General features: G+C 50.2%; 3 protein-coding genes across 4 annotated transcripts in view; 2 read left to right on the top strand and 1 right to left on the bottom strand.

Annotated features, from left to right (window-relative positions):
* SNAPC2 (small nuclear RNA activating complex polypeptide 2) overlaps positions 1–9,315 on the top strand; it is an 18,971-nt gene extending 9,656 nt beyond the window's left edge. Inside the window, 3 exon segments of the mRNA XM_069767390.1 lie at positions 1–96; positions 99–119; positions 8,885–9,315. The exon segment at positions 1–96 is cut by the window's left edge and continues 148 nt beyond it. Coding sequence (XP_069623491.1) covers positions 1–96; positions 99–119; positions 8,885–9,144 — 377 coding nt within the window. The 3' untranslated portion in view covers positions 9,145–9,315.
* Positions 9,316–69,719: 60,404 nt separating this feature from the next.
* Positions 69,720–134,493, top strand: LOC138677337 (uncharacterized). Of its 2 annotated transcripts, none has more exons than XM_069767389.1 (6): positions 69,720–69,817; positions 125,385–125,601; positions 126,947–127,085; positions 127,452–127,576; positions 128,975–129,027; positions 130,088–134,493. In XM_069767389.1, the coding sequence occupies exons 2-6, from the start codon at positions 125,399–125,401 to the stop codon at positions 130,909–130,911; spliced, it is 1,344 nt and encodes a 447-aa protein (XP_069623490.1). In that variant the 5' UTR covers positions 69,720–69,817; positions 125,385–125,398; the 3' UTR covers positions 130,912–134,493. The 2 variants fall into 2 exon arrangements, with proteins under 2 accessions (XP_069623490.1, XP_069623489.1); XM_069767388.1 differs by having other exon boundaries at positions 69,731–70,047.
* A 7,292-nt stretch (positions 134,494–141,785) lies between these two features.
* On the bottom strand, positions 141,786–143,834 carry LOC138674694 (homeobox protein siamois-like). Its single transcript, XM_069762509.1, has 3 exons — positions 143,510–143,834; positions 142,597–142,811; positions 141,786–141,947 (listed from the first exon to the last, which is right to left on the bottom strand). The coding sequence occupies exons 1-3, from the start codon at positions 143,832–143,834 to the stop codon at positions 141,786–141,788; spliced, it is 702 nt and encodes a 233-aa protein (XP_069618610.1).
* Positions 143,835–144,179: the final 345 nt, after the last annotated feature.

The following is a 144,179-nucleotide window of genomic DNA, read 5'->3' as shown; positions in this document are numbered from 1 at the left end:
GGGAGGAGCCAACTAAATATGGTCTTCATGATGGCTGGAGCAGTTTAGACTTTGAGAATATTTATATCTATCTATCAAAAGCTGTGAGGGGAGAGACGCTCCGAAGCTGTCTGAGTTTGGTATGTAGTCTCCGAGGGGTGTGGGGATTTATGCAACATTTTGTCCAATGTTTATTTTTGTTTCCTCCCATAATTCCCTGCAGGGTGAGTGCATGTATATAACGATGATGTTTATGCTGCCATAGCCAGGCTGCAGATAACACCGATTCATTCCGTTTAAACTCCTCAGAAGCTGGTAAGGCCCTCTATGCCCCCACAAAGTGACCCCAAGGGTGCTGATAGCTTGTCATGGCAGCTGGAGGGCTACCAGTGATGTTCCTCGGTGTAGGCAGCTGTTTTTTGGATCATTCGCCCCCTCCCCCCCCCCCCCCCCCCCCCCCACCCCCCACACCTCCAAACCAAAAGGAGGAAAAAGCGATCAGAAAGACAGATGTACCCCGAAGATATCTCCATGTGTTGCTTTGTACTCTACTGACACCCGAAGCTGCGTTTTAAAGAGTAAAATGTCGTTTTAATTTTTATTTTGTAAATCAGTAGTACACATGAAAGTAAGCAACTTTATAATCTATCTCATCAGGGAGATCTGCTTCTTATACTCTGTCATGTGAAAATGGGGGGAGAGGAGCTGGAGGCGGACACTGTGGGGGGGAGAGGAGCTGGAGGCGGACACTGTGGGGGGAGAGGAGCTGGAGGAGGACACTGTGGGGGGAGAGGAGCTGGAGGAGGACACTGTGGGGGGGAGAGGAGCTGGAGGCGGACACTATGGGGGAGAGGAGCTGGAGGCGGACACTGTGGGGGGAGAGGAGCTGGAGGAGGACACTGGGTGGAGAGGAGCTGGAGGAGGACACTGTGGGGGGAGAGGAGCTGGAGGCGGACACTGTGGGGGGAGAGGAGCTGGAGGCGGACACTGTGGGGGGAGAGGAGCTGGAGGAGGGACACTGTGGGTGGAGAGGAGCTGGAGGAGGACACTGGGGGAGAGGGAGCTGGAGGCGGACACTGTGGGGGGAGAGGAGCTGGAGGCGGACACTGTGGGGGGGAGAGGAGCTGGAGGCGGACACTGTGGGGGGAGAAGAGCTGGAGGAGGACACTGGGGGGAGAGGAGGCTGGAGGAGGACACTGGGGGGGAGAGGAGCTGGGAGGAGGACACTGGGGGGAGAGGAGCTGGAGGAGGACACTGTGGGGGGAGAGGAGCTGGAGGCGGACACTGTGGGGGGAGAGGAGCTGGAGGCGGACACTGTGGGGGGAGAGGAGCTGGAGGCGGACACTGTGGGGGGAGAAGAGCTGGAGGAGGACACTGGGGGGAGAGGAGCTGGAGGAGGACACTGGGGGGAGAGGAGCTGGAGGCGGACACGGTGGGGGGGAGAAGAGCTGGAGGCGGACACTGGGGGGGGGAGAAGAGCTGGAGGCGGACACTGTGGGGGGAGAGGAGCTGGATGCGGACACTGTGGGGGGAGAGGAGCTGGAGGCGACACTGTGGGGGGAGAGAGCTGGAGGCGGACACTGTGGGGGGAGAGGAGCTGGAGGCGGACACTGTGGGGGAGAGGAGCTGGTGGAGGCGGACACTGGGGGAGAGGAGCTGGAGGCGGACACTGGGGGGAGAGGAGCTGGAGGAGGACACTGTTAGGGGGAGAGGAGCTGGAGGCGGACACTGGGGGGAGAGGAGCTGGAGGCGGACACGGGAGAGGAGCTGGAGGCGGACACTGTTGGGGGGAGAGGAGCTGGAGGCGGACACTGTGGGGGAGAGGAGCTGGAGGCAGGCGAAGAATCAGCCGCAAGTTCTCCTGAAACGTCCGTTAAAGTTTATAATAGTTTCCACCTATTAGCAGCTTTGCTGAGGACTACGTCGATCCGTCCCTCCTGTTGGGCCCTGAGCACTAAGTCCGTCCGTCCCTCCCGTTGGGCCCTGAGCACTAAGTCCGTCCGTCCCCTCCCGTTGGGCCCTGAGCACTAAGTCCGTCCGTCCCTCCCGTTGGGCCCTGAGCACTAAGTCCGTCCGTCCCTCCCGTTGGGCCCTGAGCACTAAGTCCGTCCGTCCCTCCCGTTGGGGCCCTGAGGCACTAAGTCCGTCCGTCCCTCCCGTTGGCCCTGAGCACTAAGTCCGTCCGTCCCTCCCGTTGGGCCCTGAGCACTAAGTCCGTCCGTCCCTCCCGTTGGGCCCTGAGCACTAAGTCCGTCCGTCCCTCCCGTTGGGCCCTGAGCACTAAGTCCGTCCGTCCCTCCCGTTGGGCCCTGAGCACTAAGTCCGTCAGTCCCTCCCGTTGGGCCCTGAGCACTAAGTCCGTCCGTCCCTCCCCCCGTTGGGCCCTGAGCACTAAGTCCGTCCGTCCCTCCCTCCCGTTGGGCCCTGAGCACTAAGTCCGTCCGGCCCTCCCCTCCCGTTGGGCCCTGAGCACTAAGTCCGTCCGTCCCTCCCTCCCGTTGGGCCCTGAGCACTAAGTCCGTCCGTCCCTCCCTCCCGTTGGGCCCTGAGCACTAAGTCCGTCCGTCCCTCCCTCCCGTTAAGCCCTTAGCACTAAGTCCGTCCGTCCCTCCCTCCCGTTGGGCCCTGAGCACTAAGTCCGTCCGTCCGTCCCTCCCTCCCGTTGGGCCCTGAGCACTAAGTCCGTCCGTCCCTCCCTCCCTCCCGTTGGGCCCTGAGCACTAAGTCCGTCCGTCCCTCCCTCCCGTTGGGCCCTGAGCACTAAGTCCGTCCGTCCCTCCCTCCCGTTGGGCCCTGAGCACTAAGTCCGTCCGTCCCTCCCTCCCGTTGGGCCCTGAGCACTAAGTCCGTCCGTCCCTCCCTCCCGTTAAGCCCTTAGCACTAAGTCCGTCCGTCCCTCCCTCCCGTTGGGCCCTGAGCACTAAGTCCGTCCGTCCGTCCCTCCCTCCCGTTGGGCCCTGAGCACTAAGTCCGTCCGTCCCTCCCTCCCTCCCGTTGGGCCCTGAGCACTAAGTCCGTCCGTCCCTCCCTCCCGTTGGGCCCTGAGCACTAAGTCCGTCCGTCCGTCCCTCCCTCCCGTTGGGCCCTGAGCACTAAGTCCGTCCGTCCGTCCCTCCCTCCCGTTGGGCCCTGAGCACTAAGTCCGTCCGTCCTCCCTCCCTCCCGTTGGGCCCTGAGCACTAAGTCCGTCCGTCCCTCCCTCCCTCCCGTTGGGCCCTGAGCACTAAGTCCGTCCGTCCCTCCCTCCCTCCCGTTGGGCCCTGAGCACTAAGTCCGTCCGTCCCTCCCTCCCTCCCGTTGGGCCCTGAGCACTAAGTCCGTCCGTCCCTCCCTCCCTCCCGTTGGGCCCTGAGCACTAAGTCCGTCCGTCCCTCCCTCCCGTTGGGCCCTGAGCACTAAGTCCGTCCGTCCCTCCCTCCCGTTGGGCCCTGAGCACTAAGTCCGTCCGTCCCTCCCTCCCGTTGGGCCCTGAGCACTAAGTCCGTCCGTCCCTCCCTCCCGTTGGGCCCTGAGCACTAAGTCCGTCCGTCCCTCCCTCCCGTTGGGCCCTGAGCACTAAGTCCGTCCGTCCCTCCCTCCCGTTGGGCCCTGAGCACTAAGTCCGTCCGTCCCTCCCTCCCGTTGGGCCCTGAGCACTAAGTCCGTCCGTCCCTCCCTCCCGTTGGGCCCTGAGCACTAAGTCCGTCCGTCCGTCCGTCCCTCCCTCCCGTTGGGCCCTGAGCACTAAGTCCGTCCGTCCCTCCCTCCCGTTGGGCCCTGAGCACTAAGTCCGTCCGTCCCTCCCTCCCGTTGGGCCCTGAGCACTAAGTCCGTCCGTCCGTCCGTCCCTCCCTCACCTTGGGCCCTGAGCACTAAGTCCGTCCGTCCGTCCCTCCCTCCCGTTGGGCCCTGAGCACTAAGTCCGTCCGTCCCTCCCTCCCGTTGGGCCCTGAGCACTAAGTCCGTCCGTCCCTCCCGTTGGGCCCTGAGCACTAAGTCCGTCCGTCCGTCCCTCCCTCCCGTTGGGCCCTGAGCACTAAGTCCGTCCGTCCCTCCCTCCCGTTGGGCCCTGAGCACTAAGTCCGTCCGTCCGTCCCTCCCTCCCGTTGGGCCCTGAGCACTAAGTCCGTCCGTCCGTCCCTCCCTCCCGTTGGGCCCTGAGCACTAAGTCCGTCCGTCCGTCCCTCCCTCCCGTTGGGCCCTGAGCACTAAGTCCGTCCGTCCCTCCCTCCCGTTGGGCCCTGAGCACTAAGTCCGTCCGTCCGTCCCTCCCTCCCGTTGGGCCCTGAGCACTAAGTCCGTCCGTCCCTCCCTCCCGTTGGGCCCTGAGCACTAAGTCCGTCCGTCCGTCCCTCCCTCCCGTTGGGCCCTGAGCACTAAGTCCGTCCGTCCCTCCCTCCCGTTGGGCCCTGAGCACTAAGTCCGTCCGTCCCTCCCTCCCGTTGGGCCCTGAGCACTAAGTCCGTCCGTCCGTCCCTCCCTCCCGTTGGGCCCTGAGCACTAAGTCCGTCCGTCCGTCCCTCCCTCCCGTTGGGCCCTGAGCACTAAGTCCGTCCGTCCGTCCCTCCCTCCCGTTGGGCCCTGAGCACTAAGTCCGTCCGTCCGTCCCTCCCTCCCGTTGGGCCCTGAGCACTAAGTCCGTCCGTCCCTCCCTCCCTCCCGTTGGGCCCTGAGCACTAAGTCCGTCCGTCCCTCCCTCCCTCCCGTTGGGCCCTGAGCACTAAGTCCGTCCGTCCCTCCCTCCCTCCCGTTGGGCCCTGAGCACTAAGTCCGTCCGTCCGTCCCTCCCTCCCGTTTGGCCCTGAGCACTAAGTCCGTCCGTCCCTCCCGTTGGGCCCTGAGCACTAAGTCCGTCCGTCCGTCCGTCCCTCCCTCCCGTTGGGCCCTGAGCACTAAGTCCGTCCGTCCCTCCCTCCCGTTGGGCCCTGAGCACTAAGTCCGTCCGTCCGTCCCTCCCTCCCGTTGGGCCCTGAGCACTAAGTCCGTCCGTCCGTCCCTCCCTCCCGTTGGGCCCTGAGCACTAAGTCCGTCCGTCCGTCCCTCCCTCCCGTTGGGCCCTGAGCACTAAGTCCGTCCGTCCGTCCCTCCCTCCCGTTGGGCCCTGAGCACTAAGTCCGTCCGTCCCTCCCTCCCTCCCGTTGGGCCCTGAGCACTAAGTCCGTCCGTCCGTCCCTCCCTCCCTCCCGTTGGGCCCTGAGCACTAAGTCCGTCCGTCCGTCCCTCCCTCCCTCCCGTTGGGCCCTGAGCACTAAGTCCGTCCGTCCGTCCCTCCCTCCCTCCCGTTGGGCCCTGAGCACTAAGTCCGTCCGTCCGTCCCTCCCTCCCTCCCGTTGGGCCCTGAGCACTAAGTCCGTCCGTCCCTCCCTCCCTCCCGTTGGGCCCTGAGCACTAAGTCCGTCCGTCCGTCCCTCCCTCCCTCCCGTTGGGCCCTGAGCACTAAGTCCGTCCGTCCGTCCCTCCCTCCCTCCCGTTGGGCCCTGAGCACTAAGTCCGTCCGTCCGTCCCTCCCTCCCTCCCGTTGGGCCCTGAGCACTAAGTCCGTCCGTCCGTCCCTCCCTCCCTCCCGTTGGGCCCTGAGCACTAAGTCCGTCCGTCCGTCCCTCCCTCCCTCCCGTTGGGCCCTGAGCACTAAGTCCGTCCGTCCGTCCCTCCCTCCCTCCCGTTGGGCCCTGAGCACTAAGTCCGTCCGTCCGTCCCTCCCTCCCTCCCGTTGGGCCCTGAGCACTAAGTCCGTCCGTCCCTCCCTCCCTCCCTCCCGTTGGGCCCTGAGCACTAAGTCCGTCCGTCCCTCCCTCCCTCCCTCCCGTTGGGCCCTGAGCACTAAGTCCGTCCGTCCCTCCCTCCCTCCCTCCCGTTGGGCCCTGAGCACTAAGTCCGTCCGTCCGTCCCTCCCTCCCTCCCGTTGGGCCCTGAGCACTAAGTCCGTCCGTCCCTCCCTCCCTCCCGTTGGGCCCTGAGCACTAAGTCCGTCCGTCCCTCCCTCCCGTTGGGCCCTGAGCACTAAGTCCGTCCGTCCGTCCCTCCCTCCCGTTGGGCCCTGAGCACTAAGTCCGTCCGTCCGTCCCTCCCTCCCGTTGGGCCCTGAGCACTAAGTCCGTCCGTCCCTCCCTCCCTCCCGTTGGGCCCTGAGCACTAAGTCCGTCCGTCCCTCCCTCCCTCCCGTTGGGCCCTGAGCACTAAGTCCGTCCGTCCCTCCCTCCCGTTGGGCCCTGAGCACTAAGTCCGTCCGTCCCTCCCTCCCTCCCGTTGGGCCCTGAGCACTAAGTCCGTCCGTCCGTCCCTCCCTCCCGTTGGGCCCTGAGCACTAAGTCCGTCCGTCCGTCCCTCCCTCCCGTTGGGCCCTGAGCACTAAGTCCGTCCGTCCCTCCCTCCCTCCCGTTGGGCCCTGAGCACTAAGTCCGTCCGTCCCTCCCTCCCTCCCGTTGGGCCCTGAGCACTATGTTCCTCCCTCCCGTTGGGCCCTGAGCACTATGTTCCTCCCTCCCGTTGGGCCCTGAGCACTATGTTCCTCCCTCCCGTTGGGCCCTGAGCACTATGTTCCTCCCTCCCGTTGGGCCCTGAGCACTATGTTCCTCCCTCCCGTTGGGCCCTGAGCACTATGTTCCTCCCTCCCGTTGGGCCCTGAGCACTATGTTCCTCCCTCCCGTTGGGCCCTGAGCACTATGTTCCTCCCTCCCGTTGGGCCCTGAGCACTATGTTCCTCCCTCCCGTTGGGCCCTGAGCACTATGTTCCTCCCTCCCGTTGGGCCCTGAGCACTATGTTCCTCCCTCCCGTTGGGCCCTGAGCACTATGTTCGTCCCTCCCGTTGGGCCTTGAGCACTAAGTCCCTCCCTCCCGTTGGGACCTGAGCACTACGCCCGTCCGTCCCTCCAGTTGGGCCCTGAGCACTAAGTCCGTCCGTCCCTCCCTCCCTCCCGTTGGGCCCTGAGCACTAAGTCCGTCCGTCCCTCCCTCCCTCCCTCCCGTTGGGCCCTGAGCACTAAGTCCGTCCCTCCCTCCCTCCCGTTGGGCCCTGAGCACTAAGTCCGTCCGTCCCTCCCTCCCTCCCGTTGGGCCCTGAGCACTAAGTCCGTCCGTCCCTCCCTCCCTCCCGTTGGGCCCTGAGCACTAAGTCCGTCCGTCCCTCCCTCCCTCCCGTTGGGCCCTGAGCACTAAGTCCGTCCGTCCCTCCCTCCCTCCCGTTGGGCCCTGAGCACTAAGTCCGTCCGTCCCTCCCTCCCTCCCGTTGGGCCCTGAGCACTAAGTCCGTCCGTCCCTCCCTCCCTCCCGTTGGGCCCTGAGCACTAAGTCCGTCCGTCCCTCCCTCCCTCCCGTTGGGCCCTGAGCACTAAGTCCGTCCGTCCCTCCCTCCCTCCCGTTGGGCCCTGAGCACTAAGTCCGTCCGTCCCTCCCTCCCTCCCGTTGGGCCCTGAGCACTAAGTCCGTCCGTCCCTCCCTCCCTCCCGTTGGGCCCTGAGCACTAAGTCCGTCCGTCCCTCCCTCCCGTTGGGCCCTGAGCACTATGTTCCTCCCTCCCGTTGGGCCCTGAGCACTATGTTCCTCCCTCCCGTTGGGCCCTGAGCACTATGTTCCTCCCTCCCGTTGGGCCCTGAGCACTATGTTCCTCCCTCCCGTTGGGCCCTGAGCACTAAGTCCCTCCCTCCTGTTGGGACCTGAGCACTACGCCCGTCCGTCCCTCCAGTTGGGCCCTGAGCACTAAGTCCGTCCGTCCCTCCCTCCCTCCCGTTGGGCCCTGAGCACTAAGTCCGTCTGTCCCTCCCTCCCTCCCTCCCGTTGGGCCCTGAGCACTAAGTCCGTCCGTCCCTCCCTCCCGTTGGGCCCTGAGCACTATGTTCCTCCCTCCCGTTGGGCCTTGAGCACTAAGTCCATCCGTCCCTCCCGTTGGGCCCTGAGCACTATGTTCGTCCCTCCCGTTGGGCCTTGAGCACTATGTCCCTCCCTCCCGTTGGGACCTGAGCACTACGCCCGTCCGTCCCTCCAGTTGGGACCTGAGCACTAAGTCCATCCGTCCCTCCCGTTGGGCCCTGAGCACTAAGTCCATCCGTCCCTCCCGTTGGGACCTGAGCACTATGTTCCTCCCTCCCGTTGGGCCCTGAGCACTAAGTCCATCCGTCCCTCCCGTTGGGCCCTGAGCACTAAGTCCATCCGTCCCTCCCGTTGGGCCCTGAGCACTAAGTCCATCCGTCCCTCCCGTTGGGCCCTGAGCACTAAGTCCATCCGTCCCTCCCGTTGGGCCCTGAGCACTAAGTCCATCCGTCCCTCCCGTTGGGCCCTGAGCACTAAGTCCATCCGTCCCTCCCGTTGGGCCCTGAGCACTAAGTCCATCCGTCCCTCCCGTTGGGCCCTGAGCACTAAGTCCATCCGTCCCTCCCGTTGGGACCTGAGCACTATGTTCGTCCCTCCCGTTGGGCCTTGAGCACTATGTCCCTCCCTCCCGTTGGGACCTGAGCACTACGCCCGTCCGTCCCTCCAGTTGGGACCTGAGCACTAAGTCCATCCGTCCCTCCCGTTGGGCCCTGAGCACTAAGTCCATCCGTCCCTCCCGTTGGGCCCTGAGCACTAAGTCCATCCGTCCCTCCCGTTGGGACCTGAGCACTATGTTCGTCCCTCCCGTTGGGCCTTGAGCACTATGTCCCTCCCTCCCGTTGGGACCTGAGCACTACGCCCGTCCGTCCCTCCAGTTGGGACCTGAGCACTACGTCCGTCCATCCCTCTCGTTGGGACCTGAGCACTATGTCCGTCCCTCCCGTTGGAACCTGAGCACTACGCCCATCCGTCCCTACCTTTGGGACCTGAGCACTATGTCCGTCCCTCCCATCGGGGTCCTGATCTAGCATCACACTAACTGCAGCGCTGGCTGTGATTGGAGGGTTCTGTGGGTGGGGCCTCTGTAGCGCTCAGTGATTGGTGTCTGTGCCGTTTCAGAGTCGGCCGTCGTCCTCCGCCTCCTCCGCTGTATCCCGGATGAGTTCCAGCACCTGGATGCTCCGCGGATCGGCTCCTACCTCTACGACACTTACAATTTCCTGACCACACCGCTGAAAACCGAGGACACAGGCGAAGAGGAGACACCGAGCGAAGCTCAGGAGCCAAACTGGAGGGAGCTGGGGTTCTGCCCCCTAAACCCCCTCATGATGCCTCTGGAGCTGTTAAAGCAGAGAGAGGAGCCCGCTGCGCCCCCCTGATGGCTGTATAGGGGCTCAGTGCTGCCCCCTATGTATCGCAGGCATGCAGGGCACCTCGTAATTTTGAGGTTTCTTTATGGCGCCTGTCCGGTCGGTTGTGGAATTAAACATTATTTATTTTGTACTTGTTTTCTATGGATGAAATTAAAATATTGTGAAAATTGCAAATAATTTATGAGTGTTATTCCCAACAAAGATGGTGGGATCTCCTGGATTAGTGAGACTCGCCACCGAGGGCGCTGTTCAGTTACTCTGTAGATAAGTTTGTATTCATGCCCCCAACAGCTGAGATCGGCCCGTGTTTGTGGTGGTGATGGGCCGAGCGTCCCACAGGCCAGGGTCAGGGTGCGAGGCCACGGGGCTTATATACTAGTTACCAACAGGCCTGAATATTCCGGGGTATCATTGTTAATAATCCAACCTCTGCAAAGGAAGCAGCCAAGAGGGAGGAGCCGGGAGTGAGACTTCATACATATCACAACTTGGAAATAAATGTGACCTGGAAGATTATATTGAGGTTAAAATCAGATTTTTATGCTGAATGTGTTTTGTATTTTATTTTCAATATACTATATTACTAATCTTGATATTATCGCTCTGGCCACGAGGCCGTATACTAGACTCGTGCCTCCTGTTCTGTATAGATGACTTATTATCTACACAGACGGGGTTACAAAGACTGATAACACCTCAATATACAGTAGATAACAGAGCATCCACCATTCACAATAGGTGATGTCACAGTTCACCTCCTCCTCCTCCTGTACAATGACTGATAGCACCTCTATATACAGTAGATAATACAGGATCCATCATCATTCACAATAGGTGATATCACAGCCCACCTCCTCCTCCTGTACAATGACTGATAACACCTCTCTATACGGTAGATATCACAGGATTCACCATTCACTATAGGTGATGTCACAGCTCACCTCCTCCTCCTCCTCTACAATTGCCTTTGGTTCGGTGACATGTGCAAAAGAAATTGAAGCTGATTAGAGCCCGTGTCTCCTTTTTTTGCCATTATCTATGTGAAGAGTACATGAAGCAGGAGTCTAATATTAGGCCACAGGACATATTGAAAATTGCAAGACAATATATGTTTAAAAAACAAAAAGAATTTTAAAAACTAGGAGATTTTCTAACCCCACATTCCCATTAATCACAAGAAGTGACAGTGAGCACCACTGCAGACGATCTCTTCTATTCTGCGCTTATCTGTATGTTACTGTAATGTAGAAAATATAAAGGAAATAATATAAAAAAAAATGTCATTCAGAAAAGCAAAACCCCACAAACACTCCCCCGGGATGGAGACCATCCCACAGACACTCCCCCGAGACAGGGATCGCCACAACAAACACTCCCCCGGGACAGGGACTGACCCCCCCCAGAAACTCCCCCGGGACAGGGACCACCCCACAAACACTCCCCCGGACAGGGATCGCCACCACAAACACTCCTCCGGGACAGGGACCGCCCCCGACAAACACTCCTCCGGGACAGGGACCGCCCCCGACAAACACTCCTCCGGGACAGGGACCGCCCCCGACAAACACTCCTCCGGGACAGGGACCGCCCCCGACAAACACTCCTCCGGGACAGGGACCGCCCCCGACAAACACTCCTCCGGGACAGGGACCGCCCCCGACAAACACTCCTCCGGGACAGGGACCGCCCCCGACAAACACTCCTCCGGGACAGGGACCGCCCCCGACAAACACTCCTCCGGGACAGGGACCTCCCCCGACAAACACTCCTCCGGGACAGGGACCGCCCCCACAAACACTCAACAGAGACCGCCCCCACAAACATCCCCCCGGGACAGGGACTGTCCCCCCCAGACACTCCCCCAGGATAGGGACCACCCCATAAACACTCCCCCGGACAGGACCCGCCCCCACAAACACTCAACAGAGACCGCCCCCACAAACACTCCCCTGGGACAGGGACTGACCACCACACAAACACTCCCCCGGACAGGGATCGCCACCACAAACACTCCTCCGGGACAGGGACCGCCCCCGACAAACACTCCTCCGTGACAGGGACCGCTGTTATGACCTGGTGGTCAGGACAATAATGGACCTGGTGGTTAAGAGCACACGGAATGACCTGATAGTTACTGATAATAAGGACGAGCTCTGGGACGTGGGAACTCTGCTGACCGCAATCCCTAAACCTATCAAACACACTAGAAATAGCCGTGGATTACGCCTAACGCTCCCTATGCAACTCGGCACAGCCTAAGAAATTAGCTAGCCCTGAAGATAGAAAAATAAAGCCTACCTTGCCTCAGAGAAATTCCCCAAAGGAAAAGGCAGCCCCCCACATATAATGACTGTGAGTAAAGATGAAAATACAAACACAGAGATGAAATAGATTTAGCAAAGTGAGGCCCGACTTACTGAACAGACCGAGGATAGGAAAGGTTACTTTGCGGTCAGCACAAAAACCTACAAAAAGACCACGCAGAGGGCGCAAAAAGACCCTCCGCACCAACTCACGGTGCGGAGGCGCTCCCTCTGCGTCCCAGAGCTTCCAGCAAGCAAGACAACAAATTAAATAGCAAGCTGGACAGAAAAATAGCAAACCAAAGAAATACAAGCTGGAACTTAGCTTCTGATGGGAAGACAGGTCCCAAGAACGATCCAGGAGTGAACAAACCAATACTGGAACATTGACAGGTGGCATGGAGCAAAGATCTAAGTGGAGTTAAATAGAGCAGCAGCTAACGAATTAACCTCGTCACCTGTGAAACTCAGAAACGCCCACCAGAGGAAGTCCATGGACAGAACCAGCCGAAGTACCATTCATGACCACAGGAGGGAGCCCGACAACAGAATTCACAACAGACCGCCACCGACAAACACTGCTCTGGGACAGGGACCGCCCCCGACAAACACTCCTCCGGGACAGCGACCGTCCCCGATAAACACTCCTCCGGGACAGGGACCGCCCCCGACAAACACTCCTCCGGGACAGGGACTGCCCCCGACAAACACTCCTCCAGGACAGGGACCGCCCCTGACAAACACTCGCCTGGGACAGGGACCGCCCCCGACAAACACTCGCCTGGGAAGGGACCGCCCCCAAAAACACTCCCTCTGGACAGGGACTGTCCCCCCAGACACTCCCCTGGGACAGGGACCGCCCCCACTAACACTCAACAGAGACCGCCCCCACAAATACTCCCCCGGGACAGGGCCCGCCCCCACAGACACTCCCCCGGGACAGAGACCACCCCACAAACACTCCCCCGGGACAAAGACCACCCAACAAACACTCCCCCGGGACAGGGACCGCCCCGACAAACACTTCCCCGAGACAGACCACCCGACAAACACTCCCCCGGGACAGGGACCATCCCACAGACACTCCCCTGGGACAGGGATCGCCACAACAAACACTCTCCTGGGACAGGGACCGCCCCCACAAACACTTCCCCGAGACAGACCACCCGACAAACACTCCCCCGGGACACGGACCATCCCACAGACACTCCCCTGGGACAGGGATCGCCCCCACAGACACTCCCATGGGACAGGGACCGCCCCCACAAACACTTCCCCGAGACAGACCACCCGACAAACGCTTGCCCAGGACAGGGATCGCCACCACAAACACACCCCTGGGACAGGGACCGCCCCACAAACACTCGCCCGGGACAGGGACCGCCCCCACAGACTCTTCCCCGAGACAGGGACCGCCCCACAAACACTCCCCCGGGACAGACTCCATTCCACAAACACTCCCCCGGGACAGACTCCTGTTATGTTTGCTAATGACAGGTGTTATGAAGGCAATCCAGAAACACAGTGTGCTTAGCGATCAGAGCGCACACAGTGATCTGACAAATACCCAAAAATACAAGAACGAGCTCTGAGACGTGGAAACTCTGTAGACTGCACACCTGATCCTATCCTAAACACAACTAAAAGCGGCTGTGGATTGCGCCTAACAACTACCTAGGCAACTCGGCACAGCCTAAGAAACTAGCTAGCCTGAAGATAGAAAAATAGGCCTGACTTGCCCCAGAGAAATTCCCCAAAGGAAAAGGTAGCCCCCCACATATAATGACTGTGAGTAAGATGAAAAGACAAAACGTAGGGATGAAATAGATTCAGCAAAGTGGGGCCCGATATTCTAGGACAGAGCGAGGACAGTAAAGCGAACTTTGCAGTCTACAAAAAACCCTAAAGCAAAACCACGCAAAGGGGGCAAAAAAAAAACCACCGTGCCGAACTAACGGCACGGCGGTACACCCTTTGCGTCTCAGAGCTTCCAGCAAAACAAAAGACAAGCTGGACAGAAAAAAAGCAACAAAAAAGCAAAAAGCACTTAGCTATACAGAGCAGCAGGTCACAGGAACAATCAGGAGAAGCTCAGATCCAACACTGAAACATTGACAAGGAGCAAGGATAGCAGCATCAGGCGGAGTTAAGTAATGAAGCAGTTAACGAGCTCACCAGAACACCTCAGGGAGGAAGCTCAGAAGCTGCAGTACCACTTGTGACCACAGGAGTGAATTCAGCCACAGAATTCACAACAGTACCCCCCCTTGAGGAGGGGTCACCGAACCTTCACCAGAGCCCCCAGGCCGACCAGGATGAGCCGCATGAAAGGCACGAACAAGATCGGAAGCATGAACATCAGAGGCAAAAACCCAGGAATTATCTTCCTGAGCATAACCCTTCCATTTAACCAGATACTGGAGTTTCCGTCTAGAAACACGAGAATCCAAAATCTTCTCCACAATGTACTCCAATTCCCCCTCCACCAAAACCGGGGCAGGAGGCTCAACAGATGGAACCATAGGTGCCACGTATCTCCGCAACAACGACCTATGGAATACATTATGTATGGAAAAGGAGTCTGGGAGGGTCAAACGAAAAGACACAGGATTGAGAACCTCAGAAATCCTATACGGACCAATAAAACGAGGTTTAAATTTAGGAGAGGAAACCTTCATAGGAATATGACGAGAAGATAACCAAACCAGATCCCCAACACGAAGTCGGGGACCCACACGGCGTCTGCGATTAGCGAAAAGTTGAGCTTTCTCCTGGGACAAGATCAAATTGTCCACTACCTGAGTCCAGATCTGCTGCAACCTATCCACCACAGAATCCACACCAGGACAGTCCGAAGACTCAACCTGTCCTGAAGAGAAACGAGGATGGAACCCAGAATTGCAAAAAAATGGAGAAACCAAGGTAGCCGAGCTGGCCCGATTATTAAGGGCGAACTCAGCCAACGGCAAAAAGGACACCCAATCATCCTGGTCTGCAGAAACAAAACATCTCAGATATGTTTCCAAGGTCTGATTGGTTCGTTCGGTCTGGCCATTAGTCTGAGGATGGAAAGCCGAGGAAAAGGATAGGTCAATGCCCATCCTACCACAAAAGGCTCGCCAAAATCTTGAAAGAAACTGGGAACCTCTGTCAGAAACAATATTCTCAGGAATGCCATGCAACCGAACCACATGCTGAAAGAACAAAGGTACCAAATCAGAGGAGGAAGGCAATTTAGCCAAGGGCACCAGATGGACCATTTTAGAAAAGCGATCACAGACCACCCAAATGACTGACATCTTTTGAGAAACGGGAAGGTCAGAAATGAAATCCATCGAAATATGTGTCCAAGGCCTCTTTGGGACCGGCAAGGGCAAAAGCAACCCACTGGCACGAGAACAGCAGGGCTTAGCCCTAGCACAAATCCCACAGGACTGCACAAAAGTACGTACATCCCGTGACAGAGATGGCCACCAGAAGGATCTAGCCACTAACTCTCTGGTACCAAAGATTCCAGGATGACCAGCCAACACCGAACAATGAAGTTCAGAGATAAGTTTATTAGTCCACCTATCAGGGACGAACAGTTTCTCTGCTGGACAACGATCAGGTTTATTCGCCTGAAATTTTTGCAGCACCCGCCGCAAATCAGGGGAGATGGCAGACACAATGACTCCTTCCTTGAGGATACCCGCTGGCTCAGATAAACCCGGAGAGTCGGGCACAAAACTCCTAGACAGAGCATCCGCCTTCACATTTTTAGAGCCCGGAAGGTACGAAATCACAAAGTCGAAGCGGGCAAAAAATAACGACCAACGGGCCTGTCTAGGATTCAAGCGCTTGGCAGACTCGAGATAAGTCAAGTTCTTATGATCAGTCAATACCACCACGCGATGCTTAGCTCCTTCAAGCCAATGACGCCACTCCTCGAATGCCCACTTCATGGCCAGCAACTCTCGATTGCCCACATCATAATTACGCTCAGCGGGCGAAAACTTCCTGGAAAAGAAAGCACATGGTTTCATCATTGAGCAATCAGAACCTCTCTGTGACAAAACCGCCCCTGCTCCAATCTCAGAAGCATCAACCTCGACCTGGAACGGAAGAGAAACATCTGGCTGACACAACACAGGGGCAGAACAAAAACGACGCTTCAACTCCTGAAAAGCTTCCACAGCAGCAGAAGACCAATTAACCAAATCAGCACCCTTCTTGGTCAAATCGGTCAATGGTTTGGCAATGCTAGAAAAATTACAGATGAAGCGACGATAAAAATTAGCAAAGCCCAGGAACTTTTGCAGACTTTTCAGAGATGTCGGCTGAATCCACTCCTGGATGGCTTGGACCTTAACTGGATCCATCTCGATAGTAGAAGGGGTAAAGATGAACCCCAAAAATGAAACTTTCTGCACACCGAAGAGACACTTTGATCCCTTCACAAACAAAGAGTTAGCACGCAGGACCTGAAAAACCATTCTGACCTGCTTCACATGAGACTCCCAATCATCTGAGAAGATCAAAATGTCATCCAAGTAAACAATCAGGAATTTATCCAGATACTCACGGAAGATGTCATGCATAAAAGACTGAAACACAGATGGAGCATTGGCAAGTCCGAACGGCATCACTAGATACTCAAAATGACCCTCGGGCGTATTGAATGCAGTTTTCCATTCATCTCCTTGCCTGATTCTCACCAGATTATACGCACCACGAAGATCTATCTTAGTGAACCAACTAGCCCCCTTAATCCGAGCAAACAAGTCAGATAACAATGGCAAGGGATACTGAAATTTAACAGTGATCTTATTAAGAAGGCGGTAATCAATACACGGTCTCAGCGAACCATCCTTCTTGGCTACAAAGAAGAACCCTGCTCCCAGTGGTGATGACGATGGGCGAATATGTCCCTTCTCCAGGGATTCCTTCACATAACTGCGCATAGCGGCGTGTTCGGGCACGGATAAATTAAATAATCGACCTTTAGGGAATTTACTACCAGGAATCGAATTGATAGCACAATCACCATCCCTATGCGGAGGTAGAGCATCGGACTTGGGCTCTTCAAATACATCCTGATAATCAGACAAGAACTCTGGGACCTCAGAAGGGGTGGATGACGAAATCGACAAAAATGGAACATCACCATGTACCCCCTGACAACCCCAGCTGGATACCGACATGGAATTCCAATCCAATACTGGATTATGGGTTTGTAGCCATGGCAACCCCAACACGACCACATCATGCAGATTATGCAACACCAGAAAGCGAATAACTTCCTGATGTGCAGGAGCCATGCACATGGTCAGCTGGGCCCAGTACTGAGGTTTATTCTTGGCCAAAGGTGTAGCATCAATTCCTCTCAATGGAATAGGACACCGCAAAGGCTCCAAGAAAAACCCACAACGTTTAGCATAATCCAAATCCATCAGATTCAGGGCAGCGCCCGAATCCACAAACGCCATGACAGAAAACGACGACAAAGAGCATATCAAGGTAATGGACAGAAGGAATTTGGACTGTACAGTACCAATGACGGCAGACCTAGCGGACCGCTTAGTGCGCTTAGGACAATCAGAAATAGCATGAGTGGAATCACCACAGTAGAAACACAGACCATTCAGACGTCTGTATTCCTGCCGTTCAACTCTAGTCATAGTCCTATCGCACTGCATAGGCTCAGGTTTAACCTCAGGCAGTACCGCCAAATGGTGCACAGATTTACGCTCGCGCAAGCGTCGACCGATCTGAATGGCCAAAGACAAAGACTCATTCAAACCAGCAGGCATAGGAAATCCCACCATGACATCCTTAAGAGCCTCAGAGAGACCCTTTCTGAACAAAGCTGCCAGCGCAGATTCATTCCACTGAGTGAGTACTGACCATTTCCTAAATTTCTGACCGTTGGGCCCTGAGCACTAAGTCCGTCCGTCCGTCCCTCCCTCCCGTTGGGCCCTGAGCACTAAGTCCGTCCGTCCGTCCCTCCCTCCCGTTGGGCCCTGAGCACTAAGTCCGTCCGTCTGTCCCTCCCTCCCGTTGGGCCCTGAGCACTAAGTCCGTCCGTCCGTCCCTCCCTCCCGTTGGGCCCTGAGCACTAAGTCCGTCCGTCCGTCCCTCCCTCCCGTTGGGCCCTGAGCACTAAGTCCGTCCGTCCGTCCCTCCCTCCCGTTGGGCCCTGAGCACTAAGTCCGTCCGTCCGTCCCTCCCTCCCGTTGGGCCCTGAGCACTAAGTCCGTCCGTCCGTCCCTCCCTCCCGTTGGGCCCTGAGCACTAAGTCCGTCCGTCCGTCCCTCCCTCCCGTTGGGCCCTGAGCACTAAGTCCGTCCGTCCCTCCCTCCCGTTGGGCCCTGAGCACTAAGTCCGTCCGTCCGTCCCTCCCTCCCGTTGGGCCCTGAGCACTAAGTCCGTCCGTCCGTCCCTCCCTCCCGTTGGGCCCTGAGCACTAAGTCCGTCCGTCCGTCCCTCCCTCCCGTTGGGCCCTGAGCACTAAGTCCGTCCGTCCCTCCCTCCCGTTGGGCCCTGAGCACTAAGTCCGTCCGTCCGTCCCTCCCTCCCGTTGGGCCCTGAGCACTAAGTCCGTCCGTCCGTCCCTCCCTCCCGTTGGGCCCTGAGCACTAAGTCCGTCCGTCCGTCCCTCCCTCCCGTTGGGCCCTGAGCACTAAGTCCGTCCGTCCGTCCCTCCCTCCCGTTGGGCCCTGAGCACTAAGTCCGTCCGTCCGTCCCTCCCTCCCATTGGGCCCTGAGCACTAAGTCCGTCCGTCCGTCCCTCCCTCCCGTTGGGCCCTGAGCACTAAGTCCGTCCGTCCGTCCCTCCCTCCCATTGGGCCCTGAGCACTAAGTCCGTCCGTCCGTCCCTCCCTCCCGTTGGGCCCTGAGCACTAAGTCCGTCCGTCCGTCCCTCCCTCCCGTTGGGCCCTGAGCACTAAGTCCGTCCGTCCGTCCCTCCCTCCCGTTGGGCCCTGAGCACTAAGTCCGTCCGTCCGTCCCTCCCTCCCGTTGGGCCCTGAGCACTAAGTCCGTCCGTCCGTCCCTCCCTCCTGTTGGGCCCTGAGCACTAAGTCCGTCCGTCCGTCCCTCCCTCCCGTTGGGCCCTGAGCACTAAGTCCGTCCGTCCGTCCCTCCCTCCCGTTGGGCCCTGAGCACTAAATCCGTCCGTCCGTCCCTCCCTCCCGTTGGGCCCTGAGCACTAAGTCCGTCCGTCCGTCCCTCCCTCCCGTTGGGCCCTGAGCACTAAGTCCGTCCGTCCGTCCCTCCCTCCCGTTGGGCCCTGAGCACTAAGTCCGTCCGTCCGTCCCTCCCTCCAGTTGGGCCCTGAGCACTAAGTCCGTCCGTCCGTCCCTCCCTCCCGTTGGGCCCTGAGCACTAAGTCCGTCCGTCCGTCCCTCCCTCCCTCCCGTTGGGCCCTGAGCACTAAGTCCGTCCGTCCGTCCCTCCCTCCCGTTGGGCCCTGAGCACTAAGTCCGTCCGTCCGTCCCTCCCTCCCGTTGGGCCCTGAGCACTAAGTCCGTCCGTCCGTCCCTCCCTCCCGTTGGGCCCTGAGCACTAAGTCCGTCCGTCCGTCCCTCCCTCCCGTTGGGCCCTGAGCACTAAGTCCGTCCGTCCGTCCCTCCCTCCCATTGGGCCCTGAGCACGAAGTCCGTCCGTCCGTCCCTCCCTCCCGTTGGGCCCTGAGCACTAAGTCCGTCCGTCCGTCCCTCCCTCCCGTTGGGCCCTGAGCACTAAGTCCGTCTGTCCGTCCCTCCCTCCCGTTGGGCCCTGAGCACTAAGTCCGTCCGTCCGTCCCTCCCTCCCGTTGGGCCCTGAGCACTAAGTCCGTCCGTCCGTCCCTCCCTCCCGTTGGGCCCTGAGCACTAAGTCCGTCCGTCCGTCCCTCCCTCCCGTTGGGCCCTGAGCACTAAGTCCGTCCGTCCGTCCCTCCCTCCCGTTGGGCCCTGAGCACTAAGTCCGTCCGTCCGTCCCTCCCTCCCTCCCGTTGGGCCCTGAGCACTAAGTCCGTCCATCCGTCCCTCCCTCCCGTTGGGCCCTGAGCACTAAGTCCGTCCGTCCCTCCCTCCCGTTGGGTCCTGAGCACTAAGTCCGTCCGTCCCTCCCTCCCTCCCGTTGGGCCCTGAGCACTAAGTCCGTCCGTCCGTCCCTCCCTCCCGTTGGGCCCTGAGCACTAAGTCCGTCCGTCCGTCCCTCCCTCCCGTTGGGCCCTGAGCACTAAGTCCGTCCGTCCGTCCCTCCCTCCCGTTGGGCCCTGAGCACTAAGTCCGTCCGTCCGTCCCTCCCTCCCGTTGGGCCCTGAGCACTAAGTCCGTCCGTCCGTCCCTCCCTCCCATTGGGCCCTGAGCACGAAGTCCGTCCGTCCGTCCCTCCCTCCCGTTGGGCCCTGAGCACTAAGTCCGTCCGTCCGTCCCTCCCTCCCGTTGGGCCCTGAGCACTAAGTCCGTCTGTCCGTCCCTCCCTCCCGTTGGGCCCTGAGCACTAAGTCCGTCCGTCCCTCCCTCCCGTTGGGCCCTGAGCACTAAGTCCGTCCGTCCGTCCCTCCCTCCCGTTGGGCCCTGAGCACTAAGTCCGTCCGTCCGTCCCTCCCTCCCGTTGGGCCCTGAGCACTAAGTCCGTCCGTCCGTCCCTCCCTCCCGTTGGGCCCTGAGCACTAAGTCCGTCCGTCCGTCCCTCCCTCCCTCCCGTTGGGCCCTGAGCACTAAGTCCGTCCATCCGTCCCTCCCTCCCGTTGGGCCCTGAGCACTAAGTCCGTCCGTCCCTCCCTCCCGTTGGGTCCTGAGCACTAAGTCCGTCCGTCCGTCCCTCCCTCCCGTTGGGCCCTGAGCACTAAGTCCGTCCGTCCGTCCCTCCCTCCCGTTGGGCCCTGAGCACTAAGTCCGTCCGTCCGTCCCTCCCTCCCGTTGGGCCCTGAGCACTAAGTCCGTCCGTCCGTCCCTCCCTCCCGTTGGGCCCTGAGCACTAAGTCCGTCCGTCCGTCCCTCCCTCCCGTTGGGCCCTGAGCACTAAGTCCGTCCGTCCGTCCCTCCCTCCCGTTGGGCCCTGAGCACTAAGTCCGTCCGTCCGTCCCTCCCTCCCGTTGGGCCCTGAGCACTAAGTCCATCCGTCCGTCCCTCCCTCCCGTTGGGCCCTGAGCACTAAGTCCGTCCGTCCGTCCCTCCCTCCCGTTGGGCCCTGAGCACTAAGTCCGTCCGTCCGTCCCTCCCTCCCGTTGGGCCCTGAGCACTAAGTCCGTCCGTCCGTCCCTCCCTCCCGTTGGGCCCTGAGCACTAAGTCCGTCCGTCCGTCCCTCCCTCCCGTTGGGCCCTGAGCACTAAATCCGTCCGTCCATCCCTCCCTCCCATTGGGCCCTGAGCACTAAGTCCGTCCGTCCGTCCCTCCCTCCCGTTGGGCCCTGAGCACTAAGTCCGTCCGTCCGTCCCTCCCTCCCGTTGGGCCCTGAGCACTAAGTCCGTCCGTCCGTCCCTCCCTCCAGTTGGGCCCTGAGCACTAAGTCCGTCCGTCCGTCCCTCCCTCCCGTTGGGCCCTGAGCACTAAGTCCGTCCGTCCGTCCCTCCCTCCCTCCCGTTGGGCCCTGAGCACTAAGTCCGTCCGTCCGTCCCTCCCTCCCGTTGGGCCCTGAGCACTAAGTCCGTCCGTCCGTCCCTCCCTCCCGTTGGGCCCTGAGCACTAAATCCGTCCGTCCGTCCCTCCCTCCCGTTGGGCCCTGAGCACTAAGTCCGTCCGTCCGTCCCTCCCTCCCGTTGGGCCCTGAGCACTAAGTCCGTCCGTCCGTCCCTCCCTCCCGTTGGGCCCTGAGCACTAAGTCCGTCCGTCCGTCCCTCCCTCCAGTTGGGCCCTGAGCACTAAGTCCGTCCGTCCGTCCCTCCCTCCCGTTGGGCCCTGAGCACTAAGTCCGTCCGTCCGTCCCTCCCTCCCTCCCGTTGGGCCCTGAGCACTAAGTCCGTCCGTCCGTCCCTCCCTCCCGTTGGGCCCTGAGCACTAAGTCCGTCCGTCCGTCCCTCCCTCCCGTTGGGCCCTGAGCACTAAGTCCGTCCGTCCGTCCCTCCCTCCCGTTGGGCCCTGAGCACTAAGTCCGTCCGTCCGTCCCTCCCTCCCGTTGGGCCCTGAGCACTAAGTCCGTCCGTCCGTCCCTCCCTCCAGTTGGGCCCTGAGCACTAAGTCCGTCCGTCCGTCCCTCCCTCCCGTTGGGCCCTGAGCACTAAGTCCGTCCGTCCGTCCCTCCCTCCCTCCCGTTGGGCCCTGAGCACTAAGTCCGTCCGTCCGTCCCTCCCTCCCGTTGGGCCCTGAGCACTAAGTCCGTCCGTCCGTCCCTCCCTCCCGTTGGGCCCTGAGCACTAAATCCGTCCGTCCGTCCCTCCCTCCCGTTGGGCCCTGAGCACTAAGTCCGTCCGTCCGTCCCTCCCTCCCGTTGGGCCCTGAGCACTAAGTCCGTCCGTCCGTCCCTCCCTCCCGTTGGGCCCTGAGCACTAAGTCCGTCCGTCCGTCCCTCCCTCCAGTTGGGCCCTGAGCACTAAGTCCGTCCGTCCGTCCCTCCCTCCCGTTGGGCCCTGAGCACTAAGTCCGTCCGTCCGTCCCTCCCTCCCTCCCGTTGGGCCCTGAGCACTAAGTCCGTCCGTCCGTCCCTCCCTCCCGTTGGGCCCTGAGCACTAAGTCCGTCCGTCCGTCCCTCCCTCCCGTTGGGCCCTGAGCACTAAGTCCGTCCGTCCGTCCCTCCCTCCCGTTGGGCCCTGAGCACTAAGTCCGTCCGTCCGTCCCTCCCTCCCGTTGGGCCCTGAGCACTAAGTCCGTCCGTCCGTCCCTCCCTCCCATTGGGCCCTGAGCACGAAGTCCGTCCGTCCGTCCCTCCCTCCCGTTGGGCCCTGAGCACTAAGTCCGTCCGTCCGTCCCTCCCTCCCGTTGGGCCCTGAGCACTAAGTCCGTCTGTCCGTCCCTCCCTCCCGTTGGGCCCTGAGCACTAAGTCCGTCCGTCCGTCCCTCCCTCCCGTTGGGCCCTGAGCACTAAGTCCGTCCGTCCGTCCCTCCCTCCCGTTGGGCCCTGAGCACTAAGTCCGTCCGTCCGTCCCTCCCTCCCGTTGGGCCCTGAGCACTAAGTCCGTCCGTCCGTCCCTCCCTCCCGTTGGGCCCTGAGCACTAAGTCCGTCCGTCCGTCCCTCCCTCCCTCCCGTTGGGCCCTGAGCACTAAGTCCGTCCATCCGTCCCTCCCTCCCGTTGGGCCCTGAGCACTAAGTCCGTCCGTCCCTCCCTCCCGTTGGGTCCTGAGCACTAAGTCCGTCCGTCCCTCCCTCCCTCCCGTTGGGCCCTGAGCACTAAGTCCGTCCGTCCGTCCCTCCCTCCCATTGGGCCCTGAGCACTAAGTCCGTCCGTCCGTCCCTCCCTCCCGTTGGGCCCTGAGCACTAAGTCCGTCCGTCCGTCCCTCCCTCCCGTTGGGCCCTGAGCACTAAGTCCGTCCGTCCGTCCCTCCCTCCCGTTGGGCCCTGAGCACTAAGTCCGTCCGTCCGTCCCTCCCTCCCATTGGGCCCTGAGCACGAAGTCCGTCCGTCCGTCCCTCCCTCCCGTTGGGCCCTGAGCACTAAGTCCGTCCGTCCGTCCCTCCCTCCCGTTGGGCCCTGAGCACTAAGTCCGTCTGTCCGTCCCTCCCTCCCGTTGGGCCCTGAGCACTAAGTCCGTCCGTCCGTCCCTCCCTCCCGTTGGGCCCTGAGCACTAAGTCCGTCCGTCCGTCCCTCCCTCCCGTTGGGCCCTGAGCACTAAGTCCGTCCGTCCGTCCCTCCCTCCCGTTGGGCCCTGAGCACTAAGTTCGTCCGTCCGTCCCTCCCTCCCGTTGGGCCCTGAGCACTAAGTCCGTCCGTCCGTCCCTCCCTCCCTCCCGTTGGGCCCTGAGCACTAAGTCCGTCCATCCGTCCCTCCCTCCCGTTGGGCCCTGAGCACTAAGTCCGTCCGTCCCTCCCTCCCGTTGGGTCCTGAGCACTAAGTCCGTCCGTCCGTCCCTCCCTCCCGTTGGGCCCTGAGCACTAAGTCCGTCCGTCCGTCCCTCCCTCCCGTTGGGCCCTGAGCACTAAGTCCGTCCGTCCGTCCCTCCCTCCCGTTGGGCCCTGAGCACTAAGTCCGTCCGTCCGTCCCTCCCTCCCGTTGGGCCCTGAGCACTAAGTCCGTCCGTCCGTCCCTCCCTCCCGTTGGGCCCTGAGCACTAAGTCCGTCCGTCCGTCCCTCCCTCCCGTTGGGCCCTGAGCACTAAGTCCGTCCGTCCGTCCCTCCCTCCCGTTGGGCCCTGAGCACTAAGTCCATCCGTCCGTCCCTCCCTCCCGTTGGGCCCTGAGCACTAAGTCCGTCCGTCCGTCCCTCCCTCCCGTTGGGCCCTGAGCACTAAGTCCGTCCGTCCGTCCCTCCCTCCCGTTGGGCCCTGAGCACTAAGTCCGTCCGTCCGTCCCTCCCTCCCGTTGGGCCCTGAGCACTAAGTCCGTCCATCCGTCCCTCCCTCCCGTTGGGCTCTGAGCACTAAGTCCGTCCGTCCGTCCCTCCCTCCCGTTGGGCCCTGAGCACTAAGTCCGTCCGTCCCTCCCTCCCTCCCGTTGGGCCCTGAGCACTAAGTCCGTCCGTCCCTCCCTCCCTCCCGTTGGGCCCTGAGCACTAAGTCCGTCCGTCCCTCCCTCCCTCCCGTTGGGCCCTGAGCACTAAGTCCGTCCGTCCCTCCCTCCCTCCCGTTGGGCCCTGAGCACTAAGTCCGTCCGTCCCTCCCTCCCTCCCGTTGGGCCCTGAGCACTAAGTCCGTCCGTCCCTCCCTCCCTCCCGTTGGGCCCTGAGCACTAAGTCCGTCCGTCCCTCCCTCCCGTTGGGCCCTGAGCACTAAGTCCGTCCGTCCCTCCCTCCCTCCCGTTGGGCCCTGAGCACTAAGTCCGTCCGTCCGTCCCTCCCTCCCGTTGGGCCCTGAGCACTAAGTCCGTCCGTCCCTCCCTCCCTCCCGTTGGGCCCTGAGCACTAAATCCGTCCGTCCGTCCCTCCCGTTGGGCCCTGAGCACTAAGTCCGTCCGTCCCTCCCTCCCGTTGGGCCCTGAGCACTAAGTCCGTCCGTCCCTCCCTCCCGTTGGGCCCTGAGCACTAAGTCCGTCCGTCCCTCCCTCCCGTTGGGCCCTGAGCACTAAGTCCGTCCATCCCTCCCTCCCGTTGGGCCCTGAGCACTAAGTCCGTCCGTCCCTCCCTCCCGTTGGGCCCTGAGCACTAAGTCCGTCCGTCCCTCCCTCCCGTTGGGCCCTGAGCACTAAGTCCGTCCGTCCCTCCCTCCCTTTGGGCCCTGAGCACTAAGTCCGTCCGTCCCTCCCTCCCGTTGGGCCCTGAGCACTAAGTCCGTCCGTCCCTCCCTCCCGTTGGGCCCTGAGCACTAAGTCCGTCCGTCCCTCCCTCCCGTTGGGCCCTGAGCACTAAGTCCGTCCGTCCCTCCCTCCCGTTGGGCCCTGAGCACTAAGTCCGTCCATCCCTCCCTCCCGTTGGGCCCTGAGCACTAAGTCCGTCCGTCCCTCCCTCCCGTTGGGCCCTGAGCACTATGTTCCTCCCTCCCGTTGGGCCTTGAGCACTAAGTCCATCCGTCCCTCCCGTTGGGCCCTGAGCACTAAGTCCATCCGTCCCTCCCGTTGGGCCCTGAGCACTAAGTCCATCCGTCCCTCCCGTTGGGACCTGAGCACTATGTTCGTCCCTCCCGTTGGGCCTTGAGCACTATGTCCCTCCCTCCCGTTGGGACCTGAGCACTACGCCCGTCCGTCCCTCCAGTTGGGACCTGAGCACTAAGTCCATCCGTCCCTCCCGTTGGGCCCTGAGCACTAAGTCCATCCGTCCCTCCCGTTGGGCCCTGAGCACTAAGTCCATCCGTCCCTCCCGTTGGGACCTGAGCACTATGTTCCTCCCTCCCGTTGGGCCCTGAGCACTAAGTCCATCCGTCCCTCCCGTTGGGCCCTGAGCACTAAGTCCATCCGTCCCTCCCGTTGGGCCCTGAGCACTAAGTCCATCCGTCCCTCCCGTTGGGACCTGAGCACTATGTTCGTCCCTCCCGTTGGGCCTTGAGCACTATGTCCCTCCCTCCCGTTGGGACCTGAGCACTACGCCCGTCCGTCCCTCCAGTTGGGACCTGAGCACTAAGTCCATCCGTCCCTCCCGTTGGGCCCTGAGCACTAAGTCCATCCGTCCCTCCCGTTGGGACCTGAGCACTATGTTCGTCCCTCCCGTTGGGCCTTGAGCACTATGTCCCTCCCTCCCGTTGGGACCTGAGCACTACGCCCGTCCGTCCCTCCAGTTGGGACCTGAGCACTACGTCCGTCCATCCCTCTCGTTGGGACCTGAGCACTATGTCCGTCCCTCCCGTTGGAACCTGAGCACTACGCCCGTCCGTCCCTCCCGTTGGAACCTGAGCACTACGCCCATCCGTCCCTACCGTTGGGACCTGAGCACTATGTCCGTCCCTCCCATCGGGGTCCTGATCTAGCATCACACTAACTGCAGCGCTGGCTGTGATTGGAGGGTTCTGTGGGTGGGGCCTCTGTAGCGCTCAGTGATTGGTGTCTGTGCCGTTTCAGAGTCGGCCGTCGTCCTCCGCCTCCTCCGCTGTATCCCGGACGAGTTCCAGCACCTGGATGCTCCGCGGATCGGCTCCTACCTCTACGACACTTACAATTTCCTGACCACACCGCTGAAAACCGAGGACACAGGCGAAGAGGAGACACCGAGCGAAGCTCAGGAGCCAAACTGGAGGGAGCTGGGGTTCTGCCCCCTAAACCCCCTCATGATGCCTCTGGAGCTGTTAAAGCAGAGAGAGGAGCCCGCTGCGCCCCCCTGATGGCTGTATAGGGGCTCAGTGCTGCCCCCTATGTATCGCAGGCATGCAGGGCACCTCGTAATTTTGAGGTTTCTTTATGGCGCCTGTCCGGTCGGTTGTGGAATTAAACATTATTTATTTTGTACTTGTTTTCTATGGATGAAATTAAAATATTGTGAAAATTGCAAATAATTTAGGAGTGTTATTCCCAACAAAGATGGTGGGATCTCCTGGATTAGTGAGACTCGCCACCGAGGGCGCTGTTCAGTTACTCTGTAGATAAGTTTGTATTCATGCCCCCAACAGCTGAGATCGGCCCGTGTTTGTGGTGGTGATGGGCCGAGCGTCCCACAGGCCAGGGTCAGGGTGCGAGGCCACGGGGCTTATATACTAGTTACCAACAGGCCTGAATATTCCGGGGTATCATTGTTAATAATCCAACCTCTGCAAAGGAAGCAGCCAAGAGGGAGGAGCCGGGAGTGAGACTTCATACATATCACAACTTGGAAATAAATGTGACCTGGAAGATTATATTGAGGTTAAAATCAGATTTTTATGCTGAATGTGTTTTGTATTTTATTTTCAATATACTATATTACTAATCTTGATATTATCGCTCTGGCCACGAGGCCGTATACTAGACTCGTGCCTCCTGTTCTGTATAGATGACTTATTATCTACACAGACGGGGTTACAAAGACTGATAACACCTCAATATACAGTAGATAACAGAGCATCCACCATTCACAATAGGTGATGTCACAGCTCACCTCCTCCTCCTCCTGTACAATGACTGATAGCACCTCTATATACAGTAGATAATACAGGATCCATCATCATTCACAATAGGTGATATCACAGCCCACCTCCTCCTCCTGTACAATGACTGATAACACCTCTCTATACGGTAGATATCACAGGATTCACCATTCACTATAGGTGATGTCACAGCTCACCTCCTCCTCCTCCTCTACAATTGCCTTTGGTTCGGTGACATGTGCAAAAGAAATTGAAGCTGATTAGAGCCCGTGTCTCCTTTTTTTGCCATTATCTATGTGAAGAGTACATGAAGCAGGAGTCTAATATTAGGCCACAGGACATATTGAAAATTGCAAGACAATATATGTTTAAAAAACAAAAAGAATTTTAAAAACTAGGAGATTTTCTAACCCCACATTCCCATTAATCACAAGAAGTGACAGTGAGCACCACTGCAGACGATCTCTTCTATTCTGTGCTTATCTGTATGTTACTATAATGTAGAAAATATAAAGGAAATAATATAAAAAAAAATGTCATTCAGAAAAGCAAAACCCCACAAACACTCCCCCGGGACGGAGACCATCCCACAGACACTCCCCCGAGACAGGGATCGCCACAACAAACACTCCCCCGGGACAGGGACTGCCCCCCCCCCAGAAACTCCCCCGGGACAGGGACCACCCCACAAACACTCCCCCGGACAGGGATCGCCACCACAAACACTCCTCCGGGACAGGGACCGCCCCCGACAAACACTCCTCCGGGACAGGGACCGCCCCCGACAAACACTCCTCCGGGACAGGGACCGCCCCCGACAAACACTCCTCCGGGACAGGGACCGCCCCCGACAAACACTCCTCCGGAACAGGGACCGCCCCCGACAAACACTCCTCCGGGACAGGGACCGCCCCCGACAAACACTCCTCCGGGACAGGGACCGCCCCCGACAAACACTCCTCCGGGACAGGGACCGCCCCCGACAAACACTCCTCCGGGACAGGGACCGCCCCCGACAAACACTCCTCCGGGACAGGGACCGCCCCCGACAAACACTCCTCCGGGCAGGGACCGCCCCCGACAAACACTCCTCCGGGACAGGGACCGCCCCCGACAAACACTCCTCCGGGACAGGGACCGCCCCCGACAAACACTCCTCCGGGACAGGGACCGCCCCCGACAAACACTCCTCCGGGACAGGGACCGCCCCCGACAAACACTCCTCCGGGACAGGGACCGCCCCCGACAAACACTCCTCCGGGACAGGGACCGCCCCCGACAAACACTCCTCCGGGACAGGGACCGCCCCCACAAACACTCAACAGAGACCGCCCCCACAAACATCCCCCCGGGACAGGGACTGTCCCCCCCAGACACTCCCCCAGGATAGGGACCACCCCACAAACACTCCCCCGGACAGGACCCGCCCCCACAAACACTCAACAGAGACCGCCCCCACAAACACTCCCCTGGGACAGGGACTGACCACCCCACAAACACTCCCCCGGACAGGGATCGCCACCACAAACACTCCTCCGGGACAGGGACCGCCCCCGACAAACACTCCTCCGTGACAGGGACCGCTGTTATGACCTGGTGGTCAGGACAATAATGGACCTGGTGGTTAAGAGCACACGGAATGACCTGATAGTTACTGATAATAAGGACGAGCTCTGGGACGTGGGAACTCTGCTGACCGCAATCCCTAAACCTATCAAACACACTAGAAATAGCCGTGGATTACGCCTAACGCTCCCTATGCAACTCAGCACAGCCTAAGAAACTAGCTAGCCCTGAAGATAGAAAAATAAAGCCTACCTTGCCTCAGAGAAATTCCCCAAAGGAAAAGGCAGCCCCCCACATATAATGACTGTGAGTAAAGATGAAAATACAAACACAGAGATGAAATAGATTTAGCAAAGTGAGGCCCGACTTACTGAACAGACCGAGGATAGGAAAGGTTACTTTGCGGTCAGCACAAAAACCTACAAAAAGACCACGCAGAGGGCGCAAAAAGACCCTCCGCACCAACTCACGGTGCGGAGGCGCTCCCTCTGCGTCCCAGAGCTTCCAGCAAGCAAGACAACAAATTAAATAGCAAGCTGGACAGAAAAATAGCAAACCAAAGAAATACAAGCTGGAACTTAGCTTCTGATAGGAAGACAGGTCACAAGAACGATCCAGGAGTGAACAAACCAATACTGGAACATTGACAGGTGGCATGGAGCAAAGATCTAAGTGGAGTTAAATAGAGCAGCAGCTAACGAATTAACCTCGTCACCTGTGAAACTCAGAAACGCCCACCAGAGGAAGTCCATGGACAGAACCAGCCGAAGTACCATTCATGACCACAGGAGGGAGCCCGACAACAGAATTCACAACAGACCGCCCCCGACAAACACTGCTCTGGGACAGGGACCGCCCCCGACAAACACTCCTCCGGGACAGCGACCGTCCCCGATAAACACTCCTCCGGGACAGGGACCGCCCCCGACAAACACTCCTCCGGGACAGGGACTGCCCCCGACAAACACTCCTCCAGGACAGGGACCGCCCCCGACAAACACTCCTCCGGGACAGGGACCGCCCCTGACAAACACTCGCCTGGGACAGGGACCGCCCCCCAAAACACTCCCTCTGGTCAGGGACTGCCCCCCCAGACACTCCCCTGGGACAGGGACTGCCCCCACAGACACTCAACAGAGACCGCCCCCACAAACACTGCCCCGGGACAGGGACTGTCCCCCCCAGACACTCCCCCGGGACAGGGACCACCCCACAAACACTCCCCCGGACAGGGCCCGCCCCCACAAACACTCAACAGAGACTGCCCCCACAAACACTCCCCCGGGACAGGGACTGCCCCCCCCCAGAAACTCCCCCGGGACAGGGAGCACCCCACAAACACTCCCCCGGACAGGGATCGCCACCACAAACACTCCTCCGTGACAGGGACCGCCCCCGACAAACACTCCTCCGGGACAAGGACCGCCCCCGACAAACATTCCTCCGGGACAAGGACCGCCCCCGAAAACACTCCTCCGGGACAGGGACCGCCCCCGACAAACACTCCACCGGGACAGGGACCGCCCCCGACAAACACTCGCCTGGGAAGGGACCGCCCCCAAAAACACTCCCTCTGGACAGGGACTGCCCCCCCAGACACTCCCCTGGGACAGGGACCGCCCCCACTAACACTCAACAGAGACCGCCCCCACAAATACTCCCCCGGGACAGAGACCACCCCACAAACACTCCCCCGGGACAAAGACCACCCAACAAACACTCCCCCGGGACAGGGACCGCCCCGACAAACACTTCCCCGAGACAGACCACCCGACAAACACTCCCCCGGGACAAGGACCATCCCACAGACACTCCCCTGTTATGGCTGGCAATCAGGCAACACAGCGTGCAGTAATCAGTGCACATACAGAGATCTGGCAATAACCAAAAACAATAGGACGAGCTCTGAGACGTGGAATCTCTGTAGACTGCAGTACCTGATCTATCCTCACACAACTATAAGCAGCAGTGGATTGCGCCTATCACTACCTATGCAACTCGGCACTGCCTGAGGAGCTGACTAGCCTGAAGATAGAAATACAAGCCTGACTTACCTCAGAGAAATACCCCAAAGGAATAGGCAGCCCCCCACATATAATGACTGTTAGCAAGATGAAAAGACAAACGTAGGAATGAAATAGATTCAGCAAAGTGAGGCCCGATATTCTAGACAGAGCGAGGATAGCAAAGAGAACTATGCAGTCTACAAAAAACCCTAAAACGAAAACCACGCAAAGGGGCAAAAATACCCACCGTGCCGAACTAACAGCACGGCGGTGCACCCCTTTGCTTCTCAGAGCTTCCAGCAAAAGTTAATAGCAAGCTGGACAGAAAAAACAGAAAACAAACTAGAAGCACTTATCTAGCAGAGCAGCAGGCCCAAGGAAAGATGAGTAGCTCAGATCCAACACTGGAACATTGACAAGGAGCAAGGAAGACAGACTCAGGTGGAGCTAAATAGCAAGGCAGCCAACGAGCTCACCAAAACACCTGAGGGAGGAAGCCCAGAGACTGCAATACCACTTGTGACCACAGAAGTGAACTCAGCCACAGAATTCACAACAGTACCCCCCCCTTGAGGAGGGGTCACCGAACCCTCACCAGAACCCCCAGGCCGACCAGGATGAGCCACATGAAAGGCACGAACAAGATCTGGGGCATGGACATCAGAGGCAAAAACCCAGGAATTATCTTCCTGAGCATAACCCTTCCATTTGACCAGATACTGGAGTTTCCGTCTAGAGACACGAGAATCCAAAATCTTCTCCACAATATACTCCAATTCCCCCTCCACCAAAACAGGGGCAGGAGGCTCCACAGATGGAACCATAGGTGCCACGTATCTCCTCAACAACGACCTATGGAATACATTATGTATGGAAAAGGAGTCTGGGAGGGTCAGACGAAAAGACACCGGATTGAGAATCTCAGAAATCCTATACGGACCAATAAAACGAGGTTTAAATTTAGGAGAGGAAACCTTCATAGGAATATGACGAGAAGATAACCAAACCAGATCCCCAACACGAAGTCGGGGTCCCACACGGCGTCTGCGATTAGCGAAAAGCTGAGCCTTCTCCTGGGACAAGGTCAAATTGTCCACTACCTGAGTCCAGATCTGCTGCAACCTGTCCACCACAGAATCCACACCAGGACAGTCCGAAGACTCAACCTGTCCTGAAGAGAAACGAGGATGGAACCCAGAATTGCAGAAAAATGGAGAGACCAAGGTAGCCGAGCTGGCCCGATTATTAAGGGCGAACTCAGCCAACGGCAAAAATGACACCCAATCATCCTGGTCAGCGGAAACAAAACATCTCAGATATGTTTCCAAGGTCTGATTGGTTCGTTCGGTCTGGCCATTAGTCTGAGGATGGAAGGCCGAGGAGAAAGATAGGTCAATGCCCATCCTACCACAAAAGGCTCGCCAGAACCTCGAGACAAACTGGGAACCTCTGTCAGAAACAATATTCTCAGGAATGCCATGTAAACGAACCACATGCTGGAAGAACAAAGGCACCAAATCAGAGGAGGAAGGCAATTTAACCAAGGGCACCAGATGGACCATTTTAGAAAAGCGATCACAGACCACCCAAATGACCGACATTTTTTGAGAAACGGGAAGGTCAGAAATGAAATCCATCGAAATATGTGTCCAAGGCCTCTTCGGGACCGGCAAGGGCAAAAGCAACCCACTGGCACGTGAACAGCAGGGCTTAGCCCTAGCACAAATTCCACAGGACTGCACAAAAGCACGCACATCCCGTGACAGAGATGGCCACCAGAAGGATCTAGCAACCAACTCCCTGGTACCAAAGATTCCTGGATGACCGGCCAGCACCGAACAATGAAGTTCAGAGATAACTTTACTAGTCCACCTATCAGGGACGAACAGTTTCTCGGCCGGACAACGATCAGGTTTATTAGCCTGAAATTTCTGCAACACTCTCCGCAAATCAGGGGAGATGGCAGACACAATGACTCCTTCCTTGAGGATACTCGCCGGCTCAGATAACCCCGGAGAGTCGGGCACAAAACTCCTAGACAGAGCATCCGCCTTCACATTTTTAGAGCCCGGAAGGTATGAAATCACAAAATCAAAACGAGCAAAAAATAACGACCAACGGGCCTGTCTAGGATTCAAGCGCTTGGCAGACTCAAGATAAGTAAGGTTCTCATGATCAGTCAATACCACCACGCGATGCTTAGCACCCTCAAGCCAATGACGCCACTCCTCGAATGCCCACTTCATGGCCAGCAACTCTCGGTTGCCCACATCATAATTACGCTCAGCAGCAGAAAATTTCCTGGAAAAGAAAGCACATGGTTTGAACACTGAGCAACCAGAACCTCTCTGTGACAAAACCGCCCCTGCACCAATCTCAGAAGCATCAACCTCGACCTGGAACGGAAGAGAAACATCAGGTTGACACAACACAGGGGCACAGCAAAAACGACGCTTCAACTCCTGAAAAGCTTCCACGGCAGCAGAAGACCAATTAACCAAATCAGCACCCTTCTTGGTCAAATCGGTCAATGGTCTGGCAATGCTAGAAAAATTACAGATGAAGCGACGATAAAAATTAGCAAAGCCCAGGAATTTCTGCAGACTTTTTAGAGATGTCGGCTGAGTCCAATCCTGGATGGCCTGAACCTTAACCGGATCCATCTCGATAGTAGAAGGGGAAAAGATGAACCCCAAAAATGAAACTTTCTGCACACCGAAGAGACACTTTGATTCCTTCACGAACAAGGAATTAGCACGCAGTACCTGGAAAACCATTCTGACTTGCTTCACATGAGACTCCCAATCATCTGAGAAGATCAAAATGTCATCCAAGTAAACAATCAAGAATTTATCCAGATACTCACGGAAAATGTCATGCATAAAAGACTGAAAAACAGATGGAGCATTGGCAAGTCCGAACGGCATCACCAGATACTCAAAATGACCCTCGGGCGTATTAAATGCCGTTTTCCATTCATCTCCCTGCCTGATTCTCACCAGATTATACGCACCACGAAGATCAATCTTAGTAAACCAACTAGCCCCCTTAATCCGAGCAAACAAGTCAGAAATCAATGGCAAGGGATACTGAAACTTAACAGTGATCTTATTAAGAAGGCGGTAATCAATACACGGTCTTAGCGAACCATCCTTCTTGGCTACAAAAAAGAACCCTGCTCCCAATGGTGACGACGATGGGCGAATATGTCCCTTCTCCAGGGACTCCTTCACATAACTGCGCATAGCGGTGTGTTCAGGTACGGACAAATTAAATAAACGACCCTTAGGGAATTTACTACCAGGAATCAAATCGATAGCACAATCACAATTCCTATGCGGAGGTAGGGCATCAGACTTGAACTCTTCAAATACATCCTGAAAGTCAGACAAGAACTCTGGGATGTCAGAAGGAATGGATGACGAAATAGACAAAAATGGAACATCACCATGTACTCCCTGACAACCCCAGCTGGTTACCGACATAGAGTTCCAATCCAATACTGGATTATGGGTTTGTAGCCATGGCAACCCCAACACAACCACATCATGCAAATTATGCAGTACCAGAAAGCGAATAACTTCCTGATGTGCAGGAGCCATGCACATGGTCAGCTGGGCCCAGTACTGAGGCTTATTCTTGGCCAAAGGTGTAGCATCAATTCCTCTCAACGGAATAGGACACTGCAAAGGCTCCAAGAAAAATCCACAACGTTTAGCATAATCCAAATCCATCAGATTCAGGGCAGCGCCTGAATCCACAAACGCCATGACAGAATACGATGACAAAGAGCACATTAAGGTAATGGACAAAAGGAATTTGGACTGTACAGTACCAATAACGGCAGAGCTATCGAACCGCCTAGTGCGTTTAGGACAATTAGAAATAGCATGAGTAGAATCACCACAATAGAAACACAGTCTGTTCAGACGTCTGTGTTCTTGCCGTTCTACTTTAGTCATAGTCCTGTCGCACTACATAGGCTCAGGTTTACTCTCAGACAATACCGCCAGATGGTGCACAGATTTACCCTCGCGCAAGCGACGACCGATCTGAATGGCCAAGGACATAGACTCATTCAAACCAGCAGGCATAGGAAATCCCACCATTACATCCTTAAGAGCTTCAGAGAGACCCTTTCTGAACAAAGCCGCTAGTGCAGATTCATTCCACAGAGTGAGTACTGACCACTTCCTAAATTTCTGACAATATACTTCTACATCATCCTGACCCTGGCATAAAGCCAGCAGATTTTTCTCAGCCAGATCCACTGAATTAGGCTCATTGTAAAGCAATCCCAGCGCCTGGAAAAATGCATCAACATTACTCAATGCAGAATCTCCTGGTGCAAGAGAAAACGCCCAGTCCTGTGGGTCGCCGTGCAAAAAAGAAATAATAATCAAAACCTGTTGAATAGGATTACCAGAAGAATGAGGTTTCAAGGCCAAAAATAGCTTACAATTATTTCTGAAGCTCAGGAACTTAGTTCTGTCACCAAAAAACAAATCAGGAATCGGAATTCTTGGTTCTAGCATCGATTTCTGATCAATAGTATCTTGAATCTTTTGTACATTTACAACGAGATTATCCATTGAGGAGCACAGAGCCTGAATATCCATGTCCACAGCTGTGTCCTGAAGCACTCTAATGTCTAGGGGAAAAAAAAGACTGAAGACAGAGCTAAGAAAAAAAAATGATGTCAGGATTTCTTTTTTCCCTCTATTGGGAATCATTAGTGTGGCTCCTTGTACTGTTATGGCTGGCAATCAGGCAACACAGCGTGCAGTAATCAGTGCACATACAGAGATCTGGCAATAACCAAAAACAATAGGACGAGCTCTGAGACGTGGAATCTCTGTAGACTGCAGTACCTGATCTATCCTCACACAACTATAAGCAGCAGTGGATTGCGCCTATCACTACCTATGCAACTCGGCACTGCCTGAGGAGCTGACTAGCCTGAAGATAGAAATACAAGCCTGACTTACCTCAGAGAAATACCCCAAAGGAATAGGCAGCCCCCCACATATAATGACTGTTAGCAAGATGAAAAGACAAACGTAGGAATGAAATAGATTCAGCAAAGTGAGGCCCGATATTCTAGACAGAGCGAGGATAGCAAAGAGAACTATGCAGTCTACAAAAAACCCTAAAACGAAAACCACGCAAAGGGGCAAAAATACCCACCGTGCCGAACTAACAGCACGGCGGTGCACCCCTTTGCTTCTCAGAGCTTCCAGCAAAAGTTAATAGCAAGCTGGACAGAAAAAACAGAAAACAAACTAGAAGCACTTATCTAGCAGAGCAGCAGGCCCAAGGAAAGATGAGTAGCTCAGATCCAACACTGGAACATTGACAAGGAGCAAGGAAGACAGACTCAGGTGGAGCTAAATAGCAAGGCAGCCAACGAGCTCACCAAAACACCTGAGGGAGGAAGCCCAGAGACTGCAATACCACTTGTGACCACAGAAGTGAACTCAGCCACAGAATTCACAACACTCCCCTGGGACAGGGATCGCCACAACAAACACTCTCCTGGGACAGGGACCGCCCCCACAAACACTTCCCCGAGACAGACCACCCGACAAACACTCCCCCGGGACAGGGACCATCCCACAGACACTCCCCTGGGACAGGGATCGCCCCCACAGACACTCCCATGGGACAGGGACCGCCCCCACAAACACTTCCCCGAGACAGACCACCCGACAAACGCTTGCCCAGGACAGGGATCGCCACCACAAACACTCCCCTGGGACAGGGACCGCCCCACAAACACTCGCCCGGGACAGGGACCGCCCCCCACAGACTCTTCCCCGAGACAGGGACCGCCCCACAAACACTCCCCCGGGACAGACTCCATTCCACAAACACTCCCCCGGGACAGACTCCTGTTATGTTTGCTAATGACAGGTGTTATGAAGGCAATCCAGAAACACAGTGTGCTTAGCGATCAGAGCGCACACAGTGATCTGACAAATACCCAAAAATACAAGAACGAGCTCTGAGACGTGGAAACTCTGTAGACTGCACACCTGATCCTATCCTAAACACAACTAAAAGCGGCTGTGGATTGCGCCTAACAACTACCTAGGCAACTCGGCACAGCCTAAGAAACTAGCTAGCCTGAAGATAGAAAAATAGGCCTGACTTGCCCCAGAGAAATTCCCCAAAGGAAAAGGCAGCCCCCCACATATAATGACTGTGAGTAAGATGAAAAGACAAAACGTAGGGATGAAATAGATTCAGCAAAGTGGGGCCCGATATTCTAGGACAGAGCGAGGACAGTAAAGCGAACTTTGCAGTCTACAAAAAACCCTAAAGCAAAACCACGCAAAGGGGGCAAAAAAAAAACCACCGTGCCGAACTAACGGCACGGCGGTACACCCTTTGCGTCTCAGAGCTTCCAGCAAAACAAAAGACAAGCTGGACAGAAAAAAAGCAACAAAAAAGCAAAAAGCACTTAGCTATACAGAGCAGCAGGTCACAGGAACAATCAGGAGAAGCTCAGATCCAACACTGAAACATTGACAAGGAGCAAGGATAGCAGCATCAGGCGGAGTTAAGTAATGAAGCAGTTAACGAGCTCACCAGAACACCTGAGGGAGGAAGCTCAGAAGCTGCAGTACCACTTGTGACCACAGGAGTGAATTCAGCCACAGAATTCACAACAGTACCCCCCCTTGAGGAGGGGTCACCGAACCCTCACCAGAGCCCCCAGGCCGACCAGGATGAGCCGCATGAAAGGCACGAACAAGATCGGAAGCATGAACATCAGAGGCAAAAACCCAGGAATTATCTTCCTGAGCATAACCCTTCCATTTAACCAGATACTGGAGTTTCCGTCTAGAAACACGAGAATCCAAAATCTTCTCCACAATGTACTCCAATTCCCCCTCCACCAAAACCGGGGCAGGAGGCTCAACAGATGGAACCATAGGTGCCACGTATCTCCGCAACAACGACCTATGGAATACATTATGTATGGAAAAGGAGTCTGGGAGGGTCAAACGAAAAGACACAGGATTGAGAACCTCAGAAATCCTATACGGACCAATAAAACGAGGTTTAAATTTAGGAGAGGAAACCTTCATAGGAATATGACGAGAAGATAACCAAACCAGATCCCCAACACGAAGTCGGGGACCCACACGGCGTCTGCGATTAGCGAAAAGTTGAGCTTTCTCCTGGGACAAGATCAAATTGTCCACTACCTGAGTCCAGATCTGCTGCAACCTATCCACCACAGAATCCACACCAGGACAGTCCGAAGACTCAACCTGTCCTGAAGAGAAACGAGGATGGAACCCAGAATTGCAAAAAAATGGAGAAACCAAGGTAGCCGAGCTGGCCCGATTATTAAGGGCGAACTCAGCCAACGGCAAAAAGGACACCCAATCATCCTGGTCTGCAGAAACAAAACATCTCAGATATGTTTCCAAGGTCTGATTGGTTCGTTCGGTCTGGCCATTAGTCTGAGGATGGAAAGCCGAGGAAAAGGATAGGTCAATGCCCATCCTACCACAAAAGGCTCGCCAAAACCTTGAAACAAACTGGGAACCTCTGTCAGAAACAATATTCTCAGGAATGCCATGCAACCGAACCACATGCTGAAAGAACAGAGGTACCAAATCAGAGGAGGAAGGCAATTTAGCCAAGGGCACCAGATGGACCATTTTAGAAAAGCGATCACAGACCACCCAAATGACTGACATCTTTTGAGAAACGGGAAGGTCAGAAATGAAATCCATCGAAATATGTGTCCAAGGCCTCTTTGGGACCGGCAAGGGCAAAAGCAACCCACTGGCACGAGAACAGCAGGGCTTAGCCCTAGCACAAATCCCACAGGACTGCACAAAAGTACGTACATCCCGTGACAGAGATGGCCACCAGAAGGATCTAGCCACTAACTCTCTGGTACCAAAGATTCCAGGATGACCAGCCAACACCGAACAATGAAGTTCAGAGATAAGTTTATTAGTCCACCTATCAGGGACGAACAGTTTCTCTGCTGGACAACGATCAGGTTTATTCGCCTGAAATTTTTGCAGCACCCGCCGCAAATCAGGGGAGATGGCAGACACAATGACTCCTTCCTTGAGGATACCCGCTGGCTCAGATAAACCCGGAGAGTCGGGCACAAAACTCCTAGACAGAGCATCCGCCTTCACATTTTTAGAGCCCGGAAGGTACGAAATCACAAAGTCGAAGCGGGCAAAAAATAACGACCAACGGGCCTGTCTAGGATTCAAGCGCTTGGCAGACTCGAGATAAGTCAAGTTCTTATGATCAGTCAATACCACCACGCGATGCTTAGCTCCTTCAAGCCAATGACGCCACTCCTCGAATGCCCACTTCATGGCCAGCAACTCTCGATTGCCCACATCATAATTACGCTCAGCGGGCGAAAACTTCCTGGAAAAGAAAGCACATGGTTTCATCATTGAGCAATCAGAACCTCTCTGTGACAAAACCGCCCCTGCTCCAATCTCAGAAGCATCAACCTCGACCTGGAACGGAAGAGAAACATCTGGCTGACACGACACAGGGGCAGAACAAAAACGACGCTTCAACTCCTGAAAAGCTTCCACAGCAGCAGAAGACCAATTAACCAAATCAGCACCCTTCTTGGTCAAATCGGTCAATGGTTTGGCAATGCTAGAAAAATTACAGATGAAGCGACGATAAAAATTAGCAAAGCCCAGGAACTTTTGCAGACTTTTCAGAGATGTCGGCTGAATCCAATCCTGGATGGCTTGGACCTTAACTGGATCCATCTCGATAGTAGAAGGGGTAAAGATGAACCCCAAAAATGAAACTTTCTGCACACCGAAGAGACACTTTGATCCCTTCACAAACAAAGAGTTAGCACGCAGGACCTGAAAAACCATTCTGACCTGCTTCACATGAGACTCCCAATCATCTGAGAAGATCAAAATGTCATCCAAGTAAACAATCAGGAATTTATCCAGATACTCACGGAAGATGTCATGCATAAAAGACTGAAACACAGATGGAGCATTGGCAAGTCCGAACGGCATCACTAGATACTCAAAATGACCCTCGGGCGTATTGAATGCAGTTTTCCATTCATCTCCTTGCCTGATTCTCACCAGATTATACGCACCACGAAGATCTATCTTAGTGAACCAACTAGCCCCCTTAATCCGAGCAAACAAGTCAGATAACAATGGCAAGGGATACTGAAATTTAACAGTGATCTTATTAAGAAGGCGGTAATCAATACACGGTCTCAGCGAACCATCCTTCTTGGCTACAAAGAAGAACCCTGCTCCCAGTGGTGATGACGATGGGCGAATATGTCCCTTCTCCAGGGATTCCTTCACATAACTGCGCATAGCGGCGTGTTCGGGCACGGATAAATTAAATAATCGACCTTTAGGGAATTTACTACCAGGAATCGAACTGATAGCACAATCACAATCCCTATGCGGAGGTAGAGCATCGGACTTGGGCTCTTCAAATACATCCTGATAATCAGACAAGAACTCTGGGACCTCAGAAGGGGTGGATGACGAAATCGACAAAAATGGAACATCACCATGTACCCCCTGACAACCCCAGCTGGATACCGACATGGAATTCCAATCCAATACTGGATTATGGGTTTGTAGCCATGGCAACCCCAACATGACCACATCATGCAGATTATGCAACACCAGAAAGCGAATAACTTCCTGATGTGCAGGAGCCATGCACATGGTCAGCTGGGCCCAGTATTGAGGTTTATTCTTGGCCAAAGGTGTAGCATCAATTCCTCTCAATGGAATAGGACACCGCAAAGGCTCCAAGAAAAACCCACAACGTTTAGCATAATCCAAATCCATCAGATTCAGGGCAGCGCCCGAATCCACAAACGCCATGACAGAAAACGACGACAAAGAGCATATCAAGGTAATGGACAGAAGGAATTTGGACTGTACAGTACCAATGACGGCAGACCTAGCGGACCGCTTAGTGCGCTTAGGACAATCAGAAATAGCATGAGTGGAATCACCACAGTAGAAACACAGACCATTCAGACGTCTGTATTCCTGCCGTTCAACTCTAGTCATAGTCCTATCGCACTGCATAGGCTCAGGTTTAACCTCAGGCAGTACCGCCAAATGGTGCACAGATTTACGCTCGCGCAAGCGTCGACCGATCTGAATGGCCAAAGACAAAGACTCATTCAAACCAGCAGGCATAGGAAATCCCACCATGACATCCTTAAGAGCCTCAGAGAGACCCTTTCTGAACAAAGCTGCCAGCGCAGATTCATTCCACTGAGTGAGTACTGACCATTTCCTAAATTTCTGACAATATACTTCTATATCATCCTGACCCTGGCACAAAGCCAGCAAATTTTTCTCAGCCTGATCCACTGAATTAGGCTCATCGTACAGCAATCCGAGCGCCAGGAAAAACGCATCGACACTACTCAATGCAGGGTCTCCTGGCGCAAGAGAAAATGCCCAGTCTTGAGGGTCGCCGCGCAAAAAAGAAATAATAATCAAAACCTGTTGAATAGGATTACCAGAAGAATGAGGTTTCAAGGCCAGAAATAGCTTACAATTACTTTTGAAACTTAGAAACTTAGTTCTGTCTCCAAAAAACAAATCAGGAATAGGAATTCTTGGTTCTAACATAGATTTCTGATCAATAGTATCTTGAATTTTTTGTACATTTATAACGAGATTATCCATTGAAGAGCACAGACCCTGAATATCCATGTCCACACCTGTGTCCAGAATCACCCAAATGTCTAGGGGAAAAAAAAAAGTGAACACAGAGCAGAAAAAAAAAAAAAATGATGTCAGAACTTTTTCTTTCCCTCTATTGAGAATCATTAGTTAGGCTCCTTGTACTGTTATGTTTGCTAATGACAGGTGTTATGAAGGCAATCCAGAAACACAGTGTGCTTAGCGATCAGAGCGCACACAGTGATCTGACAAATACCCAAAAATACAAGTACGAGCTCTGAGACGTGGAAACTCTGTAGACTGCACACCTGATCCTATCCTAAACACAACTAAAAGCGGCTGTGGATTGCGCCTAACAACTACCTAAGCAACTCGGCACAGCCTAAGAAACTAGCTAGCCTGAAGATAGAAAAATAGGCCTGACTTGCCCCAGAGAAATTCCCCAAAGGAAAAGGCAGCCCCCCACATATAATGACTGTGAGTAAGATGAAAAGACAAAACGTAGGGATGAAATAGATTCAGCAAAGTGGGGCCCGATATTCTAGGACAGAGCGAGGACAGTAAAGCGAACTTTGCAGTCTACAAAAAACCCTAAAGCAAAACCACGCAAAGGGGGCAAAAAAAAACCCACCGTGCCGAACTAACGGCACGGCGGTACACCCTTTGCATCTCAGAGCTTCCAGCAAAACAAAAGACAAGCTGGACAGAAAAAAAGCAACAAAAAAGCAAAAAGCACTTAGCTATACAGAGCAGCAGGTCACAGGAACAATCAGGAGAAGCTCAGATCCAACACTGAAACATTGACAAGGAGCAAGGATAGCAGCATCAGGCGGAGTTAAGTAATGAAGCAGTTAACGAGCTCACCAGAACACCTGAGGGAGGAAGCTCAGAAGCTGCAGTACCACTTGTGACCACAGGAGTGAATTCAGCCACAGAATTCACAACAGACTCCATCCCACAAACACTCCCCCGCGACAGGGATCGCCACCACAAACACTCTCCTGGGACAGGGATCGCCACCACAAACACTCCCCCGGGACAGGGACTGCCCCCCCCAGAAACTCCCCCGGGACAGGGACCACCCCACAAACACTACCCCGGACAGGGATCGCCACCACAAACACTCCTCCGGGACAGGGACCGCCCCCGACAAACACTCCTCCGGGACAGGGACCGCCCCCGACAAACACTACTCCGGGACAGGGACCGCCCCCAACAAACACTCCTACGGGACAGGGACCGCCCCCGACAAACACTCGCCTGGGAAGGGACCGCCCCCACAAACACTCCCTCTGGACAGGGACTGCCCCCCCAGACACTCCCCTGGGACAGGGACCGCCCCCACAAACACTCCCCCGGGACAGGGACTGTCCCCCCCAGACACTCCCCCGGGACAAGGATCGCCACCACAAACACTCCCCCGGGACAGGGCCCGCCCCCACAGACACTCCCCCAGGACAGAGACCACCCCACAAACACTCCCCCGGGACAGAGACCATCCCACAAACACTCCCCTGGGACAGGGACCGCCCCGACAAACACTTCCCCGAGACAGACCACCCGACAAACACTCCCCCGGGACAGGGACCATCCCACAGACACTCCCCTGGGACAGGGATCGCCACAACAAACACTCTCCTGGGACAGGGACCGCCCCCACAAACACTCCCCTGTGACAGGGACTGCCCTCCACAGACACTCCCCCGGGACAGAGACCACCCCACAAACGCTTGCCCGGGACTGCCCCACAAACACTCTCCCGGGACAGGGATCGCCACCACAAACACTCCCCTGGGACAGGGACCGCCCCACAAACACTCGCCCGGGACAGGGACCGCCCCCCACAGACTCTTCCCCGGGACAGACTCCATCCCACAAACACTCCCCCCGGGACAGACTCCATCCCACAAACACTCCCCCGCGACAGGGATCGCCATCACAAACACTCTCCTGGGACAGGGATCGCCACCACAAACACTTCCCCGGGACAGGGACAATCACAGAAACACTCCCCCGGGACAGAGACCATCCCACAGACACTTCCCCCAGGACAGGGACCCCCCAGAAACACTCCCCCGGGACAGGGACCCCCCCACAAACACTCCCCCGGGACAAGGACTGCCCCCACAAACACTCTCCCGGGACAAGGACTACCCCCACAAACACTCCCCCGGGATAAGGACTGCCCCCACAAACACTCTCCCGGGACAAGGACTACCCCCACAAACACTCCCCCGGGACAAGGACTGCCCCCACAAACACTCCCCCGGGACAGAAACCACCCCCACAAACACTCCCCCGGGACAGGGACTGCCCCCCCTTCCCACAGACATTCCCCCGGGACAGGGACTGCCCCCCACAGACACTCAACATGAAGAGCAGACTCATCAAAACCTTGTCAAATGACAAATGCACTCGCAGGGTGCAGCGGGCCCCCGATAATAAATGCTAAAGCAGCACAGGTGCCAGCTACTGATGAGAGCAACCTCCCACTCGCCCAAACATTAGAGGTGTTGGCTGCCTAGTAGCAAAAATGCACACAGGTAAGGCTTGCATAAGACACTATTCACACAGATAAATGTGATGCACAGTGTCTGGACAACCTATTGATCACGCCCATAGTATTAGCAGGCGGGCCGTCCAGCACTATATATATACATGCAACACACAAGGAACAACATAAAGGGGCCCTGCCGCACCCTGCAAAAAGATGATAAAAAGTGCAAAAAAGATGAAAAATTAAATAATGTATATAATACATTAGATGAGGTATTAGTTACAATTTGGGCCAAAATGGATAAGCTCGCAACCCAACGTCAAGGGTCCTCATCAACTTGCAAGTCCTACTCTAAAAAACAGCTAACATAGAAAAACTCAAAAAAACACAACATGAGGAGCAGACTCACCAAAACTTGTCAGATGACAAATGCACTCGCAGGGTGCAGCAGGCCCCCGATAATAAATGCTGTGTGAAAAGTGTCTTATGCAAGCCTTACCTGTGTGCAATTTTGCTACTAGGCAGCCAACCCCGCTAATGTTTGGGCAAGTGGGTGGTCGCTCTCATCAGTAGCTTGCACCTGTGCTGCTTTAGCATTTATTATCGGGGGCCCGCTGCACCCTGCAAGTGCATTTGTCATTTGAGAAGGTTTTGGTGAGTCTCCCCCACAGACACTCCCTGAGACAGGCTCTGCCCCACATACCTCCAACCAGGAAAAACCAAACCCCTCTTCAGGACCATGAACCCCACAGATGCCCCCTCCCCAGCACAGGCTGAACCCTTTTTGGACATGTGCACTCCCACACCCATCAGCCACAGGTGATTATAAGCAGATTAGCTGGTCCATTCCTGACCCATAGATTGTAGGCTTTTTGCCCAGGAGAGGTGACAAAACAGGACAGGGACCCAATTTCTGAGTGGCAGTTGGACTCGCATATATTGGCCAATCTATGAGCTAAGTACCTTCTTTTTTGCTGTATTTTTCATAGCAATTTTGTAGATAAATATTTCATATATACATTATATTGTGCTTTTTTCCCCATTTTATATGGCAGTAATGCAGTTTCAATGTTCTAGAGTAATCATTCTTGGTAAATCATGGGGTAACCTTTATTATTTTTCAAGTAATGTTTATTTTTATCCGTTGCCATCTGTTCACACTAGCTTGGATAAGCTAGTCTTTTTCTCTCAAGCTAGTCTTTTTCTTTGTATCACCCCCCTCCCCAAGTCAGGCCGAACCTCACAGACTCCCCCTCCCCAGGACAGGCCGAACCTCTTGGACACCATCTCCCCATGTCAGGCCGAACCTCTCAGACACCCTGTCAGGAATCCCCGACCGCTGCCACCAATTTGTCACGATTCACACCGTGACCGTCACCTCTACGTCACGGGTCGGGGTGACTTTAAAAAAACACCATAAGAGGAAAGACCTCCACTATTCTAAACAAAAAAACACCAGTATATAGGCAAAGATGCTTACCTGTTCAAGGCCTCCAACAATTGCACTAACCAGGGTGCAGCGGACCCAAGTTAAGATGGCAAATACACAGGTGCAATAATACCGATAATGCAGCCACCCTACAATGAGGAATTGGCCACTTGGTGCATGTAAGGACCCTTGACGTGGGTTGGCAGCTTAAATATTGTGGCCATAATATCGACCAATACCTTGCATACATTGTTATGTTTTTGGTGCACTGTATATTTTTTCCAGGGTGCGGCTGGGCCCTAGATGGCTCTGTACACTGTGGCCTCTGTTCGCATGGGATGCATTATGGTAAGCCCGCTATATGGCGTCATTAATAGGCTTTGAGCCATATACTTTGCAATCCTGTGTGAACACGCCACATACAGACTATTTGTTTGCACAGGTGCACCAAGTGGCCAATTCCTCATTGTAGGGTGGCTGCATTATCGGTATTATTGCACCTGTGTATTTGCCATCTTAACTTGGGTCCGCTGCACCCTGGTTAGTGCAATTGTTGGAGGCCTTGAACAGGTAAGCATCTTTGCCTGTATACTGGTGTTTTTCGGGGTGACTTTAGGCCGACAGACGGCTATCACATGTGCAGGGGGGCTTATCTTAGTTATCCCTCTACTGCTAACAGTGTGATGAAAAACACACACCAGGCTATTGACCTCTTAGTTTCCAGCAGGGGCTTATTTTAGGTATCCCACTGCTTTTCCATATACCACGAACTGCAGGGATTTATGTATATCCCGCTTACAGTTCCACTTAACACTTGCAGCTCTCTGGCACCCCCTTACTCTCAGGTCAGATTAGGTACTGCACCCTGGGTAATTAGCCGCCAGAAGACTGCCTGCTATGTACTGGCTATTGGGCACGCTGTAGCGACGCGATGAACTACTCCCACACAGGCAGGAACAATAATTATCAACGCCGCAGTCGCTTCAGCATAACCCAAAAGTCGGCACGGTATCACTGCCACCAGCTTCGATTAAACGGGTCCGAAGCTAACCCAAAACAGTAGCGTATTTCCCTTCAAAAGGCTTAGGGTACGTTTAGAGCATGGAGAATGAACTAACATATAATATTATATCCCATAAAAAATTAGGCAGTGCTTTATCAAAAATATTTTATAAAGATGATACAAATGAAACAATTATGAAATAAACAGGGATTAAATGAGAAAAGGTAACACTCACATGTTCAAAGCATGGCAGGCAACCATACGTCCCAGCTCATTGGACGTGCTGCTGGCTTCAGGAGGAGACAAGAAATCAAGCAGAAGTGACTCCTCAGAGCCTGCCAGACACTTAAAACCTTAAGGCTGTGACATCACAGAAAGGCTGGTTTATCCAGACCCTCCTCTCTCTACATTCTGAGTAAACTTTAAACTATTTTCTCTAATCTCTATAACTTCGCTACCAAACATGTCATAGTCATAACGAACCCAGCATTCATCTCGGATTAACGTGGGCATTCTAATGAGATCAAATATGTCCTATCTGGGATACATATTTACAGAGAAATCCCTACTTCTTTACCAGATGGAGTTAGAAACCCGTGCTTAGAGTGATAGATAGATCCTCCGATGGACTCTAAGAATATATATTTTCGTATTCTTAACTTAAAATGTTTGCCTAATATCTTACAAAAACCAAAGGACTTTCATGAATTTCTAGAAGTTTCTAGTTCACTTATAGCTGGACAAGAGCTTACACGGCAGGAAATGCCGGTCGTAAATACTTCTGCTCTCTGAGCTAGAGGTAATAAACTCTTCTTCCCCCATCTACATTAGCAAAGCAGCTCTTGGCTGAGTGAAAGGGAAGGGGGGCTTGTTAGCCCACAGCCTTGAGCAAGAGAAGCTACTTATATGATATTTAATACCATATCGTGACACCTCCCCCTTTTGGTGTGCGCTAGGGAGGTAGAACCCCACGGTATGCCTCCATGAGCACCTCAGTAGGTTCACCCTGGCGGGACAGTCCATCTGCATTCCCATGCTCTGTGCCTGTTTTGTGTTCAATGGTGAAGTCAAACTGCTGAAGGGCAAGGCTCCAGCGTAGGAACCTGCCGTTGGTTCCACACATGGTGTTTAGCCAGCGCAGAGGGTCGTGGTCGGTCACCACAGTGAAGGTGCGACCATACAAGTAGGGCTGCAAGCGCTGCAGGGCCCAGACTATGGCCAGGCACTCCTTCTCGATGGTGCAGTAGGCCACTTCCCTCGGCAAAAGTTTCCGGCTCAGGTATAACACGGGGTGCTCTTGGTCCTCCGAGTCAACCTGGCTGAGTACAGCACCAAGGCCAAACTCGCTGGCGTCGGTCTGCACCAAGAACGGTCGACTGAAGTCGACTGCTTTCAACACAGGGGCGTTGCACAGTGCGGTTTTCAACGCCTGGAAGGCCCCCTCACAGCCATCTGTCCAGTTGACAATGTGGGGTAGCTTCTTCCTGGTGAGGTCCGTCAAAGGTTTTGCCAGGCTACTATAGTGCTGTACGAAGCGCCTATAGTACCCTGCAGTGCCCAGGAAGGACATCACCTGTTTCTTGGTCACGGGAGTGGGCCAGTTCACGATCGCGCCCACTTTCTCCGGCTCTGGCTTCAGGGTGTTCCCGCCTACCCGATGCCCCAGGTAGTGAACCTCCCTCATGCCCATCTGGCACTTTCCTGGCTTGATAGTCAATCCTGCTTGGTGAATTCGCCTGAGCACTTCCTCGAGATGCTGCAGGTGTTCCTCCCAGGAGGAACTGAAGATGGCAATGTCATCCAAGTACGCCACTGCGTACTTCTCCAGTCCCTGAAGCAGGAGGTTGACCATCCGCTGGAAAGTGGCAGGGGCATTCTTCATGCCGAAGGGCATGACCGTGGACTCGTACAGTCCGAAGGGCGTGATAAAGGCGGACTTCTCCTGCGCCTCGGGGCTCAGGGGAATCTGCCAGTATCCTCGACTCAGATCCATTATTGTTAGGTAATCTACGCCAGCTAACTTATCCAGCAGCTCCTCGATGCACGGCATTGGGTGCACGTCAGAGGCTGTGATGGCGTTAAGCCCCCTGTAGTCCACGCAGAACCGGGTGGTCCGGTCCTTCTTTGGCACGAGAACTACAGGTGATGCCCACGCGCTCTTTGACCGTCGAATCACCCCCAGCTTTAACATCTCATCGATCTCTTGGCGCATAATCTGCTGCACCTGGTCAGAGATTCGATAGGGTGTTTGCCGTAGTGGGGCGTGATTCCCGGTGTCCACCTCGTGGACTGCTAACTGAGTCCTCCCAGGTCGGTTGGAGAACACAACCCGGAAGGGTTTCAGTGTGGTTTGCAACTGCAGCCGCTGGGGTTCAGTTAACGAGGCGCTTACCTCCATGTCCTCGATGGACCCATTGGCCTTGGCTTGGGCCAGCATGTCCAGGAGGGTGTCTTCCTCCCTGTCTTCGGGCAAGCTGCAGACCGGTAGGACGAAAGGTTCACGTTCGTGATGAGCCTTCATCATAATGACGTGAAAGGCCTTTCGCCTACCCCGAGCGTGGTCAAGCATGACCACGTAAGTGACCGGGTTGAGCTGTTGGTGGATGACGTACGGGCCCTCCCAGACTGCCTGAAGCTTATCCGTTGGTACGGGGACCAGCACCCACACCCTTTGACCCACGTGGTAGGTCCGCTCCCGGGCGTTCTGGTCGTACCAGTGCTTCTGGTCAGCCTGAGCCTGCGTCATGTTGTCATGCACCAACTGCGTCAAGGTCTGCATCTTGTCACGGAAGCGCATGACATACTCCACTATGGACACTTCAGAAGGGTTCGGCTCCTCTTCCCAGGATTCTCTTACCAACCCAAGGGGTCCCCGGACTCGCTTGCCGTACAGGAGTTCGAAGGGGGAGAACCCCGTCGAGGCCTGCGGAACCTCTCGGTAAGCGAACAGCAGGTGTGGGAGGTACCGCTCCCAGTCGCGCCCTTGAGTTTCAACCAGCATGCGTAGCATCTGTTTGAGGGTACCATTGAAGCGTTCACACAAGCCATTGGTCTGTGGGTGATACGCACTCAATACCAGGTGCTTCACCTGCATTCTCTTACAGAGAGCCTCCATTAGGCGAGATATAAATTGGGTCCCTTGATCAGTAAGCATTTCCCTGGGAAATCCTACACGTGAAAAGATGGCCAACAGGGCATCCGCCACCTTATCTGCCCTAGTTGACGACAGAGCTACTGCCTCTGGGTACCGGGTAGCGTAGTCTACCACAGTAAGGATGTATTGCTTTCCAGAGCTGCTGGGGACGGCCAGCGGGCCCACAATGTCCACCGCGATCCTCTGGAAAGGCTCCTCTATCACTGGCAAAGGGATCAGGGGAGCCTTAAGAGCAGGCCCCGCCTTCCCCACTCTTTGACAAGTGATACAGGAGCGGTAGTAGTTTGACACATCTGTCCCCATCTTAGGCCAATAGAAGTGTTGAGACAGCTGGGCCTTAGTTTTGCTGATCCCCAAGTGTCCAGCTAGTGGGATCTCATGGGCAATCCGCAACAACTCACCCCGGAATTGCTGCGGGACGACCAGCTGTCTTTCCCTCAACCACTCCTTTTGTGATTCTCCGGGTACGGTCTCCCGGTATAACCTTCCTCGTTCCCAGAACACCTTCTCCTTATCAGCCTCGGAGAAGTGCGTCCCGGCAAGTTGTCTCAAACTCTAGGCTCGCATCTGTGTGCAGAGCGGCCTGAAACTCCTGGCTAGGGGAAGCCATTAGCGACGTCAGGGTCCCTTCCCCACGGGAACCCTCTTGGACCTGCTCTGGGTCCACCTCTGGTTCAGTCACAGTGATGACTGAGGAGGGTCCGGAAGGCTGACAGTGATCTGCGTTCCGGGCACTCTGACTGCGGGTGACAGCAGCTACGTGGGCTGTCTCCCCGGGGGTTTCTACAGACCCATCAGCCGGCGCTGCTATGGGCTCTACCTCCCCATCCACCCCTAACACTCCAGGGGCAGTGCTACTTATGGGCCAGTTACCTTCCTCTGTGGCACTGGTCACTTTCATGGCATCACCTTCCTCACGGTTCCCATGCATCTCCCCATTTCCTGTAGCACCGACACTTGCCCCTGTTAGGGGTTCCTCAGCCGTCTCACTCCGCAGAGCGACGTGGCTGGGCACGCCTGTACCTATGGACACATTAACCTTCACAGAAAAATCATTATCAGGTTCAGTTGGCACAGGTAGAACATTTTCACCATCAATCCTAGGAAAAAAATGGTTATTAGATGCATCATTACAAGATAAAGCATGGTCAGGTAACACATGCGATTTCCCATCATCATCATCATCATCATCATCAGGGTTAACATTGCCCTTATTAGTAGATTGGGGAGGGGTGTCAGGGACGTAGTATGCAACCAACCTCCCCAAATCAGTCCCCAACAAAACATCAGTGGGCAAATTATCAGACAGCCCCACTTCTTTCACCCAGCTCCCGGCACCCCAATCAATAAAAACCCGGGCCATCGGTAAGGGACAGCTGATGCCCCCAATCCCAATGACAGTTAGGGTTTTCCCCGGAATGATTTCTTCAGGGGCCGCCAGTTCGGGTCGGATGAGGGTTCGTTCAGCCCCGGTGTCCTTGAGACCTGTAGCAACATGGCCTCCCACAGTGACGTGCTGTACGTTGTCACACACCCTCCCAACCACACCACCCACCAAAAGAACTGCTGCATTAGGCCCAGGGGCCTTGGCTGGGGTGTTCTTCTGCTTGGTTGGGCAGGAGGGACTGATATGACCAGTCTGATTGCAGGTGTAACACTTGCGAGGTTCGGTGGTAGGTCTGGTGCTGTTGGCCACGGGGCCAGGACCTCTGATGTGTTGGCTGGCAGGGATACTGGCGTTAGGTGCAGGCTTACCCCCTCTCCAGCTGCTGGTGACTGGCTTCCGCACTTCCGATCTACGGTTGGCCTCATAGGTGTCGGCAATCTGTGCTGCTTTCGTCACGTCTTTGGGTTCTCTGTCCATCACGAACTGTCGCACCTCAGCTGGGCAAAGATGAAAGAACTGGTCTTTGATCATCAGGTCTCGCAGCTGTGCAAAGGTGGTCACTGACATTCCTTGGGTCCACTGGTCAAAGTGGGTCCCAGTCCATGTACCACATCACTGTAACTGTCGTGTGGGCCACGTTGGAGGGTCCGGAACTTTCTACGGTACCCCTCGGGTGTAAGCTGGTACTTGGCTATCAGAGCCTGCTTGATGGCCTCATAGTCACCATCTTGTTCTTGAGGGAGGGCAGCAAACGCCTCCAGAGCTTTGCCTCTCAGCCCTGGTGTCAGGTATCGTGCCCATTCATCTGTAGGCAGCCGGTACTGTTTGCAGGCTTTCTCAAAGGCCTGCAGAAACGTGTCCAAGTCCCCGTCCTTCTCCATAACAGGAAAGTGATCGGGTCGGGGCTTAGGTATCTGAGCGCTGCTGGGCTCACGTCTCTGGGCGGTGAAGGTCATCCACCCCTGCCGGAGCATCTCCAGTTCATGTGCTCGCTGGGCTTGGCGCTCGGCTCTCTCAGCCTCTCGCTGGGCCTCTCGCTCGGCTCGGGCCTCCTGCCAATACTGCTGAATCAGCTGTAGGCGTCCCTCATGGTCATCAGTGGGGAGTTCTTCCAAGGCCGCCAGCAGGTGGGGGTCCACTTCGCCCTCATTGCTAATAGGGCCGGCATTTAGGGGTTGGACCTCTGCTGCAGCATCACGTTCGCTGGTGCTGGCCTCTGGGCTCTGGGAGTGGTCTAGAGAGGCTTCCCATTGCACCAGTTCAGCGACCATTTGAGTCTTGGTCTTGCCCTGGGAGTTCAGGCCATGGTACGTGCATATCCCAGCCAGAGTGTCCCTCTTCTGCTGTGCGTACCAGGCTTCTCCTTTTGCAGCCATGGTTGCCAAATAAAAGATAGGATAGAAAAACGAAGAGAAAGGGAGGGGATAATTACCAGTACGCAATTGTCTCAAGACTAAAAAACACTGAGTTCATTCTCCAAACTTATTTCCGCAGAGTCCTCGCAAGAACTTTCTGCAAGCTTTTAGTGAGAGGAATGATTGCTCAAACCAAATCACTAATGCTCTAATATCCCACCGCTGCCACCAATTGTCAGGAATCCCCGACCGCTGCCACCAATTTGTCACGATTCACACCGTGACCGTCACCCCTACATCACGGGTCGGGGTGACTTTAGGCCGACAGACGGCTATCACATGTGCAGGGGGGTTTATCTTAGTTATCCCTCCACTGCTAACAGTGTGATGAAAAACACACACCAGGCTATTGACCTCTTAGTTTCCAGCAGGGGCTTATTTTAGGTATCCCACTGCTTTTCCATATACCACGAACTGCAGGGATTTATGTATATCCCGCTTACAGTTCCACTTAACACTTGCAGCTCTCTGGCGCCCCCTTACTCTCAGGTCAGATTAGGTACTGCACCCTGGGTAATTAGCCGCCAGAAAGGCTGCCTGCTATGTACTGGCTATTGGGCACGCTGCAGGGACGCGATTAACTACTCCCATGCAGGCAGGAACAATAATTATCAACGCCGCAGTCGCTTCAGCATAACCCAAAAGTCGGCACGGTATCACTGCCACCAGCTTCGATTAAACGGGTCCGAAGCTAACCCAACACAGTAGCGTATTTCCCTTCAGAAGGCTTAGGGTACGTTTAGAGCATGGAGAATGAACTAACATATAATATTATATCCCTTAAAAAATTAGGCAGTGCTTTATCAAAAATATTTTATAAAGATGTTACAAATGAGACAATTGCAAATATGTACAAGGGTAATTATGAAATAAACAGGGATTAAATGAGAAAAGGTAACACTCACATGTTCAAAGCATGGCAGGCAACCATACGTCCCAGCTCATTGGACGTGCTGCTGGCTTCAGGACGAGACAAGAAATCAAGCAGAAGTGACTCCTCAGAGCCTGCCAGACACTTAAAACCTTAAGGCTGTGACATCACAGAAAGGCTGGTTTATCCAGACCCTCCTCTCTCTACATTCTGAGTAAACTTTAAACTATTTTCTCTAATCTCTATAACTTCGCTACCAAACATGTCATAGTCATAACGAACCCAGCATTCATCTCGGATTAACGTGGGCATTCTAATGAGATCAAATATGTCCTATCTGGGATACATATTTACAGAGAAATCCCTACTTCTTTACCAGATGGAGTTAGAAACCCGTGCTTAGAGTGATAGATAGATCCTCCGATGGACTCTAAGAATATATATTTTCGTATTCTTAACTTAAAATGTTTGCCTAATATCTTACAAAAACCAAACAAAGGACTTTCATGAATTTCTAGAAGTTTCTAGTTCACTTATAGCTGGACAAGAGCTTACACGGCAGGAAATGCCGGTCGTAAATACTTCTGCTCTCCAAGCTAGAGGTAATAAACTCTTCTTCCCCCATCTACATTGGCAAAGCAGCTCTTGGCTGAATGAAAGGGAAGGGGGGCTTGTTAGCCCACAGCCTTGAGCAAGAGAAGCTACTTATATGATATTTCATACCATATCGTGACACACCCCCTCCCCAGGACAGGCCGAACCTCACAGACACCCCCTCCCCAAGTCAGGCCGAACCTCTCAGACACCCCCCCTCCCCATGACAGGCCGAACCTCACAGACACCCCCTCCCCAGGACAGGCCGAACCTCACAAACACCCCCTCCCCAAGTCAGGCCGAACCTCTCAGACACCCCCCTCCCCAGGACAGGCCAAACCTCACAGATACCCCCTCCCCAGGACGGGCCGAACCTCACAGACACCCCCTCCCCAGGACAGGCCAAACCTCACAGACACCCCCTCCCCAGGACAGGCAGATCCTCACAGACACCCCCTCCCCAAGTCAGGCCGAACCTCACAGACACCCCCTTTCCAGAACAGACTGAACCTCACAGGCACCCCCTCTCCAAGTCAGGCCGTACCTCACAGATACTCCTCCCCAGAACAGGATGAACCCCCACAGGCAGCCTCCCATGAAAGGTCGCATCCCACAGCCACCTCTCCAGGACAGGCCTCACACCTCAGACTCCCCCCCCCCCCCCCCCCCCACAGAACAGACTGCTCCCCAGACACTCTTCAAGGACTGGCTTCACCCCACAGCCTCACCTTCCAGGACAGACTGTACCCCACAGCCCTACCCCCTAGGACAGATTGCATCCTCAGATTTCTCCCCCCTCGGGACAGGTCGCCCCCCACAGGCACCGACCTAGAATAAGCGATACCACACAACAAATGTGAAAAAAATAAATTAAGCTTTTTCTTTCCATTCGTACAAAAGAGATGATATGTGCCCGATGGGAGACAAGTCTGGGGACGCTGCAGCCGCGGGAGCAGGTTTAGGATAAGCTCCAGCAACATGCGGCCTCCTCCTGACCTGTCCTCATTTTATAAGCTCATATGTAGAGGACGCCTTTGTGACCCCAAGCTGTTAGTGCACTGAGTATAAAGGGTCCAGCTACCAGAAATTATGGCCCACGCACCATAACCCCAGGAGGCCTTCACAAGGGAACGTCACATCTATCCCCAACCCACACCATCTCCTCATCCTCATGATACCCCGATACTGAGCCTCTGCCTTATGTGTCCTATTACTGCACCTGCTGTGCGGTACACAGACCGCGCTCCTCTTACCGCCCCACATAATAATGGCCACCACTGCGCCTCTTACATAGGAATGATGTCTCCTTTGTGCCCTCTAGATGGTAAAATTGCCCCCAAGAAAATATTATTGCCCTATGCAAATGCCCTAGAAAACAGTGCCCACCTTTTGCCCCTAGAAATTAATAATGCCCCATGTTCACCTTTTGACAGTTGCAATTCTCTGAGTGCCCCTATAATATTAATACTTACGTGTCCTCTTAACTTTTAATAATGTCCCCTGAGTCCTCCCATGTTCAGCTGCCCTATACACAGTATGATGGACCCACAGCTCCCCTATACACAGTATAATGCACCCACTGCTCTCCTATACACAGTATGATGGACCCCAGCTCCCCTATAAACAGTATGATGGGCCCACAGCTCTCCTATACACAGTATAATGCATCCACCGTCCCCTATACACACTATAATGGGCCCACAGCTTCCTTATTCCCAGTATTATGGGTCTACAGCTCCCCTATACATAGTATGATGCCCCCACCGCTCCCCTATACACACTATGCACACTATGATGGGCCCTCAGCTCCCCTATAAACAGTATGATGGGCCCACAGTTCCCCTATACACAATATGATGGGCCCCCAGCTCCTCTATACCTAATATTATGGGCCTACAGCTCCCATATACACAGTATGACGGGCCCCCAGCTTCTCTATACCCATTATTATGGGCTTACAGCTCCCCTATACACAGTATGATGCCCCCACCGCTCCCCTATACACACTATGATGGGCCCACAGCACCCTTATGCCCAGTATTATGGGCCTACAGCTCCCCTATACATAGTATGATGGGGTCCTAACATCCCTATAAATAATATGAGGGGCCCACAGCTCCGCTAGGCACAGTATAATGTCCCCAAGTATGATGGACCCCAGCTTCCCTACACACAGTGTAATATCCTCCTTGCTCCCCGAAAGCACAATATAAGGGCCCCCACAGTAGTCCACACACTGCATAATGACCCCAACAGTATGCCCCACACTGTATGATCAACACCTCAGTCCCTACACTTTATGAGGGCCCCCTCACTAAAAAATGGCCCTCCCATACTGTATTATGGTGCCCCAAACTATGATGAACACGTCAATAGTCCCCACAACGTATGATGGCCCTTACATTAGCTCCTACCCTAGATAATGTCCCTCAAACTGTATGATGGCCGCACATTTGCACCCATGCTGTATAATGGCCCCCACATGCAAAATGGCCCTCCATGCTGTATCATCTCCCCCAGACTTTGAAAGACCACCTTCCACAGTAGCCCCCACACTGTATGAGGGCCCCAACATTAGCCCAGACCATGTATGAAGGCCTCCCACACTAGCCCTTACAATGTATGAGAGTCCCCCATACTTTATCATGCCCCCACAGTCACATCACACGTTTTAAATAAAATAAAACTATCATACACTAACCCAACCCAGGATCCAGAGGAGTTCTCCTGCACCGCCCGGGACCCTGACCTACTGGGCGCGCGTCGGTGCTTCTGACAATGCAGCCCCTGCTGCTCTTTAGACCCCAGGAACAAGCGACCTGCATGTAACATAAATGGATGGATCATATATGGAATGACGGCAGAGAATGGGCCGCATATGGGGGTCTCCATGAAATCAGGGCACATATGGGGTCTCCATGTAATCAGGACACATTGGGGGTGTCCATGTCATTAGGGCACATATGGGGTCTCCATGTAATCAGGGCACATATGGGGTCTCCATGTAATCATGACACATAGGGGGTCTCCATGTCATCAGGGCACATATGGGGTCTCCATGTAATCAGGACACATAGGGGGTCTCCATGTAATCAGGACACATAGGGGGTCTCCATGTCATCAGGGCACATATGGGGTCTCCATGTAATCAGGACACATAGGGGGTCTCCATGTCATCAGGGCACATATGGGGTCTCCATGTAATCAGGGCACATATGGGGTCTCCATGTAATCAGGACACATAGGGGGTCTCCATGTCATTAGGGCACATATGGGGTATCCATGTAATCAGGACACATATGGGGTCTCCATATAATCAGGACACATATGGGGTCTCCATATAATCAGGACACATATGGGGTCTCCCTGTAGTCAGGACACATATGGGGTCTCCATGTAATCAGGACACATATGGGGTCTCCCTGTAATCAGGACACATATGGGGTCTCCCTGTAATCAGGACACATATGGGGTCTCCATGTAATCATGACACATATGGGGTCTCCATGTCATCTGGGCACATATGGGGTCTCCATGTAATCAGGACACATATGGGGTCTCCATGTAATCAGGACACATATGGGGTCTCCATGTAATCAGGACACATATGGGGTCTCCATGTAATCAGGACACATATGGGGTCTCCATGTAATCAGGGCACATATGGGGTCTCCATATAATCAGGGCACATATGGGGTCTCCATGTAATCAGGACACATATGGGGTCTCCATGTAATCAGGACACATATGGGGTCTCCATGTAATCAGGACACATATGGGGTCTCCATGTAATCAGGGCACATATGGGGTCTCCATGTAATCAGGACACATATGGGGTCTCCATGTCATCAGGGCACATATGGGGTCTCCATGTAATCAGGACACATATGGGGTCTCCATGTAATCAGGACACATATGGGGTCTCCATGTAATCAGGACACATAGGGGGTCTCCATGTCATCAGGGCACATATGGGGTCTCCATATAATCAGGACACATATGGGGTCTCCATATAATCAGGACACATATGGGGTCTCCATATAATCAGGGCACATATGGGGTCTCCATGTAATCAGGACACATATGGGGTCTCCATATAATCAGGGCACATATGGGGGCTCCATGTAATCAGGACACATATGGGGTCTCCATATAATCAGGGCACATATGGGGTCTCCATGTAATCAGGGCACATATGGGGTCTCCCTGTAATCAGGACACATATGGGGTCTCCCTGTAATCAGGGCACATATGGGGTATCCATGAAATCAGGACACATATGGGGTCTCCATGTAATCAGGACACATATGGGGTCTCCGTGTAATCAGGACACATATGGGGTCTCCGTGTAATCAGGGCACATATGGGGTCTCCATATAATCAGGACACATATGGGGTCTCCATGTAATCAGGACACATATGGGGTCTCTATGTAATCAGGACACATATGGGGTCTCCATATAATCAGGACACATATGGGGTCTCCCTGTAATCAGGGCACATATGGGGTCTCCGTGTAATCAGGGCACATATGGGGTCTCCATGTAATCAGGACACATATGGGGTCTCCATGTAATCAGGACACATATGGGGTCTCCATATAATCAGGACACATATGGGGTCTCCGTGTAATCAGGGCACATATGGGGTCTCCGTGTAATCAGGGCACATATGGGGTCTCCATATAATCAGGACACATATGGGGTCTCCATGTAATCAGGGCACATATGGGGTCTCCATATAATCAGGGCACATATGGGGTCTCCATATAATCAGGGCACATATGGGGTCTCCATATAATCAGGGCACATATGGGGTCTCCATGTAATCAGGGCACATATCGGGTCTCCGTGTAATCAGGGCACATATGGGGTCTCCATGAAATCAGGACACATATGGGGTCTCCATGTAATCAGGACACATATGGGGTCTCCGTGTAATCAGGACACATATGGGGTCTCCGTGTAATCAGGGCACATATGGGGTCTCCATATAATCAGGACACATATGGGGTCTCCATGTAATCAGGACACATATGGGGTCTCCCTGTAATCAGGGCACATATGGGGTCTCCGTGTAATCAGGGCACATATGGGGTCTCCCTGTAATCAGGGCACATATGGGGTCTCCATGTAATCAGGGCACATATGGGGTCTCCATGTAATCAGGACACATATGGGGTCTCCATGTAATCAGGGCACATATGGGGTCTCCATATAATCAGGACACATATGGGGTCTCCATATAATCAGGACACATATGGGGTCTCCATGTAATCAGGGCACATATGGGGTCTCCATATAATCAGGGCACATATGGGGTCTCCATATAATCAGGGCACATATGGGGTCTCCGTGTAATCAGGACACATATGGGGTCTCCATGTAATCAGGACACATATGGGGTCTCCATATAATCAGGGCACATATGGGGTCTCCATGTAATCAGGACACATATGGGGTCTCCATGTAATCAGGACACATATGGGGTCTCCATATAATCAGGGCACATATGGGGTCTCCATATAATCAGGGCACATATGGGGTCTCCGTGTAATCAGGGCACATATGGGGTCTCCATGTAATCAGGACACATATGGGGTCTCCATGTCATCAGGGCACATATGGGGTCTCCGTGTAATCAGGACACATATGGGGTCTCCATGTAATCAGGACACATATGGGGTCTCCATGTAATCAGGACACATATGGGGTCTCCATGTAATCAGGACACATAGGGGGTCTCCATGTAATCAGGGCACATATGGGGTCTCCATATAATCAGGGCACATATGGGGTCTCCATGTAATCAGGACACATATGGGGTCTCCATATAATCAGGACACATATGGGGTCTCCATATAATCAGGGCACATATGGGGTGTCCATATAATCAGGACACATATGGGGTCTCCATATAATCAGGGCACATATGGGGTCTCCATGTAATCAGGGCACATATGGGGTCTCCCTGTAATCAGGACACATATGGGGTCTCCCTGTAATCAGGGCACATATGGGGTCTCCATGAAATCAGGACACATATGGGGTCTCCATGTAATCAGGACACATATGGGGTCTCCATATAATCAGGACACATATGGGGACTCCGTGTAATCAGGGCACATATGGGGTCTCTATGTAATCAGGACACATATGGGGTCTCCATATAATCAGGACACATATGTGGTCTCCATGTAATCAGGGCACATATGGGGTCTCCATATAATCAGGACACATATGGGGTCTCCATGTAATCAGGACACATATGGGGTCTCTATGTAATCAGGACACATATGGGGTCTCCATATAATCAGGACACATATGGGGTCTCCATGTAATCAGGACACATATGGGGTCTCTATGTAATCAGGACACATATGGGGTCTCCATATAATCAGGACACATATGGGGTCTCCCTGTAATCAGGGCACATATGGGGTCTCCGTGTAATCAGGGCACATATGGGGTCTCCATGTAATCAGGACACATATGGGGTCTCCATGTAATCAGGACACATATGGGGTCTCCATATAATCAGGACACATATGGGGTCTCCGTGTAATCAGGGCACATATGGGGTCTCCATATAATCAGGGCACATATGGGGTCTCCATATAATCAGGGCACATATCGGGTCTCCGTGTAATCAGGGCACATATGGGGTCTCCATGTAATCAGGACACATATGGGGTCTCCATGTAATCAGGGCACATATGGGGTCTCCATATAATCAGGGCACATATGGGGTCTCCATATAATCAGGGCACATATGGGGTCTCCGTGTAATCAGGACACATATGGGGTCTCCATGTAATCAGGACACATATGGGGTCTCCATATAATCAGGGCACATATGGGGTCTCCATGTAATCAGGACACATATGGGGTCTCCATGTAATCAGGACACATATGGGGTCTCCATATAATCAGGGCACATATGGGGTCTCCATATAATCAGGGCACATATGGGGTCTCCGTGTAATCAGGACACATATGGGGTCTCCATGTAATCAGGACACATATGGGGTCTCCATATAATCAGGACACATATGGGGTCTCTATGTAATCAGGACACATATGGGGTCTCCGTGTAATCAGGGCACATATGGGGTCTCCATGTAATCAGGACACATATGGGGTCTCCATATAATCAGGGCACATAGGGGGTCTCTATGTAATCAGGGCACATACGGGGTCTCCGTGTAATCAGGGCACATATGGGGTCTCCATATAATCAGGACACATATGGGGTCTCCGTGTAATCAGTACACATATGGGGTCTCCATATAATCAGGGCACATTTGGGGTCTCCATGTAATCAGGACACATATGGGGTCTCCATATAATCAGGACACATATGGGGTCTCCGTGTAATCAGGGCACATATGGGGTCTCCATATAATCAGGACACATATGGGGTCTCCATGTAATCAGGACACATATGGGGTCTATATATAATCAGGACACATATGGGGTCTCCATATAATCAGGACACATATGGGGTCTCCATATAATCAGGACACATATGGGGTCTCCATGTAATCAGGGCACATATGGGGTCTCCATATAATCAGGGCACATATGGGGTCTCCATGTAATCAGGACACATATGGGGTCTCCATATAATCAGGACACATATGGGGTCTCCATGTAATCAGGACACATATGGGGTCTCCATATAATCAGGACACATATGGGGTCTCCATGTAATCAGGACACATACGGGGTCTCCATATAATCAGGACACATATGGGGTCTCCATGTAATCAGGGCACATACGGGGTCTCCATATAATCAGGACACATATGGGGTCTCCATGTAATCAGGGCACATACGGGGTCTCCCTGTAATCAGGACACATATGGGGTCTCCATGTAATCAGGACACATATGGGGTCTCCATATAATCAGGACACATATGGGGTCTCCCTGTAATCAGGACACATATGGGGTCTCCATATAATCAGGGCACATATGGGGTCTCCATGTAATCAGGACACATATGGGGTCTCCATATAATCAGGACACATATGGGGTCTCCATGTAATCAGGACACATATGGGGTCTCCATATAATCAGGACACATATGGGGTCTCCATGTAATCAGGACACATACGGGGTCTCCATATAATCAGGACACATATGGGGTCTCCATGTAATCAGGGCACATACGGGGTCTCCATATAATCAGGACACATATGGGGTCTCCATGTAATCAGGGCACATACGGGGTCTCCCTGTAATCAGGACACATATGGGGTCTCCATGTAATCAGGACACATATGGGGTCTCCATATAATCAGGACACATATGGGGTCTGCATGTAATCAGGACACATATGGGGTCTCCATATAATCAGGACACATATGGGGTCTCCATGTAATCAGGACACATACGGGGTCTCCATATAATCAGGACACATATGGGGTCTCCATGTAATCAGGGCACATACGGGGTCTCCCTGTAATCAGGACACATATGGGGTCTCCATGTAATCAGGACACATATGGGGTCTCCATATAATCAGGACACATATGGGGTCTCCATGTAATCAGGGCACATACGGGGTCTCCATATAATCAGGACACATATGGGGTCTCCATGTAATCAGGGCACATACGGGGTCTCCCTGTAATCAGGACACATATGGGGTCTCCATGTAATCAGGACACATATGGGGTCTCCGTGTAATCAGGACACATATGGGGTCTCCCTGTAATCAGGGCACATATGGGGTCTCCATGAAATCAGGACACATATGGGGTCTCCATGTAATCAGGACACATATGGGGTCTCCGTGTAATCAGGACACATATGGGGTCTCCGTGTAATCAGGGCACATATGGGGTGTCCATATAATCAGGACACATATGGGGTCTCCATGTAATCAGGACACATATGGGGTCTCTATGTAATCAGGACACATATGGGGTCTCCATATAATCAGGACACATATGGGGTCTCCCTGTAATGAGGGCACATATGGGGTCTCCGTGTAATCAGGGCACATATGGGGTCTCCATGTAATCAGGACACATATGGGGTCTCCATGTAATCAGGACACATATGGGGTCTCCATATAATCAGGACACATATGGGGTCTCCGTGTAATCAGGGCACATATGGGGTCTCCATATAATCAGGACACATATGGGGTCTCCATGTAATCAGGGCACATATGGGGTCTCCATATAATCAGGGCACATATGGGGTCTCCATATAATCAGGGCACATATCGGGTCTCCGTGTAATCAGGGCACATATGGGGTCTCCATGTAATCAGGACACATATGGGGTCTCCATGTAATCAGGGCACATATGGGGTCTCCATATAATCAGGGCACATATGGGGTCTCCATATAATCAGGGCACATATGGGGTCTCCGTGTAATCAGGACACATATGGGGTCTCCATGTAATCAGGACACATATGGGGTCTCCATATAATCAGGGCACATATGGGGTCTCCATGTAATCAGGACACATATGGGGTCTCCATGTAATCAGGACACATATGGGGTCTCCATATAATCAGGGCACATATGGGGTCTCCATATAATCAGGGCACATATGGGGTCTCCATATAATCAGGGCACATATGGGGTCTCCGTGTAATCAGGGCACATATGGGGTCTCCATGTAATCAGGACACATATGGGGTCTCCATGTCATCAGGGCACATATGGGGTCTCCATGTAATCAGGACACATATGGGGTCTCCATGTAATCAGGACACATATGGGGTCTCCATGTAATCAGGACACATAGGGGGTCTCCATGTCATCAGGGCACATATGGGGTCTCCATATAATCAGGACACATATGGGGTCTCCATATAATCAGGACACATATGGGGTCTCCATATAATCAGGGCACATATGGGGTCTCCATGTAATCAGGACACATATGGGGTCTCCATATAATCAGGGCACATATGGGGGCTCCATGTAATCAGGACACATATGGGGTCTCCATATAATCAGGGCACATATGGGGTCTCCATGTAATCAGGGCACATATGGGGTCTCCCTGTAATCAGGACACATATGGGGTCTCCCTGTAATCAGGGCACATATGGGGTCTCCATGAAATCAGGACACATATGGGGTCTCTATGTAATCAGGGCACATATGGGGTCTCCATGAAATCAGGACACATATGGGGTCTCCATGTCATCAGGGCACATATGGGGTCTCCATGTAATCAGGGCACATATGGGGTCTCCATGTAATCAGGGCACATACGGGGTCTCCCTGTAATCTGGGCACATATGGGGACTCCGTGTAATCAGGGCACATATGGGGTCTCCATATAATCAGGACACATATGGGGTCTCCATGTAATCAGGACACATATGGGGTCTCTATGTAATCAGGACACATATGGGGTCTCCATATAATCAGGACACATATGGGGTCTCCATGTAATCAGGACACATATGGGGTCTCTATGTAATCAGGACACATATGGGGTCTCCATATAATCAGGACACATATGGGGTCTCCCTGTAATCAGGGCACATATGGGGTCTCCGTGCAATCAGGGCACATATGGGGTCTCCATGTAATCAGGACACATATGGGGTCTCCATGTAATCAGGACACATATGGGGTCTCCATATAATCAGGACACATATGGGGTCTCCGTGTAATCAGGGCACATATGGGGTCTCCATATAATCAGGGCACATATGGGGTCTCCATATAATCAGGGCACATATCGGGTCTCCGTGTAATCAGGGCACATATGGGGTCTCCATGTAAACAGGACACATATGGGGTCTCCATGTAATCAGGGCACATATGGGGTCTCCATATAATCAGGGCACATATGGGGTTTCCATATAATCAGGGCACATATGGGGTCTCCGTGTAATCAGGACACATATGGGGTCTCCATGTAATCAGGACACATATGGGGTCTCCATATAATCAGGGCACATATGGGGTCTCCATGTAATCAGGACACATATGGGGTCTCCATGTAATCAGGACACATATGGGGTCTCCATATAATCAGGGCACATATGGGGTCTCCATATAATCAGGGCACATATGGGGTCTCCGTGTAATCAGGACACATATGGGGTCTCCATGTAATCAGGACACATATGGGGTCTCCATATAATCAGGACACATATGGGGTCTCTATGTAATCAGGACACATATGGGGTCTCCATGTAATCAGGGCACATATGGGGTCTCCATGTAATCAGGACACATATGGGGTCTCTATGTAATCAGGGCACATACGGGGTCTCCGTGTAATCAGGGCACATATGGGGTCTCCATATAATCAGGACACATATGGGGTCTCCATGTCATCAGGGCACATATGGGGTCTCCATGTAATCAGGACACATATGGGGTCTCTATGTAATCAGGGCACATACGGGGTCTCCGTGTAATCAGGGCACATATGGGGTCTCCATATAATCAGGACACATATCGGGTCTCCATGTAATCAGGACACATATGGGGTCTCCATATAATCAGGACACATATGGGGTCTCCGTGTAATCAGGGCACATATGGGGTCTCCATATAATCAGGACACATATGGGGTCTCCATGTAATCAGGACACATATGGGGTCTCTATATAATCAGGACACATATGGGGTCTCCATATAATCAGGACACATATGGGGTCTCCATATAATCAGGACACATATGGGGTCTCCATATAATCAGGACACATATGGGGTCTCCATGTAATCAGGGCACATATGGGGTCTCCATATAATCAGGACACATATCGGGTCTCCATGTAATCAGGACACATATGGGGTCTCCATATAATCAGGACACATATGGGGTCTCCGTGTAATCAGGGCACATATGGGGTCTCCATATAATCAGGACACATATGGGGTCTCCATGTAATCAGGACACATATGGGGTCTCTATATAATCAGGACACATATGGGGTCTCCATATAATCAGGACACATATGGGGTCTCCATATAATCAGGACACATATGGGGTCTCCATATAATCAGGACACATATGGGGTCTCCATGTAATCAGGGCACATATGGGGTCTCCATATAATCAGGACACATATGGGGTCTCCATGTAATCAGGACACATATGGGGTCTCCATATAATCAGGACACATATGGGGTCTCCATGTAATCAGGACACATATGGGGTCTCCATATAATCAGGACACATATGGGGTCTCCATGTAATCAGGACACATACGGGGTCTCCCTGTAATCAGGACACATATGGGGTCTCCATGTAATCAGGGCACATATGGGGTCTCCATGTAATCAGGACACATATGGGGTCTCCGTGTAATCAGGGCACATATGGGGTCTCCATATAATCAGGACACATATGGGGTCTCCATATAATCAGGACACATATGGGGTCTCCGTGTAATCAGGGCACATATGGGGTCTCCATATAATCAGGACACATATGGGGTCTCCATATAATCAGGACACATATGGGGTCTCTATGTAATCAGGACACATATGGGGTCTCTATGTAATCAGGACACATATGGGGTCTCTATGTAATCAGGACACATATGGGGTCTCCATATAATCAGGACACATATGGGGTCTCCGTGTAATCAGGGCACATATGGGGTCTCCATGTAATCAGGGCACATATGGGGTCTCCCTGTAATCAGGGCACATATGGGGTCTCCCTGTAATCAGGACACATATGGGGTCTCCGTGTAATCAGGACACATATGGGGTCTCCGTGTAATCAGGGCACATATGGGGTCTCCATATAATCAGGACACATATGGGGTCTCTATGTAATCAGGACACATATGGGGTCTCCATGTAATCAGGACACATATGGGGTCTCTATGTAATCAGGACACATATGGGGTCTCCATATAATCAGGACACATATGGGGTCTCCGTGTAATCAGGGCACATATGGGGTCTCCATATAATCAGGACACATATGGGGTCTCCATATAATCAGGACACATATGGGGTCTCCGTGTAATCAGGGCACATATGGGGTCTCCATATAATCAGGACACATATGGGGTCTCCATATAATCAGGACACATATGGGGTCTCTATGTAATCAGGACACATATGGGGTCTCTATGTAATCAGGACACATATGGGGTCTCTATGTAATCAGGACACATATGGGGTCTCCATATAATCAGGACACATATGGGGTCTCCGTGTAATCAGGGCACATATGGGGTCTCCATGTAATCAGGGCACATATGGGGTCTCCCTGTAATCAGGGCACATATGGGGTCTCCCTGTAATCAGGACACATATGGGGTCTCCGTGTAATCAGGACACATATGGGGTCTCCGTGTAATCAGGGCACATATGGGGTCTCTATGTAATCAGGACACATATGGGGTCTCCATATAATCAGGACACATATGGGGTCTCTATGTAATCAGGACACATATGGGGTCTCCATATAATCAGGACACATATGGGGTCTCTATGTAATCAGGACACATATGGGGTCTCCATGTAATCAGGACACATATGGGGTCTCTATGTAATCAGGACACATATGGGGTCTCCATATAATCAGGACACATATGGGGTCTCCGTGTAATCAGGGCACATATGGGGTCTCCATGTAATCAGGGCACATATGGGGTCTCCCTGTAATCAGGGCACATATGGGGTCACCCTGTAATCAGGACACATATGGGGTCTCCATGTAATCAGGACACATATGGGGTCTCCCTGTAATCAGGACACATATGGGGTCTCCATGTAATCAGGGCACATATGGGGTCTCCATGTAATCAGGACACATATGGGGTCTCCGTGTAATCAGGGCACATATGGGGTCTCCATATAATCAGGGCACATATGGGGTCTCCGTGTAATCAGGACACATATGGGGTCTCCATATAATCAGGGCACATATGGGGTCTCCATATAATCAGGGCACATATGGGGTCTCCGTGTAATCAGGGCACATATGGGGTCTCCGTGTAATCAGGACACATATGGGGTCTCCATATAATCAGGGCACATATGGGGTCTCCATATAATCAGGGCACATATGGGGTCTCCCTGTAATCAGGGCACATATGGGGTCTCTATGTAATCAGGACACATATGGGGTCTCCATATAATCAGGGCACATATGGGGTCTCCATGTAATCAGGGCACATATGGGGTCTCCATGTAATCAGGGCACATATGGGGTCTCCATGTAATCAGGACACATATGGGGTCTCCATATAATCAGGGCACATATGGGGTCTCCATGTAATCAGGACACATATGGGGTCTCTATGTAATCAGGGCACATATGGGGTCTCCATGTAATCAGGACACATATGGGGTCTCCATGTAATCAGGGCACATATGGGGTCTCCATGTAATCAGGGCACATATGGGGTCTCCATATAATCAGGGCACATATGGGGTCTCCATATAATCAGGGCACATATGGGGTCTCCATGTAATCAGGGCACATATGGGGTCTCCATGTAATCAGGGCACATATGGGGTCTCCATGTAATCAGGGCACATATGGGGTCTCCATGTAATCAGGGCACATATGGGGTCTCCATGTAATCAGGGCACATATGGGGTCTCCATGTAATCAGGGCACATATGGGGTCTCCATGTAATCAGGGCACATATGGGGTCTCCATATAATCAGGGCACATATGGGGTCTCTATGTAATCAGGGCACATATGGGGTCTCCATATAATCAGGACACATATGGGGTCTCCATATAATCAGGGCACATATGGGGTCTCCATGTAATCAGGGCACATATGGGGTCTCTATGTAATCAGGACACATATGGGGTCTCCATGTAATCAGGGCACATATGGGGTCTTCATGTAATCAGGGCACATATGGGGTCTCCATGTAATCAGGGCACATATGGGGTCTCCATGTAATCAGGGCACATATGGGGTCTCCATGTAATCAGGGCACATATGGGGTCTTCATGTAATCAGGGCACATATGGGGTCTCCATATAATCAGGACACATATGGGGTCTCCATATAATCAGGGCACATATGGGGTCTCCATGTAATCAGGGCACATATGGGGTCTCCATGTAATCAGGGCACATATGGGGTCTCCATGTAATCAGGGCACATATGGGGTCTTCATGTAATCAGGGCACATATGGGGTCTCCATGTAATCAGGGCACATATGGGGTCTCCATGTAATCAGGGCACATATGGGGTCTTCATGTAATCAGGGCACATATGGGGTCTCCATATAATCAGGGCACATATGGGGTCTCCATGTAATCAGGACACATATGGGGTCTCCATATAATCAGGGCACATATGGGGTCTCCATGTAATCAGGGCACATATGGGGTCTCCATGTAATCAGGGCACATATGGGGTCTCCATGTAATCAGGGCACATATGGGGTCTTCATGTAATCAGGGCACATATGGGGTCTCCATGTAATCAGGGCACATATGGGGTCTCCATGTAATCAGGGCACATATGGGGTCTTCATGTAATCAGGGCACATATGGGGTCTCCATGTAATCAGGGCACATATGGGGTCTCCATGTAATCAGGGCACATATGGGGTCTCCATGTAATCAGGGCACATATGGGGTCTCCATATAATTAGGGCACATATGGGGTCTCCCTGTAATCAGGGCACATATGGGGTCTCCCTGTAATCAGGGCACATATGGGGTCTCCCTGTAATCAGGGCACATATGGGGTCTACCTGTAATCAGGGCACATATGGGGTCTCCATATAATCAGGACACATATGGGGTCTCCATATAATCAGGACACATATGGGGTCTCCCTGTAATCAGGACACATATGGGGTCTCCATGTAATCAGGGCACATATGGGGTCTCCATGTAATCAGGGCACATATGGGGTCTCCATATAATTAGGACACATATGGGGTCTCCATGTAATCAGGGCACATATGGGGTCTCCATATAATTAGGACACATACGGGGTCTCCCTGTAATCAGGGCACATATGGGGGTCTGTGATTCCCCACTAGTTCGCCCTTTGCTCCTGTCACAGGCGCCTGCAGGCATGTAGTGCAGATCTGGGAACTACAACTCCCACAATGCAGTGCAGCAGGGCAGGCACGGGAGCAGCCAACTTTCAGGAGCGCTGGTCAGGTGACCTCAGAGTCCGGCAAGTCCCGGTTTGTCCCCCCAGTCCCATGTGTAGCGCTGTTAGTGTCGCCCCCTGCTGACAGCTCAGAAGCCGAGAACAGGTAGGTGCCCCATAGCGACCGCTGACGGCTCCTCCGTGTCACCGACTGTCCGAGCTTTATACTTCACCGTACAAGAATATCATTCACTGACAACAAGCAGAGATCCTGGAAATAGAGAAAGCAGAAACCAGCAGAAGCTGAACTGTGAGCGGCGGAGACACCGGGGACAAAGGGGAAGATTAATGACGGGATCTGCTGAGAGGGAAACACGGGAACAAGCGGCGGAGACTGTAAGTGCAACTAGTACACAGCACACTGCTGACCCTGTATTATACCCCAGAGCTGCACTCACTATTCTGCTGGTGCAGTCACTGTGTACACACATTACTGATCCCGAGTTACATCCTGTATTATACCCCAGAGCTGCACTCACTATTCTGCTGGTGCAGTCACTGTGTACATACATTACATTACTGATCCTGAGTTACCCCCTGTATTATACCCCAGAGCTGCACTCACTATTCTGCTGGTGCAGTCACTGTGTACATACATTACATTACTGATCCTGAGTTACCCCCTGTATTATACCCCAGAGCTGCACTCACTATTCTGCTGGTGCAGTCACTGTGTACATACATTACATTACTGATCCTGAGTTATATCCTGTATTATACTCCAGAGCTGCACTCACTATTCTGCTGGTGCAGTCACTGTGTACATACATTACATTACTGATCCTGAGTTACCCCCTGTATTATACTCCAGAGCTGCACTCACTATTCTGCTGGTGCAGTCACTGTGTACATACATTACATTACTGATCCTGAGTTACATCCTGTATTATACCCCAGAGCTGCACTCACTATTCTGCTGGTGCAGTCACAGTGTACATACATTACATTACTGATCCTGAGTTACCCCCTGTATTATACCCCAGAGCTGCACTCACTATTCTGCTGGTGCAGTCACTGTGTACATAGATTACATTACTGATCCTGAGTTACCCCCTGTATTATACCCCAGAGCTGCACTCACTATTCTGCTGGTGCAGTCACTGTGTACATACATTACATTACTGATCCTGAGTTACCCCCTGTATTATACCCCAGAGCTGCACTCACTATTCTGCTGGTGCAGTCACTGTGTACATACATTACATTACTGATCCTGAGTTATATCCTGTATTATACTCCAGAGCTGCACTCACTATTCTGCTGGTGCAGTCACTGTGTACATACATTACATTACTGATCCTGAGTTACATCCTGTATTATACCCCAGAGCTGCACTCACTATTCTGCTGGTGCAGTCACTGTGTACATACATTACATTACTGATCCTGAGTTACATCTTGTATTATACTCCAGAGCTGCACTCACTATTCTGCTGGTGCAGTCACTGTGTACATACATACATTACTAATCCTGAGTTACATCCTGTATTATACCCCAGAGCTGCACTCACTATTCTGCTGGTGCAGTCACTGTGTACATAGATTACATTACTGATCCTGAGTTACCTCCTGTATTATACCCCAGAGCTGCACTCACTATTCTGCTGGTGCAGTCACTGTGTACATAGATTACATTACTGATCCTGAGTTACATCCTGTATTATACTCCAGAGCTGCACTCACTATTCTGCTGGTGCAGTCACTGTGTACATAGATTACATTACTGATCCTGAGTTACCTCCTGTATTATACCCCAGAGCTGCACTCACTATTCTGCTGGTGCAGTCACTGTGTACATACATTACATTACTGATCCTGAGTTACCTCCTGTATTATACCCCAGAGCTGCACTCACTATTCTGCTGGTGCTGTCACTGTGTACATACATTACATTACTGATCCTGAGTTACATCCTGTATTATACTCCAGAGCTGCGCTCACTATTCTGCTGGTGCAGTCACTGTGTACATACATTACATTACTGATCCTGAGTTACATCCTGTAGATCTTTTATTATAAAAATGAAAAACATAACAATAATAATAGCAGAAAACATAACAAAAATATTAGCCAGAAAATAAACGGTATACTGAACACTGGTCCAGCCGCTCATTCTCTCCTCTCACACATATTATACAGTATATACAGAATAACTACTTTGACCTTCTGGTCCGGTCACCAAATAAAATAATAATAACAAATAAAATAAACAATGGCAAACAAAAACTATATACATGAACTTTTTTTTTTAAATAAAATAACTACAAATATATACAATACTAAGCTATCCTTCATTCCCAACCCCCCGCACTGACCTGAGAGCTGGTCCTGCGTCTCATGCCTCAGTCCATGTCCAACGTCCATAGGCCAGATCAGGCAGTGACAGTTTTCCCCCAAACAACCCAGTGTCCCATAGTCCCACAAGATAATCCCACCTCCCCCCTTTTCCCACCACCCAACCTAACACCTACACCCAAATCTATATCCCTATATACAATATATACATTATATACAGCAGCACACACCACAATAATTACAAATCACGAAGCCCAAGTTCGGCGCCTGCAGCCCTACATCACTGTATAATGATCAAACAAAACAAAAATCTACAGTGTCAGCAGCAGCCCACCACCAGGAAAGGAGATGACCAGACTAGGGCACACTAAAAGAAAAGCCCCTCCAGAGGAGAGCGGCCCTCCGTGCGCCCAGTCTCCCATACTCCAGAGAGCGCACCTTCACCAGGTCACCGAGTATGGTCCTAAACACATCTTCCACTGGGAGGATTTTTCGTTGCGTCGATACTAAGCACCGTGCGTTCCACGTGTGATACCTAACCACTGCGCTAACTAGAAATAAGGTGCAGCGGTCCCGACCACCAAGGTCTTCGAATGCTCCATAGGCCCATTCCGCATAGGAGAGACCGGCCAGCCGAGACCAGCCAATGAAGGCGCCCACCCTGTTGTACACCTCTGTGTTGAAGGGACAATGAAGCAGGAAGTGGTCCATGCTTTCCAGCAAGGTACCACAATGCTCCCGAGGACAATTCCTGTCCTCAGAGCTCCTACACTTCAGATTGTCCCTCACACACAGTTTCCCATGGAAGCAGCGCCAAGCTAAGTCCCAAAACTTCGAGGGGATCCTGATAGAATTCAAAAGATGCAAACCCACCCCAAGATCCCGACTTGGGCAGTCCCTGAGCGCCAGAGGCCTCTGGAAATGGGTCAACAGAACCCTATTGTCAAGGAGTTTCCTTGGCAGAGTCCTGATCTCCCACATTCCCAGACCCCACCGACGAATTACCTTCAGAACCAAGGTAGCGTAAGCCGGAAGATGTCCATGCGGTGTGCGAAGATCCTTCACTTGCCCTCCTGTCTCCCATTCCTGGAAGAAAGGCTGAAACCATCCCCTACAGGAGAATACCCACGGAGGAGCCCTCTCTTTCCAGAGGTTTGCGATATTGATCTTAATGAAGGTATCCACAAGGAATACCACAGGGTTGACCATACCCAACCCTCCTAGTCTCCTCGTACGGTAAGTAACCTCCCTCTTGACCAGGTTCAGTCTATTCCCCCATAACAGTTGGAAGAACAAACTGTAGACCCGAGTCCAGAGAGATTCCGGCAAGATGCATACACTGCCCAGATAAATCAGTAAAGGGAGCAGGTAAGTTTTGATCAGGTTTACCCTTTCCCTTAGGGTCAAAGACCAACCCTTCCATTGGTTCACCTTCTGAGTGGCGATCTCTAGCCTGCTGTCCCAATTTTGTTTGGGGTAATCCCCCTGGCCAAATTCGATGCCAAGGACTTTTGCAGAGACTTTGGGTCCTGGAAGGGTGTCCGGGAGATCAAAACCAGGATCTCCTCCTCCCAGCCAGAGACTCTCACACTTATCCCGGTTGATCTTGGACCCGGATGCCTCCGAGTAGCGATCTACCTCTGACATCAGCCACCCTGCCTCCTCATGAGAGGAAACAAACACAGTGACATCATCGGCATACGCCACCACCCTCAGAGTGGCTTCCGGTGCTGCCCGGTCCATCCCGATCCCGGCCAACGGTCCACGCTCCACCCTCCTAAGAAGAGGGTCAATCGCAAACACGTACAGCAGCGGGCTCAAGGGACAACCCTGGCGAACACCGGACCCAACCTCAAAAGAGCTGCCAATCCAACCATTCACAAGCGGGAAACTCTCTGCCCCACTGTACAAGGTCTTAAGCCAATCAACAAACCCCCCGGGCAGGCCATATCTCAGAAGGACGAACCAGAGGTACTCATGATTAACCCGATCAAACGCTTTTGCCTGGTCCAGTGACAGCATGTACCCCTTCCAGTGACCAGCCCTACCCTGCTCCACTGCCTCTCGGACACTGAGCACAGCACTAAATGTGCTGCGGCCTGGAACAGAGCAATGCTGGGCCCCCGAAAGGAGTCGGGGTGCAAATTTCACCAGCCGATTAAACAGCACCTTTGCCAGAACCTTCCTGTCTGCATTGAGAAGCGCTATGGGACGCCAGTTCCCAATGCAAGACGGGTCCTTACCCTTTGACAAGATGATCAGAGCAGACCTCCTCATTGACTTCGGCAGAATGCCCGAGGAAAGACACTCATTGAATACCTCAGTCAAGAGGGGAACCAAAACGTCCTTAAAGGTCTTATAGAATTCAGATGTTAAGCCATCTGGACCAGGCGATTTTTTTGGGGCAAGCCCTTCAATCGCCAACTGAACTTCCTCTTCCCTGATCATTTCTGTCAAAACGTCAAGAGAGGGGTCTACCCCTGGTTCGGGGACAGCTTCAGCCAGGAAAGCCGACATCTCATCCCAATCAAGATCCCTCTTCCCCAAGAGGTGCGAGTAGAAGGATCTGACAACCTCCAGGATCCCTGATCTGGATCGTCTCAGGGACCCCGCAGTGTCGACCAGTCCTGTAACCACTTTACTATTCACTGACATCCTGCAGTTTCTGTAAGGGTCGGGCGAGCGGTACTTCCCGTAATCCCTCTCAAAAACCAAAGATGCGTGTCTATCGTACTGACACCTCATAAGCAAAGATTTCACTCTGGAGATCTCCTCGCGGCTACCTCCAGTTGAGACAAGATGCTCGAGTTTCCTCCTCAGACCCTGATACAGACGGTACCTGTTCAGACTCCTGAGGCTCGAGAGCTGGCGGAAGAATCTCGCCACCCTTTCCTTAAACATCTCCCACCACTCTGACTTACTACTACAAAGATCCAGTAATGGTACCTGGCCCTGAAGAAATTCCTCAAAGGACTGTCTTATCTCCGCTTCTTCCAAGAGAGACGAATTGAGCCTCCAAAAGCCTCTTCCCATCCGGAGGGTCTCTGTAACATTCAGAGAAAACAAAATTAAACAGTGGTCGGAGAACTCCACCTCAACAACAGACACTGCTGAAGAGACAGCTTCCTCCTTTAAATAAAACCTATCTATTCTGGACCTACAGTTACCTCTATGATAGGTGAACCCCTCGTGGCCTGGGGTGTGCCGAATGTGGACATCCACCAGGCGAGCCTCACTAGCTATACTATTAAGGGCGACGCTATCATAAGTCAGCTTGTCTCTGGAACCTCCTCTATCTCGGGGCCTCGTGACAGCATTGAAGTCCCCTCCAAAGACAACCTGCCGACTTGTAAAAAGGTAGGGCTTGATCCTCATAAAGAGACACTTCCGGTCCCACTTAGATTGGGGACCATAAATGTTGATGAGCCGGAGCTCTTGTCCCTTCATGAGGACATCTAAGATCAGGCACCTCCCCATTTCTAACTCAATAACCCGTCGGCATTCCACCGGTGCGGTAAAAAGGACCGCCACTCCGCTATACGGCTCGGCCGCAAGAGACCAATAGGAGGGCCCGAGTCTCCACTCCCTCTTAGCTTTAAACACATCTGCCATGTTTGGCAGCCTGGTCTCTTGCAAAAAGAAAATGTCAGCTTCAACCCGGCTGAGAAAATCAAAGGCCGCAAATCTAGCTGTATTTGACTTTATGCTGGCGACATTAATGGACGCCAGCGTCAACGGAGTGGGTACCGCCATCACTGGTGATTGAGTTAGATGGCTTTCTTTTTCCCACTCCCCTTATCCTCTGCCTCAGAGGAGGAATCCTTCCCCCTCTTTAATGACAATGAAGTATCCATTCCCACGTGTTTTTTATTTTTTTGGTCCTCGTCTCCGGACTCTGGGCCAGTCCCTCCTTCCAAGGATCTTACATTCCCAGAAGGAGGAGACTCGGCGTCCCCTGTGAGCCCCGCCGAAGCCAGAACCTCACCCTCAGCTTCCTCCTCAGAGGAAGAGATGTTTTCAAGGGCTTGGAACCGGTTAGAAAGACCAACCAGAGGGGAGTCGGTTTTTCCTTCCTTAGGTACCTTGGTCAGAGCGGGAGAAGATGTTTTATCTCCCTTCTTTCTCTTCTTTTTGGTGCCGAGCTTACGCTTGTCCTCTAGCCACTGCCTATTATCCTCATCCATACTTTCATAATGGGAGGACTCTGAGGCAGTGGCACTTTCCTCCCTGTGGATCCTCCTGACCTCCTCATCCAACTCATCATCCCTCGGGGCCTCAGCAGCAAGACTGGCATCCAGGACAGGGGCCGCCCCAGTAGTACGAGGCTCGCCCAGCTCCCTATCCTGTCTGCGCTTGTCTAGACGCCTTAGCTGTGCAGGCGTCTTTTTATTGCTTTTCTTCTTTGGCCCCTCAGCTCCCTCACCCCTGCTAGTCCCTTCCCCAGCAGAATCAGCCTCACGGCTTTCTCCCACCGGGGTCACGACTGCATTAGCGAAGGAGCGAGGACAACGGCTGAATGGGTGACCTAACTCACCACACAGGTGACACCTAATCTCCACACAAGATGCAGCAAGATGGCCGATATCCCCACACAATGCACACTTCTGCACAGTGCAGTTTGCGCTGAAGTGTGTGGGGTCGCCGCACTTGTGACAGAGCTTCGGTTGCCCCTGGTAGAAGACCAGGATACGATCCCTACCCAGGAAGGCAGATGATGGTATGTGGGCAACCGTACCACCTGAACGCTTAAGTTTTACCATAAACGTCCAGGCCCCTGACCAGATACCAAACTCGTCACGGTTTTTCTTTGGCATTTCTACCACCTCTCCATACCGGCCAAGCCATGTCATGATGTCATAACAAGAAAGTGACTCGTTACAAGTCATCACGGTCACTTTCTTGACTTGGTTTTGGCGAGACACCACCTGAACGGCAAAGTCTCGCCAGCCGGGCTCATTTTTTGTCAACTCATAGTTCGACCAGAAGAGCTCAAGCCCCTCCGGCCGAACAAAGCTGACATCAAAATTAGGTGTGGAATAGGGATGTATCAAGGCGTAGATGTCAATCGCACTAAAGCCCATCCTCAGCAGGAGCTCCACAACTTTAGACCTTGGAGGACACGCATCATTGCCCCTCCACTGAAGACGGACCACATTCCTACGCACACTACCCGGCCCGGCTGTTGGGAGGGACCACACTGTATCCCCCCCTCTTTGCTCTCGGAAGGCCCCGAGGCCATGCCTCTCTATCCAGAAGGATAGATCAACCTCTCGACCCTCTACTATTAGTGATCTCTCCCCCCTCTTTAGAGCCTCCAGGAGACGCCGTTGCAACATGCCGTCCCCAGAGCCCGGAGACGAGGAGGATGCCCTATTTTCCCCGGAGGTGACAGCGGCATAACTCCTGACAGGCGCTGCCACCACCGGGGGGGCAACCGGACCAGTGACCACATCCACACCATCAGCATCACCATTACCCACCTCCATAACCCCCTCACCCTCTACCAAACCAGCAACCACACCACTAGACAAAGAGTTTTCTGCATCCATACCCACCACCACATTCACTCCTGCTGGACCAGTGACAACAGGGGGTGACACTTTGGCCTCCGCATCATCAGGCACAAGGGGCTGAGTCTCCTCCACAGAACTGGAGGTGACCTCACCCCTGGTTTTTTGTGTGCCCTCCGCATCATTAGTTAATATTTTCCGCTGCTTCATGGTTGCTACCAGGCGTCGTTGATCTTTAGCTGCTGTGGGGCACCGCTGATCCTTAGCATCAGGATCTTGTTGACCAGCGGCACCAACACAAAATAGGACTTTGGGAAGACCGGAACTCCCAGCCCCGGTAACCCCCTCACACTGCCGCCGCCCCTCAACTAAGTGATCAGCGGCAACAGCATTCAGGGGCACCGAGGCTACCGGAGCTGCCCCCGACACCGGGCCGCTCCCCCCTCCCACTGAGGAGCGGACCACAGTATCGTGGCCTGATCGTATGCCCGCCGCCGGGCCGCCCTCACTGTCCAGCCTTTCGGCTGATGCACCTGCTGCTACGTCCCCGCTACTACAAGCAGAGACGGAGCTCTGCGCCTCATTACCGTGCTCTGTAATCTCCCCGCGCCTTTGCACCGGATCCACAGCAGAACCCGGGCTGGGCTGGGCAACGGGGCTTATACAGCGAGCTGACCCTGCAGCCGACTCAGGGGGTACAGGGAGGGGGGCATATACATAGCTTACCGCTTCCTGCAGCTTTGGCTTGGTGGTTTTCTTTGCCTTTTTCTTCTGGCCCCCAGGTGCCTCCTCTGGTAAATCATCACCAAGATGGAAGTTCTGAAGGCACACTGGGGACTCCAGCAGCTTGATCTCTGCCATTAGCGCCCCTCCCTGGCCGATGTCACTGTCCTCCCCAGAGCCAGCAGAACTGCGACGAGATGTCATTGTCGCCTGTCCAGCAGGGAGCTCGCTGCACGTGGCCTCTGAGTGGCTAAGAGGGCTGCCAGGTGGAGCTTTCTGCTGGTCATCCTCCTCCTCATCATCATCATCATCCACCTGGCACTCAGGCTGCAGCCCCATCTGCCTTTGCTCTCTGTTATCAGCCATTTCTCTGAATCTGTCTTCATTTATAAGCTTTTCTTTAAATGGTCCACTTTTTTCTCGAATAAATGTTTTTCTTACCTCCAGGTCATTAATTTCAAGCTTCAGAATCTTTACCTCCGCCTGGAATTGCGTCTTCCTGGGTCTGGAGGCGCCTGCAGCTTTAGCGCTTGTGCAGCGCAGCTCCTCCCGGAGCCTTCTCAAGGTCTTGCTAGCATCTTCATACTCACGAAGGTGGCTCATGACCCGGGAGGCATAGGTGGACACAGACTCCCGGGGTCTCTGCAGCGCCCAACCCTCCTCAGTGAGGTCAGCCTCACCTCCGTGAGCACTCAGCTTTCCTCCGGAAGGGCTGCCATCTTGCACGCTAGCAGGCTTCTCCTCCATGGAAGCCTTGCGGCTTCTCTGGGTCTCTGCAGACCTGGGGGGAGTAGGAGCCACATTGCTGCGACTCCTGGTGGAGCGTCTCACCCCCGAATCCTCTGATGTGCAGGCTGGTTGCTGGTTCCTTCTGCCCCCCGCCAGCCTGGTCCGGGAAGCAGAAGCCTGGGACTTGGCTCCTTCACTCATCCCAGGAAACCCACTCCCTCCCTGGGTAAGAGAGAGAGCAGGTCCCCGGGTGGAGAGATGGTGGTTCTCTGGAGCTCAGGAGCACACTGCAGGTTCAGCAGCGACCGCACCCACAATCAACACAATGAGCAGCAGCTGAGCTGCACTCACTACTCTGAAGGTGCAGTCACTGTGTACATACATTACATTACTGATCCTGAGTTACATCCTGTATTATACCCCAGAGCTGCACTCACTATTCTGCTGGTGCAGTCACTGTGTACATACATTACATTACTGATCCTGAGTTACATCCTGTATTATACTCCAGAGCTGCGCTCACTATTCTGCAGTATAGTATAGCCCTTATATGTCCCACGACAGGTGCTCTAATGATCTGTGATGCTTGGTGTGACTGGTGAAGATTTTGCTCTGTGACTCCACCAGCTTTGCTGACGTTTTGAGCACTGTCCGGAGGGGTGGGATGTACCTCGGCCCGGACTGGATAATACGCTGCTCAAAAATATAAAGGGAACACTTAAACAACAGAATATAACTCCAAGTAAATCAAACTTCTGTGAAATCAAACTGTCCAATTAGGAAGCAACACTGATTGACAATCAATTTCACCTGCTGTTGTGCACATGGAATAGACAACAGATGGAAATTATTGGCAATTAGCAAGACACCCTCAATAAAGGAGCAGTTCTGCAGGTGGGGACCACAGACCACATCTCAGTACCAATGCTTTCTGGCTGATGTTTTGGTCACTTTTGAATGTTGGTTGTGCTTTCACACTCGTGGTGGCATGAGACAGACTCTACAACCCACACAAGTGGCTCAGGTAGTGCAGCTCATCCAGGATGGCACATCAATGCGAGCTGGGGCAAGAAGGTTTGCTGTGTCTGTCAGCGTAGTGTCCAGAGGCTGGAGGTGCTACCAGGAGACAGGCCAGTACACCAGGAGACGTGGAGGGGGCCGTAGGAGGGCAACAACCCAGCAGCAGGACCGCTACCTCAGCCTTTGTGCAAGGAGGAACAGGAGGAGCACTGCCAGAGCCCTGCAAAATGACCTCCAGCAGGCCACAAATGTGCATGTCTGCACAAACTGTTAGAAACCGACTCCATGAGGATGGTCTGAGTGCCCGACGTCCACAGATGGGGGTTGTGCTCACAGCCCAACACAGTGCAGGACGCTTGGCATTTGCCACAGAACACCAGGATTGGCCAATTCGCCACTGGCGCCCTGTGCTCTTCACAGATGAAAGCAGGTTCACACTGAGCACATGTGACAGATGTGACAGAGTCTGGAGACGCCGTGGAGAGTGATTTGCTGCCTGCAACATCCTTCAGCATGACCGGTTTGGCAGTGGGCCAGTAATGGTGTGGGGTGGAATTTCTTTGGAGGGCCACACAGCCCTCCATGTGCTCGCCAGAGGTAGCCTGACTGCCACTAGGTACCGAGATGAGATCCTCAGACCCCTTGTGAGACCATGTGCTGGTGTGGTTGGCCCTGGGTTTCTCCTAATGCAGGACAATGCCAGACCTCATGTGGCTGGAGTGTGTCAGCAGTTCCCGCAAGATGAAGGCATTGAAGATATGGACTGGCCGCCCGTTCCCCAGACCTGAATCCCATTGAACACATCTGGGACATCATGTCTCGCACCATCCACCAACGTCAGGTTGTACCATAGACTGTCCAGGAGTTGGCGGATGCTTTAGTCCAGGTCTGGGAGGAGGTCCCTCAGGAGACCATCCGCTGCCTCATCAGGAGCATGCCCAGGCGTTGTAGGAAGGTCATACAGGCACGTGGAGGCCACACACACTACTGAGCATCATTTCATTGTCTTGAGGCATTTCCACTGAAGTTGGATCAGCCTGTAACTTTATTTTCCACTTTGATTTTGAGCATCATTCCAACTCCAGACCTCCGTGGGATATTAGTTGTGATTTACATTGATCAGTTTTTAGGTTTTATTGTTCTCGACTTATTCCACTATGTAATGAATAAAGATTTACAACTGGAATATTTAATTCAGTGATATCTAGGATGTGGTATTTTAGTGTTGCCTTTATTTTTTTGAGCAGTGTATGTTCGGCAGTTGGGCAGGATCGCGCCTCTGAATGATTTTGGCGCATCTTACTTTAGTGATCTATTATTAAAGCTGATGAAGAAAACGCCGATCTCCATGTGTCAGTCACAAGGAGCCGTCCAGCAAAGAGATACAAGCACTTAGGAAATCATTAGCAAAAGGGCAAAAATCCCAACATTCTGCAGGAGTAAGACACAGTACCGAGCAAGGCAGTCAGTCACCACAGGCACAAAGGTCAACGTCTCCCGACTCACTAATAGTAGCGCCTACATATCGTAAGTGTATACCGTACAGTGTGTACAAGGTAAGAGGAAAAAACTGTATGGATATAACCAGGCGACACTGGACTGCTGATAGTTTCATCATTCTTGTACATAGGAGCAGCATTATAGTAGTTATATTCTTGTACATAGAGGCAGTATTATAGTAGTTATATTCTTTTACATAGAGGCAGTATTATAGTAGTTATATTCTTGTACATAGGGGCAGTATTATACTAGTCATATTCTTGTACATAGAGGCAGTATTATAGTAGTTATATTCTTGTACATAGGAGCAGTATTATACTAGTTATATTCTTGTACATAGAGGCAGTATTATAGTAGTTATATTCTTGTACATAGAGGCAGTATTATAGTAGTTATATTCTTGTACATAGAGGCAGTATTATAGTAGTTATATTCTTGTACATAGGAGCAGTATTATACTAGTTATATTCTTGTACATAGAGGCAGTATTATAGTAGTTATATTCTTGTACATAGGAGCAGTATTATACTAGTTATATTCTTGTACATAGAGGCAGTATTATAGTAGTTATATTCTTGTACATAGAGGCGGTATTATAGTAGTTATATTCTTGTACATAGGAGCAGTATTATAGTAGTTATATTCTTGTACATAGGAGCAGCATTATAGTAGTTATATTCTTGTACATACAGGCAGTATTATAGTAGTTATATTCTTGTACATAGAGGCAGTATTATAGTAGTTATATACTTGTACATAGGGGCAGTATTATAGTAGTTATATTCTTGTACATAGAGGCAGTATTATAGTAGTGATATTCTTGTACATAGAGGCAGTATTATAGTAGTTATATTCTTGTACATAGGAGCAGTATTATTGTAGTTATATTCTTGTACATAGAGGCAGTATTATAGTAGTTATATTCTTGTACATAGGGGCAGTATTATACTAGTTATATTCTTGTACATAGAGGCAGTATTATAGTAGTTATATTCTTGTACATAGGAGCAGTATTATAGTAGCTATATTCTTGTACATAGAGGCAGTATTGTAGTTATATTCTTGTACATAGGGGCAGTATTATACTAGTTATATTCTTGTACATAGAGGCAGCATTATAGTAGTTATATTCTTGTACATAGGGGCAGTATTATAGTAGTTATATTCTTGTACATAGGGGCAGTATTATAGTAGTTATATTCTCGTACATAGAGGCAGTATTATAGTAGTTATATTCTTGTACATAGGGGCAGTATTATACTAGTTATATTCTTGTACATAGAGGCAGCATTATAGTAGTTATATTCTTGTACATAGGGGCAGTATTATACTAGTTATATTCTTGTACATAGGGGCAGTATCATAGTAGTTATATTCTTGTACATAGAGGCAGTATTATTGTAGTTATATTCTTGTACATAGGGGCAGTATTATACTAGTTATATTCTTGTACATAGAGGCAGCATTATAGTAGTTATATTCTTGTACATAAGGGCAGTATTATAGTAGATATATTCTTGTACATAGGGGACAGTATTATAGTAGTTATATTCTTGTACATAGGAGCAGTATTATAGTAGTTATATTGTTGTACATAGGAGCAGTATTATAGTAGTTATATTCTTGTACATAGGAGCATTATTATAGTAGTTATATTCTTTTACATAGGAGCAGTATTATAGTAGTTATATTCTTGTACATAGAGGCAGTATTATAGTAGTTATATTCTTGTACATAGGAGCAGTATTATAGTAGTTATATTCTTGTACATTGGAGCAGTATTATAGTAGTTATATTTTTGTACATGGGAGCAGTATTATAGTAGTTATATTCTTGTACATAGAGGCAGTATTATAGTAGTTATATTCTTGTACATAGGAGCAGTATTATAGTAGTTATATTCTTGTACATAGGGGGTGTCACGATATGGTATGAAATATCACATAAGTAGTTTCTCTTGCTAGCAGGCTGTGGGCTAAAAAGCCCCCCTTCCCTTTCACTCAACCAAGAGCTGCCTTGCCAATGTACTGGGGGGAGTTTGATTGAAGAAAGGAATTTACGATCGCTTTGGAAGCCTCCAACTCTTCTCCAGCTATAACTGGATTAGAAATTTCCAGAATCCATAAAAGTTCTTTGTTCTGTTTTTGTAAGATATTAGGCAAGCCATTTAAGATAAGAACACGAAAATATATATTCTTAATCTCCCTCGGTGGATCTACCCATCACTCTAAACACGGGCTTCTAACTCCATCTGGTAAAGAAGTAGGGATTTCTCTGTAAATATGTATCCCAGATAGGACATATTTGATCTCATTAGAATGCCCATCTTAATCCGAGATGAATGCTGGGTTTGTTATGACTATGACATGTTTTGTAGCGAAGTTATAGAAAGTAGACAAATTTAAGGTTAAAATACTCAGAATGTAGAGAGAGGAGGGTCTGGATATGCCAGTTTTTCTGTGATGTCACAGGCTGCAGGTTTTACATTTCTGGCAGGCTCCCAGCAGTGACTTCTTGTCTTTTTCCTGGAGAGCCCGGAGCACGTCCAATGAACTGGGACGTATGGAAGCTCCACTAGCCTGGTTGCCTGCAATGAACTGAGAACATGTGAGTGTTATCTTTTCTCCTGTAATTCCTTTATGTTATAATTACCTTGTACATATTTGCAATTGTCTCATTTGTAACATCTTTGTAAAATATTTTGATAAAGCACTGCCTAAATTTTGTGGGGTATATTATTTAATACTAGTTCTTTCTCCATGCTCTAAAAACGTATCCTAAGTCTCCTGAAGGGAATTACGCTACTGTGTTGGGTTAGCTTCGGACCCGTTTAATCGAAGCTGGTGGCAGCGATACTGTGTGCAGTCTTTTGGGTGTTGTAGCGACTGCGGCGTTGATAATTAGTGTTCCTGCCTGAGTGGGAGTAGTTTATCGCGTCGCTGCAGCGTGCCCAATAGCCAGTACATAGCAGGCAGCCGTTCTGGTGACTAATTACCCCAGGTGCAGTACCTAATCTGACCTGAGAATAAGGGGGGCGCCAGAGAGCTGCAAGTTTTAAGTGGAACTGTAAGCGGGATATACATAAATCCCTGCAGTTCGTGGTATATTGAAGAGCAGTGGGATACCTAGAATAAGCCCCTGCTGTAAACTAAGAGGTCAATAGCCTTGTGTGTGTTTTTTCATCACATTGTTAGCAGTGGAGGGATAACTAAGATAAGCCCCCCTGTACATGTGATAGCAGTCTGTTGGCCTAAAGTCACCCCGATCCGTGACGTAGGGGTGATGGTCACGGTGTGAATCGTGACAAATTGGTGGCAGCGGTGGGATATTAGAGCATTAGTGATTTGGTTTGAGCAATCATTCCTCTCACTAAAAACTTGCAGAAAGTTCTTGCGAGGACTCTGCGCAAATAAGTTTGGAGAACGAACTTAGTGTTTTTTAGGCTTGAGACAATTGTGTACTGGTAATTATCCCCTCCCTTTCTCTTCGTTTTTCTGTCCTATCTTTTATTTGGCAACCATGGTTGTGCTGGGAGAAACCTTTTATGAGCAGCAGACCAGAGACACCCTTATTGCCTTATGCAAGTCACAGCACATTGACTTTGCGGGCAAAAACAAAGCCCAACTGGTCGCAGTTCTGGTGCAATGGGAAGCCGCTCTAGACCACTCCCAGAGGCTGCAGAAGCCAGCACCAGCGAACGTGGTGCTGCAGCAGAGGTCCAACCACTGAATGCTGGCCCTGTTAGCAATCCAGGCGAATTGGACCCCCACCTGCAGGCGGCTTTGAAAGAATTCCCCACTGACGACCATGAGGGACGTCGGCAGCTGTTTCAGCAATACCGGCAGGAGGCCCAGCAAGCCAAGAGAGAGGCCCGAGCCGAGCGGGAGGCTGAGAGAGCTGAGCGCCAGGCCCAGCGAGAACATGAACGGGAGATGCTCCGGTAGGGGGGATGCCCTCCACCGCCCAGAGCCGTGAGCCCAGCAGCGCTCAGATACCTAAGCCCCGGCCCGATCACTTTCCTGTTATGGAGAAGGACGGGGACTTGGACACTTTTCTGCGGGCCTTTGAGAAAGCCTGCAGACAGTACCGGCTGCCTACAAATGAATGGGCACGATACCTGACACCAGGGCTGAGAGGCAAAGCTCTGGAGGCGTTTGCTGCCCTCCCTCAAGAACAAGATGGAGACTATGAGGCCATCAAGCAGGCCCTGATAGCCAAGTACCAGCTAACACATGAGGTGTACCGTAGAAAGTTCCGGACCCTCCAACGTGGCCCACACGACAGTTACAGTGATGTGGTGCATGGCCTGGGGACCCACTTTGACCAGTGGACCCAAGGACTGTCAGTGACCACCTTTGCACAGCTGCGAGACCTGATGATCAAAGACCAGTTCTTTCATCTTTGCCCAGCTGAGGTGCGACAGTTCGTGATGGACAGAGAACCCAAAGACATGACGAAAGCAGCGCAGATTGCCGATGCCTATGAGGCCAACCGTAGATCGGAAGCGCGAAAGCCAGTCACCACCAGCTGGAGAGGGGGTAAGCCTGCAACCAACACCAGTACCCCTGCCAGCCAACACACCAGAAGTCCTGGCCCCGTGGCCAACAACACCAGACCTACCACCGAACCCCGCAAGTGTTACTTCTGCAATCGGACTGGTCATATCAGTCACTACTGTCCAGACAAGCAGAAGAACACCCTAGCCAAGGCCGCAGGGCCTAATGCAGCAGTTCTTTTGGTGGGTGGTGTGGTTGGGAGGGTGTGTGACAACGTACAGCACGTCACGGTGGGAGGCCATGTTGCTACAGGCCTCAAGGACACCGGGGCTGAACGAACCCTCATCCGACCCGAACTGGCGGCCCCTGAAAAAATCATTCCGGGGAAAACCCTAACTGTGACGGGGATTGGGGGCATCAGCTGTCCCTTACCGATGGCCCGGGTTTATATTGATTGGGGTGCCGGGAGCGGGGTGAAGGAAATGGGGCTGTCTGATAATTTGCCCACTGATGTTTTGTTGGGGACTGATTTGGGGAGGATGGTTGCACACTACGTCCCGGACACCCCTCCCCAATCTGCTAATAAGGGTAACGTTAACCTGATGATGATGATGATGATGGGAAATCACATGTTACCTGACCATGCTTTATATTGTAATGATGCATCTAATAACCATTTTTTTCCTAGGATTGATGGTGAAAATGTTGTACCTGTGCCAACTGAACCTGATAATGATTTTTCTGTGTAGGTTAATGTGGCCATAGGTACATGCGTGCCCAGCCCCGTTGCTCTGCGGAGTGAGACGGCTGAGGAACCCCTAACAGGGGCAAGTGTCGGTGCTACAGGAAATGGGGAGATGCATGGGAACCGTGAGGAAGGTGATGCCATGAAAGTGACCAGTGCCACCGAGGAAGGTAACTGGCCCATAAGTAGCACTGCCCCTGGAGTGTTGGGGGTGGATGGGGAGGTAGAGCCCATAGCAGTGCCGGCTGATGGGTCTGTAGAAACCTCCGGGGAGACAGCCTACATAGCTGCTGTCACCCGCAGTCAGAGTGCCCGGAACGCAGATAACTGTCGGCCTTCCGGACCCTCCTCAGTCATCAGTGTGACTGAACCAGAGGTGGACCCAAAGCAGGTCCAAGAGGGTTCCCGTGGGGAAGGGGCCCTGACATCACTTCTGGCTTCCCCTAGCCAGGAGTTCCAGGCCGCTCTGCGCACAGATGCGAGCCTAGAGAGTTTGAGACAACTCGCCGAGACGCCCACATCCGAGACTGATAAGGAGAGGGTGTTCTGGGAACGAGGAAGGTTATACCGGGAGACAGTACCTGGAGAATCACAAAAGGAGTGGTTGAGGGAAAGACAGCTGGTCGTCCCGCAGCAATTCCGGGATGAGTTGTTACGGATTGCCCATGAGATCCCGCTAGTTGGACACTTGGGGCCCGGCTGTCTCAACACTTCTATTGGCCTAAGATGGGGACAGATGTGTCAAACTACTGTCGCTCCTGTATCACTTGTCAATGAGTGGGGAAGGCTGGGCCTGCTCTTAAGGCTCCCCTCATCCCTTTACCAGTGATAGAGGAGCCTTTCCAGAGAATCGCGGTGGACATTGTGGGCCTGCTGGCCGTCTCCAGCAGCTCTGGAAAGCAATACATCCTTACTGTGGTAGACTACGCTACCTGGTACCCAGAGGCAGTAGCTCTGTCGTCAACTAGGGCAGATAAGGTGGCGGATGCCCTGTTGGCCATCTTTTCACGTGTAGGATTTCCCAGGGAAATGCTTACTGATCAAGGGACCCAATTTATATCTAGCCTAATGGAGACTCTCTGTAAGAGAATGCAGGTGAAGCACCTGGTATCGAGTGCGTATCACCCACAGACCAATGGCTTGTGTGAACGCTTCAATGGTACCCTCAAACAGATGCTATGCATGCTGGTTGAGACCCAAGGGTGCGACTGGGAGCGGTACCTCCCACACTTGCTATTTGCTTACCGAGAGGTTCCGCAGGCCTCGACGGGGTTCTCCCCCTTCGAGCTCCTGTACGGCAGGCGAGTCCGGGGACCCCTTGGGTTGGTAAGAGAATCCTGGGAAGAGGAGCCGAACCCTTCTGAAGTGTCCATAGTGGAGTATGTCATGCGCTTCCGTGACAAGATGCAGACCTTGACGCAGTTGGTGCATGACAACATGACGCATGCTCAGGCTGACCAGAAGCACTGGTACGACCAGAACGCCCGAGAGCGGACCTACCACGTGGGTCAAAAGGTGTGGGTGCTGGTCCCCGTATCAAAGGATAAGCTTCAGGCAGCCTGGGAGGGCCCGTACGTCGTCCACCAACAGCTCAACCCGGTCACCTATGTGGTCACGCTTGACCACGCTCGGGGTAGGCGAAAGGCCTTTCACGTCAACATGATGAAGGCTCATCACGAACGTGAACCTTTTCATCCTACCAGTCTGCAGCTTGACCGAAGACGGGGAGGAAGACACCCTCCTGGACATGCTGGCTCAAGCCAAGGCCAATGGGTCCATCGAGGACGTGGAGGTAAGCGCCTCGTTAACTGAACCCCAGTGGTTGCAGTTGCATACCACACTGGAACCCTTCCGGGTCGTGTTCTCCAACCGACCTGGGAGGACTGAGTTAGCAGTCCACGAGGTGGACATCGGGAATCACGCCCCACTATGGCGAACACCCTATCGAATCTCTGACCAGGTGCAGCAGATTATGCGCCAAGAGATCAATGAGATGTTACAGCTGGGGGTGATTCGACGGTCAAAGCGCGTGGGCCTCACCTGTAGTTCTCGTGCCAAAGAAAGACCGGACCACCCGGTTCTGCGTGGACTACAGGGGGCTCAACGCCATCACAGCCTCTGACGCGCACCCAATGCCGCGCATCGAGGAGCTGCTGGATAGGTTAGCTGGCGCAGATTACCTAACAATAATGGATCTGAGTCGAGGATACTGGCAGATTCCCCTGAGCCCCGAGGCGCAGGAGAAGTCCGCCTTTATCACACCCTTTGGACTGTACGAGTCCACGGTTATGCCCTTCGGCATGAAGAATGCCCCTGCCACTTTCCAGCGGATGGTCAACCTCCTGCTTCAGGGACTGGAGAAGTACGCCGTGGCGTACTTGGATGACATTGCCATCTTCAGTTCCTCCTGGGAGGAACACCTGCAGCATCTCGAGGAGGTGCTCAGGCGAATTCACCAAGCAGGACTGACTATCAAGCCGGGAAAGTGCCAGATGGGCATGAGGGAGGTCCACTACCTGGGGCACCGGGTAGGCGGAAACACCCTAAAGCCAGAGCCTGAGAAAGTGGGCGCGATCGTGAACTGGCCCACTCCCGTGACCAAGAAACAGGTGATGTCATTCTTGGGCACTGCAGGGTACTATAGGCGCTTCGTACAGCACTATAGTAGCCTGACAAAACCTTTGACAGACCTCACCAGGAAGAAGGTACCCCACATTGTCAACTGGACAGATGGCTGTGAGGGGGCCTTCCAGGCGTTGAAAACCGCACTGTGCAACGCCCCTGTGTTGAAAGCAGTCAACAGCAGTCGACCGTTATTGGTGCAGACTGACGCCAGCGAGTTTGGCCTTGGTGCTGTGCTCAGCCAGCTTGACTCGGAGGACCAAGAGCACCCCGTGTTATACCTGAGCCGGAAACTTTTGCCGAGGGAAGTGGCATACTCCACCATTGAGAAGGAGTGCCTGGCTATAGACTGGGCCCTGCAGCGCTTGCAGCCCTACTTGTATGGTCGCCCCTTCACTGTGGTGACCGACCACGACCCTCTGCGCTGGCTAAACGCCATGTGTGGAACCAACGGCAAGTTGCTACGCTGGAGCCTTGCCCTTCAGCAGTTTGAGTTCACCATTGAACACAAAACGGGCAGGGAGCATGGGAATGCAGATGGACTGTCCCGCCAGGGGGTACCTGCTGAAGTGCGTATGGAGGAGCACCATGAGGTTGTGCCTCCGTAGCGCACACCAAAGGGGGAGGTGTCACAATATGGTATGAAATATCACATAAGTAGTTTCTCTTGCTAGCAGGCTGTGGGCTAAAAAGCCCCCCTTCCCTTTCACTCAACCAAGAGCTGCCTTGCCAATGTACTGGGGGGAGTTTTATTGAAGAAAGGAATTTACGATCGCTTTGGAAGGCTCCAACTCTTCTCCAGCTATAACTGGATTAGAAATTTCCAGAATCCATGAAAGTTCTTTGTTCTGTTTTTGTAAGATATTAGGCAAGCCATTTAAGATTGTCACGCTTCACACCGTGACCGTCACCCCTACGTCATGGGTCGGGGTGACCTTAGGCCAACAGACGGCTATCACCTGTGCAGGGGGGCTTATCTTAGTTATCCCTCCACTGCTAACAATGTGATGAAACAACACACACAAGGCTAGTGACCTCTTAGTTTACAGCAGGGGCTTATTCTAGGTATCCCACTGCTCTTCAATATACCACAAACTGCAGGGATTTATGTATATCCCACTCACAGTTCCACTTAACACTTGCAGCTCTCTGGCGCCCCCCTTACTCTCAGGTCAGATTAGGTACTGCACCTGGGGTAATTAGTCGCCAGAAAAGCTGCATGCTATGTACTGGCTATTGGGCACGCTGCAGCGACGCGATAAACTAATCCCGCTCAGGCAGGAACAATAATTATCAACGCCGCAGTCGCTACAATATCACCCAAAAGCCTGCACACTATCACAGCCACCAGCTTCGATTAAACGGGTCCGAAGCTAACCCAAAACAGTAGCGTAATTCCCTTCAGGAGACAGGGTATGTTTTAGAACAGGAGAGCGAATCTAGTATATTAATTATTATACTCCATAAAGTTTAGGCAGTGTTTTATCAAAATATTTTACAAGGATGTTACAAATGAGACAATTGCAAATATGTACAGGGTAATTATAAAAAAAAACAAGGATTACATGAGAATGACACTTACATGTGTTCAAAGCATTGCAGGCAACCAGGCTAGTGGAGTTTCCATACGTCCCAGTTCATTGGACGTGCTCAGGGCTCTCCAGGAAAAAGACAAGAAGACCTTGCTGGGAGCCTGCCAGAAACTTAAAAACCTGCAGCCTGTGACATCACAGAAAGGCTGGTTTATCCAGACCCTCCTCTCTCTACTTTCTGAGTACTTCAACCTTTTATTTGTCTACTTTCTATAACTTCGCTACAAAACATGTCATAGTCATAACAAACCCAGCATTCATCTCGGATTAACGTGGGCATTCTAATGAGATCAAATATGTCCTATCTTGGATACATATTTACAGAGAAATCTGTTGTGAATTCTGTTATCGAACTCCCTCCTGTGGTCATGAATGGTACTTCGGCGAGTTCTGTCCATGGACTCCCTCTGGTGGCTGTGAGTGGAGCTGCTGCTTCTGAGGTTCCATCCACAGGTGACTTAGTTTATTCTTTGGCTGGCTGCTCTATTTAACTCCACTCAGATCGTTACTCCATGCCAGCTGTCAATGTTCTTGTACTGGTTCAGTTCGCTCTTGGATCTTTCTGGTGACCTGTCTACTCCAGTAGAAGCTAAGTCCCTGCTAGTTAATTATTTGTTAATTGTTTTCTTGTCCAGCTTGCTATCATGATTTTGCCTTGCTAGCTGGAAGCTCTGGGATGCAGAGTGGCACCTCCGCACCGTAAGTCGGTGCGGAGGTCTTTTTGCACACTCTGCGTGGTCTTTTTGTAGTTTTTTGTGCTGACCGCAAAGATACCTTTCCTATCCTCAGTCTGTTTAGTTAGTCTGGCCTCCTTTGCTGAAACCTGTTTCATTTCTGTGTTTGTGACTTTCATCTTAACTCACAGTCAATATATGTGGGGGGCTGCCTTTTCCTTTGGGGAATTTCTCTGAGGCAAGGTAGGCTTTATTTTCTATCTCTAGGGCTAGTTAGCTCTTAGGCTGTGAAGAGGCGTCTAGGCAGAGTTAGGTACGCTCCACGGCTATTTCTAGTGTGTGTGATAGGATTAGGGGTTGCGGTCAGCAGAGCTCCTACTTCCCAGAGCTTGTCCTGTGTTAGTTTAACCATCAGGTCGTTCCGGGTGCTCCTAACCACCAGGTCCATAACACTACAGCTGGCCCAAAGTGTTAATGCATCTCAATAGAGGGATAAGAGAAGTTCTGAGACCATTTTTTTTTCTCTGCAGTGTGTTTTGTCTTTCTTTTCCCCTTAACCTCTGGGTGGTTCAGGACTCAGGTGTAGATATGGACATTCAAGGTCTGTCCTCTTGTGTGGATCATCTCACTGCAAGGGTACAAAACATTCAAGATTTTGTGGTTCAGAATCCGATGTTAGAGCCTAGAATTCCAATTCCTGATTTGTTTTCTGGGGATAGATCTAAGTTCCTGAATTTCAAAAATAATTGTAAACTGTTTCTTGCTTTGAAACCCCGCTCCTCTGGTGACCCTGTTCAACAAGTAAAAATCATTATTTCTTTGTTGCGTGGCGACCCTCAAGACTGGGCATTTTCCCTTGCGCCAGGAGATCCTGCATTGCGTGATGTAGATGCTTTTTTTCTGGCGCTTGGATTGCTTTATGATGAACCAAATTCAGTGGATCAGGCAGAGAAAATCTTGCTGGCTTTGTGTCAGGGTCAGGATGAAGCGGAGGTATATTGTCAGAAGTTTTACTGTGGTGACTCCACTCATGCTATTTCCAATTGTCCTAAGCGCACTAGGCGGTTTGCTAGGTCTGCCACCATTGGTACGGTACAGTCTAAATTTCTTTTGTCCGTTACTCTGATTTGATCTTTGTCATCCTATTCTGTTATGGCATTTGTGGATTCAGGCGCTGCCCTGAATTTGATGGACTTGGAGTTTGCCAGGCGCTGTGGTTTTTTCTTGGAGCCCTTGCAGTATCCTATTCCATTGAGAGGAATTGATGCTACGCCTTTGGCCAAGAATAAGCCTCAGTACTGGACTCAATTGACCATGTGCATGGCTCCTGCACATCAGGAGGATATTCGCTTTTTGGTGTTGCATAATCTGCATGATGTGGTCGTTTTGGGGTTGCCATGGCTACAGGTCCATAATCCAGTATTGGATTGGAAATCTATGTCTGTGTCCAGCTGGGGTTGTCAAGGGGTACATGGTGATGTTCCATTGCTGTCAATTTTGCCTTCCACTCCTTCTGAAGTCCCTGAGTTTTTGTCGGATTACCGGGATGTATTTGATGAGCCCAAATCCAGTGCCCTACCTCCTCATAGGGATTGCGATTGTGCTATTAATTTGATTCCTGGTAGTAAGTTTCCTAAGGGCCGACTGTTCAATTTATCTGTGCCAGAGCACGCCGCTATGCGGAGTTATATAAAGGAATCCTTGGAGAAAGGTCATATTCGCCTGTCGTCATCACCGTTGGGAGCAGGGTTCTTTTTTGTGGCCAAGAAGGATGGTTCTTTGAGACCTTGTATTGATTACCGCCTTCTTAATAAGATCACAGTCAAATTTCAGTACCCTTTGCCGCTGCTGTCTGATTTATTTGCTCGGATTAAGGGGGCTAGTTGGTTCACCAAGATAGATCTTCGAGGGGCGTATAATCTTGTGCGTATTAAACAGGGCGATGAATGGAAAACAGCATTTAATACGCCCGAGGGCCATTTTGAGTACCTGGTTATGCCATTCGGACTTTCTAATGCTCCATCTGTATTTCAGTCCTTTATGCATGACATCTTCCGAAAGTACCTGGATAGATTCATGATTGTATATTTGGATGATATTTTGGTCTTTTCGGATGATTGGGAGTCTCATGTAAAGCAGGTCAGAATGGTGTTCCAGGTCCTTTGTGCGAAATCCTTGTTTGTGAAGGGGTCAAAGTGTCTCTTTGGAGTTCAGAGGGTTTCATTTTTGGGTTTCATTTTTTCCCCTTCTACGATCGAGATGGACCCTGTTAAGGTTCAGGCCATTTACGATTGGACTCAGCCGACATCTGTGAAGAGCCTGCAGAAGTTCCTGGGCTTTGCTAATTTTTACCGTCGCTTCATCGCTAATTTTTCTAGTGTTGCTAAACCGTTGACTGATTTGACCAAGAAAGGTGCTGATGTGGTCAATTGGTCCTCTGCGGTTGTAGAGGCTTTTCAGGAGTTGAAGCGTCGTTTTTCTTCTGCCCCTGTGTTGTGCCAGCCAGATGTTTCGCTCCCGTTTCAGGTCGAGGTTGATGCTTCTGAGATTGGAGCAGGGGCTGTTTTGTCGCAAAGAAGTTCTGATGGCTCGGTGATGAAACCATGTGCCTTCTTTTCTAGAAAGTTCTCGCCTGCTGAGCGCAATTATGATGTTGGCAATTGAGAGTTGTTGGCCATGAAGTGGGCATTCGAGGAGTGGCGACATTGGCTTGAAGGAGCCAAGCATCGCGTGGTGGTCTTGACGGATCACAAGAATTTGACTTATCTCGAGTCTGCCAAACGGTTGAATCCTAGACAGGCTCGATGGTCGCTGTTTTTCTCCCGTTTTGATTTTGTGGTTTCGTACCTTCCGGGCTCTAAGAATGTGAAGGCTGATGCCCTGTCAAGGAGTTTTGTGCCTGACTCTCCGGGTGTTCCTGAGCCAGCGGGTATTCTCAAAGAGGGGGTAATTTTGTCTGCCATCTCCCCTGATTTGCGGCGGGTGCTGCAGAAGTTTCAGGCTGATAGACCTGACCGTTGTCCAGCGGAGAAACTGTTTGTCCCTGATAGATGGACTAGTAGAGTTATCTCTGAGGTTCATTGTTCGGTGTTGGCTGGTCATCCGGGAATCTTTGGTACCAGAGATTTGGTGGCTAGATCCTTTTGGTGGCCTTCTTTGTCACGGGATGTGCGTTCTTTTGTGCAGTCCTGTGGGACTTGTGCTCGGGCTAAGCCCTGCTGTTCTCGTGCCAGTGGGTTGCTTTTGCCCTTGCCGGTCCCGAAGAGGCCCTGGACGCATATTTCCATGGATTTTATTTCAGATCTCCCTGTCTCTCAAAGGATGTCGGTCATTTGGGTGGTTTGTGATCGCTTCTCTAAGAAGGTCCATTTGGTATCCTTGTCTAAATTGCCTTCCTCCTCTGATTTGGTGCCATTGTTTTTCCAGCATGTGGTTCGTTTGCATGGCATTCCGGAGAACATCGTCTCGGACAGAGGTTCCCAGTTTGTTTCGAGGTTTTGGCGGTCCTTTTGTGCTAAGATGGGCATTGATTTGTCTTTTTCTTCGGCTTTCCATCCTCAGACAAATGGCCAAACCGAATGAACTAATCAGACTTTGGAAACATATCTGAGATGCTTTGTTTCTGCTGATCAGGATGATTGGGTGTCCTTCTTGCCTTTGGCTGAGTTCGCCCTTAATAATCGGGCCAGCTTGGCTACTTTGGTTTTGCCTTTTTTCTGTAATTCTGGTTTCCATCCTCGTTTCTCTTTAGGGCAGGTTGAGTCTTCGGACTGTCCTGGTGTGGATACTGTGGTGGACAGGTTGCAGCAGATTTGGACTCATGTGGTGGACAATTTGACATTGTCCCAGGAGAAGGCTCAACGTTTCGCTAACCCCCGGCGCTGTGTGGGTCCCCGACTTCGTGTTGGGGATTTGGTTTGGTTGTCATCTCGTTATGTTCCTATGAAGGTTTCCTCTCCTAAGTTTAAGCCTCGTTTCATTGGTCCGTATAAGATTTCTGAAGTTCTCAATCCTGTGTCATTTCGTTTGGCCCTTCCAGCTTCTTTTGCCATCCATGATGTGTTCCATAGGTCGTTATTGCGGAGATACGTGGTGCCTATGGTTCCCTCCGTTGATCCTCCTGCCCCGGTGTTGCTCGAAGAGGAGTTGGAGTATGTGGTGGAGAAGATTTTGGATTCTCGTATTTCGAGACAGAAACTCCAGTACTTGGTCAAGTGGAAGGGTTATGGTCAGGAAGATAATTCCTGGGTTTTTGCCTCTGATGTTCATGCTGCTGATCTAGTTCGTGCCTTTCATTTGGCTCGTCCTGATCGGCCTGGGGGCTCTGGTGAGGGTTCGGTGACCCCTCCTCAAGGGGGGGGGTACTGTTGTGAATTCTGTTATCGAACTCCCTCGTGTGGTCATGAATGGTACTTCGGCGAGTTCTGTCCATGGACTCCCTCTGGTGGCTGTGAGTGGAGCTGCTGCTTCGGAGGTTCCTTCCACAGGTGACTTAGTTTATTCTTTGGCTTGCTGCTCTATTTAACTCCACTCAGATCGTTACTCCATGCCAACTGTCAATGTTCTTGTACTGGTTCAGTTACTGCTAGTTAATTATTTGTTCATTGTTTTCTTGTCCAGCTTGCTATCATGATTTTGCCTTGCTAGCTGGAAGCTCTGGGATGCAGAGTGGCACCTCCGCACCGTGAGTCGGTGCGGAGGTCTTTTTGCACACTCTGCGTGGTCTTTTTGTAGTTTTTTGTGCTGACCGCAAAGATACCTTTCCTATCCTCAGTCTGTTTAGTTAGTCTGGCCTCCTTTGCTGAAACCTGTTTCATTTCTGTGTTTGTGACTTTCATCTTAACTCACAGTCAATATATGTGGGGGGCTGCCTTTTCCTTTGGGGAATTTCTCTGAGGCAAGGTAGGCTTTATTTTCTATCTCTAGGGCTAGTTAGCTCTTAGGCTGTGAAGAGGCGTCTAGGCAGAGTTAGGTACGCTCCACGGCTATTTCTAGTGTGTGTGATAGGATTAGGGGTTGCGGTCAGCAGAGCTCCTACTTCCCAGAGCTTGTCCTGTGTTAGTTTAACCATCAGGTCGTTCCGGGTGCTCCTAACCACCAGGTCCATAACAGAAATCCCTACTTCTTTACCAGATGGAGTTAGAAGCCCGTGTTTAGAGTGATGGGTAGATCCACCGAGGGAATTTGAGAATATATATTTTCGTGTTCTTAACTTAAATGGTTTGTGTAATATCTTACAAAAACAGAACAAAGAACTTCCATGGATTCTAAAGGCTCTAGCCGGTCACTTTCCACTGCAGGGATGCCGGTCGTAAATACCTTTGCTCTCCGAGCTAGAGGTAATAAACTCTTCTTCCCCCATACCTTGGAAAGGAAAGCTCTTGGCTGAGTGAAAGGGAAGGGGGGCTTTTTAGCCCACAGCCTGCTAGCAAGAGAAACTATATGATATTTCATACCATATTGTGAGTCCTCCCCTTTTGGTGTGCGCTAGGGAGGTAGAACCCCACGGTATGTGTTATGACCTGGTGGTCAGGACAATAATGGACCTGGTGGTTAAGAGCACACGGAATGACCTGATAGTTACTGATAATATAGGACGAGCTCTGGGACGTGGGAACTCTGCTGACCGCAATCTCTAAACCTATAAAACACACTAGAAATAGCCGTGGATTGCGCCTAACGCTCCCTATGCAACTCGGCACAGCCTAAGAAACTAGCTAGCCCTGAAGATAGAAAAATAAAGCCTACCTTGCCTCAGAGAAATTCCCCAAAGGAAAGGCAGCCCCCCACATATGATGACTGTGAGTAAAGATGAAAATACAAACACAGAGATGAAATAGATTTAGCAAAGTGAGGCCCGACTTACTGAACAGACCAAGGATAGGAAAGGTTACTTTGCGGTCAGCACAAAAACCTACAAAAAGATCACGCAGAGGGCGCAAAAAGACCCTCCGCACCGACTCACAGTGCGGAGGCGCTCCCTCTGCGTCCCAGAGCTTCCAGCAAGCAAGAAAACAAATTAAATAGCAAGCTGGACAGAAAAATAGCAAACCAAAGAATTACAAGCTGGAACTTAGCTTCTGATAGGAAGACAGGTCACAAGAACGATCCAGGAGTGAACAGACCAATACTGGAATATTGACAGGTGGCATGGAGCAAAGATCTAAGTGGAGTTAAATAGAGCAGCAGCTAACGAAATAACCTCGTCACCTGTGAAACTCAGAAACACCCACCAGAGGAAGTCCATGGACAGAACCAGCCGAAGTACCATTCATGACCACAGGAGGGAGCCCGACAACAGAATTCACAACAGTACCCCCCCTTGAGGAGGGGTCACCGAACCCTCACCAGAGCCCCCAGGCCGACCAGGATGAGCCAAATGAAAGGCACGAACCAGATCGGCAGCATGAACATCAGAGGCAAAAACCCAGGAATTATCTTAATGACCATAACCCTTCCACTTGACCAGGTACTGGAGTTTCCGTCTCGAAACACGAGAATCCAAAATCTTCTCCACCACATACTCCAAGTCCCCCTCAACCAACACCGGGGCAGGAGGATCAACGGATGGAACCACAGGCGCCACGCATCTCCGCAATAACGACCTATGGAACACATTATGGATGGCAAAAGAAGCAGGAAGGGCCAAACGAAATGACACAGGATTGATAACCTCAGAAATCTTATACGGACCAATGAAACGAGGCTTAAACTTAGGAGAGGAAACCTTCATAGGAACATAACGAGACGATAACCAAACCAAATCCCCAACACGAAGTCGGGGACCCACACAGCGCCGGCGGTTAGCGAAACGTTGAGCCTTCTCCTGGGACAATGTCAAATTGTCCACCAAATGAGTCCAAATCTGCTGCAACCTATCCACCACAGTATTTAAACCAGGACAGTCTGAAGACTCAACCTGCCCTGAAGAGAAACGAGGATGGAAACCAGAATTGCAGAAAAACGGCGAAACCAAAGTAGCCGAGCTGGCCCGATTATTAAGGGCGAACTCAGCCAATGGCAAAAAGGACACCCAATCATCCTGATCAGCAGAAACAAAGCATCTCAGATATGTTTCCAAAGTTTGATTAGTTCGTTCGGTTTGGCCATTCGTCTGAGGATGGAAAGCCGAGGAAAAAGACAAATCAATGCCCAGCCTAGCACAAAAGGATCGCCAAAACCTTGAAACAAACTGGGAACCTCTGTCAGAAATGATGTTCTCCGGGATACCATGTAAATGAACCACATGCTGGAAAAATAATGGCACCAAATCAGAGGAGGAAGGCAATTTAGACAAAGGTACCAAATGGACCATCTTAGAAAAGCGATCACAAACCACCCAAATGACCGACATCTTTTGAGAGACGGGGAGATCCGAAATAAAATCCATAGAAATATGCGTCCAGGGCCTCTTCGGGACCGGTAAGGGCAAAAGCAACCCACTGGCACGAGAACAGCAGGGCTTAGCCCGAGCACAAGTCCCACAGGACTGCACAAAAGAACGCACATCCCGCGACAAAGACGGCCACCAGAAGGATCTAGCCACCAAATCTCTGGTACCAAAGATTCCAGGATGCCCAGCCAACACTGAACAATGAATCTCAGAGATAACTCTACTAGTCCATCTATCAGGGACAAACGGTTTCTCCGCTGGGCAACGGTCAGGCACAAAACTCCTTGACAGGGCATCAGCCTTCACATTCTTAGAGCCCGGAAGGTACGAAACCACAAAATCAAAACGGGAGAAAAATAACGACCATCGAGCCTGTCTCGGATTCAACCGTTTGGCAGACTCAAGATAAGTCAAATTCTTGTGATCTGTCAAGACCACCACGCGATGCTTGGCTCCTTCCAGCTAATGACGCCACTCCTCGAATGCCCACTTAATTGCCAACAATTCACGATTACCAACATCATAGTTACGCTCAGCAGGCGAAAACTTTCTAGAAAAGAAAGCACATGTCTTCATCACCGAGCCCTCAGAACTTCTTTGCGACAAAACAGCCCCTGCTCCAATCTCAGAAGCATCAACCTCAACCTGAAACGGAAGCGAAACATCTGGCTGGCACAACACAGGGGCAGAAGAAAAATGACGCTTCAACTCCTGAAAAGCCTCTACAGCCGCAGAAGACCAATTGACCACATCAGCACCCTTCTTGGTCAAATCAGTCAACGGTTTAGCAACAGTAGAAATATTAGCGATGAAGCGCCGATAAAAATTAGCAAAGCCCAGGAACTTTTGCAGGCTCTTTACAGATGTCGGCTGAGTCCAATCGTAAATGGCCTGGACTTTAACAGGGTCCATCTCGATATTAGAAGGGGAAAAAATGAACCCCAAAAATGAAACCTTCTGAACTCCAAAGAGACACTTTGACCCCTTCACAAACAAGGAATTCGCACGAAGGACCTGGAACACTATTCTGACCTGCTTCACATGAGACTCCCAATCATCCGAAAAGACCAAAATATCATCCAAATACACAATCAGGAATTTATCCAGGTACTCTCGGAAGATGTCATGCATAAAGGACTGAAATACTGATGGAGCATTGGAAAGCCCGAATGGCATAACCAGGTACTCAAAATGGCCCTCGGGCGTATTAAATGCTGTTTTCCATTCATCGCCTTGTTTAATACGCACAAGATTATACGCCCCTCGAAGATCTATCTTGGTGAACCAACTAGCCCCTTTAATACGAGCAAACAAATCAGACAGCAACGGCAAAGGATACTGAAATTTGACTGTAATTTTATTAAGAAGGCGGTAATCAATACAAGGTCTCAAAGAACCATCCTTCTCGGCCACAAAAAAGAACCCTGCTCCTAACGGTGATGACGAAGGGGCGAATATGGCCTTTCTCCAAGGATTCCTTTATATAACTCCGCATAGCGGCGTGTTCTGGCACAGATAAATTGAACAATCGGCCCTTAGGAAACTTACTACCAGGAATCAAATTAATTGCACAATCGCAATCCCTATGAGGAGGTAGGGCACTGGCTTTGGGCTCATCAAATACATCCCGATAATCCGACAAAAACTCTGGAACTTCAGAAGGAGTGGAAGACGAAATAAACAAAAATGGAACATCACCATGTACCCCCTGGCAACCCCAGCTGGACACAGACATAGATTTCCAGTCCAATACTGGATTATGAACCTGTAGCCATGGCAACCCCAAAACGACCACATCATGCAGATTATGCAACACCAGAAAGCGGATATCCTCCTGATGTGCAGGAGCCATGCACATTGTCAATTGGGTCCAATACTGAGGCCTATTCTTGGCCAAAGGCGTAGCATCAATTCCTCTCAATGGAATAGGATACTGCAAGGGCTCCAAGAAAAAACCACAGCGCCTAGCATACTCCAAGTCCATCAAATTCAGGGCAGCGCCTGAATCCACAAATGCCATAACAGAATAGGATGACAAAGAGCAAATCAGAGTAACAGACAATAGAAATTTAGACTGTACCGTACCTAATGGTGGCAGACCTAGCGAACCGCTTAGTGCGCTTAGGACAATCGGAGATAGCATGAGTGGAATCACCACAGTAAAAACATAGCCCATTCCGATGTCTGTGTTCTTGCCGTTCAGCTCTGGTCAAAGTCCTATCACATTGCATAGGCTCAGGCCCATGCTCAGATAGTACCGCCAAATGGTGCACAGCTTTACACTCACGCAAGCGTCGATCGATCTGAATGGCCAAGGACATAGACTCATTCAGACCAGCAGGCATGGGAAACCCCACCATGACATCCTTAAGGGCTTCAGAGAGACCCTTTCTGAAGATTGCTGCCAGGGCACATTCATTCCACTGAGTGAGCACAGACCACTTTCTAAACTTCTGACAATATATTTCCGCTTCATCCTGACCCTGACACAGAGCCAGCAAGATTTTCTGTGCCTGATCCACTGAATTAGGTTCGTCATAAAGCAATCCAAGCGCCAGGAAAAACGCATCAACATCACGCAATGCCGTATCTCCTGGCGCAAGGGGAAATGCCCAGTCTTGAGGGTCACCACGTAACAAAGAAATAATGATCTTTACTTGTTGAACAGGGTCACCTGAGGAGCGAGGTTTCAAGGCAAGAAACAATTTACAATTATTTTTGAAATTCAAGAACTTAGATCTATCACCAAAAAACAAATCAGGAATTGGAAACCTAGGCTCTGACATTGGATTCTGAACCACAAAATCGTGAATGTTTTGTATCCTTGTAGTGAGATTATCCATCCAAGAGGACAGACCTTGAATGTCCATGTTTACACCAGTGTCCTGAACCACCCAGAGGTAAAGGGGAAAATAGAGACAAAACACACTGCAAAGAAAAAAAATTGGTCTCAGAACTTCTCTTATCCCTCTATTGAGATGCATTAGTACTTTGGGCCACCTGTACTGTTATGACCTGGTGGTCAGGACAATAATGGACCTGGTGGTTAAGAGCACACGGAATAACCTGATAGTTACTGATAATAAGGACGAGCTCTGGGACGTGGGAACTCTGCTGACCGCAATCCCTAAACCTATAAAACACACTAGAAATAGCCGTGGATTGCGCCTAACGCTCCCTATGCAACTCGGCACAGCCTAAGAAACTAGCTAGCCCTGAAGATAGAAAAATAAAGCCTACCTTGCCTCAGAGAAATTCCCCAAAGGAAAGGCAGCCCCCCACATGTAATGACTGTGAGTAAAGATGAAAATACAAACACAGAGATGAAATAGATTTAGCAAAGTGAGGCCCGACTTACTGAACAGACCGAGGATAGGAAAGGTTACTTTGCGGTCAGCACAAAAACCTACAAAAAGACCACGCAGAGGGTGCAAAAAGACCCTCCGCACCGACTCACGGTGCGGAGGCGCTCCCTCTGCGTCCCAGAGTTTCCAGCAAGCAAGAAAACAAATTAAATAGCAAGCTGGACAGAAAAATAGCAAACCAAAGAAATACAAGCTGGAACTTAGCTTCTGATGGGAAGACAGGTCACAAGAACGATCCAGGAGTGAACAGACCAATACTGGAACATTGACAGGTGGCATGGAGCAAAGATCTAAGTGGAGTTAAATAGAGCAGCAGGTAACGAAATAACCTCGTCACCTGTGAAACTCAGAAACTCCCACCAGAGGAAGTCCATGGACAGAACCAGCCGAAGTACCATTCATGACCACAGGAGGGAGCCCGACAACAGAATTCACAACAGGTATGCCTCCATTCGCACCTCAATGGGTTCACCCTGGCGGGACAGTCCATCTGCATTCCCATGCTCTTTGCCCGTTTTGTGTTCAATGGTGAAGTCAAACTGCTGAAGGGCACGGCTCCAGCGTAGCAACCTGCCGTTGGTTCCACACATGGCGTTTAGCCAGTGCAGAGGGTCGTGGTCGGTCACCACAGTGAAGGGGCGACCGGACAAGTAGGGCTGCAAGCGCTGCAGGGCCCAGACTATGGCAAGGCACTCATTCTCGATGGTGGAGTAGGCCACATCCCTCGGCAAAAGTTTCCGGCTCAGGTATAACACGGGGTGCTCTTGGTCCTCCGAATCAACCTGGCTGAGCACAGCACCAAGGCCAAACTCGCTGGCGTCGGTCTGCACCAAGAATGGTCGACTGCTGTCGACTGCTTTCAACACAGGGGCGTTGCACAGTGCGGTTTTCAACGCCTGGAAGGCCCCCTCACAGCCATCTGTCCAGTTGACAATGTGGAGTAGCTTCTTCCTGGTGAGGTCCGTCAAAGGTTTTGCCAGGCTAATATAGTGCTGTACAAAGCGCCTATAGTACCCTGCAGTGCCCAGGAAGGACATCACCTGTTTCTTGGTCACGGGAGAGGGCCAGTTCACGTTCGCGCCCACTTTCTCAGGCTCTGGCTTCAGGGTGTTCCCGCCTACCCGGTGCCCCAAGTAGTGAACCTCCCTCATGCCCATATGGCACTTTCCCGGCTTGATAGTCAGTCCTGCTTGGTGAATTCGCCTGAGCACCTCCTCGAGATGCTGCAGGTGTTCCTCCCAGGAGGAACTGAAGATGGCAATGTCATCCAAGTACGCGACGGCGTACTTCTCCAGTCCCTGAAGCAGGAGGTTGACCATCCGCTGGAAAGTGGCAGGGGCATTCTTAATGCCGAAGGGCATAACCGTGGACTCGTACAGTCCAAAGGGTGTGATAAAGGCGGACTTCTCCTGCGCCTCGGGGCTCAGGGGATTCTGCCAGTATCCTCGACTCAGATCCATTATTGTTAGGTAATCTGCGCCAGCTAACCTATCCAGCAGCTCCTCGATGCGTGGCATTGGGTGCGCGTCAGAGGCTGTGATGGTGTTGAGCCCCCTGTAGTCCACGCAGAACCGGGTGGTCCGGTCTTTCTTTGGCACGAGAACTACAGGTGAGGCCCACGCGCTTTGACCGTCGAATCACCCCCAGCTGTAATATCTCATCGATCTCTTGGCGCATAATCTGCTACACCTAGTCAGAGATTCGATAGGGTGTTCGCAGTTGGGGGGCGTGGTTCCCGGTGTCCACCTCGTGGACTGCTAACTCAGTCCTCCCAGGTCGGTTGGAGAACACGACCCGGAAGGGTTCCAGTGTGGTTTGCAACTGCAACCGCTGGGGTTCAGTTAACGAGGCGCTTACCTCGACGTCCTCGATGGACCCATTGGCCTTGGCTTGGGCCAGCATGTCCAAGAGGGTGTCTTCCTCCCCGTCTTCGGGCAAGCTGCAGACCGGTAGGACGAAAGGTTCACGTTCGTGATGAGCCTTCATCATGTTGACGTGAAAGGCCTTTCGCCTACCCCGAGCGTGGTCAAGCGTGACCACGTAGGTGACCGGGTTCAGCTGTTGGTGGACGACGTTTGGGCCCTCCCAGGCTGCCTGAAGCTTATCCTTTGGTACGGGGACCAGCACCCACACCTTTTGACCCACGTGGTAGGTCCGCTCTCGGGCGTTCTGGTCGTACCAGTGCTTCTGGTCAGCCTGAGCCTGCGTCATATTGTCATGCACCAACTGCGTCAAGGTCTGCATCTTGTCACGGAAGCGCATGACATACTCCACTTTGGACACTTCAGAAGGGTTCGACTCCCCTTCCCAGGATTCTCTTACCAACCCAAGGGGTCCCCGGACTCGCCTGCTGTACAGGAGCTCGAAGGGGGAGAACCCCATCGAGGCCTGCGGAACCTCTCATAGTAACATAGTTAGTAAGGCCGAAAATAGACATTTGTCCATCTAGTTCAGCCTATATTCCATCATAATAAATCCCCAGATCTACTTCCTTCTACAGAACCTAATAATTGTATGATACAATATTGTTCTGCTCCAGGAAGACATCCAGGCCTCTCTTGAACCCCTCGACTGAGTTCGCCATCACCACCTCCTCAGGCAAGCAATTCCAGATTCTCACTGCCCTAACAGTAAAGAATCCTCTTCTATGTTGGTGGAAAAACCTTCTCTCCTCCAGACGCAAGGAATGCCCCCTTGTGCCCGTCACCTTCCTTAGTATAAACAGATCCTCAGCGAGATATTTGTATTGTCCCCTTATATACTTATACATGGTTATTAGATCGCCCCTTAGTCGTCTTTTTTCTAGACTAAATAATCCTAATTTCGCTAATCTATCTGGGTATTGTAGTTCTCCCATCCCCTTTATTAATTTTGTTGCCCTCCTTTGTACTCTCTCTAGTTCCATTATATCCTTCCTGAGCACCGGTGCCCAAAACTGGACACAGTACTCCATGTGCGGTCTAACTAGGGATTTGTACAGAGGCAGTATAATGTTCTCATCATGTGTATCCAGACCTCTTTTAATGCACCCCATGATCCTGTTTACCTTGGCAGCTGCTGCCTGGCACTGGCTGCTCCAGGTAAGTTTATCATTAACTAGGATCCCCAAGTCCTTCTCCCTGTCAGATTTACCCAGTGGTTTCCCGTTCAGTGTGTAATGGTGATATTGATTCCTTCTTCCCATGTGTATAACCTTACATTTATCATTGTTAAACCTCATCTGCCACCTTTCAGCCCAAGTTTCCAACTTATCCAGATCCATCTGTAGCAGAATACTATCTTCTCTTGTATTAACTGCTTTACATAGTTTTGTATCATCTGCAAATATCGATATTTTACTGTGTAAACCTTCTACCAGATCATTAATGAATATGTTGAAGAGAACAGGTCCCAATACCGACCCCTGCGGTACCCCACTGGTCACAGCGACCCAGTTAGAGACTATACCATTTATAATCACCCTCTGCTTTCTATCACTAAGCCAGTTACTAACCCATTTACACACATTTTCCCCCAGACCAAGCATTCTCATTTTGTGTACCAACCTCTTGTGCGGCACGGTATCAAACGCTTTGGAAAAGCGTCTTGGTGAGCAAATAGCAGATGTGGGAGGTATCGCTCCCAGTCGTGCCCTTGAATCTCAACCAGCATGCGTAGCATCTGTTTGAGGGTACCATTGAAGCGTTCACACAAGCCATTGGTCTGTGGGTGATACGCACTCGATACCAGGTGCTTCACCTGCATTCTCTTACAGAGAGCCTCCATTAGGCGAGACATAAATTGGGTCCCTTGATCAGTAAGCATTTCCCTGGGAAATCTTACACGTGAAAAGATGACCAACAGGGCATCCGCCACCTTATCTGCCCTAGTTGACGACAGAGCTACTGTCTCTGTGTACCGGGTAGCATAGTCTACCACGGTAAGGATGTATTGCTTTCCAGAGCTGCTGGGGACGTCCAGCGGGCCCACAATGTCCACCGCGATTCTCTGGAAAGGCTCCTCTATCACTGGTAAAGGAATCAGGGGAGCCTTAAGAGCCGGCCCTGCCTTCCCCACTCTTTGACAGGTGATACAGGAGCGGCAGTAGTTTGACACATCTGTCCCCATCTTAGGCCAATAGAAGTGTTGAGACAGCTGGGCCTTAGTTTTGCTGATCCCCAAGTGTCCAGCTAGCGGGATCTCAGGGGCAATCCGTAACAACTCACCCCGGAATTGCTGCGGGATGACCATCTGTCTTTCCCTCAACCACTCCTTTTGCGATTCTCTGGGTACTGTCTCCCGGTATAACCTTCCTCGTTCCCAGAACACCCTCTCCTTATCAGTCATGGACGTGGGCGTCTCGGTGAGTTGCCTCAAACTCTCTAGGCTCGCATCTGTGCGCAGGGCAGCCTGGAACTCCTGGCTAGGGGAAGCCAGAAGCGATGTCAGGGTCCCTTCCCCACGGGAACCCTCTTGGACCTGTTCTGGGTCCACCTCTGGTTCAGTCACACTGATGACTGAGGAGGGTCCGGAAGGCCGACAGTTATCTGCGTTCCGGGCACTCTGACTGCGGGTGACAGCAGCTACGTAGGCTGTCTCCCCGGGTGTTTCTACAGACCCATCAGCCGGCGCTGCTATGTGCTCTACCTCCCCATCCACCCCCAACACTCCAGGGGCAGTGCTACTTATGGGCCAGTTACCTTCCTCAGTGGCACTGGTCACTTTCATGGCATCACCTTTCTCACAGTTCCCATGCATCTCCCCATTTCCTGTAGCACCGACACTTGCCCCTGTTAGGGGTTCCTCAGCCGTCTCACTCCGCAGAGCGACGGGGCTGGGCACGCCTATACCTATGGACACATTAACCTTCACAGAAAAATCATTATCAGGTTCAGTTGGCACAGGTACAACATTTTCACCATCAATCCTAGGAAAAAAATGGTTATTAGATGCATCATTACAAGATAAAGCATGGTCAGGTAACACATGCGATTTCCCATCATCATCATCATCATCATCATCATCAGGGTTAACTTTACCCTCATTAGTAGATTGGGGAGGGGTGTCCGGGACGTGGTATGCGACCATCTTCCCCAAATCAGTCCCCAACAAAACATCAGTGGGCAAATTATCAGACAGCCCCACTTCCTTCACCCCGCACCCGGCACCCCAATCAATATAAACCCGGGCCATTGGTAAGGGACAGCTGATGCCCCCAATTCCAGTGACAGTTAGGGTTTTCCCCGGAATGATTTCTTCAGGGGCCGCAAGTTCGGGTCGGATGAGGGTTCGTTCAGTCCCGGTGTCCTTGAGGCCTGTAGCAACATGGCCTCCCACAGTGACGTGCTGTACGTTGTCACACACCCTCCCAACCACACCACCCACCAAAAGAACTTCTGCATTAGGCCCTGGGGCCTTGGATGAGGGGTTCTTCTGCTTGTCTGGACAGTTGGGACTGATATGACCAGGCCGATTGCAGAAGTAACACTTGCGGGGTTCGGTGGTAGGTCTGGTGTTGTTGGCCACAGGGCCAGGACCTCTGGTGTGTTGGCTGGCAGGGGTACTGGCGTTGGCTGCAGGCTTACCCCCTCTCCAGCTGGTGGTGACTGGCTTCCGCACTTCCGATCTACGGTTGGCCTCATAGGCATCGGCAATTGCGCTGCTTTCGTCACGTCTTTGGGTTCTCTGTCCATCACGAACTGTCGCACCTCAGCTGGGCAAAGATGAAAGAACTGGTCTTTGATCATCAGGTCTCGCAGCTGTGCAAAGGTGGTCACTGACAGTCCTTGAGTCCACTGGTCAAAGTGGGTCCCCAGTCCATGCACCACATCACTGTAACTGTCGTGTGGGCCACGTTGGAGGGTCCGGAACTTTCTACGGTACACCTCGGGTGTAAGCTGGTACTTTGCTATCAGGGCCTGCTTGATGGCCTCATAGTCTCCATCTTGTTCTTGAGGGAGGGCAGCAAACGCCTCCAGAGCTTTGCCTTTCAGCCCTGGTATCAGGTATCGTGCCCATTCATCTGTAGGCAGCCGGTACTGTCTGCAGGCTTTCTCAAAGGCCCGCAGAAACGTGTCCAAGTCCCCATCTTTTCCATAACAGGAAAGTGATCGGGCCGGGGCTTAGGTATCTGAGCGCTGCTGGGCTCACGGCTCTGGGCGGTGGAGGGCATCCCCCCTGCCGGAGCATCTCCAGTTCGTGTTCTCGATGGGCTTGGCGCTCGGCTCTGTCAGCCTCCCGCTCGGCTTGCTGTTCTGCTCGCTGGGCCTGGGCCTCTCGCTCGGCTCGCTCGTGGTATTGCTGAATCAGCTGCCGACGTCCCTCATGGTCGTCAGTGGGGAATTCTTTCAAGGCCGCCTGCAGGTGGGAGACCAATTCGCCCTGGTTGCTAGTCGGGCCCGTATTCAATGGTTGGACATCTGCTGCAGCACCATGTTCGCTTGTGCTGGCTTCTGCGGCCACTGAGCTCTGAGAGTGGTCTAGAGCGGCTTCCCATTGCACCAGAACTGCGACCAGTTGGGCTTTGTTTTTGCCCGCAAAGTCAATGTGCTGTGACTTGCATAAGGCAATAAGGGTGTCTCTGGTCTGCTGCTCATAGAAGGTTTCTCCCAGCACAACCATGGTTGCCAAATAAAAGATAGGACAGAAAAACAAAGAGAAAGGGAGGGGATAATTACCAGTACACAATTGTCTCAAGACTAATAAACACTGAGTTCGTTCTCCAAACTTATTTGCGCAGAGTCCTCGCAAGAGCTTTGCAAGTTTTTAGTGAGAGGAATGATCACTCAAACCAAATCACTAATGCTCTAAGATCCCACCGCCTTGCCACCAATTTGTCACGATTCACACCATGACCGTCACCCCTACTTCACAGGTCGGGGTGACTTTAGGCCAACAGATGGCTATCACCTGTGCAGGGGTGCTTATCTTAGTTATCCCTCCACTGCTAACAATGTGATGAAACAACACACACAAGGTTATTGACCTCTTAGTTTACAGCAGGGGCTTATTCTAGGTATCCCACTGCTCTTCAATACACCACGAACTGCAGGGATTTATGTATATCCCGCTTACAGTTCCACTTAAAACTTGCAGCTCTCTGGCGCCCCCCTTATTCTCAGGTCAGATTAGGTACTGCACCTGGGGTAATTAGTCACCAGAAAGGCTGCCTGCTATGTACTGGCTATTGGGCACGCTGCAGCGACGCGATAAACTACTCCTGCTCAGGCAGGAACACTAATTATCAACGCCGCAGTCGCTACAACATCACCCAAAAGCCTGTACACTATCGCAGCCACCAGCTTCGATTAAACGGGTCCGAAGCTAACCCAAAACAGTAGCGTAATTCCCTTCAGGAGACAGGGTACGTTTTAGAACAGGAGAGCGAATCTAGTATATTAATTATTATACTCCTTAAAGTTTAGGCAGTGTTTTATCAAAATATTTTACAAGGATGTTACAAATGAGACAATTGCAAATATGTACAGAGTAATTATAAAAAAAAAAACAAGGATTACATGAGAATAACACTTACATGTGTTCAAAGCATTGCAGGCAACCAGGCTAGTGGAGTTTCCATACGTCCCAGTTCATTGGATGTGCTCAGGGCTCTCCAGGAAAAAGACAAGAAGACCTTGCTGGGAGCCTGCCAGAAACTTAAAAACCTGCAGCCTGTGACATCACAGAAAGGCTGGCTTATCCAGACCCTCCTCTCTCTACATTCTGAGTACTTCAACCTTATATTTGTCTACTTTCTATAACTTCGCTACAAAACATGTCATAGTCATAACAAACCCAGCATTCATCTCGGATTAACGTGGGCATTCTAATGAGATCAAATATGTCCTATCTGGGATACATATTTACAGAGAAATCCCTACTTCTTTACTAGATGGAGTTAGAAGCCCGTGTTTAGAGTGATGGGTGGATCCACCGAGGGAGATTATGAATATATATTTTCGTGTTCTTAACTTAAATGGTTTGCGTAATATCTTACAAAAACAGAACAAAGAACTTCCATGGATTCTAGAGACTTATAATCCAGTTCTAGCCGGTCACTTTCCACTGCAGGGATGCCGGTCGTAAATACCTTTGCTCTCCGAGCTAGAGGTAATAAACTCTTCTTCCCCCATACCTTGGAAAGGAAAGCTCTTGGCTGAGTGAAAGGGAAGGGGGGCTTTTTAGCCCACAGCCTGCTAGCTAGAGAAACTACTTATATGATATTTCATACCATATCGTGACAAAGATAAGAACACGAAAATATATATTCTTAATCTCCCTCGGTGGATCTACCCATCATTCTAAACACGGGCTTCTAACTCTATCTGGTGAAGAAGTAGGGATTTCTCTGTAAATATGTATCCCAGATAGGACATATTTGATCTCATTAGAATGCCCACGTTAATCCGAGATGAATGCTGGGTTTGTTATGACTATGACATGTTTTGTAGCGAAGTTATAGAAAGTAGACAAATTTAAGGTTAAAATACTCAGAATGTAGAGAGAGGAGGGTCTGGATAAGCCAGCCTTTCTGTGATGTCACAGGCTGCAGGTTTTAAATTTCTGGCAGGCTCCCAGCAGTGACTTCTTGTCTTTTTCCTGGAGAGCCCTGATCACGTCCAATGAACTGGGACGTATGGAAGCTCCACTAGCCTGGTTGCCTGCAATGAACTGAGAACATGTGAGTGTTATCTTTTCTCCTGTAATTCCTTTATGTTACAATTACCTTGTACATATTTGCAATTGTCTCATTTGTAACATCTTTGTAAAATATTTTGATAAAGCACTGCCTAAATTTTGTGGGGTATATTATTTAATACTAGTTCTTTCTCCATGCTCTAAAAACGTATCCTAAGTCTCCTGTGTGCAGGCTTTTGGGTGTTGTAGCGACTGCGGAGTTGATAATTAGTGTTCCTGCCTGAGTGGGAGTCGTTTATTGCGTCGCTGCAGCGTGCCCAATAGCCAGTACATAGCAGGCAGCCTTTCTGGCGACTAATTACCCCAGGTGCAGTACCTAATCTGACCTGAGAATAAGGGGGGTGCCAGAGAGCTGCAAGTTTTAAGTGGAACTGTAAGCGGGATATACATAAATCCCTGCAGTTCGTGGTATATTGAAGAGCAGTGGGATACCTAGAATAAGCCCCTGCTGTAAACTAAGAGGTCAATAGCCTTGTGTGTGTTTTTTCATCACATTGTTAGCAGTGGAGGGATAACTAAGATAAGCCCCCCTGCACATGTGATAGCCGTCTGTTGGCCTAAAGTCACCCCGATCCGTGACGTAGGGGTGACGGTCACGGTGTGAATCGTGACAGGGGGCAGTATTATAGTAGTTATATTCTTGTACATAGAGGCAGTATTATAGTAGTTATATTCTTGTACATAGGAGCAGTATTATAGTAGTTATATTCTTGTTCATAGAGGCAGTATTATAGTAGTTATATTCTTGTACATAGGGGCAGTATTATACTAGTTACATTCTTGTACATAAAGGCAGTATTATAGTAGTTATATTCTTGTACATAGGGGACAGTATTATAGTAGTTATATTCTTGTACATAGGAGCAGCATTATAGTAGTTATATTCTTGTACATAGGAGCAGTATTATAGTAGTTATATTCTTGTACATAGAGTCAGTATTATAGTAGTTATATTCTTGTACATAGGTGCAGTATTATAGTAGTTATATTCTTGTACATAGGGGCAGTATTATACTAATTATATTCCTGTACATATGGGCAGTATTATAGTAGTTATATTCTTGTACATAGGAGCAGTATTATAGTAGTTATGTTCTTGTACATAGAGGCAGTATTATAGTAGTTATATTCTTGTACATAGGAGCAGTATTATAGTAGTTATATTCTTGTACATAGGAGCAGTATTATAGTAGTTATATTCTTGTACATAGGGGCAGTATTATAGTAGTTATATTCTTGTACATAGGCTCAGTATTATAGTAGTTATATTCTTGTACATAGGGGCAGTATTATAGTAGTTATATTCTTGTACATAGGCTCAGTATTATAGTAGTTATATTCTTGTACATAGGGGCAGTATTATAGTAGTTATATTCTTGTACATAGGAGCAGTGTTATAGTAGTTATATTCTTGTACATAGGAGCAGTATTATGGTAGTTATATTTTTGTACATAGGAGCAGTATTATAGTAGTTATATACTTGTACATAGGAGCAGTATTATAGTAGTTATATTGTACATGGGGCAGTGTTATAATAGTTATATTCTTGTACATAGGAGCAGTAATATAGTAGTTATATTCTTGTACATAGGAGCAGTATTATAGTAGTTATATTCTTGTACATAGGGGCAGTATTACAGTAGTTATAGTCTTGTACATAGGAGCAGTATTATAGTAGTTACAGTGCCTACAAGTAGTATTCAACCCCTGCAGATTTAGCAGGTTTACACATTTGGAATTAACTTGGCATTGTGACATTTGGACTGTAGATCAGCCTGGAAGTGTGAAATGCACTGCAGCAAAAAAGAATGTTATTTCTTTGTTTATATTTTTTTTAAATTTTGAAAAGTCTTTTCAGAGGGTCATTTATTATTCAACCCCTCAACCCACCAGAATTCTGTTTGGTTCCCCTAAAGTATTAAGAAGTAGTTCAGGCACAAAGAACAATGAGCTTCACATGTTTGGATTAATTATCTCTTTTTCCAGCCTTTTCTGACTATTTAAGACCCTCCCCAAACTTGTGAACAGCACTCATACATGGTCAACATGGGAAAGACAAAGGAGCATTCCAAGGCCATCAGAGACAAGATCGTGGAGGGTCACAAGGCTGGCAAAGGGTACATAACCCTTTCCAAGGAGTTGGGCCTACCTGTCTCCACTGTTGGGAGCATCATCCGGAAGTGGAAGGCTTATGGAACTACTGTTAGCCTTCCATGGCCTGGACAGCCTTTGAAAGTTTCCTCCCGTGCCGAGGCCAGGCTTGTCCGAAGAGTCAAGGCTAACCCAAGGACAACAAGGAAGGAGCTCCGGGAAGATCTCATGGCAGTGGGGACATTGGTTTCAGTCAATACCATAAGTAACGTACTCCACCGCAATGGTCTCCGTTCCAGACGAGCCCGTAAGGTACCTTTACTTTCAAAGCGTCATGTCAAGGCTCGTCTACAGTTTGCTCATGATCACTTGGAGGACTCTGAGACTGACTGGTTCAAGGTTCTCTGGTCTGATGAGACCAAGATCGAGATCTTTGGTGCCAACCACACACGTGACGTTTGGAGACTGGATGGCACTGCATACGACCCCAAGAATACCATCCCTACAGTCAAGCATGGTGGTGGCAGCATCATGCTGTGGGGCTGTTTCTCAGCCAAGGGGCCTGGCCATCTGGTCCGCATCCATGGGAAGATGGATAGCACGGCCTACCTGGAGATTTTGGCCAAGAACCTCCGCTCCTCCATCAAGGATCTTAAGATGGGTCGTCATTTCATCTTCCAACAAGACAACGACCCAAAGCACACAGCCAAGAAAACCAAGGCCTGGTTCAAGAGGCAAAAAATCAAGGTGTTGCAGTGGCCTAGTCAGTCTCCTGACCTTAACCCAATTGAAAACTTGTGGAAGGAGCTCAAGATTAAAGTCCACATGAGACACCCAAAGAACCTAGATAACTTGGAGAAGATCTGCATGGAGGAGTGGGCCAAGATAACTCCAGAGACCTGTGCCAGCCTGATCAGGTCTTATAAAAGACGATTATTAGCTGTAATTGCAAACAAAGGTTATTCCACAAAATATTAAACCTAGGGGTTGAATAATAATTGACCCACACTTTTATGTTTAAAATTTATAAAAATTTAACTGAGCAACAAAACTTTTTGGTTTGTAAGATTTATGCATCTGTTAATAAATCCTGCTCTTGTTTGAAGTTTGAAGGCTCTAACTTATTTGCATCTTGTTAAACCTGCTAAATCTGCAGGGGGTTGAATACTACTTGTAGGCATTGTATATTCTTGTACATAAGGGCAGTATTACAGTAGTTATAGTCTTGTACATAGGGGCAGAATTATAGTAGCTATATTCTTGTATATAGGGGGCAGTATTATAATAGTTATATTCTTGTACATAGGGGCAGTATTATAGTAGTTACTAGATAGTGGCCCGTTTCTAACGCATCGGGTATTTTAGAATATGCATGTCCACGTAGTATATTGCCCAGCCACGTAGTGTATTGCACAGCCACGTAGTATATTGCCCAGCCACGTATGTCACAGGTTACAAAATAAAAAATAAACATACCTTCCGATCCGAGGGCCCCTTGTAGCGCGTGGCTGCCGCCATCTTCCGTTCCCAGGATGCATTGCGAAATTACCCAGATCACTTAGCGGTCTCACGAGACCGCTAAGTCTTCTGGGTAATTTCGCAATGCATCGCCGGGAACGGAAGATGGCGGCAGGTGCGAGCGGCTCGGCGGACAACGGAGGGTGAGTATAGCAGGTTTTTTGTTTTTTAATTTTTAACATTACATTTTTTACTATTGATGCCGCATAGGCAGCATCAATAGTAACAAGTTGGGGACACACAGGGTTAATAGCGGTGGTAACGGAGTGCGTCCATTACCGCCGGCATTAACCCTGTGTTAGCGGTGGCTGGAGGGGAGTACGCGGGCGCCGGGCACTGACTGCGGGGAGTAATGAGCAGCCATTTTCTTCCGGACTGTGTCCGTCGCTGATTGGTCGTGGCTGTTTTGCCGCGACCAATCAGCGACTTGGATTTCCTTGACAGACAGAGGCCGCGACCAATGAATATCCGTGACAGACAGAAGGACAGAAGTGACCCTTAGACAATTATATAGTAGATATTCTTGTACATAGGAGCAGTATTATAGTAGTTATATTCTTGTACATAGGGGCAGTATTATAGTAGTTATATTCTTGTACATAGGAGCAGTATTATAGTAGTTATATTCTTGTACATTGGTGCAGTATTATACTAGTGATATTCTTGTACATAGGAGCAGTATTATAGCAGTTATATTCTTGTACATAGGGGCAGTATTATAGTAGTTATATTCTTGTACAAAGGAGCAGTATAATAGTAGTTATATTCTTGTACATAGGAGCAGTATTATAATAGTTATATTCTTGTACATAGGAGCAGTATTATAGTAGTTACATTCTTGTATATAGGGAGCAGTATTATAGTAGTTATATTCTTGTACATAGGAGCAGTATTATAGTAGTTATATTGTATATAGGGAGCAGTATTATAGTAGTTATATTCTTGTACATAGGGCAGTATTATAGTAGTTATATTCCTGTATATAGGGAGCAGTATTATAGTAGTTATATTCTCGTATAAAGGAGCAGTATTATAGTAGTTATATTCTCGTACATAGGGCAGTAATATAGTAGTTATATTCTCGTACATAGGGCAGTATTATAGTAGTTATATTCTTGTACATCGGAGCAGCATTATAGTAGTTATATTCTTGTACATAGGGGCAGTATTATAGTAGTTATTTTCTTGTATATAGGGAGCAGTATTATAGTAGTTATATTCTTGTACATAGGAGCAGTATTATAGTAGTTATATTCTCGTACATAGGGCAGTATTATAGTAGTTATATTCTTGTACATAGGAGCAGCATTATAGTAGTTATATTCTCGTACATAGGGGCAGTATTATAGTAGTTATATTCTTGTACATAGGAGCAGTATTTTAGTAGTTACATTCTCGTACATAGGGGCAGTATTATAGTAGTTATATTCTTGTACATAGGGGCAGTATTATAGGAGTTATATTCTTGTACATAGGGGCAGTATTATAGTAGTTTTATTCTTGTACATAGAAGCAGCATTATAATAGTTATATTCTCGTACATAGGAGCAGTATTATAGTAGTTATATTCTTGTACATAGAGGCAGTATTATAGTAGTTATATTCTTTTACATAGAGGCAGTATTATACTAGTTATATTCTTGTACATAGGAGCAGTATTATAGTAGTTATATTCTTGTACATAGGGGCAGTATTATACTAGTTATATTCTTGTACATAGGGGCAGTATTATAGTAGTTATATTCTTGTACATAGGGGACAGTATTATAGTAGTTATATTCTTGTACATAGGGGACAGTATTATAGTAGTTATATTCTTGTACATAGGGGCAGTATTATAGTAGTTATATTCTTGTACATAGGGGCAGTTTTATAGTAGATATTGTTCTGTCCTCACTAGCTGAGGCAGGCTCATACGTAGCTATACAGTCAGCTAAACCGCTATACCGGGGTCCAATAAGGAGACTGTGGTTGAGTCTGTGCTTTATTAAACGTAGTGGTATATTGATGCGGTGAAACTGTGAACAATGATATACATAGAATCAATGCATGGCATAGAACAGATACATAATACACATGATATACATTATGCCTAACATTTAGAAGGCTAGTGACTAAACTAGGAGTACAACTGGCTAGGCTAGGCTAATATGGAGCAGAAATATCTATAGGAAGCATAAAGACATACCGGCAATGCAATCGCAAGGGGGATGAAGTGAAGCGTCTTTCCTTGAAGGCAGACTGAGGAAAGTGAAAGGAAAAATGGAGGGAAATGGAGGCTGAGCTACCATAATGCATTGCAAAGGAGGAGGAGAATGAGACATGGATAATACAAAAACAAGATTGAACTGCCAACATAACTCTGGCCGCTAGAGGGAGCCAAAGCATCACAGATGAATAAAGGCATGAATATATCAATACGTATACTGAGGAAACTGCAATTATGCAAGCAAATAATCAGGGTAACAATATTAGATGGCAGAGACAGAACACTCCCCGTCTGGCATCAACGGATGTCACTACTCCTTTCTTCCGAAGGCAACAATAGGACCAGTTCAGATACCGGTCTGGAAAATGTCTTAGGTTCATTCCCTTTGGTCATCCTTAGCTCAACTTTGCGGACGTTGCCGTCCTTGCTCGGGAACGTTGCGGTAACTAGACCAAGTGGCCACTGGTTCCGGTGAATCTGACAGTCTTTCACAAGAACAAGGTCACCTATGTTCAGATTAGGTTTAGTAGATTGCCACTTCGTCCGTGGCTGCAGGGTAGACAAATATTGTTTGCGCCACCTGTCCCAGAAAGTATTTGCAAGACTTTGTACCTGTCTCCATTGGCGCTTGTAGAGGTCCTTAGCGTCGAATCCTCCTGGAGGGGCACTGGACAGTCCTGTTTTCTGGGTAAGAAGAGTAGCTGGAGTCAATAACAAGGGTTCCTCAGGGTCGTTAGGAACTGGAACCAGGGGTCTTGCATTGATTATAGCTGCAGCTTCAGCCATGAAGGTGATTAGGCTTTCGTGGGTAAGCCTCGCTGCTTCTTCTTGAAGAAGAGTGGAGTCAAGAATTCTCCGTACTAGACCAATCATTCGTTCCCAAGATCCTCCCATATGTGAAGAGTGAGGTGGGTTGAATGACCATGTGCAGCCTTGGTCACTGAGGAACCTCTCGAGAGTCTTATAGTTTAGATTTGAAGGTATTCCTAATTCCTTTGCTGCACCAACGAAGTTAGTACCTCTGTCTGAACGTATGTGCTTGATAGGACCACGGATGGCCATAAAACGTCTTAAGGCATTGATGAAGCTTGACGTGTCAAGGGACTCGATGACCTCTATGTGGACGGCTCTGATTGACATGCAAGTGAACATGACTGCCCAACGTTTACTATTGGCTTGGCCGCCTCTCGTACGACGTGTAACAACTGACCAAGGCCCAAACACATCGAGACCAATGCTAGTAAAAGGAGGGTCTGGTCTGAGTCTATCTGCTGGTAGGTCAGCCATCTTTTGGGTTTGAGTTGAACCACGAAGCTTACGGCAGGTAACACATTTGTAGATGACACTACTGATGAGTCTTTTTGCACCGATGATCCACAAGCCAGCAGATCTGATGGCTCCTTCTGTAAATAGTCTTCCTTGGTGCTTGACCAGATTGTGGTAATGTTGTACGATTAGGTAGGCAACATGACATTTTCCGAGAAGTATAAGAGGGAATTTCTCCACAAACTCCATCTCAGCTTCTTTGAGTCGGCCTCCTACTCTCAGCAGGCCGCTGTTGTCGATGAATGGGTCGAGTTTTCTCAATACGCTGCTCGCTGGTATTGGAGCTTTGTTAGTAAGACATTGGATTTCTGCCAAGTAGGTTTCTCTTTGAACAGTGAGGATGATGTGATTTCTAGAGAACTCTAAGTCGGAGGTAACGTAGATATTTTTACAAAGATGCCAACCTTTACATTTTTCTGTGCCACAAGTTCTGGTAGCCATGAATGAGCGAGCTATATGTGTCAGGCAGGTAATGGCTCGAGTAAGTGACTTCCAACTTGAGAATCTGTCGAACCTGCAAGATCCAAGCTGGATAACAGAGGTCATTGTATGTAGTGTAGACACCTGAGGGCGGATTTCAGCATCTGAGTCCTCTCCTACAAGTTCGAAGGTGTCTGGAAAACATTCCTTAATGTACAATAGTTTTGGTCCAGAGAGCCACGTTGTGCTTCCTAGTCGACTTGCGTCAACTGCTCTAGTTGCATGATCTGCGGGATTCTGGTCTGTGGGTATGTAATGCCACTGCTGTGGGTGAACTGATCTCCTGATTCGTAGCACTCTGTTATTGACATAAACGTAGAATCGCCTGGTTTCGTTGTGGATATATCCCAGGACTACTTTGCTGTCTGAGTAGAACTTGGCTTGTGTCAGGTCGATATCCATTTCGGATGCGATGAACTCCGCTAACTCAACGGCTAAGACTGCGGCACAAAGCTCTAACCTGGGTATAGTGTGCTCTGGTTGTGGTGCGAGTTTGGCCTTTCCCATGACGAAACCAATGTGGCACTGACATTTGGAGTCTACAGTTTTGAGGTAGGCAACAGCGGCAATTGCTTTGACAGAAGCATCTGCAAATATGTACAGTCTTTGGCTCTGTATCTCAGTAGATGGCACAGGGGTGTATGGTCTTGGCATATGCAAGTTGGAGAGTGCCGCTAACGAGTTCTTCCACTCTTCCCACTGGATCCTTTTATCAGGTGGCAGAGGTGCATCCCAGTCAGATGTTTCCCTAGTTAAGTCTCTTAGTAGGGCCTTGCCTTGTATAGTAACAGGAGCTGCGAAACCAAAGGGGTCGTACAGACTGTTGATGGTAGACAGGACGCCTCTACGTGTGAAAGGCCTTTCTTCCTGGCTGACCTGAAGGGTGAAAGTGTCTGATTGTAGATTCCAGAGAAGCCCGAGGCTGCGTTGCATTGGTGCGGGGTCTGACCCCAGGTCCAGGTCTCTGAGACCATTACATAGGTCTTGAGAAGGGAACGCTTCCATGAGTTCTTGGCTGTTTGAGGCTATTTTATGAAGCCTAAGGTTCGAGCAGGCAAGCATGTCCTGAGCTCTCCTGAGAAGACTGATGGCAGTCTCATTTGAAGGCATGGCTTTTAGACAGTCGTCGACATAAAAGTCCTTTTCTATGAATTGTCTGACATCTGCTCCGTATTCTGGTTCTCCTTCCTGAGCCGACCTTTTGAGTCCGTAAATGGCGACTGCAGGTGAAGGACTGTTGCCAAAGATGTGCACTCTCATGCAATACTCTGTGACTTCTTTAGTAGGATCATTGTCTCTGTACCAGAAGAATCTTAGGAAGTTCCTGTCTCTCTCTCTCACAAGGAAACAATGGAACATTTGCTGGATGTCAGCGATGAAAGCAATGGAATCCTTACGGAAGCGCATAAGTACACCCAGTAGTTTGTTATTGAGGTCTGGTCCTGTCAGCAGAACGTCATTCAGGGAGACATCATTAAATTTAGCACTGGAATCAAACACGACTCTGATCTGGTCTGGTTTCTTAGGGTGGTATACTCCGAACATGGGTAGGAACCAGCATTCTTCAGAGTCTTTGAGAGTGGGAGCTAGTTCTGCGTGACGGTTTTCAAAAATCTTTGACATGAAGGAGAAAAAGTGATCTTTCATCTCTGGTTTCTTTTGCAGATTACGAATGAGAGAGGAGAAACGTTGTAATGCCTGATTTCTGTTGTTCGGTAGACGTGGTCTGTGGGTTTTGAAGGGAAGAGGTGCGACCCAGCTGTTGGTCTCATCTTTAACGAGTCCCTTGTCCATTACCTCTAAGAACAACTTGTCCTCTACCGACATTGCCACTTGGTTGTCCTGCTTAGTTCTCTGGAAGACTGTGCCCCCTAACTGATCCTCATAGCTTCCCGACACTATACTGCTGTCGTGAGTAAAGTCTATTAAATGATCAGGTAGTTGGATGCTGTGTGGCAGTTCCCTGACATGGAACTCATTGTTACAAGGTTGAAACAGAGATGGACGTCCTTTCTCCAATGTATTTGTCAGCATGCTTGTCACAGAAGATGGGGCGTGCATGCGTCCCAAGCATACGTTGCCAATTATGACCCATCCTAGGTCTAGCCTTTGGGCATAGGGAGCATTGTGGAGTCCGTTGATATGACGTCTCACTTTATGAACCTGTAGGATATCTCTCCCCAACAGCAGAATTATCTGGGCCTGATGGTCGAGTTCCGGTATGAGGTGTGCTATTTGTTTTAAGTGAGCGTGATGGATTGCTACATCTGGCGTAGGGATTTCAGATCTGTTGTCTGGGATCTGGTTACATTCGATGATCGTAGGTAGTGGTAGGCAGAATTGTCCGTCTAAAGACTCGATCTGGTAGTCAGTAGCTTTCCTGCCTGCTGTTGTCACAGTACCTGCACACGTCTTTAAGGAGTAGGGAGTGCTTGGCCCTTTGATGTTGAATAGGTCAAAGAACGTTGATCTAGCCAAGGATCGATTACCGTATATACTCGAGTATAAGCCGACCCGAGTATAAGCCGACCCCCCTAATTTTGCCACAAAAAACTGGGAAAACTTATTGACTCGAGTATAAGCCTAGGGTGGAAATGCAGCATTTACCGGTGAATTTCAAAAATAAAAATAGATAATTATTTCCCCATAGCTGTGCCATACAGTGCTCTGCACCGTTCATATTTCCCCATAGCTGTGCCATATACGGTGCTCTGCACCGTTCACTGTGCCCCATAGATGTGCCATATACGGTGCCCTGCACCGTTCACTGTGCCCCATAGATGTGCCATATACGGTGCCCTGCACCGTTTACTGTGCCCCATAGATGTGCCATATACGGTGCTCTGCACCGTTCACTGTGCCCCATAGATGTGCCATATACGGTGCTCTGCACCGTTCACTGTGCCCCATAGATGTGCCATATACGGTGCTCTGCACAGTTCACTGTGCCCCATAGATGTGCCATATACGGTGCTCTGCACCGTTCACTGTGCCCCATAGATGTGCCATATACGGTGCTCTGCACCGTTCACTGTGCCCCATAGATGTGCCATATACGGTGCTCTGCACCGTTCACTGCTGCTGCAATAAAAAAAAAAACACACATACTCACCTCCCTTGATTGCAGCTCCCGGCGTCTCGTTCCGGCGCCTCCATCTTCCCGGCGTCTCTGCTCTGACTGATCAGGCAGAGGGCGCCGCGCACACTATATGAGTCATCGCGCCCTCTGCCTGAACAGTCAGAGCGCAGACGCCGGGAAGATGGAGGCGCCGGCCGGGAAGATGGAGCGACGCTCGGCGGCTGGAACGAGGACAGGTGAATATGCTATACTTACCTAGTCCTGGCGATCCTCGCGCTGTCCCTCTGCCTGGTCTTCGGTGCCGCAGCTTCTTTCTCTATCAGCGGTCACCGGCACCGCTGATTAGAGGAATGAATAGGCGGCTCCACCCCTATGGGAGGTGGAGCCGCTTATTCATTTCTGTAATGAGCGGTCCCACGTGACTGCTGAAGAGGGGAAGAAGCTGCAGCACAGAAGACCGTGGGACGGCAGGGACAGCGCGAGGATCGCTGGGACTAGGTAAGTAAAATTTTGGGCTGAAAATCTCGGCTTATACTCGAGTATATACGGTACTTTGGTCATCTAAGATAGCATACAGTCTTACAGCTTGGTCTCTATGGCCCTTCGGGTATACTTTGACGAGGCATATTTTTGAACAGGACCTACTGTCTATTGTCCCTTTGCAGACCCCGGTGCATTGTGAAGTGATCTCTGGCGTAGCTGTATCAGTGTTCCTTTCCTCCCCGCCATGCTCACTGTCAGCTGGCGTGTTTTGTGTACTCCATGGAGCTGGGCCAGGGTGTAGAGCGGTGTTATGATCTGTGGTGCCACATTCTGTGCATTTTACACTGACCTTGCAATCCTTGGCGAGATGAGCTGTGGACGAGCAGCACTTGTAGCAGATACCGTTTTCTTTCAGGAAGCTTCTGCGATCTGGAATAGATTTTCCTCTGAAGGCTCTGCATTTCAGGAGAGGATGAGGCTTCTGATGAAGTGGGCACTGCTTGTCAGGGTCCTGCACCTTTGTCTCTGATTGGGAGCAGCCAGCAGACCTGTAATTAGAACCTGGAGAAGAAACATAAGTCTTGTGTACTTCCACAGATGTTCTGCGTGGATTTGCAGGTGGTGATGGTGTGGCATATGGTATTGCAAAGTCAAAGCTGGGATCGTTTCTAATTCTTGCTTGTTGGTGTATGAAGTCTACAAAAACGGAGAAGGGAGGGAATGGAACGCTGTGTTTGTATTTGTACGTGGAACCATGTGTGAGCCACCTCTCCTGTAGATTGTAGGGCAACTTCTGGACTATAGGGTTAACACCTCTGGCTGTGTCGAGAAATGCAAGTCCCTGTAGGTCGTCCTCGTATTTGGCAACTTGGACTTCCTTTAGCAAGTCGCTTAGCTCTCTAAGTTTCTGGAGACCTTTGTTAGATATTTTAGGAAAGTCATCGATTCTTTTGAACAAGGCTCTTTCTATTACTTCTGCTGAGCCGTAACACTCATCCAGCCTTTTCCCGATCTCTTTGAGGCCAGTCTCAGGGCGGTTTATATTAATGTCTCTGATCCTTACTGCTTGTTTGACCGACTCTTCTCCCAGGTATTTGACTAACAGGTCTATCTCTTCCCTGTGTTGTAGCCCCAAGTCTCTAATGACATTTTGGAAGGAAGCTTTCCAAGCTCTGTAACCTTCAGCTCGGTCAGTGAATTTCATGAGTCCCTTGGCAACCAGTTCACGTCGTGTGAAGAACTTGGCAAATTCTGTCGTGAACCGGTTGTCAGCAGAGTATACTGGTGATGGGTCGCCCTGATAGTGATGTGAGGTGCGTTCGTACCTGTTAGTGTCCTCATGGTAGCACCAGCCGGTGTCGTATTGCTTCGGCCTGATGTACAGTGCGTCAGCAGGGTGATCCGCGTTGGTTACCTGATGAGGGGCAAGGTAGTCATTAGCAGAGTTGTTTTGCCTCACATTTTCGAGTTTGTTTTTGTCCTGAGCCTCGTGACGACTCTCGCTCACTTCGCTGGAGGTGTCGTATTCTGGTTTTGGTACTGGTTCAGGGTTATAGTTTGGATCAGGAAGGTCATTAACATACTGAGATGTGCGTTGTGGTGAGTCTTGCAGTGGAAACTCCAGACTCGACGTACTGCTTTGGCTATGCAGCTTGGGATTTTGCGCGGCTTCTAGCGATTCTGCTTCGGCCAGGGCTGCGGCAGCTTCCCTTTTTGCTGCTAGGCTTTCTAAGGCGGCATCCACACGTGCCTTCTCTAACTGCGACCTTCTCTTTTGATCGGCTCTCTCTAAGCGCGACCTTCTCTCTTGATCAGCTCTCTCTTCATCTATGCGTGCTTTTTCTAATTTAAGTTGCATCTCTTGGTCAGCAAAGCTCGCTCGTATTTTGGCAGCTTCAGCATTTGCGCGGGCAATGGCGACAGCGCTGCTGATGGATGTTGTCTTTGAGGAGACGGAAGTAACAGATCTTGTCCTATGTGATTTGTGAGACATGGTGTCTTGGGAAAGTGCTTGGCTGTGCAGAGATTGCTGTAGCTGTATTTAGTCTCTGAGTAGCCGGTGACTTGAATCCCACTAGTTGGATGGCTGCCGTTTCACTGTTCTGTCCTCACTAGCTGAGGCAGGCTCATACGTAGCTATACAGTCAGCTAAACCGCTATACCGGGGTCCAATAAGGAGACTGTGGTTGAGTCTGTGCTTTATTAAACGTAGTGGTATATTGATGCGGTGAAACTGTGAACAATGATATACATAGAATCAGTGCATGGCATAGAACAGATACATAATACACATGATATACATTATGCCTAACATTTAGAAGGCTAGTGACTAAACTAGGAGTACAACTGGCTAGGCTAGGCTAATATGGGGCAGAAATATCTATAGGAAGCATAAAGACATACCGGCAATGCAATCGCAAGGGGGATGAAGTGAAGCGTCTTTCCTTGAAGGCAGACTGAGAAAAGTGAAAGGAAAAATGGAGGGAAATGGAGGCTGAGCTACCATAATGCATTGCAAAGGAGGAGGAGAATGAGACATGGATAATACAAAAACAAGATTGAACTGCCAACATAACTCTGGCCGCTAGAGGGAGCCAAAGCATCACAGATGAATAAAGGCATGAATATATCAATACGTATACTGAGGAAACTGCAATTATGCAAGCAAATAATCAGAGTAACAATATTAGATGGCGGAGACAGAACAGTTATATTCTTGTACATAGGGGACAATATTATAGTAGTTATGTTCTCGTACATAGGGGCAGTATTATAGTAGTTATATTCTTGTACATAGGGGCAGTATTAAAGTAGTTATATTCTTGCACATAGGAGCAGTATTATAGTATTTATATTCTTGTACACAGGGGCAGTATTATAGTAGTTATATTCCTGTACATAAGAGCAGTATTATAGTAGTTATATTCTTGTACATAGGGGCAGTATTATAGTAGTTATATTCTTGTACATATGGGCAGCATTACAGTAGTTATAGTCTTGTATATAGGAGCAGTATTATAGAAACTGTATTTCTCTTCTTATAAGGCAGTAATATATAGATAATAAATGATAATTTTATTTATATAGGCGCCAACATATTCCGCAGTGCTATAGATCACTTATTTAGCTAAACTTTGTTTTTTACAGTATTATATGCCACTATGGCATCCAGCCGGCTTCGTGTGGCAGTGATTGGGGCTGGATCTGCTGGACTTTGCAGTGCGCGTCATATTCTTTCAAGACCATTAACTTTTGAGCCCCCAGTGGTGTACGAGACGACGGGTCAAGTGGGGGGAACTTGGGTTTACATAGAGGACCCAAGGAATGACTTCTATACACATTCCAGTATGTACAGAGATTTGAAGTAAGTCCTATATAATAATATTATCGCACAGTTTGCTTTCCGTTGTCTTTAGTTATAGGACTGATAGATGTAATAAAATGGCATTATGGGATGTTCTAATGTTCTGTAGTCGTACGGATTGTTTTATTTCTTTGATTTACAATTATTATAATCACTTTATCTGTAATCTAATCTGGATTTACTATCTATATATATATATTTTTTCTTTCCTTGGTCAGTGGTCGCATGTTAAATTCAGACCTTTATTATTTTTCATCTGGTTTTAGGTTAACATTATTCCCATGGTCCTGTATATAGCAACGGCTAGAGTCACTTCAACATACAATATAAACACATTTCCACATGGTGGGTACCAGGAGAAAAAAAGAAGTGAAAATGAAAGTACTATTAAAACTTAATAAATTTATTTAGAAAATCTTCTTAAAAAGTGTATAACACATACAATAAAATAGACATAAAGGGGGGAAAACGGAAACCTCCAAATACCTAGGAGGCACACCACAGCACAAAGGTATGAGCTAGGGATCCAAAGCACCTAAATCAATCTCACATGTGTATCAGATAATAGAAAGCAAGCCTAAAGAGATCCCAGAGAAAGTACTAATACAAAGCAGCGCACAGAGATATATGTGTAATATTAGTGTGCAGAACTGGAGGAAGGGTGTATGGTATCTAAAAAGGCAAAGGAAGGCCCCTAGAAAGTTAGCCTGCGAATCCGCTATAGCAGTAAATCTGGGGAGTGAGAATTTCACTATATATGCCAGGAGATTATTCCATATTATACCTGATCACAGTTCAAAAAGGCAGGATGGTTACCTGTGGTCTCAATGTCCAGAGTCTGTGCGCCTAGGAAGGATAAAGGTAGAGTGGTGTGGGAGCCCCCCGCGCCCAACAAGCGCCGTTTCGCTGTGTAGCATCGTCAAAAATGGGGCGTGGATTTTTTTCCATGTGGAAATGTGTTTATATTTTAGGTTAACATTGCATTTTTTCCTTAAAGGGATTGTTTACCAAAGGATTTTTATTTTTTAAGATCTTAGTTAATAAAAAAAAAGAAAAAACCCTATAATAACCTTTACTAATTTCCCACAACTTCCATTGGGATGCTTCACTGATCCGCTATGGTCTCTACTTCCTCTTTTCATCTTGACGCACAGGAAATAGCAGGAAATGGCTCAGCCAATCACTGCTCTTGGAGTGGACCCGCCCCTGTCCGCGATTGAGCACTATTTCCTGTGTTTTAAAACAAGAGCAGGAGGAAGAGATCATCGATGAACCTGTAATTATTGTCTGATATTTACTGGTGTAATGGAGAAGTGAATATATTCTCCATCCCTCACTATCGTAGGACGAATCTTCCTAAAGAGATAATGGAATTTCCAGATTTTCCCTTCGATCCCTCCCTGCCTTCGTTCATCCATCACTCAGAAGTTCTGAAATATCTGGAGGAATACACAGATAAATTCTCTATCCGACCACACATCAAGGTAAGACCATGTCGGGCCGGGAACAGAACTTCCACTGGACTTGTAGACTAGCAAGATTTGAGGGTACTTTGACCATATTGAAACTTACAAGCAATGCATCATGGGAGGCAATATGCGAATTAGCTCTCCTCCAGAAGGAAGAACATTTTCTAATTTCAACAATCTGGGCACCCTTTTGTTTTCTCATCATTAGTACAGAGATGGGTATGATGTGTTCACGAGGGTGCTGTGATGTCACATGTCTGACATCACCAAACATTGGGAGACCACCTGGGGGTCCTTCCAGATATGACTGTAGAACAAATAAAACCTTTTATAACCGGTCCACATCATATAAACTTACCCCCGTCCTCTTGCACTTTGCAGTTCAACACTCGGGTGGTGTCCATCTCCCCTGTGATTGGAGACCACGAGCCGGTTTCCTGGCGGGTGACTGCCAAAAATCGAGAAGAAGAGGTGGAAAAATTTGATGCCATCATGGTGTGTGTGGGGTGAGTATTCGCTCACTTCCTTATTGTCCAAAAATATTTTTTCCCAAAAAAATATGTTCACCTTCTGAGCGAGAGCTCTCGGATCAGGTCTGAAGAAAACATTTTTGTACAGGTGCCACCTCCTGAGCATTTGTACAAGAGAGAAAGTAGGGATTGGTAGACGATGTCGATGGGTATCAGATGCCAATGGGGATGCTGACCCCGAAAATTACTCCACTGAGGTACAGGAAAGATATATATCTTGGTACCGTGTTAGCCAGTAGATAGAAAAATATTTAGTCCTCAGTGGTTGATACCTTTTAATGGCTAACAGAAAAGATGGTAAATTGCAAGCTTTCGAGACTACTCCGGTCTCTTCATCAAAGTCTATGCCTGATAGAAAGACCTGAGTAGTCTTGAAAGCTTGCAATTTGTTACCATCTTTTCAGTTAGCCATTAAAAGTTATCAACCACTGAGGACTCTCAATTCTACTGTAAATATTTTTCCAATGAGGTAGTAATCGTCTGCACCCAGTTCTTTGACAAGAAACTTGCGTTCACACTGAGTTTTTTTTGCTGAGTTTGTGGAGCTGAAAAATTCAAAACTTTGAGGTTCTACTCAGTTTTTTTCCCTGAAAATTCTGTAGAAAGACTCATTTGGCATGTTAACATTGAGTTCTGGTAGGAGATTTTGGAGCAGAAATTTGGCAAAAACTCTCCAAATCCTCCTCAAAAACACTGTATGTTCTCTCCCCACTCTTACTATGTTAACGCTGAGGTTTTTTGCTGAGTTGTTTCAGCAATTTTTGATCACAGATTTGGAGAGTTTCTGCTTCGAAAACTCAGAGACAAAAATACTTTGTGCAAATATTGTGTTTTTTTTTTTGAGGAGTTCACAAATCATGTTTTTTTAAGTACTAAGTACTTCAGGAAACTCTCCTTTTTGGGAGGTATGTACACACAAGGTCTTTAGATACTCAAAATACTCCTAGAAAACTCACTGTTCGCATACCCTATGTCTATGCGCACAAAGAGTCTTTTTGAAGAGTTTTTTTTCGACAGACAACTGAGCAGAACCTTCATATTTTTGACGGTTTAACATTTTTGAGACGGATTTGGAGAGTTTCCTCCAAGCTAAAAAAAAACTCTTTGTGAACTTAGCCACTGACCGGATACTTGAAGATTTGGAGTAAGACTTGGAGAGTTCCTGCTCCAAATCCTCTGTGTGCCCATACCCTGGAGGTCCAGCTGGTGGTCCTCGGATGGAGCTGGTGTCTGGAGGGTTGACTAGAGTTCAGCAGTAGATGTTCTTCCATGTCTGCTCCACTTGAGTTCCTCATTATTTTCTTCATGACCTTTCTCCAGTCCTCTCTGATTACTCCGGTCGCCATGTGTGACATTGTGTCCCATTCCCCGCAGACATTACTCTCATCCCTACATCCCTGAGATTGAAGGACTAAAGGACTTTCAAGGTGAGAAATGGAGAATGAGAACGAAAGGAACGATCCTCCGTGAGAGTTTTCCTTGGTAGTGACGATCCCGATCCTTGACCCGGTTGAATGTATGGACTCTCCCATGGGTCGTTAGTTCCTGCTCATGCTACATGTTATCCTTTCTAGATAAAAATCATGTTGTTAGCGCCATGTTATTTTTCCGGCACATGTATTATTTTATCAAGAGGTTTTAAAGACAGGCTGCAAACATGGTATAAAGGAGGGGTCCAAAAATGTTTGCGATACTAATACAAAATTGATGGCCGTCACCAATCATCTGAAGGTCTTCTTCATTGTTTGCCCAATGTACAGCGCCGAACATATGGTTGTGGCTGTGCCTGGGTCTGCAGCTACCTGTCCGCGACTGTCGGTCCTACAGTTGGGTCTTCTGTCTTCGTTTTGGGTCATCGGCTATTTCTGGCGGGTAGTACCGCTCACACCATCTCTTTTGTATTGCGCCCCATGATTGTGTGGAGTTTAGTGAGTGTAAAACCCGTCCAGAAGATTCCAGAGGCCCAGAAAACAGATATGATCTTATCAGGGAACAGGCTGCATTGGGACAGGTACAGGGAGTGTTAACGCCTTCTCAGTTCTATATAATTAAACAAAATAATTATTCTAGAATTGCAAAAAAATAAAAAATCAGATTTGGGCAAATATGAATTCTTCTGAAAATTGCATGCGATTTCAATTCACTGATTTCTAATTTTTTATGTTTTTTTTATATTTTCCTAAGGCAGAATTCTTAGCAAAAACACTGAGAAAAGTAATAAAGTTCTGCATACCTACAGCCACCACTAGAGGGAGCTCACTGCATACTGTTTATCCAGTTTGCACCCAGCTCCATAGTTCCCTCTAGTGGTAGATGCTGGTAGCCAGAATGTTATAATTAGGCTTTATGCAGGGGCTTTGGAACTCTGTATCAGAAAAATGGAGCTCCAAACTCTAAAATTGTATATAATAAAATGGATAAAAATTATATATACATTATAAAGGAAAAATTGAGTTATATTGAGTTTTTTTTTAATTGGTTTTGTAGGACAAGTGATGCACAGCCATTTCTACCGCTATCCGGAGGTCTTCTCTTCACGTTCAGTAGTCATTTTGGGCTGCGGACCTTCAGGCGTAGACATAGCCATGGAGCTGTCTCTTCATGCCGATCAGGTCATTTTGAGCCATCGCGGTCCTCCTCTAACATGGACCCCACCAGGAAATATCTCAATGGCGCCTCCAGTGGTCAGTGCTGCTCCTAACACCCTAGTATGTGAGGATGGAAGGAAGATCCAGGCAGATACTTTGATTTTCTGCACTGGTTACAAGTACAATTACCCATTTTTTGCATCTGGGGCAGAACATGGTGATATACTGGACTGGGGATTTTTGGAGGGTGAAGATATAGAAAGCCCAGATCTAGGGAAGGGTCACCTACCGCCCCTATATAATCAACTTATCCATGCCCGATACCCCACCCTGGGCTTCATTGGGGCCTGTAAAATTGTGGTGCCATTCCCTCTCGTTCACTGCCAGGCCCAGTTTTTCCTGTTAGTGCTGGAGGGTAAACGCCCATTGCCCCCTCCGGAGCTGATGCTTTCTGAGTGCCGCCAACAGCTAATAAAGCACCGAGCTTCGGGGTTACCGCTCAAGTATCTTTACCGCCTTGGGCTGAACCAGTGGGAATATAACCAGTGGCTGGCGGACGCGGCAGGCTTCGAGCCACTGGCCCCGGTGATGAGAAAGTTGTATGAAGTGACTCGCGATTTTAGAGGATCTGACCCGCTCATTTATCGAAAACTCAACTTCAAAATCCTGAACAGAGAAGAGTTTGAGATGTATATGGATGAGACGAAAGAGGCCGAGGTGTAGACTCAACACGAAATGACCTCTCCTTATCGGCCAGTATGGCAGCTACGGGAACCCTGGGGAAGAAGCGAAGAAGCCTGGCTCCAGTTGGCCCCTAACCCATCTCAATGGTGCATAACCCTATACAAGACTATATATCTTCATAGAAAACATGCCAGTCATAAGGATCGTAAGAAGGCCGTAGGGTAGGTACAGCCATTAGGAATGGAAACTTATAGGGGGAATTGGCTGGACCACCCTCAAAGGTACAAACACAAGTGTTACTGCCGGCTGCTGCTGCTAGAGGGAGCTCCATGGATAAAAATGTATACAGCTCCTAATAGTGGGGTACACCGTGTTCTGTAATAGTGGGGTTCACCGTGTTCTGTACTAGTGGGGTACACCGTGTTCTGTAATAGCGGGGTACACCATTTTCTGTAATTGTGGGGCACGCAATGTTCTGTAATAGTGGGGTATGCCATGTTCTGTAATACTGGGGTACACGTCTTCTGTAATAGTGGGGTACGCCGTGTTCTGTAATAGTGGAGTACACCATTTTCTGTAATAGTGGGGTACACCTTATTTTGTAATAGTGGGGTATACCATATTTTGTAATAGTGGGGTACACCATATTTTGTAATAGTGGGGTACGCCATGTTCTGTAATAGTGGGGTATGCAATGTTCTGTAATAGTGGGGTACTGGGGTACGCCGTGTTCTGTAATAGTGGGGTACACCATATTTTGTAATAGTGGAGTACACCGTGTTCTGTAACAGTGGAAAGCGCCATGTTCTGTATTAGTGGGGTACACCGTGTTCTGTAATAGTGGGGTACGCCAAGTTCTGTAATAGTGGGGTACGCCATGTTCTGTAATAGTGGGGTACAGGATGTTATGCTGTCCCCCTTGCACCTCCTAAATAATGCATGTGTCTTTTATTGTATTGCACTGTTGCCTGTCTTTTGGGCAGAGTATGGTGAGGTACTGGACTGGGGATTTTTGTAGGATGAAGATATAGAAAGCCCAGATCTAGGGAAGGGTCACCTACCGCTGCTATCTAATCAACTTATCCATGCCCGAGGTCCCACCCTGGTCTTCAATGGGGACGGTAAAAATGACCTAGCAAGGACTCTGGGAATAATAATGCTGGCCTAGCAGGGAAACAGGAAATAGTAAGGCTTGCCTAGTAGGGACATGGAGAATAGTAAGGCTTGCCTAGTAGGGACATGGAGAATAGTAAGGCTGGCCTAGTAGGGACACAGGAATAGTAAGGCTGGCCTAGTAGGGACACAGGAATAGTAAGGCTGGCCAAGCAGGGACATGGAAAATAGTAACCCTGGCCTAGCAGGGAAATGGGGAATAGTAAGGCTGGCCAAGCAGAGACATTGAGAATAGTAAGGCTGGCCTAGCAGGGAAACTGGGAATAGTAAGGCAGGCCAAGCAGAAACATTGAGAATGGTAAGGCTGGCCTAGCAGGGAAATGGGGAATAGTAAGGCTGGCCTAGTAGGGACACAGAAATAGTAAGGCTGGCCTAGTAGGGACATTGAGAATAGTAAACCTGGTCTAGCAGGGCCTTTGAGAATAGTAAGGCTGGCCTAGCAGGGAAACAGGGAATAGTAAGGGAGGCCAAGCAGCGACATTAATAATAGTAGGGCTGGCTTAGCAGGGCAACAGGGAATAGTAAGGCTGGCCTAGTAGGGACCCAGAAATAGTAAGGCTGGCCTAGTAGCGACACAGGAATAGTAAGGCTGGCCTAGTAGGGACACAGGAATAGTAAGGCTGGCCTAGTAAGGACACAGGACTTGTAAGGCTGGCCTAGTAGGGACACAGGACTAGTAAGGCTGACCTAGCAGGGACATTGAGAATAGTAAGGCTGGCCTAGCAGGGAAACGGAATAGTAAGGCAGGCCAAGCAGGGACATTAAGAATAGTAGGGCTGGCTTATCAGTGAAACAGGGAATAGTAAGGCTGGCCTAGTAGGGACCCAGAAATAGTAAGGCTGGCCTAGTAGGGACACAGAAATAGTAAGGCTGGCCTAGTAGGGACACAGAAATAGGCTGGCCTAGTAAGGACACAGAAATAGTAAGGCTGGCCTAGCAGAGACATAGAAATAGTAAGGCTGGCCTAGTAGGGACACAGAAATAGTAAGGCTGGCCTAGTAGGGACACAGAAATAGTAAGGCTGGCCTAGTAGGGACACAGAAATAGTAAGGCTGGCCTAGTAGGGACACAGAAATAGTAAGGCTGGCCTAGTAGGGACACAGAAATAGTAAGGCTGGCCAAGCAGGGACATTGAGAATAGTAAGGCTGGCCTAGTAAGGACACAGAAATAGTAAGGCTGGCCAAGCAGGGACATTGAGAATAGTAAGGCTGGCCTAGATGGGACACTGGTAGAAGTTGCTGGAACACTGTCCGTTTCTGCCATACACTGAGGAAGATAGGTCTGACAAGCTTATTTACTTGTGTCTTGTCTGTGACTTCATGAGTCTAAGATTTTGTTCACATGTCAGAGTTTTTTGTAAACCCAGAGGTGCACAAAAACCAAATACAAAGGCACATCAGTCACAGATCAAACTGTCCAATTAATGTCTACGGGTTGGTAAAAAACTCAGACACCACTTGTCTGCCTGGCATCTGAGTGCATCCTAGTCCTCGGAGTGCATCCTAGTCCTGTCAGATTGCAATGTCTGCTTGATAGAAGGAGCTTGACAACTTCTCGGGTGCAAAAATGAAAACTGATGGTAAAAACTGACACATTGGCCAAACACTCATGAAAATGTCATCCAAAACTGATGAAAATCAGACTTCATCTTGTGTACAAAAAATACCAACTAGCCTCTGAATAAGCCCTTGCTGAAGCGAAACTGCTAAAACATGTACTGTCACCGGAAATCATTAAAGAGGACCTGCCACTAGGTCAAAAGTGGCCAGTTTTGCTCAAATTTAATTCCCGCTGCTCCCCTGAGTATTCAGTTGTTATTTTTCCATTTTTTAAATCCTCCATATAGTTCCAGAGATATGGGCCTTTCTGTTTAGTGTTAATTTCAACAGTCTATGGGTGCGGTGCTCTCAGGGTACTAATGCAAAGCAGCCTAAGACCCGCCCACGAGGATCCTGTAGGCCACACCTTGTTGGTAAAGACATTGAAAGGTAGCCCTTATCTCTGGAAAAGTATGGTGGATTTTAAAAAAAATGTAATACTCAGGGAAGGAGCAGGCCTTTGTGGCAGAAGTGTTGCATGGAAAGATCTGTGCCAACTATCAACTCTGCCTGTTCCTTCCCAAGTGCTTCCGTAAAGAAATAAAGTAAAAGGAGACAAAAAAGCGATGCGTCTTCTGTTCCTCTGAAAGTAAATGCCGCCCTTAGAATTGAGTCTGTGGAACCCGCTAACAATCTAGTGTACAGGACCCTCTCCCAACACAAATCTGGATGTTGGAAATTCTAGTGTGTGTATGGGGGCCACACCGTGCCGGGACCTATAGGGGCGCACCGTACAGAGGCTATAGGGGCGCACGGTTCCGGGGGCTAGAGGCCTACACAGCTCCAAGTTCTTCTCTAGCGACAGGTTCTAGTTCTCCGTAGTGCTGAGTAGAGCGTGAAACACCCATATTGCAAATACTATTGATTTAAGAAATAAAAAATAATAATTAAATGACGGTTTCTTTTTTACTTTGTAATATTGATGCTGGGGATTCGGAGCTTCGTGTCAGAGCAGTGCTTCTCTTCCTGATATGTAGTCATCATACATAGGGATGGGAGAACATATGAGCCCAGGAGGGGGAAACTGTTATGAATAGGTAATTCAGAACCAATATGGACCTTGAAGTTCAGAGCACACAAGTGACCTGACAAAAACCACAAAACATAGGACGAGCTCTGAGACGTGGAAACTCTGCTGACCGCAATCCCTAAACCTATCAAACCACACTAGAGGTAGCCATGGATTGCGCCTAACGGTCCCTATGCAACTCGGCACAGCCTGAGAAACTAGCTAGTCCTGAAGATAGAAAAATAAGCCTACCTTGCCTCAGAGAAATACCCCAAAGAAAAAGGCAGCCCCCACATATAATGACTGTGAGTTAAGATGAAAATACAAACACAGAGATGAAATAGATTTAGCAAAGCGAGGCCCGACTTACTGAATAGACCGAGGATAGGAAAGATAGCTTTGCGGTCAACACAAAAACCTACAAACAACCACGCAGAGGGGCAAAAAGACCCTCCGCACCGACTAACGGTACGGAGGTGCTCCCTCTGCGTCTCAGAGCTTCCAGCAAGCAAGCAGAACCAAAAAAGCAAGCTGGACAGAAAATATAGCAACAAAAGGACACAAGCAGAACTTAGCTTATGCTGAGCAGACAGGCCACAGGAACGATCCAGGAGGAAGCAAGACCAATACTAGAACATTGACTGGAGGCCAGGATCAAAGCACTAGGTGGAGTTAAATAGAGCAGCACCTAACGACTTAACCTCATCACCTGAGGAAGGAAACTCAGAAGCCGCAGTACCACTCGTGACCACAGGAGGGAGCTTGATCACAGAATTCACAACAGTACCCCCCCCTTGAGGAGGGGTCACCAGAGCCCCCAGGCCGACCAGGATGAGCCATATGAAAGGCACGAACAAGATCGGCAGCATGGACATCAGAGGCAAAGACCCAGGAATTATCTTCCTGACCATAACCCTTCTACTTAACCAGATACTGGAGTTTCCGTCTCGAAACACGAGAATCCAAAATCTTCTCCACTATATACTCCAACTCCCCCTCCACCAAAACCGGGGCAGGAGGATCAACAGATGGAACCACAGGCGCCACGTATCTCCGCAACAATGACCTATGGAATACGTTATGGATGGAAAAAGAATCTGGAAGGGTCAAACGAAAAGACACAGGATTAAGAACCTCAGAAATCCTATACGGGCCAATGAAACGAGGCTTAAACTTAGGAGAGGAAACCTTCATAGGAATATAACGAGATGACAACCAAACCAAATCCCCAACACGAAGTCGGGGACCCACACAGCGTCTGCGATTAGCGAAACGTTGAGCCTTCTCCTGGGACAAGGTCAAATTGTCCACTACATGAGTCCAAATCCGCTGCAACCTGTCCACCACAGTATCCACACCAGGACAGTCCGAAGACTCAACCTGCCCTGAAGAGAAACGAGGATGGAACCCAGAATTGCAGAAAAATGGTGAAACCAAGGTAGCCGAGCTGGCCCGATTATTAAGAGCGAACTCAGACAACGGCAAAAAGGACACCCAATCATCCTGATCAGCAGAAACAAAACATCTCAGATGTTTCCAAGGTCTGATTGGTTCGTTCAGTCTGGCCATTTGTCTGAGGATGGAAAGCCGAGGAAAAAGACAAATCAATGCCCATCCTAGCACAAAAGGCTCGCCAAAACCTCGAAACAAACTGGGAACCTCTGTCAGAAACGATGTTCTCTGGAATGCCATGTAAACGAACCACATGCTGGAAGAACAATGGCACCAAATCAGAGGAGGAAGGTAATTTAGACAAGGGTACCAAATGGATCATCTTAGAGAAGCGATCACAAACTACCCAAATGACCGACATTTTTTGAGAGACGGGGAGATCCGAAATAAAATCCATAGAGATATGTGTCCAAGGCCTCTTCGGGATCGGCAAGGGCAAAAGCAACCCACTGGCACGAGAACAGCAGGGCTTAGCCCGAGCACAAATCCCACAGGACTGCACAAAAGAACACACATCCCGCGACAGAGACGGCCACCAAAAGGATCTAGCCACCAAATCTCTGGTACCAAAGATTCCAGGATGACCAGCCAACACCGAACAATGAACCTCAGAGATAACTTTATTCGTCCACCTATCAGGGACAGTTTCTCTGCTGGGCAACGATCAGGTTTATTAGCCTGAAATTTTTGCAGCACCCGCCGCAAATCAGGGGAGATGGCAGACACAATTACTCCCTCTTTGAGAATACCCGCCGGCTCAAGCAAACCCGGAGAGTCGGGCGCAAAACTCCTAGACAGGGCATCCGCCTAAACATTTTTAGAGCCCGGAAGGTACGAAACCACAAAGTCAAAACGGGAGAAAAACAGCGACCAACGAGCCTGTCTAGGATTCAACCGTTTGGCAGACTCGAGATAAGTCAAGTTCTTGTGATCAGTCAAGACCACCACGCGATGCTTAGCTCCTTCAAGCCAATGACGCCACTCCTCGAATGCCCACTTCATGGCCAGCAACTCTCGATTGCCAACATCATAATTTCGCTCAGCAGGCGAAAACTTCCTGGAAAAGAAGGCGCATGGCTTCATCACCGAGCAATCAGCACCTCTTTGCGACAAAACAGCCCCCGCTCCAATTTCAGAAGCATCAACCTCAACCTGGAACGGAAGCGAAACATCTGGTTGACACAACACAGGGGCAGAAGAAAAACGACGCTTTAACTCTTGAAAAGCTTCCACAGCAGCAGAAGACCAATTGACCACATCAGCACCCTTCTTGGTCAAATCGGTCAATGGTTTAGCAATACTAGAAAAATTACAGATGAAGCGACGATAAAAATTAGCAAAGCCAAGGAACTTTTGCAGACTCTTCAGAGATGTCGGCTGAGTCCAATCATAAATGGCCTGGACCTTAACAGGGTCCATCTCGATGGTAGAAGGGGAAAAAATGAACCCCAAAAATGAAACCTTCTGAACACCAAAGAGACACTTTGATCCCTTCACAAACAAAGAATTAGCACGCAGGACCTGGAACACCATTCTGACCTGCTTCACATGAGACTCCCAATCATCCGAGAAGACCAAAATATCATCCAAGTATACAATCAGGAATTTATCCAGGTACTCTCGGAAGATGTCATGCATAAAGGACTGAAATACTGATGGAGCATTGGCAAGTCCGAATGGCATAACTAGGTACTCAAAATGGCCCTCGGGCGTATTAAATGCAGTTTTCCATTCATCGCCCCGTTTAATACGCACAAGATTATATGCACCACGAAGATCTATCTTGGTGAACCAACTAGTCCCCTTAATCCGAGCAAACAAATCAGATAGCAGCGGCAAGGGGTACTGAAATTTGACCGTGATTTTATTTAGAAGGCGGTAATCAATACAAGGTCTCAGCGAACCATCCTTCTTGGCCACAAAAAAGAACCCTGCTCCCAATGGTGACGACGACGGCCGAATATGACCCTTCTCCAAGGATTCTTTTACGTAACTCCGCATAGCGGCGTGCTCAGGTACAGATAAATTAAACAGTCGACCCTTAGGAAACATACTACCAGGAATCAACTCGATAGCACAATCACAATCCCTATGTGGAGGTAGGGCATTGGACTTGGGCTCATCGAATACATCCCGGTAATCAGACAAGAACTCTGGGACCTCAGAAGGGGTGGATGATGAGATAGACAGAAATGGAACATCACCATGTACCCCCTGACAACACCAGCTGGACACAGACATTGATTTCCAATCTAATACTGGGTTATGGCAACCCCAACACGACCACATCATGCAGATTTTGCAACACCAGAAAGCGAATATCCTCCTGGTGCGCAGGAGCCATGCACATGGTCAGCTGGGTCCAATACTGAGGCTTATTCTTGGCCAAAGGCGTAGCATCAATTCCTCTCAATGGAATAAGACACTGCAAGGGCTCCAAGACAAACCAACAGCGCCTAGCAAACTCCAAGTCCATCAAATTCAGGGCAGCGCCTGAATCCACAAATGCCATGACAGAATAGGAAGACAAAGAGCAGATCAAAGTAACGGACAAAAGAAATTTCGACTGTACCGTACCAATGGTGGCAAACTTAGCGAACCGCTTAGTGCACTTAGGACAATCGGAGATAGCATGAGTGGAATCACCACAGTAGAAACACAGCCCATTCTGACGTCTGTGTTCTTGCCTTTCAGCTCTGGTCAAAGTCCTATCGCACTGCATAGGCTCAGGTTTATGCTCAGATAATACCGCCAAATGGTGCACAGATTTACGCTCACGCAAGCGTCGACCGATCTGAATGGCCAAAGACATAGACTCATTCAGACCAGCAGGCATAGGAAATCCCACCATGACATCCTTAAGGGCTTCAGAGAGACCCTTTCTGAAGATTGCTGCCAAAGCACATTCATGCCATTGAGTGAGCACAGACCACTTTCTAAACTTCTGACAATAAATCTCTATCTCATCCTGACCCTGACACAGAGCCAGCAAATTTTTCTCTGCCTGATCCACTGAATTAGGTTCATCGTACAGTAATCCGAGCGCCAGAAAAAACGCATCAATATTACATAATGCAGGATCTCCTGGCGCAAGGAAAAATGCCCAGTCTTGAGGGTCGCCACATAATAAAGAAATAATAATCTTAACTTGTTGAACTGGGTCACCAGAGGAGCGAGGTTTCAACGCCAGAAACAGTTTGCAATTATTTTTGAAAATTTAGCTCTATCTCCAGAAAACAAATCAGGAATAGGAATTCTTGGTTCTAACATAGAATTCTGAGCCACAAAGTCTTGAATATTTTGTACTCTTGCAGTGAGAAGATCCACACATGAAGACAGACCTTTAATGTCCATCACCACACCTGTGTCCTGAACCACCCAAATGTCTAGGGGAAAAAAAAGGCAAAACAGTGCAAAGAAAAAAAAAATGGTCTCAGGACTTCTCAGAACTTCTTTTTTCCCTCTATTGAGAAGCATAGTACTTTGGGCCTCCAGTACTGTTATGAATAGGTAATTCAGAACCACAATGGACCTTGAAGTTCAGAGCACACAAGTGACCTGACAAAAACCACAAAACATAGGACGAGCTCTGAGACGTGGAAACTCTGCTGACCGCTATCCCTAAACCTATCAAACCACACTAGAGGTAGCCGTGGATTGCGCCTAACGCTCCCTATGCAACTCGGCACAGCCTGAGAAACTAGCTAGTCCTGAAGATAGAAAAATAAGCCTACCTTGCCTCAGAGAAATACCCCAAAGGAAAAGGCAGCCCCCCACATAAAATGACGGTGAGTTAAGATGAAAATACAAACACAGAGATGAAATAGATTTAGCAAAGTGAGGCCCGACTTACTGAATAGACCGAGGATAGGAAAGATAGCTTTGCGGTCAACACAAAAACCTACAAACAACCACGCAGAGGGGCAAAAAGACCCTCCGCACCGACTAACGGTACGGAGGTGCTCCCTCTGCGTCTCAGAGCTTCCAGCAAGCAACCAGAACCAAAAAAGCAAGCTGGACAGAAAATATAGCAACAAAAGGACACAAGCAGAACTTAGCTTATGCTGAGCAGACAGGCCACAGGAACGATCCAGGAGGAAGCAAGACCAATACTAGAACATTGACTGGAGGCCAGGATCAAAGCACTAGGTGGAGTTAAATAGAGCAGCACCTAACGACTTAACCTCATCACCTGAGGAAGGAAACTCAGAAGCAGCAGTACCACTCGTGACCACAGGAGGGAGCTTGATCACAGAATTCACAACAAAAAACATAGGGACCCTGGATGGGAGAACATATGAGCCCAGGAGGGGGAAACATAGGGACCCTGGATGGGAGAATATATGGGCCCAGGAGGGGGAAACATAGGGGCCCTGGATGGGAGAACATATGGGCCCAGGAGGGGGAAACATTGAGGCCCAGGATGGGAGAACATATGGGCCCAGGAGGGGGAAACATAGGAACCCTGGATGGGAGAACATATGGGCCCAGGAGGGGGAAACAGGGACCATGGATGGGAGAACATATGGGCCCAGGACGGGGAAACATAGGAACCCTGGATGGGAGAACATATGGGCCCATGAGGGGGAAACATAGGGACCCTGGATGGGAGAATATATGGGCCCAGGAAGGAGAAACATAGGGGCCAAGTATGGAGAACATATGGGCCCCTGAGGGGGAAACATAGGAGCCCATGAGGGAGAAACATAGGGGCCCAGGATGGGAGAATATATGGGCCGAGGACAGGGGAAATGGGACCAGGATGGGAGAATATATGGGCCGAGGACCGGGGAAACATAGGGGCCCAGGATGAAGGAATATATGGGCCCAGGAGGTGGAAACATAGGGGCCCAGGATGGGAGAACATATGGGCCCAGAAGGGGGAAACATAGAGGCACAGGATAGAAGAACACATCGTCCCAGGATGGAGAAATGTAGGGGCCCAGAGACCCAGGACAATGAACATAGTCACCCAGGATGGGGAAACATAGGGGCCCTGGATGGGAGAATATATGTGCCAAGGAGGGGGAAACATAGAGGCCCAGGATGGGGGAACATAGGGGCCTAGGATAGACAAACACATCGTCCCAGGATGGAGAAATATAGCGGCCCAGGATGAGAGACCATAGAGACCCAGGAAATGAACATAGGGGCCCAGGATGGGAGAACAAAGAGGCCCAGGACAATGAACATAGGGGCCCAGGATGGATGAACATATGGTCCCAGAACAGAGAAATATAGGGGCCCAGGATGGGAGACCATAGAGGTCCAGGAGAATGAACAAAGGTGCCCATGATAGAGGAATATGTGGTCCCAGGAAGGAGAAACAGGGGCCCATGACAATTAGTATAGGTTCCCAGGACAGGAGAACATATGGTCCCAGGATGGAGAAACTTAGGGGCCCAGAATGGGAGAGCATAGAAGACCCAGGACTAAAAAGAAATGATTTATCCAGGCTACACAAGAAATATATGGTAAGATATATATTTTTTTATTTTAAACATAAATTGGATAATATACAACAGGCTTTAAAAATACTTAATGTTTCACAAAGCATTAAATAAAAAAAATACAACTTAAATATTATAAAAGTGAAAGGGGCGAGGGAACACTAAAATCAAATCATGTTGTGCTGCTGGAAAGTGCCGGTTCGTGGAATAATATTCAGGCTGGTGGCCCATTACTCTGACTTGTCAGTCGGGGGGATGGCGGAGCTATTCTTGCAGACTTCGGGGTGTGGGGACACCTTACATGCAGACAGCAGCTTCCCTACAGCGCCCCCTGCTTCCTGGGATGGGGATAATTTAGTCAGATGTCTTGCCCTTCGGTTTTGAAACCAGACCTGTAAAAAATATAAATATTAATTTTAAAAAAAGGTTTTTTTTCTCTTTTTTTTTTCTTAGAGATTTGCAGAATTAATTAACAAAAGTTTTCCGGTTTTAAAAGACTTCATTGTATATGATTGTACGCAAACTAAACAATGGTCCATGAGGTCAAAACCTTGGACTCAAACTGGAACTTTGGAGCAAACTACTAGAGACATCTGTGCCGCAGCCCCTGATGCGCTTAGCTCACAGAGCATTGTTTAGATGAGATGCAATTATATCCTCTGCTTAAATGAGAGCAGGACTAATTGTGTTCAGGTACGCATCATCTGAGAGTTTCAGTTCACTGACAGCAAGCAGAGATCTTGAAAATGTCAAGCAAAGTAACCCTAAAAAATCTATAACATTTTTCTTTACCTAAAATGGGAAACCCCTTTAAGCACAATATTGCTGTATTATTAGAGACAGCTGTAATATCTGACATGGCCTATGCCCAAGAGTGGTGCGATTTATGGAGAAAAAGGTCCAAAAGTTGTGTCTATTGCATTTCAACTCCTTCAGAGTGTGTAGTACTGAGCTGCAATACCAGACATAACCTGTGGACAGGTATGGAGCTATCTATAGAAAAAGGCAATTGAAAGTAATTTGGGGATAAAAAGAGATTACCTGAATCCGGGGCTCGGGGATCCCGGTGACTTGAGCGAAGCAGCATCTGCTCACGTAATCGGGGTATGGATTGAAATCGAACTGCTTCTGTAGGAAGATGGTTTGCTGCTTGTTGTATAGAGTCCTTTTCCTACTCTTCTGACCCGATGTTGAGGGGCCTTGATCTTCTTTCACTTCTTTTGATCTCTTCAACATTTCATCTTCGGACAACATTCCTGAACAAGAGACCAAGAGTAGAAGACATTAAGGGCAAGGAACGTAATGTGAGAAACATAATGACTGGGCTCAAGACCCAACTTATTGGAGAAGACAATTATGGTCAGAACTAATAGAAAAGATGACTATTTTGGCAGTGGACCATTCATGGCATGGAAGAGTGGAAGGTTTGTCTAGGCGCAAGATCAATGAAGACAAACACAGAAATCGTAAACACATTACTAAGAAGCCTGATGACCCCAACTAAAGCCAGAACATTCAGGGGAACAATGGTTGTATGGTTTATTCGAAAACTAAACTAATTTGACAGCACTTATGGAAGCCATGCACATTAGAGCAAAATCACCTGAAGTAAAAAAATGTTGGCAAGACCAACCAACACTTGAGGAAAGAAGGCTAGGTGTGTTGAAATTTAACATGCCCAAGTCTTCTGCTCTGAGAAGTGATAAGTTGCGCTTGATAGCTCCATAGAACACAGACATGGATGTCTATGGCTGGCCAGGAGGAATAGTGGTCAGACAAATAAGAGTTTGGTTGATAGTATGTAAAGTGTGGGCACTTTCAATCTTGACTACTATCTTGATATATATGATGAACATGCTACAACTACCAGAAATTCTAGTCAATGTTGGTGACTAAAATATATATGGGACACTAAGTCTACTAAAAAAGCTAATATTGTAATAAATACACTTACTTTTAAATCCATTTGCTGGTTGCCTGGTTGGCTGCTCATCCTGGCAATTGGTGGGTGGTGTAGACTGGTCTTTCCTGAGGTTGAAAGGGTTGGTTATTGGAGGTTCATGTGGGATCACAAGGATGGAATAAAGCTCAGCCAGGGTGTCCTTAAGTTGTCTTGATCTGTTAAGAGGCTTCTGGACTTCCATGTTTAAAGGACTTTGAGGAAATGTATCTGAGACATTCACGTTCTTGTCATTTAGTGGAAGGTATAGATCTGGGTAGTCTGCCTGTAGAGATAGAGCACTGCTGATGACTTGGTCCAGCTCTGGGTCCTCCTCCATGTATGCTTCTCTGTGGCCTCTCTGATCAGATTTGAGGTTCTCCTGGACTCTCCATTCCTTATATAATCACATGACATTTGGATAAGGCAAAATTTTATTTTGCTATACAAAGGAAAGTAGCTTTGATGTGACTTAAAAGAGGTGATGACACCTTAAGGCCTTGATCCTACCTGGACATGTCTACCCAGTTCACACTAGAGTATTTGGTCTAAATGGGCTGTACAATAAATATGAACAAGAAGGTGTTAAAGGGATCACTGAAAGATGTACTTCAAATGAAACAGATCAACACTTCAAAGCCACCTGAAAGAAAACAAATGAATTAATATGCTAAAATGTCACTTT

This window comes from Ranitomeya imitator, chromosome 4 (assembly GCF_032444005.1).
Source record: "Ranitomeya imitator isolate aRanImi1 chromosome 4, aRanImi1.pri, whole genome shotgun sequence".
NCBI lineage: Eukaryota > Metazoa > Chordata > Amphibia > Anura > Dendrobatidae > Ranitomeya > Ranitomeya imitator.
This window is presented reverse-complemented; position numbering and strand designations above follow the sequence as displayed.

Excerpts from the sequence above, each read along its gene's own strand:
- LOC138677337 (XM_069767389.1), top strand. The coding sequence starts at position 125,399 with ATGGCATCCAGCCGGCTTCGTGTGGCAGTGATTGGGGCTGGATCTGCT. Across the intron at positions 127,577-128,974 it reads GCCATCATGGTGTGTGTGGG|ACATTACTCTCATCCCTACA; the intron begins GTGAGTATTCGC and ends CATTCCCCGCAG. Across the intron at positions 129,028-130,087 it reads AGGACTAAAGGACTTTCAAG|GACAAGTGATGCACAGCCAT; the intron begins GTGAGAAATGGA and ends TTGGTTTTGTAG.
- LOC138674694 (XM_069762509.1), bottom strand. The coding sequence starts at position 143,834 with ATGGAGGAGGACCCAGAGCTGGACCAAGTCATCAGCAGTGCTCTATCT. Across the intron at positions 142,812-143,509 it reads ACCAGCAAATGGATTTAAAA|GAATGTTGTCCGAAGATGAA; the intron begins GTAAGTGTATTT and ends TCTCTTGTTCAG. Across the intron at positions 141,948-142,596 it reads TCCCCGAGCCCCGGATTCAG|GTCTGGTTTCAAAACCGAAG; the intron begins GTAATCTCTTTT and ends TATTTTTTACAG.